At 41.9% G+C, this 129,779-nt stretch overlaps 2 protein-coding genes and 1 pseudogene across 2 annotated transcripts in view; 2 read left to right on the top strand and 1 right to left on the bottom strand.

The window, feature by feature from the left end:
- Window positions 1-3,334, bottom strand: part of PPM1D (protein phosphatase, Mg2+/Mn2+ dependent 1D) — a 47,048-nt gene extending 43,714 nt beyond the window's left edge. The window contains exon 1 of the mRNA XM_004608601.2: window positions 2,652-3,334. Coding sequence (XP_004608658.1) covers window positions 2,652-3,108 — 457 coding nt within the window. The 5' untranslated portion in view covers window positions 3,109-3,334. The remainder of the gene's footprint in view (window positions 1-2,651) is intronic.
- LOC101551300 (survival motor neuron protein-like) lies at window positions 3,275-16,706 on the top strand (annotated as a pseudogene).
- A 59,056-nt stretch (window positions 16,707-75,762) lies between these two features.
- Window positions 75,763-121,550, top strand: APPBP2 (amyloid beta precursor protein binding protein 2). The gene is made up of 13 exons (XM_055131413.1): window positions 75,763-76,206; window positions 87,338-87,426; window positions 90,781-90,932; window positions 92,281-92,404; window positions 99,189-99,357; window positions 101,559-101,648; window positions 104,203-104,270; window positions 104,349-104,454; window positions 105,334-105,458; window positions 108,298-108,383; window positions 110,054-110,244; window positions 113,643-113,808; window positions 116,991-121,550. Exons 1-13 carry the CDS (start codon window positions 76,069-76,071, stop codon window positions 117,242-117,244), a joined length of 1,758 nt encoding a protein of 585 aa, XP_054987388.1. The 5' UTR covers window positions 75,763-76,068; the 3' UTR covers window positions 117,245-121,550.
- Window positions 121,551-129,779: the final 8,229 nt, after the last annotated feature.

Raw genomic sequence — 129,779 nt, 5'->3', positions numbered from 1 at the left:
CCAGGTTGGCCGCATGCAAAGCAAATGCCCTACCCGCTGTGCTATTGCTCCAGCCCTCTCTGTATTTTTTAGAAAAGCGATTTCACCTTAAAAAAATTAACAATAAATTTATTTATTGGGGTGGCTGGGTCAGAGTGGTGTAAGGGGCTTACTCCTCAGCCATGCTTAATACTGGCAGTTCTCAGAAAGTCTGGGGCCCAAATCCAGGTTGTCACAGGTAAGGCTTCTTACCCAGTACTCCTGCCCCAGGGAATTGATTTTTGATTATTTTTAATTCTCAGTTTTAATTTCTCATAGTGACAGATGTAGTCCACATGAACAAAACCTTTTCAGAGTCTGCAGTCATTTAAGACTACAAAAGTTGGCAAATACAGAAAGTTTAGAGCCATTACTATAACCCAAGTATCCATAAAGAAGCAAAAACCAAGGATGCTTAAAGTTCTGAAAGAAACAAGTCTTCATAGAAGAAAGAATCCTATTTACTTGGAGACTGAAGAGCTTCTTAGTAGAGGGGGATTAATGAGGTGATGGTGGGATAGTCTGACTTACTCACCTAGAAAAGGGTCAAAAGAAAAAAAAAAACCTCCAAACCCAGACCTCCTGTATACAGACTTCCACGGAATCAATGTTTTTTTTAAATACAAGTTTTTTGAATAGAGTACAGATTTAGCCATGAAACAAAGAAAATGGTAACATTTGTTTCATTTGGCTACACAAGGCTCTAAATATTTTGGTAAGGCTCTAACCAATGCATCATATAAATCTTTTCCCAAAGTACATGTATATGAAAATACACGTTCACATGTAAAAGCATCATTTTCCCTGCTTTACTAAAAATTGCTAACAGTTTTTCTTACTTAGCCTTTTAGCTCAAATATATGGCAAATTCATGTTGCTCCAAGTATACTACAAAATTAACAGGTCTTAAAATAAATCAGTGTCTCTAATCTTCCCCTATTTTTGTCTTGCTGTCCACTCTTGGTAACCCTACAGGCAATGAAATGACATATTTTTGGAATATGCTGCAGGCTTTCAACTCTGCTCAGCCTACACAAAAACAAAACAAATCCATAATAGGGGCCCCTCTGGGATTGGACGGAAACGCCTCCCTCAGGAGGACTGGTTGTTCTATGAGTCAATCAAATAATTACTGGCAGAAAGCCAGGCAAACAGAAAACAGACTGGTAAAAAGGCTGGTCTATAACTCTGTGATACAATCTTTTAAAAAAATATTCTTTCTGCATCTAATCTGTCTTTAAGCTATATCTTTCCCTCTGATGAAAATTAAAGCACTATTATACCGCCATAAATAAGAGGAGTTTTTAAATGACACGCCTTAGCTTTTCTCTAAAAGAAACAAGCCATTCACGGGAATAATGTATGAAGGGTAATGCGCATTTCATACAAAAACATAGGCAGCTTCAGAAAACATTTAAAGTTTAGGTGAATCCACCAACTATACTACAGATTTAAAAATCAAAGTACCTATACACTTGATGCCCATCGATTCTTGGTCTCTCGCTCACTGCTTTTACGGGCGGTACTTTTAACCAGGACCTGCCGAGAACCATTTGCCATCTACAAAGTACAAAACAGTACTTTTAAAAAGCCCTCGCAAATTTTGGAAATTCTGGTGGAGGGATCGGTGTAGCACTCGGCAACTACAAAATAACGACGTCACTACTATTGATACCATACCTCCGACATAAACTTAAAATAAAAAATAATTTCTTTTAAGTTCTAGCAGAATTAGCACACACAGTGGCCCGGGGCAGTTTTAAGGAAGTATTCCGCGCTCTTATTTTTCACACGCGATGTAAGCATTGAAAGACCCGAAAATCCTTTTTGTGATCATCAAGACGGAATTCCTTCCCAGACTTTCAAGTCACAAGGGTTGGGGGGGGGGGGCGACGCTATGACATTTCAAGCGTTTCTAAAACGAGCCAGCTTTCCCTGGGGGTCCATTTGGAGAACACACACACACGCACACACGCACACACACACCCCCGAGACCAGCACACAAACCCCAAGACCAGGAGAACACACACACACACACACACACACACACACACACACACACCCGAGACCAGCACACAAACCCCAAGACCAGGAGAACACACACACACACACACACACACACACACACACCCGAGACCAGCACACACACCCCCGAGACCAGCTCTCCCAGAGCAGAATTTTTGACAGATTCGATGCAGACCTGATATCAATTTCGCCACCGCCCGATTCCTTGTGTCAGGCGCGAGGAACTAGGTGCACTCAAGCCATCCTTGGGCCAAACTCTGGCGCCAGGGTTCAAACACGCCTCCTCCGGCTGTCGCCAAAGGCACGACTCGGAGAGAGCGGGGACATCCTCGGAGGGCGGGGGAGGAAACGAGTCGGGGGTGGCGGGCGCCCCGCACGCCTAGCTGTGCCCTGCTCTGCCCCACCAAGTGTCTCCGTCTCCGCTTCCAGCGCGCTCGGGATGCCAGGGGCGGGCGGCGCGGGGGGGCGGGGGGTCCTCATCGCGGCACGTAAAGATGCTCCCCCCTCCTCGGTCCCGCGCAAGCCCTAGAGAGCCCGAGAAGTAGGGGGGGGGATGGTGGGAGGGGGAGAAAAGAAGTGGGGAGCCCAGCCCAAACCGAGAAACTTACCCAGTTTCTTCCACATGGCGAGGTGACAAGCCAGGAAGCCTTTGCGGATGGCAGCGCACACCTTGGCCGGCTCGGACGAAGTGAAACCCTTCTGCTTCTTGATGAAACCCCACAAGTGCTCCCGCGCAAACTGAGCCGCCTCCCGCCCGCCGTGGCCGTCGCACACGGCGAAGAAGGCCACCGAGGAGCGGCGCCGGCAGCAGCGGCCAGCGGCGGGCGCCGAGGCCCCGGCCAGGTCCGGGGCAGCGTCGCGAGCTTCGCGGGCGGCCAGCGCTGGGCCTGGGCCGGGGAGAGCCGGCCGGGACGCCGGCGACAGCGGAGAGAAAGAGCGGCGCGGCGAGGGCTTTTCTTCGCTCGTCGGCTCGGGCTCCACCACGATTTGAGTAACGTCCTCCATGTACTTCCTCCCGCCCTGGTCGGAGAAGACGCTCACTCCCAACGAGTACAGCCCCGCCATGGCCGGCTGGCCGGGATCCCGCCGGTCCCACGCAGCCCCGCCGAATCCGGCGTCGGGAGCCACTCGGGGCTTCGCCGGCCAACTATTGTTTATCTTCGACGCCGCCGCGGAGGGGGAGGGGGCCGTCCCGGAGTAGGCGGGCGGGAGGGAGAGGGGGGGGCGCGCGATGTCGGGACTTGTCCGCGAGAGCTGGGCCGGAGCGCTGGGGCGAAGCGGAGCGGAGCAGCTGCGCCTGCGCACTGCGCTCCCCGCGCCCGCCCGCGCCCACTGCACAAATCAGACGTTCTCCGCGGCTGACGTCACTCGGCTCTTTGGGGTGGACCAATCCGGAGTCGAGTCGGAGTCACCCCGCCCTCCGCCTCCGACTCGGCCGGGGCTTGCAACGGCCGCGCTCACTCCTCCCAGGGCGGGTTCGGCGCCCTAGCTCAGGTCGCCTCGCCTCCTCCGCGCCCAGAGGGGGGGGGTGGTTAGCCGCGGCCGAGCGCTGGTTTACGGAGCAACTTGGTCTTGCTTTATTTTTTTCCTTCATCTTTGTCTCCGGTCCAGTCTCCCGTATACGGGAGCGGCCTGCCGCCTTTGGCGCCTCATGGGGGAAAGCCACGGATTTGAGCTTTCCACTGGCTTAGCGAGGATCGCGGGGGGCTGAGGGGGTGGGGTGGGGTGGGGAGAAAGACCTTCCTAAGATGAAATGGCGGGAAACCTCACTTCGAAAGTCCGGCTGTGAAACGGCTGGAGAAAGGCAGGATTTGGGCGGGCTCTGTCTGACTGGGCGTTCAGGAGGCCACCGCGTTTCTGGTGTTGAGGAAAACTCGGGGGGAACTTCCACTAAACTCTGGTTTGCTACGTTTTAACTCGTTCTCAACAGTGAGCTTTTGGCCAACGTGGCTGCTTTTCTGTCGACCCTGAGTTCACTGCATTTCACTCCGTCCGAGGCATCGCTTGGGTCTCTGATACGGAAAGAGTCTGAGAAACTTGCCCGGGCGCTCCCGAGCCCTTATTTAGTGGTTCCCCGCCCCCCCCCCCCTCGCCCAGGGGGACGCGTTTCCGGGGTGTTCAGCTACGCCTCGCGGAGCCCGCAGGTTAGCTTCTCGGCGGGATGGGCTGGGGATCAGTTCCCTTTCTTTGCGTTTTTGGCCGCTTCACGCCCAGCTCCTGTGCGCCCTTTGCTGGCTGCTTTCTGTGTTCTAGTGCCGAAATGAGAAACACTCCACAAGCAAAATCACTTCGAAATGAAAAAAATCCGAATAGGTCGTGACGTGAAACGTGCGGTCAGGAATCCCCGAAACCCCAAATAGACCCGGACTGAAGGTGCTGCGCCAGAAGGCACAAGTCGTTGGAAAAGTCGCGACTGGCGCTGAAAGATTATTTGTAATTCTGATATCAGAACCTACAATTTCAGCACTGGAAGGAAATAAAGACGATATTTTAATCATTTACTTCGGGGGAGGGGACGTTTGGGCCACACCCGCTGGTTCGGTGGCCTTTGGGCGTCATTCCGCGCTGGGGCTCACACTAGCCGCCTGCGTGCAATCTCAGCCAGTTGAGCTTAGTCTCCAGCAGACCATGTTTTATAGCTGCATTCACAAGGTTATATAGACCAGATGAATGCAGAACTCCTAAATAAATTATTAACAGTTCTCATCCGACAGCTTCCATTCCAACAAACCTGCCAGAGCAAATAGTTTGTGGAACTCAGTATAAAGTTTACCCAACTTCTCCCCTCCCCTAGACATTACAGAAATTAGTTTCTTCATGCTACGTTAATTTTTTTTTTCTTTCCTTTTTCCTTCTTTTTTTGGCCAAACCCGGCCCCAGGAATCATCACGCCTGGCGGGCTTGAGGGACCATGTGGGAAGCTCGGGACTGAACCCTGGTCGCCTGAGTTCAAGGCGAATGCCCTACCCCTGTACTATCCCTTCAGTCCCCTCAATAATTATTCTTAATCAATCAGGCAGTAATCTCTATGCCAGCCGTCATTACCCCGTCAGTATCTGCACTCAACCTTAAACTGCTGTTAATCAGATCCAGTATCCCATTCTTAACCACTCTAACCCATTGTGCACACACCACGTCAACTAACATCCCTTATCAGTCATTTCCCCTTTATTAGTCACCTCTTCCCTTTTTAAAAAAAAATGTTTTATGGTTTTAGTTTGGGGGCCACACCCAGCAGTACAAAGGGCTTACTCCTGTTTCTGCGCTCAGGGTTCACTCCTGGTGGTGCATACGGTGGTGCCGGGTATAGAACGTGGGTCCAGAGTGTGCAAAGGCAAGCACCTTACCCACTGTACTAACACTTCGCTCTTTCATCTCTCAATGTTCCCATAACTTCCTGTTCCAGTAAAAACTGGTTTTCATGGGGAAAATTACCTCCCTTGAAACTTCAGCATTCCAAGAGGTTATTTTTCCTCTCAAAGATTATCTTTGAACCTGCTCCTCATGTTGCCTCCAAATAATTTCCTTCCTTCAAAAACCTAGACTAATAAACTGCCAACTGCCTCCATACCAAATGTTGTCCTCTACTGATCCCTGGTGAGTCCATTTGTTCATGATTCACTGTCTCCCTTTCTTCTGCTGTTTGTCATTTTCCGTGAACTTTATTTTGAAATGTTATCCTCATATTCCAGCCTGCCTTTGGTATTCCTCGTTCTCTTCATGGGAGTGTGAACTTATTACTATGAAAAGCAAGACTTTATCTTATTTTCCTTATTTTTCTCCAGTCAGATCTTAGATCATTGGCAATGCACAAGGCTTTCTCATAGGCTCGTTTCTCTATATATACATTTAAAAATAGTTTATTCCTTTCTTTTCTCCATTTAGCCATCCTTGGTCCTCCCTCCACACTATTCAGGTTTTTTTTTTGTTTTTTTTTTGTTTGTTTGTTTGTTTGTTTTGGGGCCACAACTGGTGTTACTCCTGGCTCTGCACTCAGGAATTACTACTGGCAGTGCACAGAAGAACATATGGGATGCCAGGGATCGAACATAGGTCAGCCCCATGCAAGGCAAATGCCCTACCCACTGTTGAAAATTGCTCCAGCCCCCAATTTTCAGTTTGTCTAATTAGCAAATCCTTCTAAGTCTTCAAAACTAATACTGAACCCATTATTTTTTACTAACTTTATCATTATGGTAGTTCAAGTCATTCCTCTCATTTGGACTACTACTTTAATTTCCCCACAAGTATTTTTAACTCTTGGTCCTTTGAAGTACTTGATGTTTCAAAACTATAAATCAGATGAAATCACTCCCCTACTCAATATAATTCATAAGTTCTCATTAAATTTAAAATAAGCTGTAAACTCTGAGGGCCAGAGAAATAGTATGGCAGGTTCAGTGCTTAGCTTGCACACAGCTGACCTGTGTCAGTTGGTCAGTTTGATGAGGATCGAATCCCCCATCACATATGGTCCTCTATGTCTGCCAGTGCTGATCCCTATACATAGAGTCAGGAATAAACCCTGAGCACTGCTGGGCATGACCCCAAAGCAAGCAAACAAAAATAATATACAAGCTCTTTATAAGGTCTGCATGATCTATGGAGTGCTTAAATGTTTCTCTATTTCATAACATAATTTCATAATATTTTCCTTCTTCCTCCAGCCCCTATGGCCTTACTGGCCTCCTTTCTGTTCCTTGAACAGACCAAGCAATTAAAGGCCATATGGCTTTTTGGCATTGGCTGTTTTCTCTCACTAGAATGCTCTCCCCACCCACATCAGGTTTACAAGATTGGATGCTGCTTGCTAGTCAAATGTCATCTTAAGTATAGGACTCTCCTAACCATTTAATTTAAAGTAGCCACTCAGTAAGTAAATCCATCACATAGCCTTAATTTAATTCTCTGCAAAAAACTCTTCCTATATGATTTTTTAAAATGGATTGGTTGATTAATTGATGGACTGTTTTTCTCAAAATATACATTCCATGAGAACAAGGAACTTGTCTTGATCATTGCTCTTTCCCCTGAAACATAGGACTAAAAAGGTGTTAAGTGAATTGATTATTTAAGTAAGAAACATGTATACGTGTAATTAAAACCATGAAACTTTACTAAAGAGATTTTTTTAAGTCCCTAGATAAGTGGGAAAGCATACTATGTCCACAGGTGAGAAGCTTAATTGATACCATTTGTTATAATTTGGAGTGGAGCATGCCAAGGATTGACTCCAGGGCCTCAAAGATACAAAGGTAGATACATCTACCACTGACCTGTATACATGACCCTTACTATAATTTGTTTATTTATTTGGGGGCCATACCTGAAGGTACTCTGGTCTTACTTCTGACTCAGCTCAGGGATCATTCCTGGCAATGATCAAGGAATCATATGATCAGGAAACCTATGATCAGGAAAATTGCTGTGGAGAGAGGACTAAGGGATATGAGGGATGGCTAAAGGAGAAAAAAGAGGAATAAATTATTTGTAAGTGTATATGTAGTACTGGGATTTGATCTGTGGTTCCCTGTATGCAAGGCAAGAGCATGATGCCCTGTACTAATTTTTTTTTTTTTTTTTGGTTTTTGGGTCACACCCGGCAATGCACAGGGGTTACTCCTGGCTCTTCACTCAGGAATTACCCCTGGCGGTGCTCAGGGGACCATATGGGATGCTGGGATTAGAACCCGGGTCGGCCGGTGCAAGGCAAACGCCCTACCCGCTGTGCTATTGCTCCAGCCCCCCTGTACTAATTTTTAATCAAAAATTTTAAATTATAAATTTAATCATAATTTTAATCAAAGCTGGATTTTTTCTTGACTATGTGATTCTAAAGTTTATCCAGAAAAGTAAATAAATAACCAATAAAAGCTGGAAAAATAGTACAATAGATAGGGCACTTGCCTTGCCTAAGTTCCATCCCTGCCACCACTTGTGGTCCCCCAGCACTATCAGGAGTAATTCTGGAGCACAGAGTCAGGTTGTAAGGCCTTAGCACAGCCATGTGTGGCCCCAATCCGTGCCACTCCCCCCCCCAAAGAATAAATAGTATAGCAGTATAGTATTGAAAAATTAATATGGCTAATAAATATTAAGAATATTAATATTAAATATTAAGAATATTAAAATGATGGCTAGAAGTTGGGAACTGGAGCTATAGAACAGCGGGTAGGGCATTTGCTTTGCATGTAGCTGACCTGGGTTTGATCCCCAGCATCACATAGTCCCCCAAGCACTGCCAGGAGTAATTCCTGAGTGCAGAGGTGGGAATAAGCCCTGAACATTGCCGGGTGTGACTCAAAAAGTCAAAAAAAAAAAGAAAAGATAGTTAGTAGATAATATTTTACCAAATTGGCAATGGCAAAATGGGCAAATGTATTATCAATAGAGTAGAACAAAGGGTCTGAAAAGTATCATGTGAAGGAATATATGATTTAAAACTTTTAAAACTTTTTCTTTTTTGTTTTTTGTTTAGGGTTCCAGGCACTGAAGTCAGGATCTCATGCATTCCAGAAACATACTCACCACTTGAGCTATCTCCCTCAGCCAAATTTTTTAAAGTTGCAGAAAGGACTGATTATTCACTGATTGGTCACTAGTATTAGAATACCTAATTATCCCATTGTAGAGACAACCCACAGTCCTAAAACATGGGATAGAGGTGGAGGGGACACTGAAGTTCTTAACTCATGACTTTTTGGATAAAATGGCAGATGAAATAGCTAAATTTTTTAATATAAATTAGCAGGAAGAAATAATAAAATATTCTTCACCTGTGAGATTGGCAAAATCATCATAAGTTTAATAATGCTTAGGTCTATGAATGTTACGGAAAAAACTACATATATATTTTGACCTGAAAGTTTACTGCTAGAAAATTATCATTTGGCCATCTTTTCAAAATATGTAGATAGACAGATCGATAGATAGATACACACTTTCACAAAAACATTACTTATAGCAGTCTCTTTTTTTTATATGTCTGTTCCTTGCATTTAGAATACATTTTTATTCTTTATTTTTACTCGATCATTGTATGACTGAAACGCAAGCACGAAAGTTTATAAGCCTGTACCTGTACCTCACAGTGATTCATTAATAAAAATAATTTTTTTTATTTTAATGAATCATTGTAAGTTTCTCATGGCGTATTCAGTATGCCAAAAAGAGTAACAAGTCTTACAATGGAGACATTACTGGTGCTCGCTCGAGCAAATAGATGTACAGTGTGATGACAGTGCCATAGTGCTACTGTGCAGATTTGGAAGTCAGCAGATAAGTCAGCAGATAAGATTGGGAAGTAATATTTGCTTTTAACCATTGAGCTCAGAATCTTCAAACATACAAGAATTAATTTTAGAAACAAAAATTTAATGCACTATTGTGTTTCTTCCTGTGACTAGAACATACCAGTAACATCGATTGAATGACAATCCTAAATTTTCATCTATTAGAATCACTGTGTGTGTATTTACAACTGAGATAATGTGTCTCAAGAGGTCAAAATCTGTAACTCTGTCTTTATGCTGACCCAATTGTTTTTGCAACTCATAATTTTGACAAAATAATCAGTTCATTTCGACTACCACTGTCATATTCATCATGCACAAATGTAAAATGGTAGGAAATATAAAATTAGAATCATTGCTGCCAGAGTCCCATAGGTGTCAAACCTGTATGTGTTCTTAATTAGCCATGGAAATTCAATCTGTCATGTTTTCTACAGATAACTGGTTTTGGGGTCATTAATGTGGACTGAACATTCATATCTTTTCAAATAGTTTTACTTCTATACTTAGTCTTTATTTGTAGAGAGATCTGGCTTTGCCTTGAATTTACTGCTTTTCCTTGACCATTTTTTGAGTTACTTGTTTAAATAATTTGGAAATATCATTTTGTTTTTCATAATTACTATGAGCCATATTTTTTAACCAGCAGTACTATCTACAGTACTTCTGTTAGACTTCTCTACTTGGGTTTTTTCATTTTGGGGGTTTTGTTTTTGTTTTTGTTTTTGGGCCACAGTTGGCTGTGCTCAGGCCTTATTCCTGGCTCTGCTCTCAGATTGCTCCTGGCAGAGTAGGGCTACCATATTGAATGCTGGGAACTTGGGTCAGCCACGTGCAAGACAAATACCCTACCCTCTCCAATATCGCTCTGGCCCAGAATTTTTTATTTTAAAATGAATATTGGTCAAGTAGAAGGAGGACAAAAACCTATAGTCTGCTTTAAATTTAATACTTTTATTTTCCCCTTTAGGATCTTATCAGAATAATCATGAGACCCCAATTCTCACCCTTAGAGCATGTACTTGAACCAAACAAAAATCTATTTTGATTATATTTATCAGAGACCACACTACTATTTCTAACTAAATAATTATCAATAGTATGTTAAAAATGTCTAGGATAGTGCCTGCATAACAATAAGTACTCAATGAATGATAGCTTTTATTATTATTATTAGTGATTTCTTTAAAAAATATTTTTTCTATTGAATCACCATGAGATACAGTTACAAAGCTTTCATGATTGAGTTTCAGTCATACAATGATCAAACATCCATCCATCCACCAGTGCGCATTTTCCACCACCAATGTCCCCATTGTCCCTTCCACCACCTCCACTCCATCACACCCCCTGCCTCTGTGGCAAGCACCTTCCTCCTTACTCTCTTTATTTGGGGGCATCATGGTTTGCAATTTTTGTGATTTATTTCTATGAATTTCTTGATTAAAATTTTTCAGTGGTTGGGGCTGGAGCGATAGCACAGCGGGTAGGGCGTTTGCCTTGCACCGGCCGACCCACCCAGGTTCTAATCCCAGCATCCCATATGGTCCCCTGAACACCGCCAGGGGTAATTCCTGAGTGAAGAGCCAGGAGTAACCCCTGTGCATCGCCGGGTGTGACTCAAAAACAAAAATTTTTTTTCAGTGGTTTTATTTTTCATCTTATTCTCCTATAATCTGGACTCCATTCTCTTTACTTTTCTGAACCACCCACTTACCAAATAATTGCCATATTCAATTCTGAATCTCTGGTTTAATGACTTCTTCATTTAATTTATAGCTTACATCTCATAATAGATATTCACCTTAAACATCTTATTTTAACTTTAAGATTAATTAAAGTTAAAATGTTTATTTTCAAACTTTTCATCTAGGGCCAAGACCTTATATTTAAGTGAGTCCCTGTTTGGAGGTCAGCATCCTTCTGCTTTTCATAAACCACATCAATAGTGCATGACCTGTGACATCAGTTTTGACTTCTTTAAAGTGAAATAAGAATCTAAAAGTATATACAAAGTGCTGCCAATGCATAATTCTTCTATATTTTTATGACTTTCCCAATGTACCAAATATTTTACGATACCATTGTACAGAGATTAAGGTATTTGTCTTGCATGCAGCTGACTGGTTCAATTGCAGACGCTGAATATAGTCCCCCAAACATTGCCAGGAGTAATCCCCAAACACAGCCCTGAGCAACACTGGGTGTGGTCCAAAAACAAAATATATCTATGTGCAAATAAAGCAACAAATTTTAACAGTACCACCACTGTATACCTGATTCAAGAAGTTTTCTTCAATTGATTCAATGTCTTAGGCATGTCTTTCTAAAGTATTCAATTTAATTTTCAGTGAGAGGCTATTTTTCCTCCACCCATATTTCATCATCATACAGTGTTTAATTAAATGTGTAATTAAACAAGAACAACTGGAGCAAACAGGTTCATGAACAAGCATTGACTCAACATGTGGGAGCAGTAGTGTGTAGATTTATCAGAGTATTAAAGTCTCACCCCAAAGGTTCATGTTGCTTTAAACGCTACTATATTTTCAGAGGCAATGGGGATAACTTATTAATCATCCCATCATTTAAGTGATAATTGGTTGGTGGGAAGAACTTCTATTACATAATTTATTTAATTTTGGCAGTGTCAGGAATCAAACCCAGGGCCTCATTCCTTCAAGGCAAGTACCATGCCACTGAGCTATATTCCTGGCATATGTAATTATCAATGGACTTTAATGAAAAATGAGATGACTGAAACTCTTTGTAATGTAAATAATATAGCTAACTCTACCTGCTTATATAATAAAATAAGCTAAAAATAAAACGAGGGGTGTAGCAATAATAAAAACAGGTAAGGTATTTACCTTGCATGCTCAAGTTCAATCCTCTGCACTGCATATAGTCTCTGAGCCCCACAGGACTGATCCCTGATCACAGAGTCAGGGATATGCCCCGAGCACTGCTGGATATGGCCAAAACCCCCCAAAAGACAATTTTTAAAAAAAAATTTTCGAGTGTAAAAATTGTTTTTCCTATTCAGACTCTATTCATGCTCATACTCTCTCTCTCTCTCTCTCTCTCTCTCTCTCTCTCTCTCTCTCTCTCTCTCTCTCTTGATTTAGTCTGCACCTGGAGATGCTCAGGGGTTACTCCTGGCTCTGCACTCAGGAATTACTACTGGTGGTATTTAGGAGATCATATGGGATGTTGGAGTAGAACTTGGGTCAGCCATGTGTAGTGCAAGTGCCCTACTCACTGTACTATCTCTCCAGTCCCTCTACTCACCTATGTTTTTCCTGGTTTGGAGGACACATTAGGAGTTCTCAGGGATTTCTCCTGGCTCTGTGCTCTGGGTCACTCCCAGTCATGTTCAAGGAATCACACAGTGCTGGGCATTGAACCCAAACCTCCTGCTTACAAAGCATGTGTTCAGCCCATTGAGAAATCTCTCCAGCCTTGCCACTCACCATTTACTTTTGAGAGAGGCCACACCCAGAGGTGCTCAGAGCTTCCTCCTGGCTCCATCCTCAAGGATCACTACTAGTAGGGCTCAGTGGACCATATGCAGCGCTGGACATCAAAGTTAGCTGCATGCAAGGCAAGTGTCCCACCTGGTCTATTTCTCTGGCCTCTCATAATTTTTTAAAAATTTATTGAATCACTATGAATTACAAAGTTACAGAATTATTCATGATTGAGTTTCAGGCACACAATGACCAAGCACCAATCCCTTCACCAGTGTCCTCTTCCCTCCAAGTGTCCCCAGTTTCCCTCCTGCCACCCAGTCTGCTCTATGGCAGGCATTTTTCCTTCTTTTCCTTTTAGCACTGTGGTTTGCAGTACTGTTACTGAAAGGGTATCATGCATGTCACTTTGCCTCCTTTCCAGTTCTCTTCCAGAGTGACCACTTCCCTCTATCATTGTCCTACTGGTCCCTTTTCTGTTCTAACTTCGCTCTCCTCACCGTAGCAAGCTTTCTACAAAGATCTAGTTCTCCTGCTCTTCCTTTCTATTGTCTTTGGGCTTTATTCTTAACATTCTTTTAGTAATAGAATGATTTTTTCTGGGGGATCACTCCCCCGCACACCTCTCAAACTGGACCACCTAGGGATGGTCTACCATAAATTTCTTCAGTATTCCTTTCTAATGAAACCTATTTACCTTGAATTTATTTTCACTTTCAACATAAAAGAAGAATATTGACATAGTCTCAGGGCCTTTTTGGAGCCTGAAGCAAGATTCCCTTCTTTTTCACCGAGGTCCCAGCTGTTTCCAAGTCTGTTCTCTGCCATCTCTCCAACCTCACATTTGCACTCCAGACCATCTACTTTCTTGTTCATTTTTCAGGCCCACGTGCCCACCCTGCGCCCATCAACTCAGTTTGCTTCTGTACCCAGAATCATGTGATTGCTTATGTGGTCAGGTGATAGTTCTACTTATTGTGTTCGCACTGCACACTTATATTTCCTGTCACTGGGTGAAGACCAGCAGGGAAGGCAAAGAGCAACACTCAGTCTAATTCCTCAGAGAGCTTCCAGGAGTGAACTACAAAGATCCATCCTCAGAGCATAGCAGATACAATGGAGAAAATCCACAGAAACCCATCAAGCTTAATAGACTAAAGATAATAGTAGGGAAGGCTCTACCAGGATTACAGAGACATGATGCAGATGTTAAATGAACTCAAAGAAATGATGGTAAACATAGTAAAACAAAAAAGTATGAGTCTAGAAATGAGAAAATTGCAATCAAGTGACAGAATTGAAGAGTATGGTAGGTGAAAATAAACTCTGTAAAAAGGCCTCAGCAACAGAGTAACAGAAGTTTAGGGGGAAAATTTTGTGAGTTTCTAGATGAGATGCAGGAAACCTCTAGAAAACAACTTGGGGTGGGTGGGAGGAATCTGAAAAGAGGGCCAGAGCAATAGTACAGCTGGTAGGGTGCTTGCCTTGCATGTGACCAACCCTGGTTGAAACCCAGGCAGCCTTAAGGGTCCCCTGAGAGCCCCCAGTAATGATTCCTGAATGTGGAGTCAGGAATAAGTCCTGAACACTGCTGGTATAGTCCAATTTCCTACACCCCCGACCCTCTCCCATGGAAAAAAATCTGAAAATAGATGAAAAGCACACCAAGAAACTATGGGATGAATTCAAGAGAAATAAGAATCATTGAAGTCCCTGAGAAATCAGAAGGTGAATTCAATGAAGAGCCACTAGTCCAAGAAATTACAGATGATAAATTCTCAGAGTTAAACACAAGCACCCAGATCCAAGAAGTCCAAAGGGACCTAGTAAAGACACAGAGAAAAGCTCCAAGACATAGTGGAATCAGAAGGACAAAAGTCAAAAGCAGGGGCTGGAGTGATAGATAGGACAGTGGGTAGGGTGTTTGCCTTGCACGTGGCCGACCTGGGTTTGATTCCCGGCATCCCCCCCCTCACCCCGCCAGCACCACCAGGAGTAACCCCTGAGCATCACCAAAAAGAAAAAAGTCAAAGGCAGAGAAAAAATATTGAAAGCAGGTAGTTCAAAGAAGTAACATATACAAAGGAGCTTCCATAAGATCCATAGCAGATGGGACTCCACAGGGCTTGCACGCAGCCAACTCTGATTTGATCCCCTCCCCAGCATTTATATACATCACACCTCAAGCACCCCCTAGGTGTGGCCTCTGAGCCAGGAGTAAACCTTAAGCACCCTGGGTGTGACCCCAAACCCCAAGCCCTGCCTCCTATCCCAAACCCAAACCCAAACCTCCTACCCTCCAAAGACCATTGTGTTGTTTTCATGAAAATATAGTCAAAGCAATATTATATATTGCTAAAGAAATATCATTTGGGTAGTATGTTGATAACATGAAGTCATTTAATGTTTCTAAAAAAAATTTTTTTTTCTTTTTGGGTCACACCTAGCGATGCACAGGGGTTACTCCTGGCTTTGTACTCAAGAATTACTCCTGGCGGTGCTCAGAGGACCATATGGGATGCTGGAAATTGAACGTGGGTTGGCCGCGTGCAAGGCAAATGCCCTACCTGCTGTGCTATCACTCCAGCCCTCTGCTTCTAAAATTTTAAATGTAGTAAAAACATTATGGTAGGGCCAGAGAAATAGTATAGTGGGTAGGGTGCTTGTCTTGTATGTGGTCATATGGCTTTTTGAGCCACACCAGGACTGGTCCCTGAACACAAGACCAAGAGTGAGCCATAAGTGCCGCTGGATGTGGCCCCCACAAAATAATAATAATAATAATAATAAAATTAAAATCATTATGGTAATGACCACCTTTGGGGAGAAGAGATGAAAGATTCTGGGGTGTGGCTCAAGAGGTAAAAGAATATCAAATCTGGAGGCAGCCGCAGCTAGGAGCAGGCAGACTCTGTGCTGTTCAGGCTCAGCACGCACCGGAGTGATGATTCTGACATAGGAAATGATAGAGCATTGATAAAAGCTTGTGAAAAAGCTGTGGTTTCATTTAAGCTTGCTTTAAAGAATGGTGCTGCTTCTGAATCTTCAGATAAACCAACATGCACACCTAAAAGAAAACCTAAGAATCAGGTGTGGCCCCAGAGATTCCCGAGCACCACCAACCAGGGTTCAGACTCAGATGACCCCCAGCACTCCAGGGTTCGAGCAGCACCTCGTACCAGAGGCCAGCACTGAACCAACCACCAGCCCGGGTTAACCAACAATCGCCAGAAGGGTTTCTGGGCCCCATGAGCCCTTGCTTGTAAGACCTCCCCAAAAGAATGAAGGAGAAATAAAAATGGATTTATTATTTTTAGAGAAAGAGAGGAAACCTAAGAAGAGTAATGGTCAAAAGAAGAATGCCACAACTCTCTTGAAACAGTGGAAAGTTGGTAACAAATGTACACTATTTGGTCTGAGAATGGCTGCATTTACCCAGCTACCATTGCCTCCACTGATTTTAAGAGGGAGACATGTGTTGTGATTTACACTGGCTATGGAAACAGAGAGGAGCAGAACCTGTCCGCTCTCCCAACGCCCACCTGTGGCATTCCGCATACCGCAGAATAGAATGCCATAGAGAATGAAAGTGAAAAATCAAATTTCAACAGATGAAAGTGAGAACTCCTCCAGATCTCTTGGAAACAAATCCAATCACATTAAGTCAAAAGCTGCGCCATGGAACTCTTCCTCCACCACCGCCTGTGCCAGGATCAGAACCCGGAAAGCCAGGTATGAAGTTCAGTGCCCCACCCCCCATCCACTGCCACTGCTGTCACACTTCCTCCTCTGCTGGATGCCTCCACTTCCTTTTAAACTACTACTGATTCCCTCACCACCTCCCATATGTCCTGAGTCTTTTGAGGACACTGAGGCTTTAGGTAGTATCTTGATCTCATAGTGTATGAGCAACTATCCTGCTGGTTACTCTATGCGTTTCAAACAAAATCAAAAAGAAGAAAGGTCCTCCCATTTCAATTAAAGAGAAGCTTTCTCCCCCACGGAAGATGGTGGTATGGCATACCTGGTTGATGTGAGCAAGCAGGCAGCAGCCTCTTGAGTATACACTATCATCATTCCCCTCCTTGTACGTGACTCATGCTTATGTGACCAGCCAGGTATTTCTGGGTCACAATGTCTTTGAGTGACTGAACAGTGGAAATGTGAATGATTCAGGAACTCAAAGTCACATGTAGCACAGAAGACTCCATCTGTTAAAATAGCAGTTGAGCACATTTGTATACTGCAACTTTCTTAGTATACTGAGTTGTTTTTTAAATATCTTTAAAAAATCAATGATAATTTTAAAAACGAATATCAAATTTATGTGTGAAACTTTATTTCTTTTATTTAAATGAAGGCAAAGATTTATGAGAAAAACAATTCAGTCCTTGGTACTGAGACATGGTACTGAGGTTCATTTTTAATATTCTCCATGTTTTTGTATTTTAAAATTGTTCTTAAATAGAAAAAACCCAAAATGTACTGGTTCTCTGGGGAGTAGAGACTCAATATATGAGGTTCAGTATTAGTGTCCAAGAGGAGGCTAGCCTGTGGCTAGTTCTCTCAGCATGTAAATCTGTGTGGGAACCACTGCGTTTCTGCAAAGCTTGAGGATCAGAGGTATCAGGGAATTAGATTTTCATTTTCTTGGGCCTCCTAAGGAGGCACCATCCTCGAGCACTCAATTTGCCCAGTTTTCTGAGGAATCAAGAGAGTAGAAATAGTTGCTTTGGGTCTTGGGAAGATGCATCCAAGAATTCTCACATTCCCCCAAAGGATCCAAAATGTCATAAGAAACAGCAGAGGGCTGGAGCGATAGCACAGCAGGTAGGGCGTTTGCCTTGCACTCGACCCGACCAGGGTTCGATTCCCAGCATCCCATATAGTCCCGCCAGCACGCAAGGAGTAATTCCTGAGTGCAGAGACAGGAGTAACCCCTGAACACCGCTGGGTGTGACCCAAAAAGCAAAACAAACAAACAGCAGAAAAGCAGTCTCATCATTTGCCATAGAAAATGATGGTGACTTTGTCCTCTGTACCACCCGGGTTTCTTAAAGACCCACAGTGCTTGAATGGAATTAGCTCATCAAAATTATTTGAGAAAAAATGTGTTTATTTTTTTATTTTGTCACCGTGAAATTACAAAGTCATTCATAAGTGGGTTTCAGGCACATAGTGTTTCAACAATAATCCCTTCACCAAAGTCCACTTCCTTCCATCAATGCCCCCCCCCCACATACCATTTGTCTCATCTCCCATCCACCAGCCTGCTTCTATGAGAGGCACTTCTTTTTAAATAAATAAGTTTTTTTGCAGTGTGGTTTACAGTCCTGTTGCTGATACGTTTTCATAGAAAACACTTTACCCACTTTTAGCACCACCTCCTCCTCCCCATTGAAGCTTCCCTCCACCAGAGACATTGCCCCCTCCCTGTTCTATCTGCCAATCCCATCAAATGACATGGAAAAAATTATTTATTTATTCTTTAAACATTTTTATTGAATCACAGTGAGATAGACCGTTACAAAGCTGTTCATGATTGGATTTCAGTCATACAGCGTTCCAACACCCATCCCTCCACCAGTGAAAATTTTTCAGCACCAACCGGTGACCCCAGGTTCCCTCCTATCACCTCCCTCTCACCCCTACCTGCCTCTTCTCTCTCTCTCTCTCTCTCTCTCTCTCTCTCTCTCTCTCTCTCTCTCTCTCTCTCTCTCTCTCTCTCTCTCTCTCCTTTTGGGCATTGTGATTTGCAATATTGTTACTGAAAGATTATCAAGAATAGCCCTTACTTACTTTTAACCCTCAGATCTTGTCCAGGGAGATCATTCCCAGATATAACTGTCATAGCGGTCTCTTCTCTATCATACCTACCTTCAATCCCACACACACACTTGTGGTTAGTTCCAACAATTGACCAATCCTCCTAACTCCTGTTTTCCCTGGCCCTGGATATTATTCTTCTACTATATGTAGATATTTATATACCACAAATGAATACAGTAACTCTGTATCTGTCCCTTTCCTTCTGACTCATTTCACTCAGCATGACACTCTCCATGTCCATCCATCTATAGGCAAATTTCATGACTTCTTTTTTTTCTGTTTTTTTTTTTTTCTTTTTGGGTCATACCCGGCGATGCACAGGGGTTACTCCTGGTTCTTCACTCAGGAATCACTCCTGGCGGTGCTCTGGGGACCATATGGGATGCTGGGAATCGAAGCCAGGTCGACCGCATGCAAGGCAAACACCCTACCCACTGTGCTATCGCACCAGCCCCGACTTCTTTTTTTTTCTGACAGCTGCATAGTATTACATTGTGTAGCTGTGCCATAGTTTCTTTATCCATTCCTCAATTCTTGGTCATTCAGGTTGTTTCCAGATTATGGTTAAGGTGCTGCAATGAACATAGGAGTGCAGATGGTGTTTCTGCCATGTGTTTTGGGGCCCCCAGAGTATTCCCAGAAGTGGTAAAAAAATCTGTTTACTAAGACCAAAGTGTCACTTGGTGAAATTGAGGCATTAAATATAAGTTTAACTATGGAAAATTGTCATTGTTATTTACAGATCCTAGCTTGAATAATTGTTCTGTCTGGATGTCCTTCATTTGGAATCTGATGACTGTGGATTGTACTTTATATAGATTCTGAGGGTTTTTTTTCCTCTGTTCTTTTTTGGTATCCTAAGTATTTTCTATAGATAAGTATCTTTATTTTGTTTATGTTTTTTAGGTTGGGGGCCACACATGGCACTCTTCAGGGCTTACTCTTGGCTCCATGCTGAGGGCTCACTCCAGACGATACCTGGTGGGAGTGGAGTACATATATGGTTCTGGGGACCAAACCAGGGCCAGCCACATGCAAGGCAAATGCCTTAATCCTTGTATTATCTGTCCACACCCAATTATCTTTCTTTTGATAAAATTGGTAGAGAATGTTTTTTCAGTGCCAGGAAATAGACAACCCAGTGAGTGCTAGATCACTGAGCAGTAACTGCAGCCTCTGGAAAGAACTTTAAAATTCCTTTTGGGGAATCACCGTCTGAAAATAGAAGGTCAATACATTTTCTATCACTTATGAACCCATTCTAACGACATACTTCTATGCTTGTAGCATGCACATAGAGAAAAATCAGACACTTCCTCCTATTCAGGTATACTTCCTCCTATCTTGTTTTCCAGGGAAATTTTGTGGGTTCTGGTGTAGGATAACATTGGTTTGTTCTTTCAGCCTTGCTTCAGGGAATTTAGGTTTATCAGGTTACACCCATCACAGTGCTCCCGAGTCACTCCCATTCCTTTGTTTATCTGTAAACTCTTCTCTATGCTCTCCTCCCCAACCAGTTAATCACCTTTTTCCCTAATCAGATTCTGTTAACTTGTAAGATCAGATCCTTCTAAGGAACTGAACTTGTATTGTAAATTATGTCTTTTGCATAGTTTACCTTAAAGCTATGTCCTTTCTGTATGGACACAGGAAGACAGTTAATATTATGCTTTTGTAATTGGAAGTTAACTGACTCTGAATAATAATTCACTCCTGGACATCTGCTTTCTCGATTCAGTTGCCCTTAGTTCCTAGCACCCCAAAAGCAGGGTCCTGATGAAGGATTGAATAGGCCCAGGGTAAACTGTGAACTACCCTGCCATTGAAATGGGCTAGGCCAAGTGCCATGATACTTATATAAGTTAAGAGCACAGTTATGGGCAAACTCTGTCATGACCCGAAAGAGGTAACTGGATAAGAACCCTGCCAAGGTTAGGAAGGCTAACCTGGCCTGAGAACTGTGGTCTGGAATATATAGTAAGATGTCCTCAGGAAGAACCAAACTTTAAGCTTGATATATCTCTTACTGTGCTCATACAGAATGACATTGTTAGAAATATTAGAAGAAAATTTACTACAACTATTTAAGTGGATAGGACTGGAGCAATAGCAAGTGGGTAGGGTGTTTGCCTTGCATGCGGCTGACCTGGGTTTGATTCCTCCGTCCCTCTTGGAGAACCCGGCAAGCTACCGAAAGTATTCTGCCCACATGGCAGAGCCTGGCAAGGTACCCATGGTGTATTTGATATGCCAAAAACAGTAACAAGTCTCACGATGGAGACGTTACTAGTGCCCACTCAAGCAAATCGATGAACAATGGGACGACAGTGCTACAGTGCTATTTAAGTGGATTACTAGCTGAGGAAAGAAGAAAGTGGCACACCCTGGATGGAATCCCGCCCTTGAGTGGATCTCCTAGTAATCTGGAGTAATCTCTTTAGATGAGATTTTGTCCTTGAGTTAATCTCCTGGAGGAGTGGCCTTACCTCTCTTTGTTGATTTGTTAATGTTCAACCCCCCTTTGTATCACTACCCTACATGAATGCTGTGTAAACTAAGACTGTAGATTGGAGGGTGAGTGAGATTGGGAAGTGAGTGAAATCAGAAGGGAATCCAGTCAGGAGAAGCAGTTGGAGTCAGCAGAGAGGGGAGAGAGACAAAAAGAGACAGAGAGACAGAGAGAGACAGAGACAGAGAGACCGAGAGACAGAGACAAAGACAGAGAGAGACAGAAAGAGACAGAGAGACAGAGAGAGGAGACGGATACAGCGGGAAGAAAGAATTATGCGGTTAGACAGAGATACACATAGAGAGAGGGCTGAATAAATGGCAACTAATCAACAACCAGCTTGGTCTTCGTTCCTTCCTTCATCTGCCCATTGCCAACAGCCGTCCAGACCGGAGCATACAGCTTGAGAGCACCGAACGCAGGCGGCGAGAGAGAGCCGCCGGGAGAGACTGCGAACATCCTTTCCTGTGTAATCACCGCCCCGCTCAGGCACAATTCGGTCCGGTGCTCACACGAGCCCAGTCCGGTGAATTTACACATTCTGGGTCATCATTAGATTTTCTAAGTTCTGAGTGGGTCTTCTCTTTTTTTCTTTTGGCTTTTTGAGTCACACCTGGCAATGCACAGGGGTTACTCCTGGCTCTGCACTCAGGAATTACCCCTGGCGATGTTCAGAGGACCATATGGGATGCTGGGAATCGAACCCTGGTCGGCTGCGTGCAAGGCAAATGCCCTACCTGCTGTGCTATTGCTTCAGCCCCTGAGTGGGTCTTCTTGAGAGGACTTAAGTCATCCTGAGGTACATAACAACATAGGATTGAAAATTATAGTTATCATAAAACAAGATATCCTGTTTAAAGTAGTGTACCAATTTGCTAGCCATAAATTCTGCGGTGGCAATAAAGGAAGATCTGCATACTGTCAGGAGGAGGAATAGAACTTGGGACACCCTTTGAGTTTCCATAGGAGATTATAGGCATGCAACTGGTGGGTAGTGAAGTTAGAGATTCTTGAAGAGTAGCAGGCATAGGGTTGTGAGAAACTTGAGACTCATGCAGAGACACATGACACAGGCGCAACATATAGTCTATTAAGGGAAGTTTATGACAAGTCAGCGGAGAGCATGCAGTCCCCAAAGCTCTCATTATCCCATGGAGAGGCAAGCTTGGGTCAGGCACAGCTGCACACTCTACAAATAATACTACAGGGAAAACAAAAAGAGAAAAAAAAAACCCCACCTGTCCCTACACTGTTCTATAGAAGGGCAACAGGGAGGAAGTGGGGAACAGTAATTAACAAGAATTTTCTAGATGACTATTAGAGGGAAATTTGGGGGGCCAGTTTCTTAAAGCCTAACATTTTTTTAACTGTGCGTAACTACCCTATGTAGGGTCATGTAACTGAATGTGGGTGTTACAAATAATGAAAGTGGGAATAATGAAAGCTTAGTGAATACAAAATGAGAAAACACTGATTCAAAATCAAATGCACAATGAATCTGCAGTATTTCTGGCAGAGGTTGTCCACGCACAGGGGTTACTCTCAGGCGAAAAAGTATCACTGGTGGAAAAAAGTTTGCAAATACCTGGTGTGAAAGAGCTCAACCTCCTTTGTTACTCAACTCTTTGCTAGGTACTCAAGGATAGTGAACAGATAAAGGGCTTATTCCTTTGATTTCTAAAACTGAGTTTTAAATAGAAAGCGATGGAAGGGAATGAGCCACTCATGGAGGCAGGTATCATTAAAGTGAACTGACTATAATTAGCAGAGCGAGTTCATTTTAATGAGGAAATAAAATGTCATTGTGAGGACCATGTCCGATCTATTAAAATAGTTGTCTTTGGGTTAAAAGCCAGAATATTGTGGAAATGTTTATTATACTCTTCAAACTTTGGGTCCAGAATTTCTCATGTCATTCTTGAGCTAGACACCAGCATCCTAAGTATCATTTGAGACACCTGTGTCATTTAGAAATGCCTCCAAAACATGTCTGTTTCTATCCTGTTCACCATCTCTTTGTGGAGACATGAAACATAGACTGGGAAATGAATTCATTCTCCTTACTGGACCACATAGCCACATTAAATATCTAACATGGTAGAGGAAAACCTTTGGCAAGACTAGAAATCTACATCAAACCTCATAACAGCATAATTTAAAAATATTTTTTATTTGTTTTTGGACAAAACCTTTTAAAGCTCAGGGGTTAGTCCTGATCCTGCACTCTGGAATCACTCCTGGTGGTGCTCTAGGAACCATCTGGGATGCCAAGGATCCAACCAGATCAGCTGCATTCAAGGAAAGTCATACTGTACTATCTCTCTGCATCCCAAATAATTTGTTATAGGGGCCAGAGAGATAGTACTATGAATAAGGATCTTGATAAGGATCTTTCGAGGACCAAGGCAATTGTTACCTGTAATTTTCTAGGAACATGAAGGGCCTCAACTATGCCTTACTCAGCAGATGGTCCATTTACTTGCTCATTAGCACATACATATTCAATAAACAAATATTACTGCCACTGGAGAAAGGAATCAGGCTAGAACACACATCTACAACATGTTCGTCCAAGCCCTTTACATCTATATATCCTTCTGTTCCAAAACCCGAAAAATATTCAGACTTCCTGTTTCTATTTCTTAATTACAATTCTTTGGTAAAAGAAGGGGACTTAACACTCCCTAAGGAAATTGGTTTCCACAATTCAGCCTCTGGGTATAATATCAGTAGAGGGCACCATTGAGCCAAACGTGCAGAACCCAGACAGTCTTGACTTCTAAACTCCAGCTGCCCCTTAGCTGTTCAGAGGAAATATTTTCTGAGGTATCTGGTTGAGGTCAGGAGCTGAGAACTGTCATAACAGTAGTAAGATGCTTAACCTTCATGGGGAAAAAAAAGTGGAGATGGAGAGTGAAAGTCATATCCACAGAGAAAACTGAAGTGGAAAATCATCAGTGGAAAAGTATGAGTCTGAAGGAGACGGGCTGTGAAAGGGGTGGGGGAAAATGGTTCAAGGATACAAAACAAGTGCTAACAAGGCAAGCAAGTTTGGAAGGAGTGTTAGTCAAGACTAAACCAGGGGAGAGGCAATAGGACTCATTCCAGCGATTCAGCAATGTCATCAGAAAACTATCTCTTTCATCATTCAGAGGGCTAGGAGGGCTTTCTGTAGCAATCCCTGTGTATCCCCCTCAGGGTAAAAAAAAAAAAAAAAGGGCTTTCTAGAGTTCTTGAAGTGAATAACTTTCCTAGGAACCTTAGCAAACCTGCCTTGGTACTTACCAGAAGTAGATCACATGGAGTTACTCTTTAGATATTTGGCAATAGCTGGTCATTTAGGGTTGTCTCTCGGTAGAAAGTGCTATGGACAGGTCATGAGTAGAGGTCTGGAATGTTACTAACATTTCTTTCTTCCTTTCTTTGGCCTTTGGGTCACACAGTGATGCGCAGGGGTTGCTCCTCGCTTTTCATTCAGGAATTACTCCTGACAGTGCTCGGAGGACCATATGAGATGCTAGAGATGAAACCCAGGTCGGCCTTGTGCAAGAGAAGCACCCTACCTGCTGTACTATCACTCCAGCCCCAATGTTACTAACATTTCTATCACGCACAGGACAACTCTCAACAATTAAGAATCACCCATCTCAAAATGCTAAGAATGCAGACTGGGAAATGCTGTTTGAGACCAAGCTGGCCCTCCATCCTAAAGATGTCAGACTAAGTAGAAGGAGTGAACACCAGAGAAAGACTAACAAGAGAAATCTAACAGGTAAAAGATAAAAACTATGTCTTGTTCAAAAGGAAAGGGGAAATTTTTTGTATAGACAAGGGAAGGAATGTCAAATGCTATAGAGAGGTCAAGTAAGTTTATGACTAAAAATAGCCCATTGGATTTATCCATAAAGGTGTTGCTCATTCCCTTTGCCCAAGAAGTTTCACAAGGAGGTAAGGACAAAAGTTAGGCACATGGATTAAGGAGTGAGTGAGATGGTGATGAAGAGACTCTGATAATATTAGAAGCAAGTCATTCTAGAAGCTTATCTCAGGGCCAGAGCAATAGTACAATGAATAGTGCATTTGCCTTGCATCCGGCCAACACTGGGTTAGATTTCTGGCAACCCCTATGGTCCCCTGAGCACCACCAGGAGTAATGCCTGAGTGCAGAGCCAGGAATAATCCCTGAGCATCGCTGGGTGTGACCCTAAAAGTAAAAAAATCTTGTTTATAAAATAAGAGGGAGATAAATAGCTAAAGGGTCAATTTTTTATAAATATTGAAAAGACAAATTATTTTTCAAAATGCTGACAGGAAGGATCCAAAGAGAATGAAAGGTAAAATAGAGAAAAATGAAGACATTTCCTGGGCTGGAGCGATAGTACAGCTGGTAGGGCAGTTGCCTTGCACGTGGCCGACCCGGGTTCAATTCTCAGCATCCCATATGGTCCCCTGAGCACTGCCAAGAGTAATTCCTGAGTGCAGAGCCAGGAATAAAGCCTGAGCATTGCTGGGTCTCTCTCTCTCTCTCTCTCTCTCTCTCTCTCTCACACACACACACACACACACACAAAAGATAAAGACAAGGCAAAGATTACAGATATGTTTGTAAATTTGACAGGAGGTGGGTAATAATTTATTGTCATTGACCTGTATCTTTTTTGTGAAGCAGAAGTCAAATCATCACTTGAGAGCAAGGGGGAGAATAACAATGGGATAAGGACCTATAAATATTAGGCGAAGGTAGGGCAGAGTGAAGTACAGCAGGTAGAGTGTTTGCCTTACCCTCGTCATTGAATATGCTTCCTTGAGCCCACCAGGATTGATCCCTGTGTACAGAGTCAGGATTAAGCCCTGAACAACACCTTATTGCTCTGATATAGCCCCAAACAAAATATATACATATTAGATGAAGCATTGCCCTCTAGTTTGCTACTCAATACACAAATCAATTATTTTGTTATTTATTAAAGGATCCTTTAGCAATTAACTAACCCACTGTCACTGTCACTGTCATCCCGCTGCTCATTGATTTGTTTGAGCGGGCACCAGTAACCCAGTCCCAACAATATTTGTTTTGAAAGCACTGTGTGCTTTGGTGTAGAAATCTAGGAATTCAACTTGTTTTTAAAAAAGTAGAATATGGGGTCAGAGAATGGTACAGTGATTAGGGCATTTGCCTTACACACAGATTTGATCCCTGGCACCCCATATGCTCCCCTGAACCCTCCAGGAGTAAACCTGAGTGTAGAGCCAGAAGTAAGCTCTGATCACCGCCAGGTGTGCCCTTCCCTCCAAAAGTAGAATTCATAAGAAGTATACTATACAAAGATGGCGATAGTTTCTAACCCTACCTTACCACATGTCCCAGTGAAATCTTGGGCAAGTGAGTTCAGTTCTCTTAACTTCAATGTATCACCTATAAAATGTGGACAGTAATGGAACCTATTTTATAGACTTGCTGGGAAGATTATACGTCATATCTTGTTTAGTACAGTGCTGATCAGACTATTTAACCAACTTGGTTTCTCTCTCTTTTCTCTCTCTCTCTCTCTCTGTTTTTAAAAAATTATTTAGTTATTTTCTTGAATCACACAGTTCCACTTTTTCCATGACAATTTTACTTAGCTCTTGTAATTAAGTTCTTTATCAAATAATTTTTTCCTTTAATCGAAGCAGCATTGCATTATTAAATTACATGTTTAAGGTATGTATCATTGAAAATCAACACTTGTATATCTTATACTAAGTTCACCACAGAGTTTAATTCTAACTTTTTTTTTTGTTTTTGCTTTTTTGGGTCACACCCAGTGATGCTCAGGGGTTACTCCTGGCTCTGCACTCAGGAATTACTCCTGGCGGTGCTCAGGGGACCATATGGGATGCTGGGAATCGAACCTGGGTCAGCAGTGTTGCAAGGCAAATGCCCTACCCGCTGTGCTATTGCTTCATCCCTCGGAGAGTTTAATTCTATATACCCTACATTTCTTGCATTTGCCCCGAGTCACTCACTCTTCTTCTTTTCCAAAGACCAGTAACCAGCAATTGGTCTTATAGCTCAATTGGTGTTTTTATTTATCTCACCTATATATTTTCTATGAGCTGGAGTGATAGCACAGTGATAGGGTATTTGCTTTGTACTCCCGGGTTTACTTCCTTCGCCCCTCTCGGAGAGCCTCGCAAGCTACCGAGAGTATCTCGCCCTCACAGCAGAGCCTGGCAAGCTACCCGTGGAATATTCGATATGCCAAAAACAGTAACAAGTCTCACATGAAGATGTTACTTGGTGCCTGCTTGAGCAAATCTATGAGCAACGGGATGACAGTGACAGTGACAGTGTATATTTTCTATATATATCGCATGAGTGAAAACATATGTTGTTAGTCTTTTTTTCTAGCTTATTTCACTAAATACTAGGCTGTCCACATTGTGATGATAGAAATTTTTTTAAATAGAGGTATAGTATTTCATTGTGTATATATACCACATTTTCTTTTTTTTTTTTTTGGTTTTTGGGTCACACCTGGCGATGCACAGGGGTTACTCCTGGCTCTGCACTCAGGAATTACCCCTGGCGGTGCGCAGGGGACCATAATATACCACATTTTCTTTAGCTTTTGGCTAGTGGATGGACCTTTCAACCTTTCCTTGGCCATTATTATCATTATTATTATTATTATTATTATTAATTTTGTTTGTTTGGGATCACACATGGTGGTTCTCAGGACTTACATCCTGGCTCTTCATTCAAGGATCATATTGGGCAGGATTTGGGGGACCATATGTGTATACCCAGGATTAAACCTGGCTTGGGTATGTGAAAGGCAAGCACCTTCCCTGCTGTACTATCTCTCCAGCCCAGTTCTTGGTCTTTATAAATAATACTTCAATAAGCATAGGAGGGCATATATGTCTTTAAATTGGTGTTTTTGTCAATTTTGAATAAATGCTGAGAAGTGCTATAACTGGATTGCATAGCATACTTGCAGATGCCATTGTTCTGGGCCCCTTCTCAGCTAGAACCTGAGGTCTCAGGCATGCTAGGCATGTGTTCCAGCTGTCTGAGCAATCTCTTCAGTCTCCAATTTTAGACATTTTAAGACGTTTTTAAAAATGGGATTCTATATGTTATTTTTCTCACCCTACAGGTCCTTATCTTCAGTTTATGAGATGATACATCTACTTTTATGTATTTAGCGACAATTCTATTTGTCACCTTCTCTATTGAAGCATTATAAAAAGAGGAGGAAACAAATTAACACACAAATACATAGTACAAAATAATAAAATCACCAAAGGATGTGTTGCGGTTTGTAGTAAAAGATTCAACCTCCATAAAAAAAAAAAGGATTCAGACACCAATTCATCCATGGAGGTTGGATCTATGGTAAAAGATTCAGAAGGTAAACATGTCAGACAACATGTCATGAGGATAACAGTGTCAGAGGCCATTCATAAACATGTTGAAGGTGAGAGATAGAGAAGCGAAGGCAGCGCCATGACAGGCTCATACAGAAGCCAGAAGAAGCTAGCCTAGGTTTTGGTTCCAGAATTCCTGGAATTGAGCACAGATACCAGGAATTGAGGCATGGTTTCCCCAAAGTGAGATAGCCATGGTGAGGTCAACTAAGGGTTATCAATCATGCAGGTAGGGAAGCGCTCCGATATAACCCTCATGTAAACTTTTATGCAACCCTTATGTAACTCCAACTTATAACCAATCAGCTAAGTACAAGTAGTGGAAAGCCTTTCAGACTATGGCTGAAAGGGTGGTCCGTGGAAAGTCCCTGTTATATAATGTTATGGTGTAAGATCCCCCTCAATTTTGAGACTTGGGTCTGCTCGTTTTGAGAAAGCTGCCACTGTGTCAGTGAGCCAGACGAGGGCCCGAACTCAAGCTAGCCAAGCTAGCCAATAAAGACCCTTTGCTTACTGCATCGCAACTTGTCTTCGTGTGATTTCTCTGGGGAGATCTTGGCCTGGTTTAACAAGGGCAAGTCAGCATTGCTCATAGATTTGATCAAGAGACTGCTCAAAATTAAGGGGACAAAGGAAAGCCTTTGTTTAGAAGAAAGACATTTTACTCTACTTCAATTGGGAATGATTTCTCTACATCTATTTATCTCAAGAGATCCCTGAATAGGACACTAGAATTTCACCCAGAAAAATTTGAATACGCCTTTTATTCTTGGGTATACCTAAAATATGGGCCTCTATTATGCCAATTACTTTCTACAGCTCCTGCTTTCTTTTTCCTCTCTGATACTTTCAAACTACTGCCCTTTATTCCCTTCTCTGACTCATCCTCCCACTCTCTTTTCCCTAAAATATTTTCCACAGTGTTCTCCGGATAGTTTTTTCTATTATAAACAAACTCCCCCACATTATCTTCTCTTTTGTAATTTTTCCCCTTGCACTGCCTTTATCTTATCCTAAAATTCTTATTCCTGGTATTACCCTTTGAAAAGTAGGGGGCTCATAGTCTTCTACAATCCTCTTATCATAAAGTGCTGGAAGGAATTTTGTCCAGCCAGTACTCTTCTAAGATGGGCAAAAATCCTTCTACTGGGGTGAGGGGAGATGGGATTGGGGAGGGTGGGAGGGATGCTGGGTTTACTGGTGGTGGAGAATGGGCACTGGTGAAGGGATGGATTCCCGAACTTTGTATGAGGGAAGCATAAGCACAAAAGTGTATAAATCTGTAACTGTACACTCACGGGGATTCACTAATTAAAAATAAATAAATTTAAAAAATTTTAAAAAAAAGATTAAAAACAGAAGAAAATAGTGCAGTTGTATGGGAATAGTTTTATAATATCCTCCTAGCTGTTCTTTAAATCTAATCCAAAAGTTTTAAGTTCATTTAAATGAAAAATATTCATTGTGAAATATCTTTGTCTTTATTGAATTGAACATAATTATCTTTCCAAAAATATCAATAAAATAAATAATAAACTAAGCACACAAAAATATCCTTCTACTACTTTTCTTTCTTACCCTCCAGCTTATTGTTACAGGCATACATTTATAGGAGCTTGTAGTACTTGACTTCTATCTACCTCTAAACCCTGTATTGTGTCAGCACCAGCACCAGGGGGAAAAGTCATTAAATTCCATAATTTCATGCATCTATGACCTACTTATTCAAGTGTCAAACCACTAACTCACTTCAGGTCAGCCAGACCTCAAACATGACCAAATTAGAAACTGCTTCATATTAGTAATATTTGGCTTCAAAATACCTATTATTCTCTAGTTTCCAGCCCTCAGTCGATGTTTGCCTTGGCCTAACTTTTACTCTGTTATTCTTTCATCAGAGAGACTCTGGGTTCCCTTCTTCCCTTCTCTGCCCACCTACCCCCCTCACCAACCTCACTGAGGTTTGATTGACAAGTTGGAGTGGTGCTTGGGCTTGAACTTCAAGCTTTTGTTTGTTTGTTTGCTTGCTTGGGGGCCACAGCTAGAGGTGTTCAGGGCTTATTCCTGGCTCTGCATTCAGGGATCACTCTTGGTGGGTTCGAGCAACCATACAGGGTACCATAGCTGAACCCTGGTGTGTGCAAGGCAAACACCCTACCGTGTGCACTATCGCTCTGGCCCCTGAACCCTCAGCTTTTAAGACAAGTGCTCTATCACTGAATTACCCCGGATAACTTTTAATTGGTGAATTCAAACTATTAAATTCTTTTGAGGGGGGCATATCTGGCTTTGAACCCAGGGATCACTCCTCTATGATCAAAGGACCATATATGATGCTGGGGATCAAACCCATGTAGGCTCATGCAAGGCAAATGCCCTAGCTGCTGTACTCTCTCTGGCCTCAAAGTCTTTTATTCTTATCTTTAATTTTTAATACTTTATCATATGACTTGGAGTATATTGGTTTGGGTTTATTTTGTTTGGGACTCTTTAAGCTTATAGTCTGTCAATGTTTAGCTGTTTTCCCAAATTAGAAAAGTTCTTGGCTTTTATTTCTTCAAAAAGAGATTCTTCCCATTTTTATCTCTTCTTCTGCTATCCCTATAACGCAGTTATTGTTTGCTTTTATATATTTCCATAGAATTCTTAAGCTGTTTTTACATATTATCATTTTCTTTACTATTTACTGTTCTGTTTAGGTGTTTTCCACTGTCATGCTTTTCAGCTCATCTGCTCTGTAAACTATTCATTCTTGTTAGCTACACAATTGCATTTTTTTTCTTTTAAGGTTTTGGGTTGCTAAGTAATAAAATAAATAACTTCCTGGGATTGAACCCAAGCTAGCTGCTTGCAAGGCAAATGACATAATCCACTGTACTCATCTCCAGTCTCTGTACCATAGTTTTATTTTAAGCCAGTCATATGTTCTTGGTCACATGGGTTGTTTCCAGATTTTGGCTATTCTGAATAGTGCTACAATAAACATAGGAATGCAAATATATGTTTGGAATAGATTTTTGGGGCCATTGAGGTAGGTGCCAAGAAGTGGAATTGCTGTGTTGTATGGAAGCTCAATTCTTAGTCTTTTGAAAGTGTCTATATTATTGTCCAAAATAATTGGACCAGTCTACATTCTGAGCAGCAGTGAATGAGGGTTCCTTTCCCCACATATATTAGCCAACACTGTTTGTTTTTGTTCTTTATGCTGTGGGTCAGTCTCACTGGTGTGAAATGATATTTCTTGTTGTTTTGATTTGCATTTCCCCGATGATAAGTAGTGTAAAACTTTTTCCATATATCTTTTGGCCATCTGTATGGCTTCTTTGAGGAAGTTTCTGCTTATCTCTTACCCAAATCCCATTTTTGGATGCAGTTGTTTGTTTTTCTTGTTAAGTTCTAGCCAGTGTTTTATATATCATTGATATAAGCCCATTTTCAGATGAGTGGTGGGTAAATTTTTTGTTTGTGTTTGGACCACACCCAGCGGCACCTAGGGGTAACTCCTGGCTCTACACTTAAGGACCACTCCTGGCAGGCTTGGGGAACAATATGAGATGCCGGGATCTTACCCACTGTATTATGTCTCTAGCCTCAGGGATAAATATTTTCTTCTAATCTGCAAGGTATCTTTTTTTATTTTTAATTTTTATTTTTTGCTTTTTGGGTCATACCCGGCCATGCACTCAGGAATTACTCCAGGCAGTGCTCAGGGGACCATATGGGATGCTGGGATTTGAACCCGGGAGTAGGGTATCTTGTTATTCTGGTCATTTTCCTTTTGTGGAGGAGAAGCCTTTTAGTTTGGTGTCTCATTTGCTTATCTTTGCTTGGCTAATGGTATTAAGTCACTGAAGATACCTCTGGACTCAATGCCATGGAGTGTTCTGTTTATATCTTTCTCAATATAGTTTATGGAATCAGGTCTGGTATCAAGGTCTTTAGTCAATTTTGATTTGACTTTTGTATATGGTATTAGAAAGATATCTGAGTTCATCTTTTTGCATGTGACTGACCAGTTTTCCCAGCAGCATTTGTTAAAAAGACTTTCTTTGTTTCACTTTATACTTTTGGCTCTTCGTCAAAGATTAACTGTCCATATATCCGAGGATCCATTTCCGGACTTTCAGTTCTATTTCACTGATCTGAAAGTCTGTCCTTATTCCAGTACCATGCTCTTTTGATAGCTTTATTGTATAGTTTGAAGTTAAAGAGAAATAAATTTCCCATCTGTTTTCCTAGGACTTCTTTGGCTATTTGGGGGGCGGGGCTTATTTTGATCTATGTTTTTTTTAAATGTCATAAATGTTGTTTTTTTTCTTTTTGGGTCACACCCAGCGATGCACAGGGGTCACTCCTGGCTCATGCACTCAGGAATTACTCCTGGCGGTGCTCGGGGGACCATATGGGATGCTGGAAATCGAACCTGGGTTGGTCGAGTGCAAGGCAAACACCCTAACCCGCTGTATTATCACTCCAGCCCCAAGACATGAATGTTTTTTAAATACTTCCATACCCATTATTTCTGTTTAAAATTGTTGTTGTTGTTTGCCGGGCAGTACTCTAACTCAGAACCTCACACATTCAATGTAGGCACTCTACCACTGAGCCACATCTCCAATCCCTGTCCAGAGCTTTTTAATACATTCTCTTGTTACCAAATCCAAATTCAGATGCTCACTACTTAAAAAACAAATTACTAGCAAGATGAAGGTTGGGGTGAAGAAAATCAGATTCTTTAGGTACTAGCATCTGGAGAAGATAGTGGATTTGTTGTCTCCATAAACCATCTTACTCCCAGGTTAGGGCTAAGGGCTCATACAGGGCTGGTTTAAAAAGTTAGAAGAAAGTTATGTAGCAGATATGCACACAAGAGAGGGGCCCAGTGTTGAAACAGTCCAGCTGGCACTATTGGTTTAATGGTCCAGGGAATGTGGGCTGTTCCTTGCAAAGCTTTGTGATAACACTGTTAAACACCATGTGCCTCTGGAGGACTGCAGGACAGCCCCAGGGGGGCCGGGTGTTTGCTCTCTTCCCTCCACCTGTAACTGGGCCTGGTTTAACATTAAACACACAATGCATAAGAACCTCCCTTAGGATCAGGAGAGGAGGAAAAGGCCAACACAGATGTGAGATCACGTAAGAGAACTCCAATGTGTGGGGTTTCTAACTGCTTGTTCACTCTCACTCAGACTTTGTTACAAGTCTCATTTTGTTCACCCACTGGTTTTCTTATTTTATTTAACATTGATGCAGCTGTTGTCTTAAGCTTTTCTTTCAGACAGGTTTCCCCAGGTTTTCATTTGCTCTGCCACTTGTGACAGATGCCTCTATTTCCTCCTCCTCATTAATATTAATTATTTTTTTGTCTTTGAGTGTTGGAGCCACACCCTGTAGTTGCTAAGGGGTTATTCCTGGCTCTGTGTTCTGGGATCACCCCAGTGGTGCTCGAGGAGACTGTGTATGCAGTGCCATGGGTCACTAGCATCGGTTTCAGCGTTTTGAAAAATGTGTATTAACGACTTAGTGTTGAGTTGGTTAAGTCTCTCCTTGGTTTGCTGTGAAGGCCTTTATCAGGTTTATAGGCTGCAGGATATAATTCTAGGAGATTTACCTAAGTACTGGGGTGTCTGCTGCTTGACATACTGACAGTGCCACACTTGTTTAGGGGAGTAGAAGTCTAGCACCAACACGGGGTAGGAGCTCGGTTCATATTGGAAGATACTGTGAATTGGAGTACCCCAAAGGGCTGCTGATATTCAGGTTGAGGGGGGTGAGAGCAGTAGCCTCCCTTTGTAGTAGTCTCTGCAGTCAGGGTTTCTCGGCTATTCTAGACTGTCAGTTATCCCCACCCCCACTGCCCCATCAATCAGGATCTGTAGGTTCTGCCACCTACAGGAGTTTCCCAGAAGTGCATCCAGGAGGAAAGCAATCCATGAGCTGCACATTTGGACTCTGGTCAAACTGCAGGCTTTCCAATTAAGTGCAACAGGGAAGTGATTCCCAAAGTCTATAGGTGCTGTTTGTTTTAAAAAAGATATGTTGGGGCCATGGTCCAAAAACTCATAAAAATATCTCGAAACAGGGGCTGGAGTGATAGCACAGTAGGTAGGGCGTTTGCCTTGCATGCAGCCGACTCGGGTTCAATTCCCGGCATCCCATATGGTCCCCGAGGACCACCAGGAGTAATTCCTGAGTGCATGAGTAACCCCTGTGCATCGCCGGGTGTGACCCCCAAAAAACAAAAAAAAATCTCGAAACAGAACAACCAGTTGTGAAAAGTATGCAGACCCCCCGCTTATGGCTAAAATGTCCAATGCACCCAGGAGGGGGCAGGGTCAGCCCAGTGCCCACCCAAACAGAGCCCTGGAAATCACCTGCTCCCACACTCTGAAATTGCCACCGTGCCTCCGGCCAGACTAGCATCTTGGACCAATTTCACCAAGAAGTTAACCTGCCAAAATTTTAGGCTATTGGCTCAAGAAGTAAGTGAAACATCTGGACAAGAACTGAGTGCTGAGAGTAGAGAAAGGGACAAACATTGTAACCTTTCAGTGCCTGTACTGCAAACCAAAAGGAAAAAAGGAGAGAAAGATAGTGTGTGTGTGTGTGTGTGTGTGTGTGTGTGTGTGTGTGTGTGTGTGTGCGCGCGCGCGCGTGCGTGCGGTGGTGGGGGGGCGGTACGGGAGGGAAGAGAGAGAGAGAGAGAGAGAGAAGAAAAGTGCCTGCTATAGAAGCAGGCTGGTGGGGGTTAGTGGAAGAGTGGTGGAGGAAAACTGAGGATACTGGTGGTGGGAAATGTACATGGGTGAAAGGATGGGTGTTGAAAATTGTATGACTTGAACAATTTTGTAACTGTTTCTCATGGTGATTCAAAAAAAATTAAAGTGTCCTCTTCCCCTAAAAAATGTGTTGGGCAGGTGGGGTGAGGGCCAGAGTAATAATACAGCAGGTAGGCACTTATCTTGCCCTCAGTCAGTCCAGGTTCAATCCTCGGCATTCCCTATGGCACCTCTAGCACTTCCAGGAGTGATTCCTGACTCCTGGAACAAAGCAAAATTCTCCCTTATAAACTATTTTTAATCCCTGTGCTCTCCGCTCAAATGAGAAGCAGGAGGCTCTGTGAGGGAACAGAATCCCAGCATGGCTCCAGGCATGGCTAGAATAGGTGCTCTGTGGAACCCAAGATAGGCTGCAGAGAGAAGCTTTGCTGGTGAGGAGACACTAGTGTCACTGGTGTAGCTTGTTCATTTCCCAACAAGCTTCACAAGTGGGTCCCCATGGTAGAAACTCTGGGGGGAAAGGAGGAGCCACAGGCTGTTGTCAATCCCCATCTGGACAAAGAATTTCCAGATAGAAACACCCGATAGCCCAGCTTCTGCAACCCAAGCTTCTAGCTTTTTGAAGCTGCCTGCTGGTTGACCTCTGTGCTCTCTCTGTTCCACCAGCTGTGGGGTTCTGCTCCCCGATGTCCTGCTTCTCTCTGGAAGAAAACCTCCAGTCTCATTCTTTTCTGTTACAACCTGTCCCTTTCTGACAAATTTTGGGGTTCTAGAGGCACTCAATGATCTTATTAAAAGCTGTCTTGACCCTCTTGTACATCTCCCAGCACCTCTCCCTGAAAGGTTCTGTTTCTGCAAATCCCCTGGTCTTTCTTTTTTTTTTCCAGGACCTCTCTTACATTTTGTTATTATTTAATTCATTTGTCATAATGCTCTAAGCCTAAACCTTTTAGTGCTGGCAAAATGATCACCAATTCCAAAGAAAGTCCTTGGAGGGCCAGTACTTAAGAGACCTGGGTTGAATGTTGCTTACCCATCAAATTGAGCAGGACTGTGGAGGCTGTTTGGTCCAGAATTAGCTGCTCCTTGGCTTTGCCAGGAGGGATGATCTGCCATACAGAGCAGAGGCAAAACAAAAGGCAGCTGTGTGCAATACGGCCTTGAGAAAGAGCACATGGGACAAAGATGCTGTTCTGTGCATAAAAGCTTGTGATAACACTTCCTGGTATGTTTCTCTTCTCACCCTGGGAACTGTCTAGGCACGATCGATCCCAGGACTGACCTTGACTTTGTGCTCAGAAGACTAAGGAAGAGGCACGTCCTTTACTTCAGTTTCACCATATTTATTTCTTTACTATGAGGTTGAACCCAGGACCTCATACATGAGAGGTGTGTGCCCTATTACTGAGCTACACTTCCAGTCAGCATTAAGAATTTAGTGAAATGAGGGGAGGAAGAGAATCTTGTATTTTTATTCATCTGCTTAGTACTTACTCCTGGCTCTGTGCTCAGGAATCACGCCTGGTGGTGCTGCTGGGACCATATGCAGTGCTTGGTAACAAACCAGGGTTGGCAGCATACAAAGCAAGTGCCTTAACCCCTGTACCATTTCTGTGGCCCCTCAGTTATTTTTTCCTTACTCTACTTTGAATAGGATTTATGTCATAACCAAAGACATCGCAGTATATCTATCTCTTGTCTATCCCGAGCCTCTCAAGCAGTGCTTAGGGGACCAGAGGATTACACCTGGCAGTGCTCAAGGAAATATATGGTACTGGGGTTCAAACTCAAGAACTCCACTTGCAAGTTTATACTATTGCCTTTGAGCTATTCCTCAATAATAAGAATAAAGAGGCTAGAAGATGGCTCAGTGGCTAAGGTGCCCATCTTGCAAACATGAAATTATAAGTTGAATTCCCAGTTCTGCCACATGAACTAAGTATAATCAGGCAGCTTTGACCATCTGTGACCCCTGGAAGGAAGGTCCATTTTGTTGTAACAAGCAATGTTAAATAATTTTGTGGAGCTGGAGAGATAGTACAATGGGTAAGGCAGTTGCCTTGCATGCAGTCGATCCAGGTTTGATGAGCCTGCTAGGAGTGATTCCTGAGCGCAGAACCAGGAATAACTTCCAAACATTGCCAGGTATGGTCCCAAAACAAACCAAAACCAAAACAATTACTTTGTGACTGCCAAAGGAGCAGGCTTGAGTGGATGAGTGGAAAACTGAAGACAATGGTGGAGGCTAGAACAGGCTGCCAGTTGGCTTGGTAGTAAAGGAGTCACAGAAAATATAAACTTTCAACTACTTACACAAGTTTCAGGTAATTTTTTTGTTCAAACCCAAAAATTGGATTTTAGGCTTACTCTGATATTTCCCAAAAGAAGATTTTAAAGCCTTGTCCATGAGTTCAGAGCTCTGGTTCTGAGGTCAAGAAATGCTTTTTCAAGGCCTATTGAGAATTTTAGTGTAACAGTTTATGAACAATGCTTTACATGCTATTTCCTTAAGAATTTTTTTTATTTCTTCACAGAAGTATCTCTTTGTTCTTTGGTATAAAATGATTTTAAGTTACTTTTTTTGAAAATCTGGATTCCCTTTCCACCAAGATGGAAATTTTGCAAGATTGCAATGGTGTTTCTAGGCCAAACAAGCAAGTTAGCAAATGACAACAACAAAGGAAGAAGAGGAAACAGGAAGGTTTTGCAGATGTATTGTGTGGACAAGTATATCTAATTTCCAGGGAAGAATTTCATTGCTCTGTCACTTGGCAATTTCTGAAACTGTCATCCTGACAACTAGAATTAAAGTTGGCTTTTCCTCTTTGTGTTATAATTGAATTGTGTTGCTGTAGGTGCCCATCAATTATACATTGGAGAATAGGACTGATATTAGGAAACTTTAGAATCTGGGAAGAGGCGCTGGAGCAATAGCACAGGTAGGGAATTTGCCTTGCACGTGGCCGACCCAGGTTCAATTCCCTGCATCCCATATGGTTCCCCAAGCACCACCAGGAGTTTTTCCAGCCAACAGCTGGGAAAAAAACGAAACGTCTAACAACAGATGAGCAGATAATGAAAATGTCATATGTATACATAATAGAATACTTCTTAACTATGAGACAAGATGAAATCATGTAGTTTGCTGCAGTCTGGATGGAATTGGGAGGTGTCATGCTAAGTAAAGTGAGAAGGAAAAGGACAATCACAGGATGATCTAACTCATATATGAAGTACAAAGAAATAAAACCAGGGATCAGACAGTTCCCAATGGAAGCAAACCCATAGATACTATTAACAGAACATCCAACTGATGGAGCAAAGTAGTAGGGTTGGGGGACAGGCATCTTGGGATAGTGACGACAAGTTATTGACACTGGTGATGGGGATGGGGAAAGTAGCATTGCAAGTATAAATAGTGATATGGAAACCGTTGTATGTCATGTTGCCTCGGCAAAAACAAAACAAAAACAAACCTCCTCTCAGTACTAAAAGAAAAATGTAACATTCACCTTATTTTTAAGTTTTAAATATCACTGATTATCCTGGTTATATAAAATACATATGCATATTATGGATTCTAAATATCTGTTTCCTTTTTGTGTTTTAATCTTGCTGTATTAAGAACTTATTATTTCTCCTTGAATTAAAGTAGGATATGCATCATGTTTCTAATTTTAAGCCCTGGCTCTGATTTTGAAAGTGGGGCCTTTGATTTCCGGTGCTGGAAATGGAGAGTTTGCAAACACATGATGACACATGCTTTCCATGGCAGTGTTCAGAGTGAGGTAGCTTCTCAAATATTTTGGTTTTTGCAAGCTAGAGATTTTCAAAGTTACACTTTTGAGTGAGAAACCTTATTCAAAGAAAAACATGATTTATTTTTTCTCTTTATCTTTTATTTAATTTTTTGGCTTTTTGTGTTTGTGTGGAGGGGGCATACCTAGCAATGTACAAGACTTAATCCTGTTCTGCACTCAGGGATCACTCCTGGTGGAGCACAGGGGACCAGATGTGGTGCCAGAGATCGAACCCAGTTGGCAAGCACCCAACCCACTGTACTATTGCTCCAGCTCATAAAACATAATTTCTTTTTTTTTTTGGTCATACCCGGCGATGCTCAGGGGTTACTCCTGGTTCTGCACTCAGGAATTACTCCTGGCGGTGCTCGGGGGACCATATGGGATGCTGGGGATCGAACCCGGGTCAGCCGCATGCAAAGCAAACGCCTTCCCCACTGTGCTATCACTCCAGCTCCCCAAACATGATTTCTTAAAACAGAAAGAAAGTATATAAATCCCTGGGTTTGTCTGTAGCACCACAACAGGGATGTAGCTCAGTGTTAGAAGCTGGGTCTGATCCAAGCTTGTATGTTTTTGTTTGATCCCCTAACACATACAAACCTGTAGCACTGTAGCACTGTCATCCCGTTGTTCATTGATTTGCTCTAGCGGGCACCAGTAACATCTCCATTGTGAGACTTGTTGTTACTTGTTGTTACTGTTTTTGGCATATTGAGTACGCCACGGACTCTCCAAGAGGGATGGAGGAATCGAACCCGGGTCAGCCGCTTGCAAGGCAAACGCCCTATCCGCTGTGCTACCACTCCAGTCAAGTACAGCAGGTAAGACATTTATCTTGCATGCATCAGACGTGGGTTTGATCCCAGGAATCTCATGAGGTCCTCTGAGCCTGCCAGGAGTGATCTCTAAGATTCATAAATAAATCTCGAAAAGAGATCAACAAGCTTCAGAAATTCCCCCAGACCCTGCACCAGGCTGAGTCTCATATCCCCGTAACCCCAGAATGTGCTAGGTGAGCCCACCACCTGCCCAAACAGAGCCCCAGCAGCTGAAAGCCTCTAAAATCTAATTGCCACCATGCTCATGGCTGTATTCCACAAGCTCCGGATGAGCCTCATCCAGCAATGAATCTGCTGAAAAACCCAGGTATGAGGATTTTGTGACCAAAAATCTCCAGGCTTTCATGAAGTTGGGGATGGGCTGCCTTTCCCCATCTCCCTGTTCTTCTGGGTGCCTGGCAGTCATGCCCATGAACTGCCTCTCATGCCATGTAAGCGTATTAACCAACCATGATCCAGAGACCCATAAATAAATCTCCTAAGAGACCAACATGCTGCAGCGATGCTTCCTGACTCCAAAGTCACCATCCAGTTAAAATTTAAATCCAGCTGTATTACCCCATGCAAAATTTTAGAATTCCTGAGTGACATCTCAGAGTATACACCACTGGTCTACCAGGGCAACACACCACACTGATGGGATGTAAAGTAAAAGGCAACCAAGGTCGATTAAGAAAATATTGACACATAAGGATTAACCTTAAAAATATGTTAGTAATCTCTTATACAGGGCTTAATGGGTCCATGGTGAGATACAACAATCTTCACACACTTTATCCTAAGGAAATTTTTTTATCGTTTTTAGCAAATTATTCGTAACAAGCAATATAAAATAAATTAGTTAGAGCCTGCTATTGGGGCAGGCTTAGGTGGTGGTTGAGAAAATTGGAAATAATGGTGGTGGGATTAGTGTTGGAATATTGAATGTAATAAATTTTCATGAACATCTTTATAAAAATAAATACCAAAAAGTTAAAAATAATTTTTTAAAAAGAGATTTCTGAGTATTGCTGGGTGTGGCCCCCAAGCAAAAACAAAAACAAATGTCTAGTAATTTCTGTGTGGGTATGAGGTAGGCTGTTGGAGAATAGCCTGGTATGTTGGACATACATACCAGTTGCCACCATTGGCTACATTTACTCCCCATATCTTCTGAAAATATTTTGTTACTATATCAAATTGCACAGCATGTTAACATGAAATGGATAACAAATGTCTTCATCCAAATGATCACATCATTATTAATTGGGAAGGATACAGAAAAAGTACTGGCGTTTGCTACCATTTTGGCTGGCTTGCATGGTGAACTGATCAAATGGAGGACTGGTAACTCTGAGTTCCACTCTCACTGAAGTGTCTTTATTGTAACTGGTATAACTGGTTGTCATAATGAAAAACTTCTGTCCACCACAAGGCATTTTCAAAAGAGAAGGAATAGAATTATGCTTGCCAGATCCATTCTGGTGAGTGCGGAATGGTCCAAAGTTGTAAAGTTGACATCTAGTTTAAGAGAGAAAATGCTCTTTCTGAAGGAACAGGACTTCTAGGACATTTGTTTGTGTAGAAGAAAACAAAACACTCCACATTGTCAAGGTGAAAAAGAGATTTCTGCTGCCAGTCCTCAGTGAGCATTAGACTTAGGTGTCATCTGGGAACTAGCTCTGTACAATGACATATGGTGACTTGATAATTCTACTTTTTCCTAGAATTGTAGACATGTTCTGTTTGATTAGAAGTACTTGAGTTTCCCTTTTCTCTCTTTGACTTCAGATTAAATGTTTTGATACAAAATGGAAAAATTGTCCAAGAATCTTTATCTATCCAGAGTAGTCAAGAAAGTCTAAGATAATTGAGCTTCCATTTGATCCAGCAATACCACTTCTGGGAATATATCCTGGAGAAACAAAAAAGTATAGTCGAAATGACATCTGCACTTATATGTTCATCGCAGCACTGTTTACAATAGCCAGAATCTGGAAAAAACTCGAGTGCCCGAGAACAGATGACTGGTTAAAGAAACTTTGGTATGTCTATGCAATGGAATACTATGCAGCTGTTAGAAAGGATGAAGTCATGAACTTTGCATATAAGTGGATCAACATGGAAAGTATCATGCTAAGTGAAATGAGCCAGAAAGAGAGGGACAGACATAGAAAGATTGCACTCATCTCAGTAATATAAAACAACAGAATAGGAGACTAATACCCAAGAATAGTAGTATATAATACCAGGAAGTTGGCTCCATAGCTTGGAAGCTGGCCTCACACGCTGGGGGAAAGTCATCCCAGATAGAGAAAGGAAGACCAAGTAATATGTGATTGGAGATCCTGCGCAGGAAGGGAGATGCGTGCTGAAAGTAGACTAGAGACTGTACAGGATGACCACTCAATACCCCTATTGCAAACCACAACACCCAAAAGGAAAGAGAGATATCAAATAGGCAGGGTGGGGTGGGGGACGAAATTGGGGGTGGGTGGGAAGGATACTGAGTTCATTTGTGGTGGAGAAAGGACAGCGGTGGAGGGATGGGCTCTCAAACATTGCATGAGGGAAAAACAAGCATGAAAATGTGTGAATCTGTAACTGTACCCTCACTGTGACTCACTAATTAAAAAATAAATAAATTTAAATAATAAAAAAAGAAAGTCTAAGATTAAATCTTTTGGAGGGCCTGGGAAGATAACTTAAAAGGTTAGAGCACAGGCTTTACATATAGGATTATCCCTCATGCAATGCTGGGATTGACCCCTAGATCCCAAAGTAGGGAATGGGGGCAGGAGGGTAACTTGGGGCATTGGTGGTGGGAAATGTGCACTGGTGAAGGAATGGGTGTTGTTGATTCAGTTTTTTTTTTAAATCCTAAAGTAGAAGGAAGGAAATGACAAAAGTTAGAGTAGAAATCAACAATATAGAGATTGGGGCTGGAGCAATAGCACAGTGGGTAGGGCACTTACCTTGCATGCGGCCAACCCGGGTTCGATTCCCAGCATCCCACATGGTCCCCTGAGTACCGCCAGGGCTAATTCCTGAGTGCAGAGCCAGGAGTAACCCCTGTGCATCGCTGGGTGATCCAAAAAGCAAAAAAGAAAAAAAAACAACCAATATAGACATCAAGGAAACGATAAAGGGCCAATGTTACTAAGACCTATTTTTCTTTTTCTTTTCAAATGAATAAACAAGACTGACAAACCCTTAGCTGGACTCATGTGGCAAATAATAGGGAAAAAGCCAAATTAATTATATGACAGATGAAAGGGAATAAATTATATCTCAGGAATTAAAAATATCTTTTTATTTTTAAACAGTGATTTACAAAGTTATTCACAATGCAGGTGCTTCAGGTATTTGGACATTCGATGTTCCAACACCAATCCCACCATCAGGGTGACTTTCTCTCTACCAATGCCCCCAGTTTCCCACCTCCACCCCAAAATTACCCCCATAGCTGGCACAAACAGATTTACTTCATATTTCGTGTTCCAAAAAGTAGCAAGTGGAATTATCAGAAAATAGATCAATAAAAGTCAATTTGTGATATTGTTATATCTCACAATGGTTTTACTAAAGTCATTGAGAACTTACTGGGCTGGTTGGTGTTGTTTATGCCTTTGGTAATATTGTTATTGCACATTGAACTTGGTGAACTGAAACTTGTTGTCCCTATTGGTTTTCTAGTGTTTTTGCTGTGCTGAGGATGAGTCTTCGTAGTTAACCACCCTGGAAGATGCTGAGGCATAAAACTGGGGGTTGCTTTCTTCCTTCTCTTTACTGAATGATGGAAAGTAGAACCAGAAGCAGTAATTTCCTGAGTAGATCTGTTGTGTGGCTGTGTATGTGGCCACACACTTCAGGAGCTGATATGGAGTTGTTAATATGCTATTGGTCAGGTATGGAAGCTGTTGGGACCAACCCAGATGGAGGGCCTCTGTCTCCCATTCCAGGTATACCCAGTGATGTCAGCCAGACTAGCCTCGCCTCGAATGGCAGAGTAGCAAGCAGGATGTCAGTAGCTGTGGAGTTTAGATGAACATTGCGAGCTTCCGCTGGTTCCAAGACCTAACAGGAAGTTGGCAGTGAATTTGAGGGCATTTAACATATTTTGTTAAAGGAGATTTCTTGGAGGAACATCTATTTCTCTTAAAATAATAGAGATAATTCTAATACAGTTCTGATGTTATGATTTTAAAAAATAGCTGGCATGGTATCATTTGGGTGGTGTCATTAGTAAACTAGACTTGACATATAACTGAATAGGAAATAAGCTGCGACTTCTCAGGCAATGCGTAATGTGGCTGTTGAGCCCAAAGTAAATGTTCCGCCTTGACCCGTTTCAAAGACTGCACAGGCCAGTATCAAAGAGGTATTCATGAAGTCCTTGAGCAGCCAGACTGCTGGCCTTACATGCTCGGGGCCAGTGTCTGGGAGGCTAGCCCAGAATGTGTGGGCAGTATTTGTCTGTTATTACCTTGATCTTCTCTGGAACATCTGAAGAGCACACTGTGTTCCAGGAAAAGCTAATACAAAATGATCAACACAAGACAAATTCAGAAAAACTTGCCTTCTTCAAGGTTAACAAGCTACTAGAAACCACTGGAAACCTGTACTAGAACTCATAAAAATTTAAACTATTTCTAAGATCAAAAAAAATGATCATAAATGAAGACCAATTCCAAATGACAAACCACTTAAAGTATTTCATCACTTGAGCAAGTTAGACATAAGAATCTGTAAATTATTTTCTGGGGAAGGGAAAAGTTAAATGTTGCTCATAAAGATAATAAACAGATAACAACATGAAAGTTTTTCTTTGAAGGGATGGTGAGGAAGCCATATCTGGCAGTGTACAGGACTTTATCTTTGCTCTGCACTCAGGGATCATTCCTGGCAGAGCTTGGGGGACCAAATGGGGTGCTGGGAATTGAACCCAGGTTGGACAAGTGTAAAGCAAGTGCTCTACCCACTGCACAATATTTCCAGTCCCACAGCATTGAAACAGAAATAAAAACCTGTGTTCAGTTTGAATACCAAATCAATAGGGAAATGGTTAAATTAGTAAATGTCTATCCAATGGAAGTTTCTGGAGTCATAAAAAATAAGAAGATCAGTATGTTTTCATTGCATCATTGTTCAGTTCAATAAGTTTTCACAAAGCAGTGACAGTAGCCTACGTGTCCCCCTCCTCACCAAGGCGTCCTTTCCTGAAGTAACACTTCTTGGTTTCATTCACCAACAATTTGGTTTGCCTGTTTTGAATTCCATTTAATTGTAATCAGAGAGGGAGCCAGAGAGATAGGACAGCAAGTAAGTCCTGTGCTTTGCATGCAGCTGACCAGGGTTTGATCCCCAGCACTGTATATGGATCTCTAAGCCTTCCCAGGAGTGATCCTTGAGTATAGAGGTAGGAGTAAGCTTTGAGTACTATGGGATTCTCCCAAAACAAAACAAAACAAAAAAGCAAAAGTAATCAAATAGTATATTTTCTTTATTGTCTAGCTATTTTTGTGTGTCTATAACAAGAAAGACAAATATTTGGTTTTTGTTTGTTTTTATAGTCTCTGGATGTTGGCCGTTGATGGGATTACATGGTGCTGGGGGGGGCAGTTTGTGGGTGTGACTGCCTAGCAATTGGAAAATGGGGAATCTGGGTGGAAGAGGCCCAGTCCCGATCCGAGCAGGCTTGGAGATCTCAGCCCTGGGTTCCACACACCTGGGCTCCTCCGCCGGTTTCTTCATGCGTGAGGCTCGTCCAAGCATGTGGAGAGTGGCCTTGAGCATGGTTGTGGCTGGGTTCCGGAGGTCTTTGGCTGCCGGAGCTCTGCTCTGGGCAGGGAGGGAAACTCAACCTGAACCCCTCCGAGGGGCCCCAGTGAAGACAGCCAAGCTACGACGACGGACGAATGGAGAAGTTACTGGGCCCGCTTGAGCAAATCAATGATCGACAGGATGGCTGATACAGTGATACAGTGATTGTTTGTTTTGGGGTTACATGTAGGGCTTACTCTTGGATCTGCACTCAGGGATCACTCCTGGCAGTGCTCTGGGAACCCAACTCAGTTCAAACAGCTGCAAGGCAAACATCCTATCAGCTATATTCTCTCCAGCTCCATTTTGGTTTCTTTTTCTTTTCTTTTCTTTCCTTTTCTTTTTTTTTCTTTTCTTTTCTTTTCTTTTCTTTTCTTTTCTTTTCTTTTCTTTTCTTTCCTTTTCTTTCCTCTCCTCTTCTTTTCTTTTCTTTTCTTTTCTCTTCTTTTCCTTTCTTTCTTTTTTTTTTCTCTTTGGGTCACACCTGATGATGCTCAAAGGTTACTGGCTGTACACTCAGGGATCACTCCTGGTGTGCTTGGGAGATCATATAGGATGTCTGGTATGTACTTCCCATGTACTATTGTTCTGGTCCTTGTATAGATCCTATTCTTATCAAAGTTAGTATTATACTATTTTTATTTGATATTTTGGGTTTTACATTATACCCAGAGGTACTCTCAGGTGACCCCTAGCTTACTGCTTAAAGGTCATGCCCAGAAGTGCCCAGGACACCATGGTGTGCTGGGGATACAAACCGGATATCAAAAAATGCAAATTATGAGACTGGAGTGATAGTGCAGCAGGGATGCACTTGCCTTGCATGTGACCAACCTGAGTTCAATCCTCAGCATCCCATATGGTCCCCTGAGCACCGCCAGGAATGATTTCTGAGCACTAATTCCTGAGCACAGAGCCTGGAGAAATCCCTGAGCATTGCTGCACCCTAATCCAGCAAACAAATAAACAAACAATAGCAAAAACAACAAAATGCAAAGCATGCATCTTAGCTACTTAAACTATTTCTCCAGACCCTTAATTTTTTTAACAGGTTTATAGTATTTTATAGCTTACAGGTATACAATATCCTAATTCAACATCAGTGTCTATACTACATTATGGTTGCCTCTGAAACTCTAGTACCTATTTATTTTATTTTTTTATTTTGGTAACTACCATTTTAGTCTTAGGTTAAGAGTTTTATTTCTTTGTCTTCCATATATTTGCAAAGTCATGGAGTGTTTGTCTTTTTTCTTTTTCATTTTGGGTCACATCCATCACTGCACAGGGGTTACTCCTGACTCTGCTCTCAGAAATCACTCCTGGAGGTGCTCGGGGGACCGTATGGGATGCTGGGAATCAATCCAGGTCGGCTGCGTGCAAGGCAAACGCCCTACCCACTGTGCTATCGCTCCAGCCCCAGTGTTTGTCTTTCATGATCAGTATTTTTTCTTTTTCTTTCTTTTTGCTTTTGTGTGTGTGTGTGTGTGTGTGTGTGTGTGTGTGTGTGTGTGTGTGTGTGTAATTCTTCCAAGCATAACTCAGGGGACCTAGGGGACAATCACAGCATAACCTGACTCAGTGCTTCTTGATACCAGTAGTGGTAGGGGAGCCACCAAGGCCACACTGCTAATACCAAGGGAACCTGCAGCTCCCATACTTGACCCAGGGCCTCCGCATGGCACACAGTTACTCAGGCCACCTCCCCTGGCTTGTGTTGAGCTTGTTTCACTTCACTCAGACCCTTAAGCTCCATATTGTATTGCCAGCCTAGTAGATTTTTTTTCTTTTTGGGTCACAACCAGCAATGCACAGGGGTTACTCCTGGCTCATGCACTCAGGAATTACTCCAGGCGGTGCTCGGGGGACCATATGGGATGCTGGGAATCAAACCCGGGTCAACCTCGTGCAAGGTAAACCCCTACCCACTGTGCTATCACTCCAGCCCCCCCCCCACTAGATTTTTGAGAAAGGCTACAATGGGGGAAATCTTTTCTTGAGAGATTCTGTCTGTGAATAATCTTACTTTTCTTTCACACTGAATTAATAATTTTATTGAACAGAGAGTTTAGGGTTGGGAATATTTATTTCAAAAATAGTTCTTGAGATCACACATGAATCAATATTTTTATTGAGTAATCTAATATTGTACTTTTTAAAAAAGTGTTCTAGAAGGATTTGTTCTTTGTCCTTGATGCTCTGAAAATTTAATGATGAATCTTGGTAGAGATCTATCTGCCAGAGATGGAACCCAGGCCTTACACAGACAAGGAATGTACCTCACTGCTGAGTCATGTTCCCAGTCCTACCGTCATCAGTTTTGATAGCCACTTGGCAGGCACTTCCTGTCTTGAGATTAATGTCCTGTCATCTGGAAAAAAAATTCTAAGTTATTTCTGATTATCTCCCCTCTCTATTTCTATTTTTTTAAACTCCAAGTATTTGAAAATGTTATTTCTCTTAGCTTAATCTTCTATTACTTTTTTCCTTCTATTTTTGAGCTCATTTTCAATTTTCTTTAGCTCCCTAGAAGTTGTCCTACAATTAGACTTCTGAAACTGTAGAGATTTTTTTTGGCTGGAGCGATAGCACAGCGGGTAGGGCATTTGCTTTGCACACGGCAAACCCGATTCCCAGCATCCCATATGGTCCCCCGAGCACCACCAGGAGTAATTCCTGAGTGCAGAGCCAGGAGTAACCCCTGAGCATCGCTGGGTGTGACCCAAAAAGCAAAAAAATAAATAATAAAACTATTGAGATTTTTTTGACTGGGGATGTAGCCTAGTGGTAGAGCTCATGCATTACACACGTGAGACCCTGTGTTCTATCCCTAAGACCATAAACAAACACATTTAAAAATTGAAGTTTTATGGTGGTAGAGAATGGGCACTGGTGAAGGGATGGGTTCTTGAACTTTGTATGGGGGAAACATGAGCACAAAAATGTATAAATCTGTAACTGTAACTGTACCCTTACGTTGATTCACTAATTAAAAATAATTTATTTTAAAAAATTGAAGTTTTAGTTTCTGTGATGGTGTTTTTAAATTTTAGGGCTTTTTGATTTCTACTAAAGTCGTTTCTGGGGTGGGCCACATCCAGTGGTGCACAGGGCTTACTCCTGGCTCTGCGATCAGGGATCACGCCAGGTGAGCTCCAGGGACCATATGTGGCGCTAGGTACTGAAGCACTCTACTGGATGTGCAATCATTCGGGTCCAGATCTTTACTGAAGTTTAAAGTTTTTTTTATTTATTATTTTTGTAGTGATGGGGATCAAACCCATGATTTCATACATGCATAGCAAGTGCTCTGAGTTACATCCCTGGCTAACATCCCCACCCTCCATTTTGTAGCAGGTGGCGGTTATACCTAATGGTGCTTGAGAGTTACTTCTGGCTCGGTGCTCAAGGATCACTCCCAGTAATGCACGGGGAGGGCATTCTGTACTGGGACTAAACTCAGGTCTCTTGCATGCAAAACATGCATGATATGTTTCCCTCACTAAAGTCTCTTTTTTTATTATTTTTTGCTTTTTGGGTCACACCCAGCGATGCTCAGGGGTTACTCTTGGCTTTGCACTCAGGAATTACTCCTGGCAGTGCTTGAGGGACCATATGGGATGCCGGGGATCGAACCTGGGTCGGCCGCGTGCAAGGCAAACGCCCTACCCGCTGTGCTATCGCTCCGGCCCCTCACTAAAGTCTCTTTTAAAATTCCTTTAACTTTGTTTTATAGACAGAACATCTCTGCAGATAAAAAAAAAGTTATTTTGTTTGTGTTGTCTTGATTTTTGGTCCACGCCTGGCAGTGCTCAGGGCTTACTTTGGCTCTGTGCTCTGGGATCACTCCTGGTGGGCTTTCGGGAACCATATGTGGTGCCAGGAATCAAATCCAGATTTGCTGCATGCAAGCCAAGCGTCTCATCTGCTGTCTTCTCTCTCCTGCCCCAACAAGTATTTTTTTTTCTTTTTGGGTCACACCCAGCATTCCTCAGGGGTCACTCCTGGCTCTGCATTCAGAAACCACCCCTGGCTGTGCTCAGGGGACCATATGGGATGCTGGGAATCGAACCCGGGTCGGCCGCATGCAAGGCAAAGGCCCTACCTGCTGTGCTATCACTCCAGCCCCCCACCACAAGTATTTTTAAATGTTGCTTTCTTGTCCCTTATCATCTAAGTTTCCTCTAAGTTGCTTACCTCATTTTTAAAAACTGTGCTTTTATTAAATGCTTTTCTCTAATGGCTTGACTGAGTGTTCAGATTTAATATTTGAGCAGCCTCCGGGCTATGTAAATATGGCTTATTCTCAGTGGCCTTTAAGAGAGGCTTATTCTCAGGAGCCTGACATAGCTCCTTTGTTAAGGAACCCTTCATGTCACTTTTGTGTTTTCTCCTCTTTTGTTTTGTCTTTTTATTTTTCTTTTGGATGTGACTCTTTAAAATTCTTTGGGGCTGATCACACTCTCTAGAGAAGCTTCTCCCGGATGAGAATAGAGCTGACTGTCAACAGTATTCTGTGAGCAAAAGCAGGAAGAAGATTAGGGGCAGGCGAAGTATTATAACAATTTTCACTTAATAGATCTGCTTTTAGTGTAGAAGTTCTATATCCTCAAGAGCTGTGTATCTGCCATACCAGAGGTGTTGGGTGTAAAGGATACGATTCTAGGCACCACCAGAGAGATAGCTCAACAGACAGAGCACATGTTTTGCATGCAGGAGGTCCTGGGCTTGACCCCTGGCACTGCCAGGAGCGATCCCTGAACACAGAGCCTGTTGTAGCTCACGAGTACCGCCAGCTGTGGCCCCAAACTCAAAATAAAGACAAAAATACAGTTCTGTTTTTCTACAAGAATGGAAGAAGTGGAGTAACTAGTTAGTATATGGATAGGTGGTGACCTGGGAGCCTAACTTTTTTTAATCAGAGTGCCTGATTTTCCAGAGGAAACTCAGCCCGCCAATTGCTGGGTCTTTTGTGAATTCTTTGATATAAACCAATGAATTCTCTTTCCTCTTCTCATAGCTGGCTTGTTTTGTTTGGGGGCCACACTTGCCTGTGCACAAAGCTTATTCCTGGCTCTGTGCTCGGAGCTTAACCTGTGGTGGTGCTAGGGAATCACATGTGGGGTTCCAGAGGTCAAACCTGGGTTGGCTGCATGCAAGGCAAATGCCCTACCTGCTGTTCTGTCTCTCCGGTCCTGCTTACAAAAATTCTTCAGTCTTAAGATATTTACTACCCAGAAGTACAAGTTGGCAACGATGCAACTTCTGGCAGATATCTCTCTGGACTTAGTTACTAAAATACTAAATTACAGAAACCCAAAACTGAGAGGCCGCTAAGTGTGGTCACTCGACCTCATACCTCTTCATCCTCAGCAATGGAAAACAAATTATCTAATGCTTCCTTTTCAGCAGGTCTGACTTTAGGGGAGAGACTCTCCAAACAATAATAGTGAGTTTTGTTGAAATATTGTATGCAATCAAAGTGAAAGTAAAGTGAAATTTATTAGTTACACAGGCGGGGGGGGGGGCTTAGGGTGGGGGGACTAGGGGCGTGGGGGGGTTAGGGGTGTGAGGGGGCGGGGTGGAGCTATACTGGGATTCTTGGTGGTGGAATATGAGCACTGGTGAAGGGATGGGTATTCGAGCATTGTATAACTGAGATTTAAACCTGAAAACTTTGTAACTTTCCACATGGTGACTCAATAAAAAATTAAAAAATATATATATTTACTACCCAGTCATTTATATTGTAGTTGTCAAAATAGTGTTGCTGTAGTCTCCATTCTTTTCTTGATCCTAGTTACTTAAAATACCTGTATTATTACTGTAATGAAATTTCATCAGGAGGGATGATTTTAGTAAAACATGTAGTTGTTCAAATTAAACTAGCTCTTTCGTGAATCAAACGAGTTTTTTGTTACTTTCTTTTTTTTTTTTTGGAGGGGGGTGTCAGGGGTAGGGGATTGCAGATCCAATCCAGGGTCTCCTACATGCAAAGTATTTGCTCCCTGAGCATCATCCAAGGCCCCTAAACTATCATTTAAAAATAAAAATCAGGATTTGTTTATCTGTTTTGTTTTCGGACCACACTCTGACAGTGCTCAGGGAACCATATGTGGTATTGGGAATGGAACTTAGGGAGTCACATGCAAGGCAAATGCACTACCCGCTGTACTATCTTGCCAGCCTCAAAATTAAGACATTTTAAATACCATTTTATAGAAATAAAATTTAATATAAAACAAGTGTTGACTTAGCAAAGCTGGTATACAAAGCACACACATTCAGCATCTTATCTCACCTGATGAAATGACTCCAGATTTATAAATGAAATTTTTGGTACGGCTTCTGGAAACACATAAGTCTTCAAGTAATTTATGTAGAATTGAGGCAGAAGAGAGAAACAACTTAATTAAAAAATTGTGGGGAGGGGATTGGGCCACATCTCTAGCCTCATGTCTCTTGTATTTTATTTTGAGTAAAGTAGAAAGCCATTGCATCCTAAGAGTAGAGGAAAAACAAGAGTGAAGGCAGTGATAGAATGCTAGGATACTCTCTCAGCCATCTAGATGTGAGATGACACTGACTTAGAGAAGGGTGGTAGCAACAAATGTGATGAGACATGAATCATGTGCCACGATTGCTGAAAGGAGAACCAACCACTTTTCTTGGTGGGAAAATGAATAGAGTCAAAGCTGAGTCTAAGTGAATTACAGTGAGCTTTCTACATTCTACAAGTTAAAGGAAACTCAGACCCTTCCATGTTTTCTCATACGCAACAGTAGATACTAAATGATATTGCGGTAGTGTTTTTAGTTTGTGTATTTTTTTTTCCAGGAGAGGGAGTTAGGCCACACCCGGTGGTGTTGGAACAGGGAAAGAGGAACTCATGGTCCTAGATGGGTCGAAGAAACTCTGTGTTGTATTGTTTGACCATGACCATCAGAGATTAGCTGGAGGAGAGCCAATGACTATTAGGCAACCACAACAACTAAGAATTAAAAAAAAAAAAACTAGACTTAAAAACCAATAAAAACTGCCCAACTGTCCAGTGACATCAATGAAATCCCTAAACCGCAGGCGCCTCCCTTGCTCCCCAGCTTTCTCATCTGAGCGGTTGTAGCTGGCAGTCAATGCCCAGTCATCACACCCAGGATAAACCTGTCGTAGAGTCCTGCAGCTTCAGCGTGGGAGGCCTCGCTCAGGGAAAACCAAACAGCTCAGTGAGTGATACACATTCTGAGGTAGTGAGCACAGAGCCTCTCTCAGTGGGGAATTTTTCTCTAAGAAAATACTGCAGCACAATGGAAAGCAAATCACAAGTAAAAGGTTAAAGGAGAAACAATGATGAGAGAAAAACAATGGCAAGGCTTCTAGTTAAGTATTTTTTTAATAGTGAAGTATTAACAGTTATATAAGTAGTTAAGTATAGGCTAAGGATAAATCATTAAGTATAAAAAGTAATTTTCAGCGGGCTGGAGTGATAGCACAGTGGGCAGGGCATTTGCCTTGCATGTGGCCGACCCGGGTTCGAGTCCCAGCATCCCATATGGTCCCCTGAGCACCACTAGGAGTAATTCCTGAGTTCAGAGCCAGGAGTAACCCTTGTGTATCCCCGGGTGTGACTCAAAAAGCCAAAACAACAAAACAAAACAAACAAACAACAACAGCAACAACTAAAAGTAATTTTCAAGTTTAAACTCTTGAGATTCTAAAACTAGAAGAGGAAAATGAGAAAATGTTTTTTGGTATGAGGGGAAAAACACTTGCGGGTGCTCAAAACTTCTGCTTTGGGGATCATACAATGTTAGATATTGACCCTGGACCTTCTGCCCGAACAGTAGTAATCTGGCCCTTTCAACTCTCTCCAGCCCTGCTGACGATCTTGTCATGAATCACAGTAAAGGTGGAAGTCAGGAATAAGGCAGGAAAGAATAAAATACTGTTAAAAGTATCCCATGTAGAAATGTAATGTAGTAGGGGGCCGGAGCGATAGCACAGCAGGTAGGGTGTTTGCCTTGCACGCGGCCGACCTGGGTTCGATCCCCAGCATCCCATATGGTCCCCCAAGCACCCCCAGGAGTAATTCCTGAGTGCAAAGCCAGGAGTAACCCCTGAGCATCGCTGGGTGTGACCCAAAAAGCAAAAAAAAAATGTAATGTAGTAGAAAGAGAATGCCAAGGTCACCCTTGACTCCAGAGTTTGGGGTGGGGGGCAAAGGAAGGTGAGAAAGGGAAATAAAGGGGTAACAGGGGCCAGGGCTTTGATTATATTGCTGATGTGGGAGAGTGGTTTAGCTGAAGATCCAAAACACAGACTCAACAACTCTGAAAACATGAGATCTAAGTTGCAATCGCCGAACTTGGTTATGTGCCTTTTAAGATGGCAGGCAGGGGTGGGGTGTCTGTGTGTGGGTAACGGAGTATGGAACACTGGTGGAGCAAAGCTAACATTGGTAGCGGGATGGTTGTTGAAATCTTATATGCCTAAAACTCAACTAAATAACTTTGTAAATCACGTTCTTTAATTTAAAAATTTAAAGTATTTTTAAAAAATGTATCCTCTGTAGGAGAGCAAAAGTATGGATAAGCTTCTTGACTATCATAAATAATATCAGTTCATGCTATATTTATAATCAAATTAGGAATAACCATGAACAAAAAGAAGATAAAAGACCTCATTAGCAGTCTCAGATCCAAATGTTCCCAGGTCCTAGAGAGTAACGCAGAGTAGACATGCTTTGTTCTTGAAATGTGGCTGTTATTAGTCACCTCTGACTTCCATAACAATACCATAGGCTGGTTACCTTAACAGAAATTTGTTTTCTCACAGTTTGGGAGGCAGGAAGTCAGAAATTAGGGTGCTGATTAGGGGGCCTCCTATATACAAAACACACCTAATACTTTGCTCCTATCTCCCCAGCCCTACCTTTGACATTATAGCAGCAAGCAGTAAGATTTTCTATGGCATAGTTTAATTTCATAGTTTATGGCATAGTTTAACTTCAGTTTTTACAATTAAATAAGAAGATTCATTAGATGAAATTAATACTTTTTGTTGCCAGTAGCAAGTTTCTCAAAACATTTTCTTTATATAAAGATTTTTAAAGTAGTCAAAATATTCCTTTGGTTTATCAAAGTACGCTGCATACATACGTGGTACAAAGATGTTACTTTGGAGCCAGAGAGACTTAGTATAGCAGATAGGGAGCTTGTTTTGCAAGCAGCTGATCTGGGTTCCATTCTCAGACTTCATATGGTCCCCCAAGTCCTATCAGGAGTGATCCCTGAGTTCAGAGCTAGGAATAAACCCTGAGCACCGCTGGGTGTGACCAAAGGGAAAAAATGTCATTTTAGCTTGGTTTCATGCTCTCCATAGCCAAAACTTAGTTTCAAATTTAGCAAAAAGATTTGTTCACAGTGTTGTGAGTATTAGAAGCAAATCCAGGGGTCAGAGAGAGAACAGAAGAGAGGTTAAGTCTATCTTGCATGTGACAAACTCAGACATGTTCCCCAGAACGATATGGTTTCACAAGCATGGCAAGGTCCACTGGAAGAACTTAGTAACCCATTTTCCCCAGAATGGATGACTCTGACTAATAAGTGAAAAATGTATTCTCTCCATTTTTTTTAAAGTCACCACAAACTACAATTTTACGAAGTCTGTTAGGCATAGGGTTTCATGCATACAGTATCCTATCACCACCACACTGCACCTATCAAAGTGTCCATTTCCTTTTGCCATTGTTGCAGGATATATACTTCCCCCTCAATATTACTCTACTCCCATATCAAACCCCACCCCCATATCTGACAGCCATAATAAACTGTATTCTTAAAATCACCTACCAACATTTATTTCAATCATTCACTTTTGTTAAATGTAAGACACAATAAAAGAGATTGTCTCTTTCCTAATCTTCTACCAAAGTCCCAGAATCTGTTCCTAATATCCTTGTCTGGGTCATCTTTCTAACCAGACTTGATACTTGCACTAGTAGTCCCTGGAGCTGAGAGGGAATGGATATTAGATGAGCAAAAATAAAGGATATCTACTTTAGTTCCTATGTATTTGAAATATTTACATGAATTATGCATTAATTTTGTAAAAAATATAATTGAACAAAAATTTAACAACTTCTAGTAGTGTACGGTGAGATTACAATAACTTTCTTTCTCTTTCTTTCTATCTTTCTTTCTTTCTTTCTTTCTTTCTTTCTTCCTTCTTTCTTCATGCTATATTTGTAATTTCTTCATTCTTTCTTCCTTCCTTTCTTTCTTCCTTCATTTCTTTCTCTCTTCTTTCTTTTTTTTTCTTTTGGCTTTTTGAACGTCACATAGCAGTGCTCAGGGGTTGTTCCCACCTTGGTATGGAGGTATATTCCAGGCCTTTTTCAGAGAACAATATACTATGAGGATCAAATCTGGGCCTCCCAGGGGCTGGAGTGAAGGGTGTTTGCCTTGCTTGCGGCCAACCTCAGTTCAATACCTGGCATCCCATATGATCCACCTGTGCACCACCAGGAGTAATCCTGAGCATCACTGGGTGTGACCCCCTCAAAGGAATAGTGAAAAAAAATCTGGGCTCCTCATGTGCATAGCATGTACTCAAACTATTGAGTTATCTTCTGCTATAGTTTCTGTTTCTGTGATGTGACATGCATGGATTTTATTTTTCTTATTTTGGGGGGCATGTCCTCCCAAGTAGTGCTGAGGTGGCCTGAGGGTCATACCCAGCATTACTCAGCCAATTGGTAAGGATCATTCAGTGCTAGAGCTTGGCGAAGCAGTGTTACTTTGACTCAACAGTGCTGGAGGCCATCAGGGACACATCAAGTTACTCTTGAGGAGCCATGCTAGGAATTCAATTCATGCACAGCCTGAATCCCTGGGCCCTGAGCTATCTCCATGGTCTTTATTTTTTATTTGTTAATGTTCTTTTTTATCTTTTCACATAAAAGATGATAATAATTTAATGAAAGTGAACAATCATATAAGTGAAGAGATAGTGTTAGAAATATGGGAAGGAAGCAGAGCAATACTATAGTGGGTAAGTCATTAGCCTTGCATATAGCCAACCTGAGTTCAATCCCTGGAACCCCATATGGTTTCCTGCACACAGCCAGGAGTAATTCCTGAGTGCAGAGCCAGGAGTAACCCCTGAGCACCACTGAGTGTGTCCCCCCACACATAAAAAAGAAAGAAAGAAAGAAAGAAAGAAAGAAAGAAAGAAAGAAAGAAAGAAAGAAAGAAAGAGAGAGAGAGAGAGAGAGAGAAAGAAAGAAAGAAAGAAAGAAAGAAAGAAAGAAAGAAAGAAAGAAAGAAAGAAAGAAAGAAAGAAAGAAAGAGAGAGAGAGAAAGAAAGAGAGAAAGAAAGAAAGAAAGAAAGAAGGGAAGGAAGGAAGGAAGGAAGGAAGAAAAGAAAAGAAGAGAAAAGAAAAGAAAAGGAAAAGAAAGAAAAGAAAAGAAAAGGGGAAAAAGAGGAAAAGAAAATTCAGGCTGGGGTCAGTTTGTACAGCGGTAAGGTACTTGCCTTGCATGTGACCAACCTGAATTTGATCCCTTTGCACTGCACATGATACCACAACCTGGCCAGGAGTGATCCTTGAGAACAGAGTCAGACGTATGCCCTGAGCGCCAGATGAGATCCGGAGCAGCCGCGCACAACACGGCCGGCCCCTCTGCTCCTTAAAGACTATGATCCAGGGGGTCTACTAACTCATTTTGGCACCCAGAGACTTATAGAAATGCATCTAGACTGTGAGCTGAACTACGACCGCAAGCCGCCCAGGGAGGGGGAGGACTCTCTCTCCCAATGCTTTCTTTCTACGGGGATGATAGCGGCGACAGGAGCAGCAGTGCCCATGTGGCGTACGCCATCTTCTAAGACTCACAACCCAGAGGTACTTGCTTGTTGTGACGTGGCGCGCAAGAGATCATGGGATGGGGGTGTTACCGGCATGCCCTCGGCCCAAATAAGATCCGGAGCAGCTGCGCACAACACGGCCGGCCCCTCTGCTCCTTAAAGACTATGATCCAGGAGGTCTACTAACCCATTTTGGCACCCAGAGACTTACAGAAATGCATCTAGACTGGGAGCTGAGCTAAAACAACAGAAATCCAAAACCACGCGGCCGCAATAGTGGCCACTCGAGCTCCTACAATCTTCATTCTCAGCCATGAAAAACAAACTATCAAATGAAGCCTTTTCAGCAGGTTTGATTGTTGGGGGAAAATTCCAAATAATAATAATCAGTTCTCTGTTGAAATATTGAATGTATCCAAAGTATAGAGAGAATAAAGTGAAGATCATTGGCCACTCAGGTGCGGGGAGTGGGAGTGGGAGGGGGCATATTGGGGTTCTTGGTGGGGGAACAAGTGCACTGGTGAAGGGATGGGGGTTTGATCATTATATGATTGAGACAAACCTGAAAGCTTTGTAACTTTTGTCACGGTGATTCAATAAAATAAAATTAAAAAAAAAAAAGAAGTATGCCCCGAGCACTATTTGGGTGTAGCAGAAAGATAGAAAGATAGGAAGAAAAAATAGAAATATAAAATGAAGGGGGGGAGAAAAAAAACAGAAAAAAACAAGTAAAAAGATGTTAAATAATTAGTTTAGAGTGTTTAGAGTGTGGGAGGCCAGATGGTTGATAAATGAGCAAATGAAGAATGGGATATGGTCCGATGTGTAACTAAACAGTATAGATAGAAATCGGATTATAATCATTCTTACAAGAGCTTTGTATTTTAATTTTGAAGGCCACTTCTATGGTGAAATAAGTTTATATTGCATTGGCACTCTTGCATAACAACTATATGCTACAAAGTTTAAACAAAAAGCTAATACAAAACACTACAATGACTGAAGTCATTGGCATCCTCAGGTAGATTGGGAAGAATGTCAATATGTAGAAGAGGAACTGGTACAGATTGGACTTTCCACCTTGCAGTTCCTGGCCTGAGATCAGGATACATTTATGTACATAGAGTCACTAAAAGTTCACTTGACAACATGCCATATTCCTGGTCTTTGAAAATCAGCAGTTTGAGACAACTTAAAACAACTGAAAATTTAAGGTAGTACTTTAGTATTAGAAAGCTAGGAAGCATGGGTGATGAGGAGGTTATAATAGCTTTTTAAAATATACATTATTTAATATCTTTCTGACTCCTAAATAAAATGCAGGTCAAAGAAAAGCATCCGAGTGAGGAACAAAAGAAATAAACAGAAATTGGAGCTCTACCTAAAAGGTAGACTTTTTAGTGTGAGTACAACTGAGCTTAAATCTGAAAATAAAGTGCAGTATTTTTCAGAGGAGTAAAATTGAACCCAGAGACTTGGCATAGAATAATAAAATATCTGGGATGCAATCCAAAATTAGTCAACAAAAGAAGAATTAGAACAATGGGATCCAGTCCCAAAAGTAAAATAATGTAGAACAACCCTCATCTGAGCCAAACATTGAGCAAAGTATTATCAAATACATATTAAAACGACACTCAAAGAATGGAAAATCCTAAAAATAAACAAATACATATAAAATCTCAGTAGAAAAAATAAGAACGAGCATCTCTTCTAAAAGAACCAAATATAAAATTTCAAACTTAAAAAAAGTCTGAAATTTAATATTGTCTGCACTTAACAGAACAGAGATAATAATGAATCCATAAACTTTAAAATAAAAAGTCCCAATTATTATTTTCTCTCTTTATCTAATTTTGTGTTTTTCAGTATCTTACTACTTCCAAGTGGGATTCCTTTTCCTTTTGTAGAAGTCCCTTAAGTATTTCTTTAATGGCAATTAATTTTTTCAACAGTATTTTTCTGAGAAGTTCTTTGTTCTCCTTCAAGTGATAACCTATCTGATAACCTAGCTGGGTGGAGTATTCTTGGTTAGTCTTTTTCACTTGAACAATGATGTCACTCCTTTCTGGTATACCGTATCCTTGGAAAAATCTGCTGATAATCTCATAGAGGTTCCTTTATATGTGATTCTGCCTTTTTCATGCTACTTTTAGGATTCTTTACAGTTGATTTTTTTTGTTCATTTTGTTTTGTTTTGTTTTGAGGGCCACATCTGGGTAATGCTTCGGGCTTATTTCTGGCTCTACACTCAGAGATCACTCCTGGAGGGTCTGGGGAACCATATGGGATGCTTAAGATTGAACCCAGTTCTGCCATATGCAAAGCCCTTCCTGCTCTGGCTCTTTAGTAAGGCGATTTTTATTTTTTTGCTTTTTGGGTCACACCTGGTGATACACAGGGGTTACTCCTGGCTTTGCACTCAGAAATTACTCCTGGCAGTGCTCAGGGGACCATATGGGATGCTGGGAATCAAACCTGGGTTGGGCCGAGTGCAAGGCAAACATCCTACCCGCTGTGCTATAGTTCCAGCCCCAGTAAGGTGATTTTTAAGGAAAATATTGCATCTTTGACCTAGGAAATATACTTAATGAATTCTGCTACTGTAGTACATTCATAGTTTTTGCTTCCCAGACAGTCCTGATTTAATTTTTGTTAACATTACCTGATCATTTTTTCCTTAGGTACCTATGCCTTTTTGATTTGATAATACGGTTGGGGAATTACTATATTTCCCCTGGTCAAAGTGGACATGTGACAACCATCCAATTAGACTCTGTCCCTGGATATATTTTCCCCCCTCTCACTCCACCCTCTTCCCTTTGTGGTTGCTGTTGTTGCAATGACTGCAGGCCCAACCATGCGCGAATGTGGCGCTCACACAGTTTTAGCTATAGTACTTGCCAGGGGTCACACACCACCTTGCAATGCTAACATACTTTCACCTGCTTGGTTATGTGCCCACCGAAGTGTTTCATTTTGTTTTGTTTTGTTTGGAACCACACCTGATGGTGCGCTGGGAACCACGTGATGCTGGTAGTGATCAAATCTAGGCTTTCTGTTGCTGAAGTGATAGTACAGAGGTTAAGGCACTTGCTTAACATGCAGTTAACCCTGGTTTGATTCCTGGCATTGCATAGGATCCTCTGAGCACCATCAGGAGTGACCCCTGACCATAGAGCCAGGAGTAAAGCCTGGAGCACAGACGAGTGTGGGCCAAAATCCAAAGGGGGAAAAAGCAAAGCAAAATAAAACAACAACAACAACAACAATAAAAAACCACACCTGAGCCTTCTACGTGTGAAGCATGCACTCTCCAGCCTGTTGGGTGACCTCTGTGGCTCCTGCTCGCCTTTTCAAGTTGCAGTGTTTGTAACTGCACTTGCAGGGTTGCAGTCAAAGTTGAGGCACAGAGATTCGTTTGTGTTGCTCACTGGGAATTGCTGTGATACTCACAAACATACTGCCAGTGTCCACTTTCTGGTTATGGAGCTTGTGTATTTTTTTAAGTTGCAGTGCTCACTAAGAGTCACCTTTTTTGGGGGGGTGCTTACACACAACTTGCTCTTGTGTTGCTGCAAATCACTTATATTGATGGGAATTGGAGGTAGTAGTAGAGCTGCCAGGATAGTACTTAGTAAGTGTGAGACACCAGGGATTTGAACTCTAGACAATACGCTTATAAGGCAGGCACTAAGCCCCTGCCTCCTGAAGTCCAGACCTAGAATTTCAGTCTTTTTTTTTTTTATTCCTTTTGTGTTTGTGCCACACCTGATGGTGCTTAGGACTTACTCCTTGTTCTGTGCCCAGGGGTCACTTCTGGAGGTGCTTGGAGGTCTATATGGGGTGCCAAGGGTCAAACCCAGGTCAGTCACATGCACTTTACCTGCTGTACTGTCTTTTTTTGTCCCAGATCTCTTCCTTCCTTCCTTCCTTCCTTCCTTCCTTCCTTCCTTCCTTCCTTCCTTCCTTCCTTCCTTCCTTCCTTCCTTCCTTCCTTCCTTCCTTCCTTCCTTTCTCCCTTCCTCCCTTCCTTCTTTCCTTCTTTCTTCCTCCTTCCTCTTTCCCTCCTTTCTGTTTTTGAAGAGGTGTTTGGGCTACACCTTACAGTGACCAGGGCTTCCTCTGGCTCTGATCTTAGGGATTATTCCTGGCAGTGTTTGGAGGACCATATGCAGCACTAGGACTGAGCCAGTCAGTTGCATGCAAGACACACACCTTAGCCCCTGTATATTCTGGTCCTGGAATTTGATTCTTGATTCTCCCACTAAAAGTAGTGGGAGAAGTTTTATCATTCCATTGACATCTGCTTTTAATTTATAATATGGGAATTTCCAACTAAGCCCTTGGCCCTATTAAGATCATTCCTGGGGCTGGAGCGATAGCACAGCAGGTGGGGCGTTTGTCTTGCACACGGCCGACCCAGGTTCGATTCCCAGCATCCCATGTGGTCCCCTGAGCACCGCCAGGGGTAATTCCTGAGTGCATCATTGGGTGTAACCCAAAAGGCAAAAAAAAAAAAAATCATGCCCATCAATGCTGTGGTATCTTCCTTTTGGATCTCTGAACTTAAGAGACAATGGTGTGGATTGAGGAGAGGCCTGTAACTGTCACTGTCATCCCATTACTCATCGATTTATTTGAGCGGGCACCAGTAACGTCTCTCATTGAGAGACTTATTGTTACTGCTTTTGGCATATCCAATACACATGGGTAGCTTGCCAGGCTCAGCTGTGCAGGCTCCATACTCTCGGTAGCTTGCCGGGCTCTTGGAGAGGGGCGGAGGAATTGAACTCAGGTCGACCGCGTGAAAGGCGAACGCCCAACCACTGTGCTATCGCTCCAGCCCAGGAGAGGCCTAAGAAAGTAAAAAAAAAAAGAAGAAAAAGAAAAAATTTAGGTATAGGGATTATACCTGGTGGTGCTCATGGACTTTCAAAATTCTTTTCTTTCTTTTTTTATTCCTGGCTCATGCACTCAGAAGTTACTTCTGGTGGTGCTTGGGAGACCATATGGGATGCTGGGAATCGAACCCAGGTTGGCCGTGTGCAAGGCAAACGCCCTACCCACTCTACTATCACTCCAGCCCTAGGACTTTCTAAATTCTGTCCTCTGGAGTCACTCCTGAAGGTGCTCAGGGGACCTTGCAATGCTAGGAGTTACATTTGAGCCACCTACATACAAAGCATGAGCTCAACCTTCAAGCTATCTCCCTGGCTCAAAGATTTTTCATTCTTATTTCTCAAGGGCATGCTTGTCTTACATTGGAATGGTCCACCTCTAAAATAGGTTGGTTGTGATCAGGTCTGGCAGGCTAAGGTTTTGGGGGCACAAAGAAATCAAATCTCCAATCAAAGAAATCAAAATGGTTCCTAGCAAATCTTGGGCTGTCCAAAGCCCTTTGTAGATTCTAGTTACCTTGAGGTAATAGAAGTTATTCTAGCACTCATGCATCATGCTGGGAGGCCCTGAATGTCAGCCATCTAAGTTCCTTCTGTCTGGCCATATCACCCATTGTGCATTTTACAGCTTTTCCATGATCTTCCTATAAAATAAAGCCTCTGTACTTAGCTCCTTCAATTCCTTTTGTTTTCATTCTTGAGAACTCTAAGATTCATGTGTGGGGGGTGGTGTGGGGGTTAGTGGTGGTGAGGGTTGCTGAGAGTAGGGCATTTTTCACAATCTGTTTTCTCCGCTTGCTAATTTGGGTTTTCTCCCTTCTTTTCTCCTGTTCAAGGAAAGAAGGTATAAGAGACAGGGAGCTCTGTTCATCCTGTCTGCTCCCAAATCTATCATGTTGTCCATGCACAAATGGGAGTTATTTCTGTTTCCCAGCAGGGTCCAGACTTTGAAATTCAATAGCAAAGAAAAGGCTCCTTGTTTCCCTCATCTTTGTCCTCTCACTTAAAACAAATGAGCATAGAACCGATTTACCCGCTGGCTCCAATGGGGGAAGGGTTGTTTTCCATATTTGAAGACTAAGATTTCATCCCATAAACAGCCGGTATGTACATCTTTATTCACATGTCTATTTGAACATGGGAGAACACATATATAAATTTAGCTTGAATTTGTACTTTGTTTTGTGTTGCTTTGTTTCATTTCGAGCCACACCCAGTGGTGCTCAGGGGCTACTTGCTAAGCGCATTAGTCAGGGTTTCTTGGCAGTGCTCAGGGAATTATGTGGTGCCCGGGATCAAGCCCAGACCTCCCACAAGAGAAACATGTACTCCAGCTCTTTGTGCTGTCTTTCCAGACTAGAATTTGTATATATATTTTAAGGCTCTTGATCTATATTACATAAATATATTTTTCCAATATCACTTTAGTATTGGAGTAAAGGAATATTTATTTATTTATTTATTTATTTTTTAATGACTCACCGTGAGATACAGTTATGGACTTATAATCTTTCGTGATGTTGTTTCAGTCATACAATGATTGAGTAACCATCCCTCCACCAGTGCCCATTCTCCATCACCAATGTTCCTAGTATCCCTCCTGCCACCCCCACCTCATCATGTTTTTTCCCTTCTCTTTGTTGTTGGTAGTGGTGTTATTGTTACAATGCCAGGGGTCAAACATTGGTTGCAGTGGTTTGTACACTTGGTTGAGGTGTACCAGAATTCTGTTAGTAGTGCCAGGGATCAAACTCAGTGTCACAACTGCATGAAAGGCTCTCTACCACAGAGTCATACTCCCAGCCCTATAATGCAATTTTTGAAGAGCTGACAAACTCATATAACCACAGCACCATTTTATATTCCCATTTTCTGTGCCATTATATACGTGAAAAGTTTCTAGTTTCTTCACATGCTCCCTAACACTTCTTTTTCTTTTTCTCTTTCATTTGTATTTTCAGGAGGTCTCCAGAACAGTGCCTGGGATTCCGGAGGATGTGCTGCTGCTCTGACCTTGCAGTGTCCCAGGGCTCACCCAGGGCCTTCCTGGTGGTGCTCGGCACCTCCAGGGCTGCAGTCAGCAATGGCTCGGGTATCTGTGGTGGTGAGGATGCCCTGCTCCGAGGGGCCCCGGTGAAGACAGCCAGGTGCGGGGACAGGAGACTCTGCCTAGTTATATGCTGAAAAAATTAAAAACAGAGTGTTGGGGTCAGAGAAATAGTACATCAACTAAGGCATTTACCTCGGAGGTGGCTGACCCAATTTTGTTCCCTCATCAGGAGTGATCCCTGAGTGAAGAACCAGGAATAAGCTCTTAGTATCACTGAGTGTGACCTAAAAAAGTAAAACAAAACAACTAAAACTAAACAAAAAAAAAACCACAGAAAACAGCGACTCATTGTTGGGTATATAGTACAGGGATTAAGGCTCTTGCCTTGGATGTTGCCCAACCCAGTTTGCTCACCTGTACCCTATTTAATTCCCTGAGCACCCGCAGAGTGAGGATCTCCAGTTGTGGCCCCAAATACCCTTCAAAACACAGGACTCAAACAGATGCTTATATAACTGTATTCATAAAAGTATTAGTCAAATTGCAAACTAGTAAAAACACACACACAAATAAAAACAACACAAAGATGCATGAACTGATGAACAGCTAACAAATTTTATATGCATTTAATGAACTATTATTCAGACTTAAAAGGAATTGACTTCTGATACATATGACAGCCTTCATGAACCTTGAAAACATTATAAATTAAATAAGATAGATACAAAAAGATAAATATATGATTTTATTTACATGAGGGGGCTGAATGAGATAAACTTAGAAGCAGAAAGCAAATTATGATTCTTTTCTTTTTCATTTTCATCTGTTTATAATGCTGTGCTGGGGAACAAACCTTGGTCAGCCATGTGCAAGGCAAGCACCCCACCCAGTGCACTCTCTGGCCCCTGCAGATTTTAAGTTATCAGGTCCTGGAGGACTGGAGTGATAGCACAGTGGGTAGGGTGTTTGCCTTGCACATGGCCGACCGGGTTTGATTCCTCTGTCCCTCTTGGAGAGCCCGGCAAGCTACCGAGTGTATCCTGCCTGCTGGCAGAGCCTGGCAAGCTAACCGTGGCATGTTCGATATGCCCAAAACAGTAACAACAAGTCTCACAATGGAGACATTACTGGTGTTACTCGAGCAAATTGATGAACAATGGAACGACCATGCTACAGTGCTACGACAGGTTCTGGAATAAGGAAAATGAGGTATTTTGCTTTATAGGTGCCATTTTTTTTGTGTGATGATGAAAAAGTTCTTGAACTGGAAAGTGGTAAGGATTGTATAATATTATTGATAACAACATTATAGAGTTCACACTTAAGAAATGTGAAATTCGCATTTAAGAAAAAGAAAGAATAACTATGATAGTGAATTTTATGTTATGTATATATTACTACATCTTTTAAAAGTAAAATAATGAGTCAGAGAGATAGTACAGTGGTTTTGGTGTTTGCCTTGTATGGTACAGGCCTGGGTTCAATCCTCTGTAATCCATATGATCCCCCAAGCACCACCAGGAGTCATCCCTGAGCACAGAGCCAGAAGAAAGCCTTGAGCACTTCTAGGAGTGACCCACTAAAACAAAACAAGAACAAGGACAAATACAAAAGATTACTTTAAAGTATATGGGTCTTTTTTCTTGTTTTTGCTTTATGGACGATGCTCAAGGGTTACTCCTGACTCTGCACTCAGGAATCCTCCTGGCATTGCTCGTGGGACGATATGGGATGCCAGGGATGGAACCCGGGTCGGCCATGTGCAAGGCAAACTCCCTACTGTCCGCTGTACTATCTCTCTGGCCATAAAGTATATGTTTTTCAAAGTTTGATTTTCACATGAGTAAATATTTTTCTTTTCTTGGGGCTGGAGCAATAGCACAGCAGGTAGGGCATTTGCCTTGCATGTGGCCGACCCGGGTTTGATTCCCAGCATCCTATATGGTCCCCTGAGCACCGCCAGGAGTAATTCCTGAGTGCAGAGCCAGGAGTAACCCCTGTGCATCACCGGGTGTGACCCAAAAAGCAAAAAAAAAATTTTTTTTCTTTTCTTTTGTTTGTTTTTGGGCCTTACCCAACAGTGCTCTGGAGCTACTCCCCACTCAGTTCAAGGTTTGCTCCTGGTGGTACTGTGAGGACTATGTGGTGCCAGGGACTCAATCTGTGCCTCCTGCATGAAAAACCCACACACTACCCACTGAGCTCTCCATCCTGCTCCAAATATAAGTAAATATTTTGCAATACAGAAAAATGTATGCTTTTATCCTCACAAAAGAAGAGGCAATGAAAGCCTTTTCCCTTATTAAACCAATTACTGAATGCTCACTGATGTCTGCATTAGGTTCAGTATCGGAAGTACACAATACTTATTGTTTAGTCCTCAAGATGCTCATGGGCTAGCTGGGGGAGATAGGACATCCAAACTAAACCATTAAATTAAAATAGATTTTAAAATAAAATAATTATAACATCAAACATTATCAAGATGTTACTAGGAAGATTCTAATGTGATGTCTTAATGTTTTTCTTTTTGATTTTTGGGCCACATCTGTCAATGCTCAGGGCTTACTTCTGGCTCTGTCCTCAGGAATCACTCTCGGTGGGAATTGGAGGATCATCTGGGGTGACAGGGATTGAGCTTGAGTTGGCCCGATGAAACACGAGCACTTTACCCACTGTACTGTCACTCCAGTCCCAACTTATTCTTTCTCCTGAATTAGACATTTCCCCCTTTTTTCTATACTAATTTTTTTCAACCACCATAACAAGTTGTCAATTTTGTTTTTCTCTAGTCTTGAAACCTTTTCGTAGTCTGTCTGTATTATAGATACCATATTCTTAAAAAATTCAAACTAGACCGGGGCCGGAGCGATAGCACAGCGGGTTGGGCGTTTGCCTTGCACGCGGCCGACCCGGGTTCGATCCCCGGCATCCCATATGGTCCCCCAAGCACTGACAGGGGTAATTCCTGAGTGCGAAGCCAGGAGTAACCCCTGAGCATTGCTGGGTGTGACCCAAAAAGCAAAAAAAAAAAAAAATCCAAACTAGACCTTACCTCCTCAATATCTTGTTAAGCTCAGTCTCAAATCACTTCATATATTTTTGTCCTCTAAGTTAAAATCATTGTTCCTTTTGCATATTTTAACTAAAATGTTTGGTGTAGAGTTGGACGCGCAGGCAAAATAATGGCATCTTTCCACAATGGCTGAAGCATTATGACTATACCACTTTGCATATTATTTGTTTTGCTCTTATTCTTCTCTCATTGAAAAATTCCAGCTTTTCCCTGACCCCAAACAGAGAACTACAACTTAGTTTTACAATGTTTTATGTATTCTTACATACGGACTATTAAAAATTTTTCTAGAAATTGTGTGGTGACAAGATGAGAATAAACCCACTTACAATTGTTCAAGTAAATCTCTTTCTACAAAGCTTTATTACAAGGAAATATATATATTGAGAATTGATATATGTTGGAACTGATATAGAATTATAATATCCGAAACCTACTTTCTTCTCTTTATTACATCTATGTAACCTTGTATATATCTTGACACTATATCATTATTGGTTTTGTATGTATCTTTCCTAGAATGACCTATGAGCCTTTACTTTGTATATAGCATTAGAAGCACAAACACAAAACCTTTCAGACCCACTATGCTGATTTTCTGCTTCTGATTATCAGGCCACATAGGCAGACTGCATGTGCAGAGCAAGTTCCAAGTGCGTTTTCTCAAAATAAGGACTAGAAAATAATAGAATACGTTTCAATTGCTTGTTGGAAACATTTTATAATGCATCGGTGCATGAAAAATTTAGGTAGAGCACAGCAGGTCTTCTAGTCTCAATAAGAGAAAGCTTTAGCCCTTTGTGGAGATTTGAAAGGCTGAGGGTGACTCAAATGTCTTGGAATAGAATTATTTAATAACTGAATCGAACTAATTCAAAGGCTGCACTCATGGGCCAGAGGGATAGAACAGTGGGTGGGGAGGGCATTTGCCTTGCATGTAACCAACCTGGATTCGACCCTGGCATCCCATATGGTCCCCTGGACATTCCAGGACTAATTCCTGAGTGCAGAGCCAGGGATAACCCCGAACATCACTGGCTGTGGCACACGTGCGCGCGCGCACACACACACACACACACATATACACACACAACACACACACAAAATCAAAGGCTGCACTCAGCTATGACTTCTGACCACAGTGCTTATATGTAGCTTCCCATGTGGGTTTCATTTCCTCAAATCAAGATGGCTCAAGTTACTTCATCTCTTAAACTGGTGACTCAGGAATTCGAGAGAGTATTTTGTAGAATAAAATGGACTTTACTGCCCTTTTCTGACCTGCTATTCCTGCTACTCTACTTAGTTTGTCAAAGTGAACCCAGTTCACCAAGATTCAAGAAGGTACATATACCTACTCCACATTTCTCCCTTGGGAGAAATTTTTGTTTTTTTATTTGTTTTTTGGTTTGGGGTCACACCCAGTGGTCAGGGACTACTCCTGGATCCCGGCAAGCTCAGGGAATCTTTTTTTTTTTTAATTAATTTTTTTATTGAGTCACCATGTGGAAAGTTACAAAGTTTTCAGGTTTAAATCTCAGTTATACAATGCTCGAATACCCATCCCTTCACCAGTGCACATATTCCACCACCAAGAATCCCAGTATAGCTCCACCCCACACCCCCATACCCCTAACCCCACCCCCACGTCCCTAGCCCCCCCACCCTTAGCCCTCCGCCTGTGTAACTAATAAATTTCACTTTACTTTCACTTTGATTGCATTCAATATTTCAACAAAACTCACTATTATTGTTTGGAGAGTCTCTCCCCTAAAGTCAGACCTGCTGAAAAGGAAGCATTAGATAATCTGTTTTCCACTGCTGAGGATGAAGAGGTATGAGGTCGAGTGACCACACTTAGCGGCCTCTCGGTTTTGGGTTTCTGTATTTTAGTAACTAAGTCCAGAGAGATATCTGCCAGGAGTTGCATCATTGTCAACTTGTACTTCTCAGCTACATTATATTCCACATGTGAGTGCAATCTTTCTATGTCTGTCTCTTTCTTTCTTTCTTTCTTTCTTTTTTTTGCTTTTTGGGTCACACCCGGCGATGCACAGGGGTTACTCCTGGTTCTACACTCAGGAATTACTCCTGGCGGTGCTCAGGGGACCCTATGGGATGCTGGGATTCGAACCCGGGTCGGCCGCGTGCAAGGTAAACGCCCTACCCGCTGTGCTATCGCTCCAGCCCCTGTCTCTTTCTTTCTGACTCATTTCACTCAACATGATACTTTCCATGTTGATCCATTTATATGCAAATTTCATGACTTCATGTTTTCTGACGGCTAGATAGTATTCCATTGTGTAGATGTACCAGAGTTTCTTTAACCAGTCATCTGTTTTGGGGCACTCTGGTTTTTTCCAGATTCAAGCGCAGGGAATCTTATGGGGTACCAGGATCAAACCCAGATCAACCACATGCAAGGCAGGTGTCCTACTTGCTGTAATATCACTCCAGCCCCTCTAGGGAGAAATTTTTAAGAGATCACAATGTATGTGATAGCCTCTTAGTATTTGCAAGATTCTTTTTGGATAGGTTTGTGTCTTATTGAGTTCTGTGCAGTACACTGCCTTCTTTCATATTTGAGGCTTCTAGAAGTGTTGGATAACATTGGATTGTCCTTGCTCTTCCCATAGGGAGTTTAGGTTTATTGAGCTACTCCCACAACAACGCCCCTGAAGCACACCCAATTCCATCAGGCATTAATAATCCTACATTGCTTTTGTCTTTCCTTTTTTGTCATTTGCATAGTTTGTTTAGCAATGTCCTTTTTGTATAGACACAGGAAGACAGTTGATGCTATGCTTTGTAACATGGGAGTTAATTGACTCCAAAATAACATTTACTCCTGTGCATCCATTTTTACTTGACTTAAGCCTCAGTTGCCCTATGTTCCTATAGCACTCCAAAAGCAGGGTCCCGACAAAGGGAGTGCATGGACCCAGGGCAAGCTATAAGCTACCCTGGCATCGAAAGGGGACAAGCTAAGCACCATAAGTATAATTAATTAAGAGCATGATCATGGAACAAACTCTGTCATGACCCAAAAAGAGATAACTGACAAAGGACCCTGCTGGGATTAGGAAAGACTAACCTGGCCTAAGGATGTGGTCTGGAATATGTAGTGAGATGTCCCCAGGAAGAGCCAACCTTTAAGCTTAATATATCTCTTACTGTGTTCATACAAAATGACTAGAAATATTGGGGCTGGAGAGACAGCACAGCAGGTAGGGCGTTTGCCTTGCACGCGGCCGACCCGGGTTCAAATCCCAGCATCCCATATGGTCCCCTGAGCATGGCCAGGGGTAATTCCTGAGTGCAGAGCCAGGAGTAACCCCTGTGCATCGCCAGGTGTGACCCAAAAAGCAAAAAAAAAAAACCAAAAAACAAAATGACTAGAAATATTATAAGAAGTAAATTTACTATAATGTATTACTAGCTGAGGAAAGGATAAAGTAATATACCCTGTATGGAATCCTGCCCTTGAGTGGATCGATCTTCTAGTAATCTGGAGTGCTGAACCCTCAGATGAGATTTTGTCCTTGTGTTAATCTCCTAGAACTTTCCGTGAAGGAGTAGCTTTACCTCTGTTGTTATGACAATGTTCAGCACCACCTATGGGTACCCCCACTCTTTATGATTGCTATATAACTGTGCTGTAAGAGGAAAGAGGGGACTATGAGACTATGATGAGGTGACTCGATGATGACTAAAAAGTAGAGGACTTTGAGGTCTACGAAGAGACTACAATGATGGAATTATGATGACTGGGACTATGACTAAAACTGTAGCACTGTAGCACTGTTATCCCCTTGTTCATCAATTTGCTCGAGTGGGCACCAGTAACGTCCGCTTTGTGAGACTTGTTACTGTTTTCAGCATATCGAATACACCACAGGTAGCTTGCCAGGCTCTGCCGTGCGGGTGGGATACTCTCAGTAGAAGCTGGGATCTCTGAGAGGGATGGAGCAATCGAAACTGGGTTGGCCATGTGCAAGGCAAATGCCCTACCCACTGTGCTATTGCTCCAGTCCATGACCAAAACTATGACCATGATTGTGCTGTAAGGGGAGAGATCAGACTACATTGGGGAGGAAAGAGAAATAAATCAACTACTGACCAGCTTGGGGCCCTGTTTCTCCGTTCCCTAGTCCTTCTTCCATCTGTTGGCCACTGAAGGCTCAAGTCCGGTGCCCCTACCTTTCTCTTGGAAACTCACACAGAAGTCAAAGTTAGAGGGGATTGGCATAGTTTGGGGTAACTTTTGGTACAAAGAACCTCTGATAACCACAATGCATGGTTGATAATCAAGACCGTCTGCCAGATTCATCTGTATTTGTCCACCTGTCTGATTCAGAATCTACTTCTTCCTTTCTCACATGGTGGTACTCAGGGGTCATTCTTGGCTCTGTGCTCAGATGGAACCCCTGGTGGTGCTCAGGAGGACTATATGTGATATCAGGAAACTGGGGTCCACCACATGCAAGGCAAAAGCCTTAACCCCTGTACTACCTCTCTGACCCTTAAGATTTCTTTTTTTGAGGTTACACCCAGCAATGCTCAAAGGTTACTTCTAGTTCTACATTCAGGAATTACGCCTGGAAGTGCTTGGGAACCAAATGGGATGCCAGGGATCAAACCTGGGTTGCCTCTGTGCAAGGCAAGTGCCCTACCCGCTATACTATCACTCTGGCCCCTCAAGATCTTCTTTGACTCTGATTATCGATGACTACCAAGTTCTGGCACCCCACATCTAATTCTTTTACTCTCCTGCTTAGAACCCTTTAAGGATTCCCTATTATCTCCAAGATAAAAAACAAAAGCTATTGGTATCATATATGAGCCCCTTTTTGATCTGCCCCTTACCACTGAAAACTCACACGTTATTTTGTGGCAATAAAAATAAAAGGGAAGCAGGAGAGGTAGGGCACTTGCCTTGCATACCCTGCAACACCCCATATGGCCTCCTGCACCCTATCAGGAGCAACCCCTGAGCGCAGAGCCAGAAGTAAACTCTGAGCAGCACTGGTGTGATGCCAAAACCCAATAAATAAAAATTTCCCTTTCTCCCCCTTCCCTTCCTTGTTCTTGTCACAATAGTGTGTGTGTGTGTGTGTGTGTGTGTGTGTGTGTGTGTCGGGGGGGGTTCTGCTCACATTTTCATGCTTACAATTAATTATGCTGCTTGCTGGTGGTCAGGTTGCAGTGCTTATAGTCAGTACTCTCCAGGGTTTGCGCTTTTTCTTTTTTTTTAATTTAAACATTTTTATTTTATTATTTTTTGCTCTTTATGTCACACCTGGCGACGCACAGGGGTTACTCCTGGCTCTGCACTCAGGAATCACTCCTTGTGGGGGCGGGGGGGGGCACCAGATTCGATGCTGGGAATCGAACCTGGGTTGGTAGCGGGCAAGGCAAACACCCTACCTGCTGTGCTATCGCTCCAGCTTGGAACTTTTTAAAATTTTAGGCCTCACTCAGTGGTGCTTAGAATTTATTCCTGGCTCTATGCTCAGTAATCACTACTGGCACTGCTTAAGGGATAATAAGGGGTGCCAGGGATCGAGCCTAAATTTGTTGCCTGCCAAGCAAATGCCGGAACTGCTGTACTATAGCTCTACTCCCTGCACTCCTTTTTTTACTTGCAGTGCTTGCACAAATACTTGCTGGGCTCAGGTACTTTATTTATGGCACAGATTCTAGTTGTAGTGCTCACTGGGAGTTTTCATCTGTGCCTGCCAGAGGTCACACTTCCTGGCCATGGTACTCACACTTCTTTTTAACTGTGGTGCTATAAGAGCTCACACCCTTTCACACACCTGGCTACAATATAGCCACATAGCATTTGTAGTGCCAGTGACTCCACAGCAGGGTATCAGGCTAAAACACAGATATATTAGAATCATATGTGGCACATGTGACAGCACCAGGGACTAAACTTTCGGGGGAACCATGCCCGGGGGTGTTCAGAGCTTCTCCTAGTGGTGCTAGGGGATTATATGGGATGCCATGGATTGACCATATGCAAGTACCCCACCTGCAGTACTATGGTTCTGGCCCCAGGGACTGAACTTTTGGCCTTATGCTTCTAAGGCAAGAATTCTAAGCGACTGAACTATTCCTTTGCGCCCTAGCAGTCTGACCTGAAGGGCCAACCATAGTTCATCTAGCATCACAAATTATAGATTAAGAACTAGTATAGACTGGGAAGAGGAGTTCTAGTTTCTTTTTTGTAAACGCCCAAATTACTTAACCATGAAACACAAGGTGAAGAAACGTTATCGTGTTCAGCTTCCATATTGTTTAAGTGGGACAAGGAAAAAAAGGAGTGATAATGAGATGGACAGTGTTATCAATGACAGCAAGTAATCCCTTGAGTAGAACGATGCTAGAGTTCTTGACGTTGGGGATTTGAAAACTCAAGTTACAGAAACAGCAGCTGTTCGGGCTGAGGCAGGAAGAGAGTGGAACTAAATCTCTATTATTTAACAAGTGGCTGCATTTGGGACTACCGTTTCAGAGAGAATTGAAATTTTGTTTCTTACAATGAAGTCCTGTTGCTGGTAGGAGACTTGGCTCCCACTAGTAGGGCTCCCTGGGTGATTTATTTGAAGTGGGGAGAAGAGAGCCTAGGAAAGGGAGCCTACCCCTTTCCTAGTTCCCCACCTCTGACACTGAGAGAAGTGCTTGCGGAAATTTAGGACTGATGGGAGTCTGCAATGAGCACCTGCAGGATATAGGCCCCAATCTCACCAGCCCCAGGAGGCAATTGAGAAACCCACTGTGGGAATGATCCCTGCCACTGATTTCTCTGGGAACCATGGAATCCAGGCTGGAGGAAGAATTGCTTTTTGCAGGAAAGAAAAGTCAATCTTAAATTCTGCCCAGGTTATTCAGATTCATTGCCTTCCTTCACAGAACAAAAGTTCAGGAGAGATAAATAGCGACGTAAGATCATTTTATTTTGGGAAACAAAGGGAGAAAGAGAGAAGAGAGAGGGATACATGCTTAGGGAAAACGGGGAAAATGAAATCACATCTCAATTTTTATAATGCAAAAGAGCAATCCAAAATAAACAAAATATATAAGGAGACAGAGAGAGAGAGAGAGAGAGAGAGAGAGAGAGAGAGAGAGAGAGAGAGAGCGCAAAGCGAAAGCAAGACTTCTCCAGGGTGGGTTTTGGAGATGATTATGTATGGATAGTTTCCATAACCGCCTTCGTCCCAAATTCTTTTTACAGTAGGAATTAATGGGGCTTTTCCTGAGTAAAAGCACCGAACTTCTTTCTGGTGGTCCATTCTTGAGTTCTTACAGCAGCCTTTGCCCATGCATTCCAGGCACCTCTCCTCTCAAGGATCCCTCTGTGCTTCCCAACCTGGAATTCTGCACTGTGAAAGCTTTCCAGGCTCTACTGATGGGTCTTCTTTCTCAAAGACCTTCATGCCTTTGAACTAGTTCCAAGTCCCGACTTTGATCCCAACATGCACTACCAGGGCCTCGGCTCTCTGCCCGCCATGGGCCCATCCTAGGCCCCCTTTAGCCTTTCTTCTCTCACCAATACCAGTAATGTCATAACTAAGTCAACTTCTCTGCCATGCGTTGTCTCCTTTCTTCATTTAAACTCTGGAAAAACTAAACATTAAAAAATAACAATAAAGCAGTGCAGATGTTTCCAAGATGGAAAGCAAAGCTCCCCTCCTCTCCCGCCCCGCCCCCAGTTCCTGAACCGAAGGTTCTGAACTTGGCTCGCAGCGGGGCGTCTAAGGAAGGGCCGCTCGAGTCATGTGAACTCCCAGAATGCCCAATTTCCCAACGCCCCGATCCGCGCGGATCGTGCGGGGTGAAGATCCGAAACTTCTGGCCGAGCCTCCCAGGGCGGCTCCGCAGGGAGGCACTCCCGACGCGGTGCCGGCCAAGCGACTGGGGGTGGGGGGGTGGGGGGCGGGCGATGCCCGGCGGGGACGCGCCCTATAGCGGCCCCAGCCCGCTCCCGCCGGCGAGCGCCGGCCGCCCTCCCGCGCGCCGCCCGCCGCATTCCTTCCCTCCGGCGCGGCGGCGCGCTGACGTCACGGCGCCGCGCACGCAGCCCCGCCCCTGCGGAGCTCGGCGTTCGGGAGGCGCCGGGGTTTCTCTCAGACCCGGAATGTGAGGCCTGGGGCTCGCCGCTGCCCTGCTGCCCGCCCGGCTCGCTCCGGGGCCCCGCGTCCGCCGCCGCCGCCCCGCCGCCCGTTCCCGGAGAGGCCCGGGGGGCCGTGCCCTCGTGTCCTGTGCCCGCGTGGCCGCCGCCGCCGCCCCGCCGAATCCTCCGGGGCCGCCGACGAGTTCGCTACGGAGGGAGGCGGGGGCCTTCGGGAGGAGGCGGCGGAGGAGGAGGCGGAGGAGGAGGCAAGGAAGATGGCGGCCGTGGAGCTCGAGTGGATCCCCGAGACGCTCTACAACACCGCCATCTCGGCGGTGGTGGACAACTACATCCGCTCCCGCCGAGACATCCGCTCTCTGCCCGAGAACATCCAGTTCGACGTGTACTATAAGGTGCGGCCCGCGGCGCTCCCGCCGCACCCCCTTCCACGTCGGCGCAGCCCCCGCCCGACACGGGTGGTGCGGGGTCGGCGGCGGCGCCGCCGCCCGCCCCCGGGGGCGCCCCCCAGCACCCCTGCCCGGTGCCTCTGGACTCGCACCGGTGCGTGGACCGGCCCCGCCGAGCCCCCGGCCCGCGCGGGCCTGCCCTCTCCCGGGGGCGCTTGCTGGTCCGTGCTGGCCTTCCGGGTCAGTGTCCGAACCTGCGGCCCTCTTCCTCCACCCCTCCCCCTCCCCCTCCCGCGAGTACTCATTTGGGCCCCGGCCGCTTGGTTCGTTCACCCCCTTCCACTCCTCACCCCCTTTCTCTCCTCGTCGAAAGGAAGTTGAGGAATTACTGGACATAATCGTGCGCGTTTCTCGCGTGTTCTTCGAAGCTTGCATGCTTGCTGCTGCTGGGGGTCGTGTGTGTGTGTGTGTGTGTGTGTGTGTGTGTGTGTGTGTGTGTGTGTGTGTATACTTCTGTTGGGGGTCGTGTGTGTATTTGTTTCTGCTGCGGGTTGTGTGTGTGCGCGTGTGTCTGCAGCTGGGGGTCGGGTGTGTGTGTGTGTGTATTTGCTTCTGCTGCGGGTCGTGTGTGTGCGCGTGTGTCTGCTGCTGGGGGTCGGGTGTGTGTGTAAAACAGGGAAAGGGAACTTACAACTAATTGAACAGGAAGGGGAGAGAGTTGCTTGCTGAAACAAACGAAAAACGAGAATTCAGACTGCTGCTGTGTTTGAAAGTTGCAATCTTGCAGCCTTCCTAAATCGCTCCCCCCTCAAAAATCCGAACAGTCTCCGAGTCAGTCTCCAAGGAGTTTCAAGGGTGAGAGTCATCAGATGTGGACAGATTTTTGCAGTGTCGGGCGAAGGAGGAGAACTTGATGGACTGGGAGCCTCCCTTTTCTCCCCTACCCCTTCATTTGAAAGTGAACAGTGGATTTATTATTCGGTTTTCCCTGCTTTGAAATCCGCATGGATAGCGCCTATTCTCCGGTAGCCACCCATGCAAAATTTGACCATAAATAGAGAATGATTTATTTTTTAGATCTTAAATACTTCCTTTTGCTTTGTCCTTGGCTGGACAGCGTAAACTGATATTTAACAGATGTGTATGTGCTTATATATGTATGGTGTTAATGGCAGTTGTTTTGTTGGGAAGAATGCCCGTTTTTCTCCACCCCCTGAAATATTTTTTCAGAGAGCAGCTGACTTGCTACATTCTACTAAATCCAGATGCTTTAAGCCAGTTCTAACAATTGAAATGTTTATCCCCGTAAATATTTGGGCCAGGTTAGTCATTCATATTATTATTTGGGGATGAGGGGGTTTAGAGAAAACTTTTCTGTACCAACTTTTTACTTTTGGTACATTGATTTATTTTTTATTATATCTAAGATATTGTATTTAAGATTCATTCCTCCCAAAAAGTGATGAGATTTTCTTTCTCATCCTAGGGAACTATGTCTAACGCTACCCATTTTATTAAGTGATATATTTGTATATATACAGCTTCTAGGGGAAATTGTTGGATTTTAATCTACAATTTAAATCTTTAATAGTACATTAAAGATTTAAATCCTTCAATAAATGCTTGGATTTTTTTAGTCACTTTTAGTTTATATTGGAACTTCACATTTGAGGATTGTTAGTAAGAACGGTATTTTTGTCATATTTTGTGTTTCACGTAGTTTACAAAGTTTTAATATTGGTTCCTCTTGGTACACTTTTACTCCATAATGGTGTTTGCCTATTGGGAGTATGGCGCTGTGCTATGTGAAGGAGATTTTCACCATGTGCCTGCAACTGCAAGTGCTTTTACACATGTTACCTTATTTACTCCCCATAGTTAAGTGGTAGAATAGGGAATGACTTTGTTTCATAGGTGAGGAAGTTAAATAATGTTAAATTCATAGGTGAGGAAGTTAAATAAGGTCTCGTGTCTAGTATTGAGTTTCCCTATACCTTGCTTTTTTGCTTTGAGAGATTGTGGATTTGGGGGATGTGGAACAGTAAAGAAGTGAATACTTGGCATGCATGAGTCCTGGATTCCCATTTTTAACTGTAGAAAGAAGACAAAGACTATTGAGGCAGTAGATATTTAATGACATTGTAGAGAAAATTTTATTAGTTTATGCAACTAGAGTAAGGAGTCAATACCAGAACTCCATTCTTAAGTGTTAGCAGAGCAAGGAATTTTTGGGGTTGTAAACACTGTATCAATACATACAGTGTATTTGTATATGTACAATATCTGTATATATAGACACTTTGTATTTTAATATTTATAAGATACCTATCTTCTATTCAACTTGCTATAATTTTTGGAGACTTACTGTCAACAGTTTTATATTGTCTCCTAGTGAGTTCAAAGGAGAAATTCAGTCAGATTCCACCAGTAGTCTTAATTCATTATCACTAGACATAGTCATAGATACAATTACGGGATTTGTGGACTGAAAATTCCCTATCTTTTCTTATTGGTATAGTCCAGTTTTGTTGTGTTTTTTTTGTTTGTTTGTTTATTTTTTTGTTTTTAGGCTAGATCCAATGGTGCTCAGGACTTGCTCCTGGTTCTGCATTCAGGAATCACTCCTGGTGGGCTCTGGGGACCATATGAGATGCTGGGCATCAAACCTGGGTCAGCTGCATGCAGAGCAAATGTCCTCCCTGCTATCTTATGGCTCCGGCCCCATGTTAACTTCATAAGGAACTTAGGTGAAATCAGTCATAACACTTTAAGATAGAAGGGGTGGGTGACATAAGATTGCTTGACTACTCCTAAAGAAGGAAGTAGAGAAAGGGCAAAATGTGAGAGAGAATGAAGGACATTAGAATAGATTTATTGGCTGGATGGCAGTAACCAAGAGAGCAAGAAGTTGAATATATATGTGAACCTGGGGAAACAGTCCCTGTGCAGGAACATAAGTTAATGAGCTATATTCCTTTGCTGTGCATAAATGAAGGTATCAGCCTTAAATTGGAGTTGGAAAGAATGCATTATCCTCTAACATCAGTTGGAAAGGGTTAAGGACATAATTATTAACATAGGTAAGTTTGCAGAGAATGGTTATGAATAAGTAGGTAAGTTATGTTGAGAATAAGATTGAGTGCTAGCTTTTCTTTTTTTTTTTTTGCTTTTTGGGTCACACCCAGTGATGCTCAGGGGTTACTCCTGGCTTTGCACTCAGGAATTACTCCTGGCGGTGCTTGGGGGACCATATGGGATGCCGGGGATGGAACCCGGACTGGCCGCATGCAAGGCAAACGCCCTACCCGCTGTGCTATCGCTCCGGCCCCCGAGTGCTAGCTTTTAACAGAGGAAGGCTAAGCAGAAATTGGAAATGACTGCTGCTGAAGAGGGAAAGGGTTGGTAGCTCACTGTAGCACTGTCCCGTTGTTCATCGATTTGCTCAAGTGGGCACCAGTAACGTCTCCATTGTGAGACTTGTTACTGTTTTTGGCATATCGAATATGCTATGGGTAGCTTGCCAGGCTCTGCCGTGTGGGCGGGATACTCTTTGTAGATTGCTGGGCTCTCTGAGAGGGATGGAGGAATCGAACTCGGGTTGGTCACGTGCAAGGCAAACACCCTACCTGCTGTGCTATTGCTCCAGTCCTAAAAGTGATTAATTACAATATGTTTACCTGCAAACCTAGATCTTAATGTGAAACATGTGTAGGGTCTAAATGGGTAGGTGTCATCATCAAATATGTCCTCCTTCATTGACTGGTATATTTAATCATGACTATTAGAAAGCTACTTTTATTGTGAAGGTGGGGTGGTTTGGGACCATGCCCTGCAGTGCTCAGGCTTTGCTCTTGGCTTTATGCTCAGGGATCACATCCGGGTGGGGGAAGGAACAGTGTAGCATTGGCACAAAAACAGTAATTGATTTATAGAAAGTAGTAGAAAATTTACATGGAAAACAAGGGGATTGTAAAGAATTTACAATGTAACAAAGTTATGAGACTCTATGATAAATCACTGGAGGAAGACCTAAGAGACAGTATCCGGGTTTAGGTGTATGCCTTGCAGGTTGCTGGTAACTGTTTGATCCCTAGTGCTACATGTACCTTTATTTAGCGTTTAGCTTGCACCATGGGGACTGGAGTAGAGGCACGTTCTTGGGACCTCTCACTGAATTACCAGGAGGGGTTTTGTTTTGGGGCCTAAACTGGTAGTGCTCAGGGCTTACTCCTGGCTCTGTTCAGGGCTTACTCCTGTAGGTGCCTGGGTTCCAGGGATTGATCCCAGGCTGGCTATATGCAAAGCAGGCAAGCGCCTTACCCCTATAGTATCTCTCCAATGCCCTTTAACTTTTTTCTTCACTATTATTATTGATGGGATGTCTGTGTTTGTTGTTGCACACTGCAGCTTCTCGGTTCTAAGAATCTGTTTAGATACCAGCAGTCTGTGTTCCATGCTGGTTTTTGCATATTGCTGTCACAAAGTGCAGCTTTGCAAAGATGTCATTGATAGAACAGTAGAAGTCTAGTAGTTGACACAGTGTAATACAGATATTCAACATTGTTTTTCTAATTTAAAATATTGTGTTGTGGGGGGCTGGAGCAATAGCACAGTGGGTAGGGCGTTTGCCTTGTACACGGCTGACCCGGGTTTGATTCCCAGCATTCCATGTGGTCCCTTGAGGTCATCTTGGTGCAGTTCAAAACTGGGGGTATGTAATATGATTCTATTTATATAGTTTAAAAATGGAAAATTGGACTGGAAAAGATAGTATAGTAGGTAGAGTGTTTGCCTTGCATGTGGCTGACCTGGATTTGATCCCCTAGCATCCCAGATGGTCCTCCTAACTCTACCAGTAGTGATCACTGAGCGGAGCCAGAAATAAGCACCGAGTACCCCTGTGGTCCTTCTCCCCCCACACACACACAAAATGAAAATTTAGTGTGTCGGAAGGGAGGAGTGGTTACCCTTGGAGGGTAGTGACTCTTCAGGAGCATGAAGAGAGATTTCTTGATTTCTGGTAATTTGTTTTGTGGTGTAGATGCTGTTTTTATAGTGTTCTTACCGGTCAGGTTTCATGGGTGTGATGTTTTACCAACACCACAACCTCTACTAGAGAACCCACTTTTTTTTTTCCACCACCATTGTGTCAGTTCCCCCTCCCCCTTCATGCTGTTTGTCCCCCCACCTCCTAGCCCAGTGTTGTAGTCAAATTCTTATCTTCTGTTGCCTTTGAGTATTTGCTACTGGGAACCATTTTAAAGTTTACAAACTAGAATACAAAATGTGTTACTGTGGGGCTAGGGAGATAGTATAGTGGGTAAGGGGTAGATCTTGTTCTGCACATGCCCAACTCAGGTTCTAGTCTGGCATCCTATATAGTCCCTGAGTACTACCAGGAATGATTCCTGAGTGCCACCCTGGTTATGGCCACCAAACAAACAAAAATGAATTATACTACCCCCTCTCTACTGCCTCATTAATATCCTAATTTTCACCAGATATTAGTAGTGAGACGAGATCAGGCGCATGGTATGGCTATAGGCATTTACCTTGCACATGGCTGACCCGGGTTTGATTCCTCCGTCCCTCTCGGAGAGCCCGGCAAGCTGCCCGTGGCGTATTGGATATGCCAAAAACAGTAACAAGTCTCACAATGGAGACATTACGGGTGCCTGCTTGAGCAAACCAATGAGCAACGGGACGACAGTGCTATTAGTAGTGAGAGTTCAAGAAGAGAACATTTAAAAGTTCCTTCCCAAGGGGCTGGAGCAATAGCACAGCGGGTAGGGTATTTGCTTTGCACTGGGCCGACCCAGGTTCTATTCCCAGCATCCCGTATGGTCCCCTGAGCACCACTAGGAGTAATTCCTGAGTGCAAAGCCAGGAGTAACCACTGTGCAACGCCAGGTGTAACCCAAAAAGCAAAAAATAAATAAATAAAAGTTTGTACCCAAGTATTAAGATTACTGAAATATATCATTATTAATGATTGGTTATCACTCTTTGATTTTACATCAATTACTTTGTTTAGACCCCCATATCTACCTCTGATAAAATCTTGCTATCTTTGTTTTTTCTTTCCAGGGACCCCACCCAATACTTGGTCAAGTCAGGATTTCTTGGGCTCACATGTTTGACACAGGGGCTTAAATTTAGGACTTAAACTCATGCTTTTTTTCTTCACCACTGAGCTGTTTGGGGTCTCTTTTCTCTGTGAGGAAAGTAGCAGAGTTGTTAGCATTATGTGCTTTTAGGCAGCACCAGGATTTAAACTTGTGTCTTTGGATATGCCAGCAACTTTAGCCACAAAACCATTTTCATATTTGTCTTGCTGGAGATTACAGAATAGTGGGACTCTCCTGAAATCAGTGCAAGTAGCAGCACTGGTGTTTGTTTTTTTTTCTTTTTGGGTCACACCCAGAAATGCACAGGGGTCACTCCTGGCTCATGCACTCAGGAATCACCCCTGGCGGTGCTCAGGGGACCATATGGGATGCTGGGATTTGAACCCGGGCCGGCCGCGTGCAAGGCAAACGCCCTACCCGCTTTGCTATCACTCTAGCCCCAGCACTGGGGTTTGAACTCAAGACCTTGCGCTTAGGTTTCATTTCCAGCTCTTCTTTTTGCAGTGTCTTTACTTAAATGATATTTATATAGACTCTGCAGAGGTTATTGTAGTTTGGATTTTAATGATGCAAAGAATTCTCATAATCTCTTATAGATGTTTTTGCCTTTGACTCTCTGGGGGCTTCATGGGTTTCATTGTATTTAGACCACTTTTCTTTGCGGAGGGGCAGTACCCTGCAGTATTCAGAGCTTCCTCTTGCCTTTGTGCTCAGGGATCACTCGTACTCAGAGTACCATATGAGATGCCAGGAATTGAATAGGGTCAACTGCATAAATTTGAACCTCACATGTAAGTGGTATGAATTTACTTAGATACAGATCGAGAGGAAATATTTCAGTGGTTTTTTTGTTTGTTTGTTTGTTTGTTTTTTCTTTTTGGGTCACACCCGGAGATGCTCAGGGGTTACACCTGGCTCTGCAATCAGAAATCACTCCAGGCAGTGCTCGGGGCACCATATGGGATGCTGGGAATTGAACCCGGATCAGTTGCATGCAAGGCAAACGCCCTACCTGCTGCCCTATCGCTCCAGCCCCTGGGAATATTTCAGTTTTCACAGCAAATTTCTTTATCTTATTGCTAATGCTCTAGATAGTGTTCTTATTCTAGACTTTTTTTTTTAAATCAGATAATTCTGCTTTAGATTTGCCTTTTCTTTTTTTAAAGTATCTGTCTGAATGCCTAACTCGTCTCTTAATTCTAGCTAATTGAACTGGAGTTACAGTCTCATATGGTTGTGTAACTCAGTATGGGGGGGAAGGGCTCAAAAAGTTTGGCAATTCAGAATCAAACCTTTAATGAATCTGAGAAATTTTTGGCAGCACTTGCCTATGTTTCATTTCTCAGACAAAAAAAGGGGGGTTGCTAGTGGAAAAAGTTTAAGAAGAGGCATGAACTGTTGTTTTTCTTTTTTTTTCTCCAGCTGTTTTGTCTGTTTTGTGTCTTTAGTTTTGGTAGCTGACTTTCAAATTTAGCTACTAATGAAGTTTGTGATGCTTTTTTTTTTTTTAATTCAACATTTTCCTGTTTGGAAATGGGCTGGGTTTCAGAACTATATTGCCAGAAACTTTACCCTCATTTCTGTTTAAACTTCTGTTTTTGTTTTTGGATTGTGCCTGGCAATGCTCAGGGATCACTCTTGGCAATGTTTAGGGGACTGTATGGCGTGCCAGGGATCAATCTCGGGTCAGCTGTGTGGAAGCAAGTACCTTACCCATTGTACTATCTTTCCAGCCCTCTCTCATTTCTTTTTTTAAACTCAGCTGAAGTTCTTCCTTAAAATTAGAATTTTAGGGGCTGGAGCAATAGCACAGCGGGTAGGGCGTTTGCCTTGCACGCGGCCGACCCGGGTTCAATTCCCAGCATCCCATATGGTCCCCTGAGCACCGCCAGGGGTGATTCCTGAGTTACAGAGCCAGGAGTAACTTGTGTGCATTTTTGTGACCCAAAAAGAAAAAAAAAATTGGAATTTTAATTGTGTTCCTAAAGCACTCTACCTTCTTCCATTGTTCACAGGTTCAGTAGCCTATGAACATTAGTTATTTTTATTTTTCCTCTTATTCTAAATGTTTTGAGGTTAGAGATAATTCTTACTATTTTTGAAGACCAGTGAACACCAACATGTAACGGTGTCTTACTCAAATATTTCTGATACTAAGTTAATAAAAAATAAGTAAAATTAAATGTTTCTCTCTCTAATATCCTTTCCTTTGATGGGAAAATCACAAAGATAAAATATGCTGTTAAGAGTTTTGTGTAATGAATATGTCAATATTGAAAACAATGGTTCTGTCCAGTGCTAGGGATGATCAAACCCATAGTCTCACACATGCAAGACATGTGCTATGTACCACTTGATCCACATCTGTAGCTTCAAGAAAACTATTTTTCTGAGTTGAACTAAGTATTATTTAGATTTTGCTCTTAGGTTTTAACATTTAGGTATCAACATACTATGTTTTTTAACAACTCTCAACTACTTTATATTCATTTTTTTCTCAGAGCCAGAAAGAGTACACCAGTGCTGGCCCAGTTTCAATTCGTGGCACCATTTATGGTTCTCCCAAACACCACCTGGAGTGATCCCTAAGCACAAATCTAGGATGGAGTGAGCTTGGAACACCACATGTGGCCCCAAAACAACAATAAAAACAATCAGTTATTTTCTGAGTTTATTACATGAGTACTGTCCTACACAGAGCTCTGTAGAGACAGTATAAGATTGCCTAGTAAATGTATCTCTTGTTTTTTGGGCCAAACTAGCTGTGCTCCTGGCTCTGTGCGTAGGGATACTTCTGGTGATGCTTGGGGGACTGTGTGCTATGCAGGATTTGAACCAGGGTTCTGGTGGCCACAGCTGCCTGCCAGGCAGGCACATTAACCTTTTAAAATTTTTTTTTAGTTTGGGGGGATCACTCTTGGCAGTCTTGGGACCATATAGGGCCCCGGGGAGCAAACCCAGGTCAGTCATGTGCAAGGCAAGTGCCCTATCCTTGGTATTATCTCTCCAGCCTCCCAGTCTTTTTAATGTCTCTTTGAACCATGAGTCCTTTTTTTTCTTTTTGGGTCACACCCGGCATTGCACAGGGGTTACTCCTGGCTCATGCGCTCAGGAATTACTTCTGGCAGTGCTCAGGGGACCATATGGGATGCTGGGAATCAACCCAGGTGGGCCGCATGCAAGGCGAACGCCCTACCCGCTGTGCTATTGCTCCAGCCTCCATGAATATATTTTTTTAACTAGAAAAATGAACAGCTGAATTTTAATAGGCATATTTTAAATTACAACTAAGGCAGAAACTTTTCTAAATATTAAGTTTCAGATTGCATTTTGTAGGACACACCAATTTTAAATCATTAGAAAAATGAATTGTAGATCATAAAAGGTTGAGTCGCTTTTTCCTCTTATGCTAGTTTTGTGATTGTTTTTGAGTACTTCATTGTTCTGCTCTAGATCAGAAATTTACACGTTACTCAGTGACCAAAAAGGAATTTGCTCACAAACTCAAAAGTTTCATTTTCCTTGTTATTCTATTGTTTAAAAGGTTAAAGTGCAAAAGACTGTGATGAATTGTAGTTAATTTTACTGTGTACATTTCCAGCAGATTTTTTTTCTTTATTGACATCCTCAAGCTGTGCTTCAGGTGTCCCTGGGACTCCCTCCTAGTTTACTTGGCAACTGAGAATAGTCAGGAGTTCCTGGCACCTTGCTGCTTGGGCTATTGGTGCCAGGGACCACCCTGGGCCACCTCAGCAGCACTGGGCCTGCTAGAGCTGTATCCAGCAGTTCCTGGAGGCTGCATGGTGCTGGGGTTTTTACTTTTGTCCTTACATATGGGCCTGACCACTGAGCTGTATCCCTGATCCTCTTTTTTCCTTTTTAAGTAAAATGGTATCAGCCCCCCAAATCTCAAAGTTTTGTTTTCCAGCTATTTTGTAAAGAAAATATTTTTGCCTTCTCTTTTAAGCATATTGTTCCAGGCATGTGAAATGGATTTTTCAAAGCAATCATTAACTATTTGTATCGTGTAGCTTGACCCAGAATCCATTGTGACTCAGTTTATGTTCAAGAGTTTGCTAAGTCTGTAGTATGTTTTTCCTGTGAAAAATAAATTTTATCGGTCCATTTGACAGCTGAAATCCACCTCTTTCCGTTATTCTTTTTTTTTTTTTGCTTTTTGGGTCACACCCAGCGATGCTCAGGGGTTACTCCTGGCTTTGCACTCAGGAATTACTCCTGGCGGTGCTTGGGGGACCATATGGGATGCCGGGGATCAAACCTGGGTCGGCCGCGTGCAAGGCAAACGCCCTACCGGCTGTGCTATCGCTCCGGCCCCCTCTTTCCGTTATTCTGAAGCCCATGTTCTTATTAACGCAACAAAGTATGTATAATATCAGGAGAATTACTTGGACAAAATTCCTGCCTTCTAAGTTACTATAGATATATAGCATATAAAATTCAAAAGTATGTGGTGAAACTGAGACTGACGCAGAGAAGAGGAAAATAGCATTTGTCTTTTTAATATTTGTGCATATATTAAAACAAATTGATAAACTTTTAATTTTAAGTTTTTGGGGGCTTGGGGGGGAAACAGGTGTTGGGGAATGGGGGGAGTAATGTCAAGTTCATGTCCAGTTCAATCAGCTTAAGCAATGGCTGAATAATTAGCAGTACTACTACATTAAAAAAAGAAAATAAGTTTTTATGTTAATAAGTTTTTATGTTCTTTAGTATATAAACAGTTGCATAAGCACTTTGTAGTACTTCTGTGTACCAGATACTATCTTACAAATAATAATTTCATAAAATCATATAAGTGTTGGTGTTTTTTATATGAATGTTAGCATTTCATTTCTCTGTAACATCTTTCCTGATAATGCTATTTAATTATATTGACTTTGAGTGATAGTTATTAAATTCATCATTAATAGAATCCATAAAATTATATTCAAGTATAAAGTAGAAGTTAAATTTTTTAAATTATTATTATTATTATTTTTTAATTTCAGCTTTACCAGCAGGGACGCTTATGTCAACTGGGCAGTGAATTTTGTGAATTGGAAGTTTTTGCTAAAGTATTGAGAGCTTTGGACAAAAGGTAAAGTTGCTTTTTAAATGATAAAATATACATAATCTAAAATGTACTATTGTATTCAATTTTTGGTGTCATTCAAATTGGTGTCAAATATTGCTGGTTTGTTTCATTAGTAATATAATTTTACTGTTCGGGGATAACTTTGAAATGTAACCTGTGTACAAGATAGAGAAACTTACTTGGTTAGTACTAATCTCAGGCCCCAAAATAGTAATAGCTTAATTTTGATAAAGAAGGTGATAGAAAAACTTTAAACAATATTCTGTATTTTGAGGGGGTTGAGAAATTGTATGGGGGTTAAGGTACTGGGCTTACATGTGGACAACCCTGTGTTTTGTTTTAATTTTTGGGCAACAACTGACAGTTCTTGGGGCTTACTACTAGCTGTACCCTGAGGGATCACTCCTGGTGGGGGTTGCGGGGAACTATGTGTGGTGCCAGGGATTGAACTCAGGTCAGGTGCATGCAAGTTAAGCAGCCTGCCCACTGTACTATTTCTCTAGTCACCAACCTTGGTTGATCCCCAGCACTACATAAGGATGCCCCCCAACCCATATACTGCCAGATGTGGCCCCAAAACAAATAGAATCTTTTAATATAAGAAAGGTGATCTTTCTGGAATTTGAATTTCGCAATGCAGTTCTAAACATAGCCATTGTTTAGAACATAGCTACCTTTGTGTCGTCTCTCAGGTTATCTTTCAACATACCCAAATCCATTAGTAAGTATTTGTGAAACATAAAGCGTATAGTTTGATTTTGATCTAAAGCTTTGACCCCAGGGCCAGAGTGAAGTGGATGGGTATTTGCTTTGCATGCAGCTAACCTGGGTTTGATCCCCGGCACCCTCTGTGGTCCCTGAGCCCAGGCAGGAGAGATCCCTCAGTGCAGAGCCAGGAGTAACCCCTGAGAACAGCAGGGTGTGACCCCAAAATGAAAGCGACTCCATAATTTACCGTGAGAAACAAACCAAAAAAAACTGCCAGAGAGATAACTCAGTGGACTGGAGTGCATATTCTGATGCAGAAGCCCTAAATATTTCCACACCACATAGACCTTTGAGCACCACCAGGAACAGCCTCCAAGCTCAGAATTGAGAGTCATCCCTGAGAACCATTAGGTGTGACAAAACAAAACCTTGAGATACAATCCACATACTAAAAAATTTGCCTCTTAAAATTGTACATTCAGTGGCTTTTAGATATTCACCAAGTTTTACAATCATCATGGTTATCTAACTTTAGACCATTTTCATCCCCAATTCCTCACCCCATAACCCTATACAGTAAACAGTCACTTCTTATTTTCCCTTACCCCATTCCATAGCAGACTAATAATCTTTTTTTGTGTTTGGTTTGGTTTGGGGGCCACACTCAATGGTGCTTAAGGCTTCCTTTTGGCTCTGCGCTCAAGGATCGTTCTGGTGGCTTTAAGGGATCCTCTCTGGTGCTGAGAAATTGAACCTGGGTTGATGTGTGCAAGGCAAGCACCATCTTCGCCTTTGTACTAGCTCTCCTGACCATTAATTTGTTTTCTGTCTCTGAATTTACCTATCCCAGACATTGCATAAAATGAAATCATGTTATTTCGCTGTTTGTACCTGGCCACTTTTTAGTTCGTTAAATTTTTTTTTGTTGTTTGTTTGGTTTTTTTTTTTTTTTTTTTTTGCTTTTTGGGTCACACCTGGCGATGCACAGGGGTTACTCCTGGCTCTGCACTCAGGAATTACCCCTGGCCGTGCTCAGAGGGGACCATATGGGATGCTGGGAATCAAACCCAGGTTGGCCGCGTGCAAGGCAAACGCCCTACCCGCTGTGCTATCTCTCCAGCCCTAATTCGTTAAATTTTTTAATAGAAGTTTTTTCTTTTTAATTTATTGTTTTTGGGAGGTGGCCATATCCAGTGATGCTCAGAGGTTACTCCTAGCTTTACACTCAGGAGTTACTTCTGGCAGTGCTTGGGCGACCATGTGGGATGAGGGGGATTGAACCCAGCTTAGTCTCATGCAAGTAAAGCCTTACTGCTCTTCTGTCACCTCGGCCCCTGCTTTTATAAATTATGTAGTTTTGAAAATTCATTTGTTGTTTTGCTTGTATCAATTTTCTCCTTTTGATGACTGAATGATTTCTGTTGTATGGATATGCTGTGTTTCATTTATCCAGTCATCTGTTAACATTTGAATTGTTTCTACCTTTTGACCATTAAAAATAATAATGCTTTGAACATTCATGAACATGGTTTTGTGCAGACATTTGATTTTAGTTCTCATTGGTACGTTACAAGGATATATACTTATGGTATCCTTCTATTTAATTTTTTTGAGTAAATTCTGTACTATTTTCCACAGTTACCATTATTTTATCTTCTGTTAACAGTGGTCAAGGGATCCAGTTACTGTATGTACTTGCCAGAACTTTTTTAAAAAATGCAGTCATTCTAGCAGGTGTGAAGTAGTATTTGTTATACTTTTGGTTTGCATTTCCCTAATAGCTAATATAGCTGAGCATCTTTTATACTTATTAGCCACCTGTGTAGATAGATAGATAGATGATACTGGTTTAGGGATCACACCTGACTGTGCTTGGGATTTCTGGCTCTGTGCTCAGGGATCACTTCCTGTAGTGCTTGGGAGACCACGACGCTGGGAATTTAGCTGGGTTTGGCTGCTTACAAGTTAAGTGCCTTATCTCCTGTATTATCCCTCTGGCTTCAGCCACTTGTATTTTTTTGAGAAATGTCTAGTCAAATCAATTTCCCATTTAAAATTTAGGGCAAGGGACTCACCGCCAGGCATTACTTAGGGGCGACTTCTGATGCCATAATGTAAGGGGCTCCTCCTAGTGTTGCTGAGGGACAAGGAATAACAGAATTTGAAACCAGGCCTTTTCCATGCAGAGCATGTACTTCAGCCTGAAGACTCCCTCTCTTCCCTTAATTGCCCATTTTTAATTCGATTATTGTTAGAATACTATTTTTTAAAACTGATGTTAAAGGTTAAATTTACTTGTTTCTATTTATACACTGTACTCTTCCTGAGTCATGTAGGATAACTTAGTAATCCACTGAGTAAAGATACTAGGTTAAACTATAAATTATCATGACCTCAGTTAATAAGGCAAAACATTTGTTAGTGCTGTTGCGGGGGCTCATTCTTGGCAGGACTTGGGGCCTGAAATTGCTTGATGGTGCTTGGTCTAGCCATGCTGGGGCCCAGCAGGACCTCACACATGCATAACATGAACACTACCGTTTGAGCAACATCTCCAAGCCCAAGTGAAGCTTTTTAAGAAAGAAAGCTAGCACTTTCTGTGATACAGAATACATCACCTTATAAAATAACCTTTTTATTTTCTTTCAGACACTTGCTTCATCATTGTTTCCAGGCTTTGATGGATCATGGTGTGAAAGTCGCTTCAGTCTTAGCATACTCATTCAGTAGACGGTGCTCTTATATAGCAGAATCAGATGCTGCTGTAAAGGAAAAAGCCATTCAGGTTGGCTTTGTTTTAGGTAAGTAATGGTAAAATAGTAGAATGTGTTTTCCTGTGACATGACTCAGTTAAATCTGCAAACAATGAAAGATTTTCCCAGGCTAGTCCCAAAGTTTACACTAGGAGAAAAACATAAGGGAACAAATGCAATTTATAGAAGTTAATGTGTTAAGCACCTTACTTATATTTAAATGCTTTGTTCTGAAGCCTCATTTCATACCGATGATCTGATGATGTTAATATCATTTTACAGGTGAGGGAACAGACTCAAAATTTCAGTTGCTATGGTGTTGGTGTTGGAATGATAGTAGTGGGTAGGGAGTTTACATACATCTAAGTTTGACTCCTGGCACCCCCATATGGATTAGGAGTAAGCCATGAGCACTGCTGGGCATGGGAAACCCCCCTCCACTTCCCTCCCCGCTGGTCTCATAACTAGTGGTAGAGCTCAGTTTAGGATCCTGCATTTGTGTGATTTCACACAACATATTTACTACCATGGCCATGCTGCTGTCAGTTTCACTAGTATACTATGTTCTGTGATGGGACACTTAATCCTTTTGGAGTCTCAGTTTTCCTATCTCTAAAATGTGAGTAATACAGTATTTCCTTCTAAGGATACATAGAAAAGCATTCTGAAAAGGCTTTCGTTATTAATACAAAAATATTGTTTAATGTTTATAAAAACTATTTGTATGGCTTTCACAAATTTATGTAGACATTTTAGTAAAGTTGTTAGTTTTGGTGCCACACCTGACAGCGTTACTCTGGGCTTCATCGTATTAATACTCAGATTTAAATCTTTCGGATTTGGTATGAGAAGATTAAAAAGTAATGTTTGGGGCTAGAGCAATAGCACAGCAGATAGGGCGTTTGCCTTGCACATGGCCAACACGGGTTCAATTCCTCTGTCCCTCTTGGAGAGCCTGGTAAGTTACCAAGAGTATCCCGCCCTCACGGCAGAGCCTGGCAAACTACCTGTGGTGTATTCGATATGCCAAAAAACAGTAACAATAAGTCCACAATGGAGATGTTACTGGTACCCGCTCGAGTGATTCGATGAGCAACGGGAGGACAGTGCTACAGTGCTATAGTGCTACCCAAATGGAGCACTGGAATCATTAATATATAGTATATTAATAGAAAATGTCCACTCTTAGGCAGCAGAGTATACTTAGATGGTTAAAACTTCGACTTACTGTCTCAACTTTGATCCTAGTTTGGAAATTTACTTCACAATTACTGTCTTTACCTGGGGGGTAAACATGGAACTTCATTTTTTTTTTTTTAATTTTAGCTAATATAACTTGTTTGTCATTTTTATTTTCTCTTTGTAAAGTTGCTGTTTTTGTTTGCTTGTCCTGTAGGTGGTTTTCTTTCAGATGCAGGCTGGTACAGTGATGCTGAGAAAGTGTTTCTGTCCTGCCTTCAGTTGTGTACTCTGCATGATGAAATGCTTCATTGGTTTCGTGCAGTGGAGTGTTGTGTAAGGTAAGTTGTTACAGATCCTACAGTGCCGTGCTGTAATGATATTTAGTGGCTTTTATATATTTAGGTTTTTCAGGCATAACTTCAGCATTTGAATAAATTACTGCGGTATCCATGGCACAATTTCACTAGTCTGAATCTCCAAGATATAGGAAACTTTCTAGTTTATGTTTGAGTGTGATAAATCAGCCCGTCATTTATGTATATTTTTTATTGTCGTAGAATTTTTTCACTCATTAGCGAACATTTATTCAATGCTTAGTGTGTATAACTGGATAAGCATTTTACATTAAAATGTTTTTCCTCCCTGCTCAGCAGTGAGGGTGCTTGCCTTACACGTGGCCAGTTTATCTTCAAAGCACCACAAGTCACTAGGAGTGATCCCTGATTGCAGAGCCAGGAGTAAACCCTGAGTACTGCCAACTGTGGTGCAAAAAGCAAAGACAAATGTGTTTTGTAGGGGCCAGAGAGATATTACAGAGATACTACAGTGGGTTGTATACGCCCAACCTAGTTTTCGTCACAGGTGTTACATATTGGTCCTCCAAGACTCGCCAGGAACATTTCTGAAAATAGAGCCATAGGTAAGCCCCAAATACTAAAGGGTCCAGAGTGAATATGGAAATTAAGGTATTTGCCATGCGTGCAGCTGAGCCTGCTTTGATCCCTGTCACTGTGTACAGTTTCCCAGGTGCTACCAGGAGTGACCTTTGAACACTGTCACGTATGGCCAGAAAGCCCTGCTCAAAAGAAAGTTCTCTTTACAAAAGAAAATTTTTTAAATATGTGTACTGTAAAAAAAGGTAAACAGATATAGAAGTAACTGTTTGCTTTTACTGTTTTCATTTTTTGTATACATACATTTTGTTTAGCTATTTTCATACAGAACTTTGTTTCCCTCAGTTAATTTGGCACCCCCACTGTTGTCTGTATGGGGTTCTGTTCCTTCCTATTGGAGCATCTTGTCTCTTGTAGTAATGAATGTTCTTTGACTTAGCTCAAGTAGTTTTTACAGTGTGTACAACAGTTGTATGTACAGCAATTCTTGTAACAATAGCTTTTGCTTTTGGCATCTCCTTTTGGGGTTAGAGTGAGGTCATTCCTGATAGTGCTGGGGGTACGGAGCATGTGGTACCCAGAACTAAACCCATATGCAATGCATGTGCTCTGTTGAGCAATCTCTCTTTTTTTTTTAAAAAAAAAAATCGTTCCTTGTTGTGAATTAAAGTCTGATTGTTTTACTGATTTTAGTTGTCTTCTTTATGCAGTACAAAGTTGCTCAGTAAAGGCATATCTTTCCTTGATCTCGTTTTTGTTTTTGGGTCATACCCAACTGTGTTCAGAAATCACTCCTGGTGGGCTTAGGACCACATGGGGTGCTGGGGATTGAAGCCTGATCATACTATCTCTCTGGCCCCTTACCTTGGTATCTTAGAGATGAGTTAACAAGATTAAACCCTTTTAGAACCAGAATCTAATTTTTCTGTTCAGAGCCAGTGTTGAGGGCTGAAGAGGTAGGACAGCAGGTAAGGCATGTGCCTTGCATGAGGCAGACAAGGGAAAAATAATTTAAAAAACCCCAATTAACCCATTGTTTAAATGCCCAAAGGCAATAGAAACAGCAGTACTGAAGAGTAGGGGACACTGGTGAAGAGTTTGGTGTTGGAACATTGTATTCCTGAAACTCAGTCATGAGTGTCTTTGTACTTTTGTAACTTATGGTGATTGAATTTTTTAAAAAGAATGCCATTGTTGATTTAAGCTAAAATTGAGCTGAACCACTTGGATTTCTGTTTTTTGAGGTTGTCATTACCAGGTTTACCTGCATTGGGTTTTGAGTCCTGAAACTTAACTTTGTAATGCAGATACTTTAGAAGCCTGATTTTTATTCCACAGGTATTTGAGAATTATAAATAATAGCGTATAATCATCTATTCAAATACTTATATGCAGAAACTGTAAAGGGATTATTATTTGGGCCTATAATTTATAGCACTTAGAAAAATAAATTTTTGTCATCTGTAATCCCCTCTTCTGCTTATACTCTTTGTGAAACTATGGAAACTGAACCTTTTCATGGTACTTCTGAATTTTTCTTTTTTTTTTTGCTTTTTGGGTCACACCTGGTGATGCACAGGGGTTACTCCTGGCTCTGCACTCAGGAATCACTCCTGGCGGTACTCAGGGGACCATATGGGATGCTGGGAATCGAACCTGGGTCGGCCGCGTGCAAGGCAAATGCCCTACCCGCTGTGCTATTGCTCCAGCCCCTGTACTTCTGAACTTATTTAAATGTTACTGTGTATACATACATTTTAGAAAGGCCATTTTGAATGATTGCATTATAACCACCTTTTGAACAAAATATAAATGATTTTTTTCTGTATATGCTCGCATTTTTTATTTTGGGGACAGTCTTGGTTCTTTATTCAAGGATGACTCCTGATTGTTCCCAGGGTATAATAGGTGGTGCCAGGGGTATGAAACAGGTTTGGTGATGAAAGACAAGTACCTTAACCCCTATATTATTTTTGCCGGACCCTACTTGCTTCTTATTTGTTGAAATAGATGATTTATTTCTCTAAGATAGCCAACATTTCTTCTGATTTTTAGGTACCTACATTTTGTTTTGTGTTAACCAAAAGGCCTCTTTTTTCTCTCATGAGAATATGGATTCTTCCAATCTTTCTTTTTGGTTTTGGGGGCCACAGCTGGCAGTGCGCAAAGTTTACTCCTGGCTCTGCATTCAGGAGTAGCTTCTGGAGGGATTGAGGGACCATATGGAATGCCGGGGATTGAACTCAGGTTCACCAAGTACAAGGCAGACTTCCTACCCACTCTAATATTGGTTTATGCACTCCTTCCCAATTTGTCATTTTTGTACATGTTACAGACAAGGAGAGAAGAGCATAGAAGATTCTGCCAGCTGAATCTGCTTTACTTTTTCCTCTTTTTGGTAGGGAGGAGGGGTGGTTGGGCCACACCTGGTGATGCCCAGGGGTGAATCAATCGTGAAGGGAAATGAACACTGGTGGAAAGTGTGGTACTGTAACATTGTATGCACGAAATCCTGCCATTACCAGTATTGTAAATCACGTGATTCTGACAGTAATAATAAAATAATAAAACGAAAACAGCATTATAAAGAATAATATGGAAAGATTAAAGCCAGGGCTAGAGAGCTAGTATAACATGGCTTTTTCCGTGCACATGACAAGGTGAAGAATCTAAATACCAGTTTTCAGTCTGAAAGGCATATTCCAGATACTGAGTAGATATGTGTCTCGTGGCTACCAAATTGAACAGATCGGCAAATTAATTATTATTGGGGGGGGGGGTCACAGCTGGCTCTGCTTAAGGTTTACTTCTGGTTCTGCACTCAGGGATCACTCTTGCCAGGCTTGGGGGATTGGCCATATGGGGTGCTGGGATCAAATCTGGTTCATCCGTGTGTAGGGCAAACACCCAACCCATTGGACTATTTCTCCATCCCCCCAGTCAGTCATGATTATAGTCATGAATTCTTTCTTGACCACTATATCCCTTGAATCTAGAAAAAGGATTACCCTATTGTAGGTTAACTGAATCTTTCAAAACTTTTTTTGTTCTTTTTTGGTTTTTCTATCATACCCGACTATACTCTCAGGAATTTACTCCTGGCTCAGGGGACCATATGGGATACTGGGGGGTCAGACCTGGGTTTGCCACTTGCACAGCCTGTAATGTTATTTGTGTACCAAATATGTAATTTTTGTATTTTTTTCCTTTCACCCCCCCCCCTTTTTTTTTTATGTTGGTGCTCAAACCTAGGGCCTTACAGAGGGCATGTGCTCTGCCACAGAACCCTACCCCGTCCCTACTTTTGTAGCTGTTATGATGACAGGGGGTCATATGCTTGATTACTTTGACACCTGGTTGTGGAAGTCACATGCTTAGAATATGCTTGCTGGCAGAATGTTGGAGATTGTACCCTTTTTTTGTGGTGCCAGAAGATCATAAACAGCAATGCTACAGAGATACCACTTGGCATGTATAGAAATGCTGGTAATTGAGCTCTTGGCCTTATGCATGATAGGCGGCATGCTACCTCTGCGCCATCTCTGGAATCCTGTATTTTTCTAAATATATTTACATATATTTATTAATATATTTTTAAAATCTTTGTCTCGGAAACCAGGAAAATGATAACTCATAGGGTTAAAGTGCCTGCTTTGTATGTGGAAAGCACATGTTCCATCCCTAGCACTCTCTGAACTGGCTCCTCATACCAAAGAGATTGTCCAAAACTTAAGTCGATGACTAAAACTGTTTAACTATATACGTTTCTGGGACTGGAGCAATAGGGACTGGAGCATAGCCAGTAGGGCATTTGCCTTGCACTCAGCCTACCCGGGTTTGACACTCAGCATCCCATATGGTCCCCTGAGCACCGCCAGGGGTAATTCCTGAGTGCAGAGCCAGGAGTAACCACTATGCATCGCTGGGTTTGACCCAAAAAGAAAAAAAAATACATAAATTCTTGACTTCACTGCACTTTGTGTTAATTAAGCCACATTCAGGTGTGAGCCACCAATGACTTTATGGTGTCAATATGTCAGTTTAATATCTTGGATTTATTTTGTGTTCTTCAAGAGTGTTTTCATTATTTCACTATGGTTTTATTTTAATGTCTTTCATACCTGATGCCCTCTGACATCAGCATTTTCAGAAAATCATTTTGGTGTTAGTAATCTCTTATACAAGGGCTTAATGGCTCCTAGGTGAGCTACAACAATCTTCACACACTTTCTTCTAAGGAAACTTCTTTGGATTATTTTCAGTGGATTATTCACAACAAGCAATACAAAATGAATGATTTGGGACCTTCTTGTGGGGCAGGCTTAGGTGGTGGTGGGAAAATTCGAAATAAATGGTGGGAAGGTGTAATGGTGGTGGGATTGGTGTTTGAATATTATATGTAATAAATTATCGTGAACAAAAAAAGAGAATATGTTGGCATGATGCATAGGCATAAATGTTCTCAGTCGGCATTTTAATGGATAAAAAAATATTGTCCTAATTTGTTCTGTATGGCCTATATATGTGTGTGTTTTGCAAATATCTACATTTAGTCTGATCTAAAACATGTTTGCCCATCTTGCATATTGCTAATAAGCATAATAGCATGGCTGTACTGTCTACTTCTGTAACGAACTCATCCCTTTTCTTTCTTTTGTATTGAAATATATAGCATTCTTTATTTTCAATTCCACATAGGTATTGATTTTCACAGAAAAGTTTCATTGGCTTTTTCCAAGCCCTTTTCTGAAGCAATGGTAGTTACAGTTGAAGAACAGATGTAGTTCTGGCATGCGTGTAGGTTGATATTTAATGATTAAGAAAAAAGGGGAACAACAGAGACATTTCAGAATATTACTCAATAGTGTCATAGTGTCATAAGCACTTTTTGGGCAAATGCCATAATACAGATTATTATGTTACTGTAGCGTCTTTAGACAAAACACATTGTGTGTGTTTGTATGTGGTGTGATGATCAAACATAGCCAAACATGCAAGGCTTATGTTTTAACCTCAGAGCTACATGCCTAACCCTGTACACACTTTGTAAGCATGATCTGCATAATAATGTTTCCATGATGTTCCTAGACCTATTAATAAAATAATATTAAACTTTAAATTGTAGAATTTGATGAATACCATGGTATAACTGCTTCTACTGTTTCAGATTTCTACCTACAGACGTGAATTAGAGTCAGGGAGGAAGTGGTATAACCTTATTTATTATTTTATAATTTCACAAATAGATAGACAAATCATAAATAGCAAAATATGCTGAAATAATTAGAACATTGTGAATTTTTAGTATCACCTGTTTTTAATGACAATGTTTAGCCACTATCTCACCAAGTTTCTAATCTGTGAGCTGGTCCAGACCAACTTGGGCACAATCCTGTGTTTCTTGATGTTAGGGAAGGATATATGTTGTAAGAAAATCTTAGAAATCTCTTCCTGGTTGCAGTTTTCTTTCTCAGTGAGGTCATCTGTCTACCATCCATCTGGGTGCTTCCTTTCGTCCCTGGTTGTGAAACCCTGACAATCAGGGTTTCAGGCTGGTTTCTATTTAGGTTATTTATTTTATTAATTTTGAATTTGGTACAATGCTCAGGGGATCATGCGGTGCTTATTGTCAAAGCATCAGGAATCCCATATGCAAAGCATGTATACTAGATATTTGAACTCTCTTCCCACCCCCAGTTTCTGAGTAGATTAGTCCAGATTTTGTTGTAGAATTGCTGTGATTACCTGAGGAAATAGACACATTCTCCCTATTCATCTATCTTGGCCCTTCATCTCCAGAACAAAGTTGTCAAAGAAAGAGCTGACAATACCACTATTTACACTACAGAAAGGTTGGCCAAAAAATTTTGTGAAGTAGGAGTGGTAACTAAGATTTACAAATGCACTAGAAAAATCAGTAGAAACTTTATAGTGGGTTGATTTTTCTCCATTTCTCAAATTTTATAATGAGACTATTAATTTATAATAAAATACATTTTTTGTACCCTGAAACTGGGTACAAAAAGATAAAGAATATTTAGAGGAGTGTTCTGTAGCCTCTGGAGAAAGCGTATATCTTTATATGTGTTAATTAGTTCCGTTTGAGGCCAAACATTTGTTTTCCAATGCTGCCACATGTCTTACATCTTTCTGTTGCATATATAGTGATATTTAAGAGCTCATTAGTTCTACCATACTGGAAATACCGTCAATGTTTGTACTTTCACAGGTTGCTTCATGTACGAAATGGAAATTGCAAATATCATTTGGGTGAAGAAACGTTTAAGTTAGCTCAGACGTACATGGACAAACTCTCAGAACACGGTCAGCAAGCAAACAAAGCTGCACTCTATGGAGAACTCTGTGCACTTCTGTTTGCAAAAAGCCACTATGATGAGGTGAGTATTGCAAGTGCAATTGTGTTATGATTGTTAAATACCTATAAAATGGGATAAATCCGCTAATGTCTTAATTCTATACTTAAAATTTTTTTTAATTAATCATTATGAGCTACACAGTTAAAAAGTTGCTCGCAATTGGATTTTAATCATACACTGTTCCAACACCCATCCCGTCACCAATGTACACTTCCCACCACCAGTTTCCCTAAATTCCCTCCTGTCCTTTCCATCTCTTATTTTTCTTAATATAATTTTCATATATTAGGTTTGCTTAAGGCCTTATACATGCATAATGCAAAAATATTTACAGTTTTTGCCCGTTTGTTTTGGGAGCACAACTTGTTCTGTAATGCAAGGTACAAACCCTTATCTACTGTACTGTCTCCCTAGTCCAGGGTCTTTTTAAAAAAATTGAAATGTAATAAACTTGTGAACTTACATTTCACTTTGACCAAATATATTTTCTTTAAAAAGTTTGAGGGTTTGGGGGCTGGAGCAATAGCACAGCGGGTAGGTTGTTTGCCTTGCATGTGGCTGACCTGGGTTCGATTCCCAGCATCCCATATAGTCCCCTGAGCACCGCCAGGGGTAATCCGTGAGTGCAAAGCCATAAGTAGCCCCTATGCATCGCCAGGTGTGACCCAAAAAGAAAATAAAGTTTGAGGGTTTGGCACAACGAGATTTACTCCTGGCTCTGCCGTCAGAGATATTCCTAGTGGGACACGGGGACCATATGGGCTGCTGGCGATCAAACCTAGATCAGCTGCATGCAAGGCAAACCTCCCTACATGCTGTACAATCATTCTGTCCCTCTTCTTAAATTATTATATCTTTAAGTATTAGAAATATAATACTGGTTGAATTTGCATATTTGAAGGCATAAATTTCAATGAGATTGGATTTTATTTCTACATTCTGTTTCTTCTGTGTCTTGAGAAAGCTAGTTGCATTCCTGACTTTTATACTGTTTAATACTTTGAAAAATAGTTGGAAAGGGATTTACATATGCTTAACTCCTTTGTTTGTTTGCTTTATGTATAGATAAATATCATTTTATGTTATCATGTGATTCAGCTTTCCTGTTTTAAAACTATCTGTTTGACTTGAATATTCCAGGTTTTTTTTTTTTTTATTCTTTTTGGGTCACACCCAGCGATGCTCAGGGGTTACTCCTGGCTTTGCACTCAGGAATACTCCTGGCGGTGCTTGGGGGACCATATGGGATGCCGGGGATCGAACCCGGGTCAGCCACATGCAAGGCAGACGCCCTACCCGCTATGCTATCCCTCCAGCCCCAAGGTTTTGAGGGTATGTGTGGTTGTGGTTGTGTGTGTGTGTTTCCTTGTGGAATGATGGTGTTGGGGCTTGGTTGCACCTTGCAATGCTTAGGGTATATTCCTGGCACCTTGCAATGCTTAGGGTGTATTCCTGGTTCTTTGCTCAGGATTGACTTCTTGTATTGTTCAAAGAACCAGATGTGGTGCCAGAGATTTGAGCCAGGATTTGAAAATGCAAGTCAAGTGACTAAACCTCTATACTTCCTCTCACCCCTCTTTGATTTACATACTTAAATAAAATTTAAAATTTTAGTTAAAATGATAAATCTCTAAAGTAATTATAAACTAATATTTGTGCAGTCAACCCAGTTGAAGAAGGACATTTATATGGTCTTCCCCAACTAGATACCTTGGTACTAGCACAGTTTCTGACACCCTGTCTAAATCTCAATTTCTCATAAAACTGTACATATTTCATAGAACTCTTGTGTTAATTAAGGCATTAGAGCACATACAGTGCTTAGAACAATAGCTGACACAAGGTAAACAGTTGAATATGTAAAAGTACTGTCCAGAGATGTGACTCAACAGTAGAACATGTCTTAGATATGTGAGATCTTCATTTGATCCCAGGTTTAAAGGATTGGAGGAAGTACAAATGTATTTCAAAGGCAAGGACACAGCGTGTACAAAGACTTCTGGGCAAGAGAAAATGTAACTGATTTCTTGACTATCATATCCCTTACCATATTCCTCCAGAATGTAAGAAATTAATACTTTAAAGAAAACCCCTCATCGGAAATTTCAAGCATGAATATTTTGTGTATGATTTTCATACGCAAGTACTTGAAATCTTACAGAAAAAATTCACAGTTGTTTATTATTTTATTTAACAGTTGTTCTTTAATTTTTTTTTTTTAGGCATATAAATGGTGCATTGAAGCAATGAAAGAAATAACAGCAGGTTTACCAGTTAAAGTTGTGGTGGATGTTTTAAGACAAGCTTCTAAGGTACACTTGCTAAAATTTTTACGAGCTGTGGCCCCAATCAAAAACCAAACCAAAAATTATTTTGATCATTTGGTTCACTGAAGTATATTTGAAATAGCATGTTGGTACTCTCCTGACTTGAATTAATGTTTTTCTTATACCTTTACATTTAACTTGAATTCTTTTTGCCAGAGTTATCTTTTACTAGAAAGCCTAGTGCTGGGGATGTAGCTGAGTAATAATAGAGCACTTGCATTGCAAGTGTGAGAGCCTAGGTTCTGTCCCTTTCATGGAGGCAGGGAGGGTTGGAGGGTGAGGAAGGAAGGGAGGAAATCTTTTATAGTATTACAGTCTTCGAGAGCTTTCTGTAATTGACCCACTATTTTTTTCTCTCTGTTTTTTCCTTAGTCTAGAAATAAATGTTAATTCTTTGAGACCATTCAGTAGTATTGTTTAAATCTTTTCTTCACACTGTGACTTTAAAATATCAACCCAGAGGTTTTCCAGTTTTGAATATTCCACTTTGACTGGATAGTTTACCAAAATTTCAATTAGAAGAAATTAAAGGGCTGGAGAGTACATAAGGAAAGCACTTAATTGCTTTGCATGCAGCTGACCCAGGTTTGATCCCTAGAACTACAAGTAACTTTCCAAGCACTGGCAGGTTCACTCCTGAGCACAGAGCCCCTGAGAATCACTAGATACAAGAATAGTCCCTGAGTATTGCTCTATATGACCCAAAGTACTCAACTCCCCCCTCCTCCCATAACCCAAAATTAAGATTCTGTGAGATTTATTTAAATTAGTCATTTAGAACAAGCAAATAGGGTTGATGTTCAGCTTATTTCTAGACCTAGAGGAGAATATTAATGTTTTAAATTGAAACATTTACTATAACTTTTATAAAGACAGCCATGTTCTAGGGAGATGGCTCGGAGTGCTAGAACACATGCTTTGCATGTAGGATCAGGTTGAACCCTTACAATACATGCTCCCCAAGCACCAATAGCTGTGCTCTTTCCCCAAAAAAAGAAAGTTTAATATATGTGCAATAGTTATATTTTTAGATGCACTTATTTAGGGCTTATTATTTACTGACCTATTGACTATGTGAATCAAAATAAAGATTATGGAAAAACTTAAAAGTATACATTTAAAAATGTATCACTATATCACTGTCATCCTGATATTCATCGATTTACTTGAGTGGGCACCAGTAACGTCTCCATTCATACCAGTCCTGAGATTTTAGCAGCCTCTCCTTATTCATCTTTCCCAACGATTGGAGGCTCTTTCAGGGTCAGGAGAATGAGACCTGTTATTGTTACTGTTTTTGGCATATCAGATATGCCATGGAGAGTTTGCCAGGCTCTGCCGTGCATGCGGGATACTCTTGGTAGCTTGCCGGACTCTCTTTAAAAAATAAAATAAAAAAGAGGCCTCTGATGCTCAGAGGTGGGCACAGTTAGGAGACCACCTCCTCCTCTAAGGCCCAGATCTTCTTTTTTTTGAAAAATTACTGAGGGATGAAAATACAGGGTAATAGTAAGTCACTCTATAACTAAAGTGTCTTAAAAATAATCTGTTAATAGGGGTGTGGGGGTGCGGGATGGAGCTATACTGGGATTCTTGGTGGTGGAATATGTGCACTGGTGAAGGGATGGGTATTCGAGCATTGTATAACTGAGATTTAAACCTGAAAACTTTGTAACTTTCCACATGGTGACTCAATAAAAAAATTAAAATTAAAAATAATAATATTCTGTTAAAATTTTAAAAAATAATAATAATCTGTTGAGTACAGGAAGATAGCTCAGAGAACTGAGTGTATGTTAGTATGCAGGAGCTCAGGTTCATTCCCTGGCGCTACATTGTGGTGGAGCACCCCAAGGAGGCAGTCCTGAGCACTACCAGGTGCATCCCCAAAAACCAAATATTAAGCATCGTGTTGAGCTCCCTCTCTGTGGCTTATTTATTTATTTATTTGCTTTTTGGGTCACACCTGGCAATGCACAGGGGTTACTCCTGGCTCTGCACTCAGGAACTACTCCTGGCGGTGCTCAGGGGACCATATGGGATGCTGGGAATAGAACCCGATTGGCCGCATGCAAAGCAAACACCCTACCCGCTGTGCTATCACTCCAGCCCCTCTGGTTTTATTTTATTTATTTTTGGGTTTGGGACCGCATTCAGTGGTGTTTGCGGCTTATTTCTGGCTCTGTGCTCAGGTACTCAGGAGACTATGTGGAGTACGAGGGATTGCAAGGCAAGCACTCTACCTACTGTGCTGTTGCTCCAACCCCCATGGTCTTATTTTAATCATAAAATGGGTTGTAGTATACTTCCTTTGTGAGATGACTTATTTTATATGCTTGGAATTGGGCATAACTATCAAAAATTTAAACTTGCCCGGATATGTACAGATATGTTAGCAGTTTACTTAGAAGACATTACACACTGTTTATGTTGATGACGTGCTTTTTTTAAATACATAAATATATAGTAGTAGTAAATACATAAGTATTCTTTTGCACAGTAGTTGAGAGTTTATAACAGTTTTTTACTTTATCTTTAGGCTTGTGTTGTAAAACGTGAATTTAAGAAGGCAGAACAATTAATTAAACATGCTGTGTATTTGGCAAGGTAGGTGATTGTCATTAAAAATACTTTTTCACGTTGTGTTTCTGCTTTATATCCTAATAACTTTGTATCTTTTTATAGGGATCATTTTGGATCTAAGCACCCAAAATACTCAGATACACTGCTAGATTATGGGTTCTACTTACTCAATGTAGATAACATCTGCCAGTCTGTTGCAATATATCAGGTATGTTACTAGTTAGCATTTTTTCCCTACAACCTAAATTAACTCCCCTTTCCTCTTCATATGTGGCATACTACTAAAATACCTAAAAGTTGATGTTTTAGAAAATAAAGAGAACTGGCGCATATATGCTGCCTGAGCCCATGTGCTGCTTGCACCCTCGTGGCCAAGCACATGTGTCGCCCGCATCTTCCCTCTTGAGATGTGTACTTTCATGCTTTCATACTTTTGTGTCTAAAGCTTGGTTATGTGTAGGGGCTTCCTCCACCCTTGGAGAAGCCTGCGTTCTCTCTTGAGCGCATTATTTTCACTGTTCTCTCTCCCACTCATCCCTTCCTCCTTCCCTCAGAAACCTCTGAATAAAATCTATTTACTTCAAAAAAAAAAAAAGAAAAGGAAGAGAACTACATAATAAGAGTTAATGCGTTATAGACCCATATTTTAGAATGTTTTTCCATTTGTCACTAATCCAGATGATGGTTTGCCTTTTTTGTTGATACAGTACATCATTATAACTTCCTTTGTAATGGCAAAGAAGGGTAATAATAGTTATTTTAGACCTTAGTCATTCTCAGGTAAAAGCCATTGTCTGGATAGGATATTCTTGATTTTACAGTTCAGTTCTAAATGACAGAAAGAAAAATATGAATTGGGTTCCCCCAAGACATATTGGTGGATTTATTCTTAAGCTACATCCTTTTCAATCAGGCTTAATTTTCAGAAAATCAGATTTATATCTGTTGCAATTGGACTAATGCAAGATTTTTCTTACTCCAAAATGAATGGGATGAGGGTATATGGTTACCAAGATGCTTCTATATAACTGGGTGATATTTTCTAAAGATTTATAGTATTCTTAAGTTATTTTCATGCCTCTTTCAGGCAGCCCTTGACATTCGGCAGTCAGTATTTGGTGGCAAAAATATCCACGTAGCAACAGCTCATGAAGACTTGGCTTATTCTTCTTATGTTCATCAGTATAGCTCTGGGAAATTTGACAATGCACTGTAAGTTCCACATAGGTATTTAATGATTGAGTGCTGTTGCTATTATTTTGTTTTTTCTAATAATGTGTTTGATGTACTTTATGAATTAGTTTATCTTGCTGAAGCTTTAACAGGATACCTAAAATCTCATCAGAGACTTTTAAAATCTTACCAGTTTGGGGACTTGAGAGATAAGGCACTAGCCTTACATGCAGCCAACTCTGTTTTGATCTGTGGTCACTCTTTAACGCAGAGTCAGGAATATCCCCTAAGCCCCTGGGCACCACAGGGTGTGGCCCTAATACCCCACCTCTTCCAAAATAGTACACCAATTTAAAAAACATACATTTAAGTTTGTCATTTAGTAGCTAGGCTTACTGTCTCCATACTCGGTTTTACTTGGGGATCCTCCAGGGATATAACTGGCAGTGCTTGGGGACCATGTGGTACCAGGAATCATACCTATGTCTGATTTATGCCATGCATGTGCCATCACCACTGTACTACCTCTGGACAAAGAAGCATTTTTCTCCAATCATAATTGTGAAAGCAGAAAATAATTACAAAAGGATACATATGAATTTTTACATAAATGCTCTGGAGTGGTGGAAAAGAGGTAGACAATGCAGTAATGACGCAAATAGTATGCCTTGCAGATCCCTAACTTTGTGGAAGCTGCCGTACACACACACACACACACACACACACACAGAGAGAGAGAGAGAGAGAGAGAGAGAGAGAACACATTGCACTTCTGGTCAGGGAAGCCGTAAGTTAAACCCTCACATGAGGCAGAGATGGGAGGGGATCTCTTTACTAGTAGGAGAGAGATGGCAAGGGAACTTGTCTATATTAGGTTTAGCTCTTGGGAATTTGCAACTATAGTATACAGCTTTTAAATTTAGGCTTAACAGAACCCTTGAATTGTAAGCCTAAATAATTAAAGATCATTGGTTGGCAAAATAGGTTGGTGAACTATGACCTCCAAGCAAAATAAAGTTCTGTTGAGTATTTGCTCGCTCCTGTATAACCTGCAGGAGCAGAGTAGAGTATTTGGAACTGAGAATGTACACACAACCTAAAATATTTACTCTCTGACCCCTTATTTACTGCTGACTGTAATACAAAAAAAGAACCGGTGATATTTTGGAAGGAAATTAAAGGCAAGAAAAGAAGGTTTAAAATCTACTGAGGGATCCAGAGCCCCAGTACATCCTCCCCACATGTTATACACACCACATACACACAACTTATACACCGTATACACACTACATACGTACAACTTATAATATTTGCTACAGCATATGTGAGCCTTAAAAATATTATACCAGGACATAGCTCCAAGAGCTGGAACACATGCTTTTCATGCTTGAGCTCCAGGTTCAGTCCCCAGCACCTCATTGTGTTAGTGGTCCCCTGAACACAACACTGGGAGTAGCAGCCTCCATCAGAAACAAATATTGTGCTGATGAAGAAGCCAGTCTAGTAAATGATTCCATTTATATGAAATTTGCAGACTACACATATCCATAGAGACAGACAGTAATTGGTCATTACTAAGGACTGGGAGGCTTATAGGAAAATGGAAAGTAATGGCACAATTTCTTTGTGAGGTGATGAATGTGTTCTGAAGTTAACTGTATTAATGGGTGAACACTGAATATAGTGAAAAACCAGTTGTAGACTTTTAAGTGGGTCAGTTGTATAGTGGAATTGTTTTGGATTGATTGGTTTGGATTTGGCGGGGGGGCTGGGAGCGGGGCGGGGGGAGGTACACCCAGAGATGCTCTGGGCTTATTCCTGGCTCTGCACTGAGATCTCTCCTGGTGGTGCCTGGGGTTGCTGGGGATGGAGCCTAGACTGCTCATGTGCAAAGCAAGCACCCTACCCACTGTACTATTGCTCTACCCCTGGAAATCACTTCAATGAGTTGTTTGCCACATGGATATTCAGGGAGGAATATCCCCTGAGACAGAAAAACAAGTACAAATGTTGGTCGGAGCATGCTTTGCATGTTCAGAAAACTGATGGCCTTCTGTATAACTATATGGGAAAAAACTGACAGGCAAGGGAAGTGCGCAGAGCAATAGTACAGCATGTAGGGCATTTGCCGTGCACACAGCTGACCTGGATTAAATCTCTAGTACCCCATATTGTCCCCCCAAGCAGTAATTACTTTACTGAATGCAGTACCAGGAGTAACCTCTGAACATTGCTGGGTGTGGTTCCCCCCCTAAAAAAAAGCTGGAGGAAAAAGAGATGGTTGCTGCTGAGAATTATAGTATATGAGTTTAATAGCAATTCACCTTTTATCCTGAGGGAAATTGCAATGTGTTGGGTGTTAAAAGTTCAGTCTAGGACTGGAGCAAAGGTACAGCAGGTAGGGAACTTGCCTTGCATGAAGCCATCCCAGGTTTGATTCCTGAGCATCACCAGGAGTGAGTGATCCCAGAGACAGGAGTAAGCCCTGAACACTGCTGAGTATGACTCAAACACAAAACCCAAAAAATTCAGTCTACAACAGATTGAAAATTAAACAAAAACTGATGTTTTTATTTGTTTTTGGTTTTGGGGCCACACCCTGAAGTGCTCAGGGTTTACTCTTTGCTCTGCACTCAGGAGTTGGTCCTGGTGGTGCATTGGAGACTGTAAGGGATACCAGGACTCACACCCGGATTGACTGCTTCCAAGGCAAATAAATGTCCTACTCGCTGTACTGTTGTTCTTGCAGCAAAACTGATCTTTTACCATAAATAGTTTCAGAATTTATATCAATATCATAAATTTCATGTAGTGATTTTAATGTATAAATTATTTGTAACTATAAAGAAATGCCAGGTTATATCTATCTGTATTGCAGATTTCATGCAGAAAGAGCTATTGGTATCATTACTCACATCCTACCTGAAGATCATCTTCTTTTGGCTTCTTCAAAGAGGGTGAAAGGTACCCTTTGCAATCTAGTCTGTGATATGTTTAAATTGATGATAAGTGGTATAAAACGGGTATTTATTTCAGGGGTAACAAGTAATCAGGGGTAGTAAGATTACTAAAATAGCCCATTCATAAATGTAAATATTTGCCTGCAATTCTACTTAAGGATTTCTGTTGGGGGCCAGTGAGCTAGTACAGAGGGTAGGACACTTGCTTTGCACCCAACTGACCTGGGTTTGATCCCCGGCACTCCATATGGTCCCCTGAGCACAACCAGAAGTGATACCTGAGCACAGCCAGGAGTAAACCCTGAGTGCTGCTGGGTGTGGCCTGGGGGCAAGATGAGGGAGAATTTCTAATGGTTCATAGTAGAAGATTGTTTCTATCTTATGTTAACTAGAAATTGTCTTTCGTTTTCCTTTCTTCTACACGTTTGAGGGAAGGATGGAAGAATAGCACAAATGATTATTCTATAGTAACGCACATAGCAAACTAAAGATGGGTTTTTCTTATAGTTTCAGCTTCCTGGTACACAATTCTAAAATTGAGCTATATAGCAAGTTACCCAAAATTCAAGGCTTTCCAGGGATGTAGTTCAGCAGTAGAGCACTTGGTTTGCATGCATAAGGCCTTGGGTTCAATCCCAGCACAACAAAAATTAATATTATAAGGCTCTTGCAGATGCTACTTTCTTCCATTTCTTATTTTAACTTTTCTTCTGATCACAACTAATTCCCTTCCATTGAAGGCTTGTATTTTGCCAACCTGATTGGGTCACCTATATTCTAATTTCATGCATGTTGGATTTATTTTACCCTAATTCTAGAACTGGCTTTTTCCTCCTCTAGGTTTGCATTTTTAAAAGTTACACAATGCATGGTTAATGTCAAAAATTAAAAGTTAGATAGAAAAGAGAAAATATTAAATCACCTGAAATCCTCCAATCCAGAATCAACATTTTGGTGAATATTTTTTTAGACTTTCTTCAAATAATAAGTTGAATATTTTTTTTAAATAATCTGCTTTATCACTTACTGTGCCATGAACATTTCCCCATGTCAATACATGTAGGTATATATCCTTTTTTCTAGTGTTTTTAATCTCATCTCTGTTTAACCATTTGCTCCTTTAAAATGCTGTAGTGAACTTACTCTTTACTTGGACAGTTCTCCTAGAAAAAATTATCTGGTAAAAGTATTTGGATGTCAGTCATGGCTTTGAAATTGTACTGTCTTTTTTGCCTGGTGATTTTGATGGCAAGTGAATGGGAGGAAAAGTTATTTTAGTGTGATTGGTTAAAGGTTATATTTTGTGAAGTAAGGTTTCAAAATATTCAACACTGTTCCTTGATAAAGTTTCATGGCTTGAAAAAAATTTCCTTTTCTTTCTTGTCATATTTCCATCTGCTTTATGAAATAAACTTATTGGCTGTGTATAACAGTCTAATAAAATAGAAATTCTGCACATTAATTTTATGTATGCCATTATTTTTCTTAAATTCATTAAACTACAAAATAGAATGACCCCCTGCACAGTGTGTTTTTCTTTATTAAAGTGAACCACTTTGGTCTTTTTAAGTTCTTAACTATAATCATTTCTAAAGACATTGACAATTTAAATTATTCTGTGTAGCTTTAGTGGACCATTCAGAAGTGTGCTAATTTTGTTGTTTTCTTACTCAGCACTTATTTTAGAGGAGATTGCAATTGACTGTCACAATAAAGAAACTGAACAGAGGCTGCTTCAAGAAGCTCATGATTTGCACCTGTCTTCACTCCAGCTAGCTAAAAAGGCTTTTGGGGAATTTAATGTACAGACTGCAAAACACTATGGAAACCTTGGAAGACTTTATCAGTCAATGAGAAAATTTAAGGTAGGGACATGTTTACTCTAATTTCCCATTAATTGCTTGGGTTTTAAGCCATAATGTGAGGTACAGACGTGAATTCAGTTTGTTATGATAAAATTGTCAGAACAAAGACACAGGCACTAGAGACAGAGCTCAGAAGGACGGCTCTCGCCTTCCTGTGCATGGTTCTGAGTTTGAAGCCCCACAACAGTCTCCACCCCCAGCACATCGAGGGAAGGCATTGAGGAAAGATGTTTGGATATAATTTATACTTTTATAAAAGAACTAAAATGTTTTAATTTTTATTTATTTACTTATTTTGGGCTTTTGGGTTATACCCAGCAATGCTCAGAGGTTACTCCTGGCTCTGCACTCAGGAATTGCTCCTGGTGGTGCTCAGGGAATCATATGGGATGCTGGGGATCAAACCCGGGTCGGCCATGTGCAAGGCAAACGCCCTACCTGCTGTACTATTGTTCCAGCCCCATATTTTGCAAATCAACTGGATTTTTTTTTTTTTTGAGCCACTCCAGATGGTGCTCAGGGCTTACTCCTGACTCTGTGCTCAGGGATCACTCCTGGCAGACTCAGGGAACCAAATGGGATGCCAGGGGTCGAACCCAAGTTGGATAAATAATGCCCTATCCACTAGACCATCACTCCAGCTCCTTTCTAAATTAACATTTTAAAACAGTGTTTAACAGGATTTAGTTAGATTTTGGAGCACAGTAACTGGTGCACATTTTTTTAGGAGGAATTCTCTAGCAGTGCTCAGGGGCCAGGCCACCAAGACTGTACCTGCATTGTACAGTGGACTATGTATGGGTGACCAGGGATTCTACTAAAAATTTTGTGAACTCCATCTATTTGTAAAGTTCCCCTCACTCCCTAACATTCTTGTTTGGGGGTCACATCAGTGCTCAGGCATTTCTCCTGGTAGTGCTCAGGGAACCATTATTGTGCTGGTGTTCGAACCAGGTGCTCCTGTGGGAAGAGACCTATATCAAAAAGGAAAGAAGTGCTGATGGGGATGCAGTGAAAAATGAATCCACACAATGCTTACTGATGGGTACATAATCTGGTCCAGCCCTTATGAAAAACAGTGTGGAGACTTCTAAAACAAAGGTAGAACTTCCATATGGAATGTATGCTTTGCATTCACAAAACCTTGAGTCTGATCCCTGGCACTCGTAGGTGGACGGCAAGCTCTCTAGCCCATTAAGCTATCTCTGTGGATCTTCTTCCATCCCCTCTCTTTTTCCCTTCAGTCAAAAAATTTGAGTTCCCATAACTTTGTATTAATGTTTTAGGCTTACAATGCTAGTGCATCACATCCACCATCAGAATGCTAATATCCCACTATCTCTAGGTCTCTTCTCAATACACACACCATAACCACAATGCTTCCTCCTCCTCCCCCCCCCCCAACCACCACCACACACACACACATCACCACCCCCAGCCCCTTGGGTGCCTAGTTCTGATGGCAGTGTATCAGAGTTTATTTTCATTGACCATTGTCTGTTTGGTAACTTTGTTTCTTTATATTCTACATATGAATAAGATCATCGTTTTTTTTCTCCTGATCACTTAGCACGGTGCCATCTAAATTGTAGTAAAGAAAAACTAGCTCACTCTTCAAGCCCGTGTTCTCCCTTGAACATGTATCTTGCTTACTTGTCTCTGTTTCTTTACTTTCCTGTTTCCACCCTAGAGAAGCCTGTGCTCTCTCTCAAACATGAACTTCTCCCTCTCTTTCTCCTCACATCTTTTCAGTAAATAAATTTCAGTAAAACATCCTTGCTTTAAAAAAAAAAGAAAAGAGAGAGAAAGAGAGAGACACATGTCATCTTTAAAAAAGAATTCTGTGCCAGGGATTTAACCCAGGGCCTCACAGAGAGGCAGTGTGTGCTGCATCATTGGCCCCAAGATTTAATCTTTTTTTTTTTTATGCTTTAGTAGTCCAGGGCCAGAGAAGGAAGTAGTACAGCACGTAGGGTGGTTGCTTTGCACACTACCGACACAGGTTCAGTCTGCAGTACCAGTGTGATTGATCTTGTGAGCCTTTTCAGGTGTGACCCCAAAACAAAAGTATTAAAAAAAAAACTGTAGTCCATTCATCAGTTATGGGCCACTAAGGTCATTTTTAGTTCTTAGCTTTTGTAAGTAGTGCTGCTTGTGAACATAGATGTTATGGATCTTGACAAATTTATGTTTGTGTGTTGGGATAGATGCCAAGGAGTAGAATCACTGAACCATATGGAAGCTCTAATTAGTGTAGAAGTCTCCATACTGTTTCATAAAGGCTGAACCAGATTACATCCCTACCAGTGCTCATTTTGTGGATTCATTTTTCACTGCATCCCCACCAGCACTTCTTTCCTTTTTGATATGTTCCATTCTCATTGGTATTTGGTGCTGTCTCATTGTCATTTTCATTTTCTTGATAACCAGTGATGATAAACACTTTTTTGTTTTTGTTTTTTGTTTGGGGGCCATGCCCAATGGTGCTCAGGGCTTACTCTTAGTTAGGGATAACTCTTGATGGGGCTTGGGGGACTATATGGTATGCTGGGGATCAAACCCAGACAAATGTTTTATCCACTATACATTGCTCTGACCCCTGATGAATACTTTTTTTTCTCTATGTGCCTTTTGACCATTTATATGTCATCTTTGAGGAAGTCTCTTCAACTCTCCCCATTTTTTTCATGGGATTCTAACAACTTACGTATTGCTAAGTTTCCTTGTGTATTTTATTTTGGCAGAGGTAAGGTGTGTAGGGGTATCACCCAAGCAAAGCTGAGATGACCCTGGGGGCCCTGCCAGTGATTCTCAGCCAATCAGGCCAAGTGCATGGAAGGACCTGAGGCTGGTGTCGTGTCTGGGCCTTGCAGTGCTGACCTTGCAGTGCTGGGGATATCTGAGCCACTCTTATCAAAGTCTCTGGGGTGTCCATGTGATGCTAGAAATTGAATCCAGTTTGGGCACATGACAAGGCATGTACCATAACCACTACTATCTTCCTGTCCCTCTGGTTTTTGTTTCTGGTTGGTTTTTTGTTGTTGTTCTTTCTATTTTGGTTGGGTTTTTTTTTTTTTTTTTTGGCTACACCTGACTCTGAGCTCAGGGATCACTGGTGCCAGGGATTGAACCCAGTGCAGCTGCATGCCAGGCAAACTCTACCTGCCGTACCCTTTGCTCCCTCCTCTTTATCATTTTGGAAATAAGATAATATTGCTAGCATCTGCTTTTTTCAAAATCAGTTATACTTCCCAAAGGCAATTTTTGGAGTAATATAGCTTGTTCTCTATTTTATGCCATTTATAAAATGTCTTTGACATTGAGAAAAATCTTTATCATTGGTTCAGAATGGTCAACATAAGAAAAAAATTAATCTAATTGATATGACTATTTTTCAGGAAGCTGAAGAAATGCACATCAAAGCAATTCAGATTAAAGAGCAACTTCTTGGTCAAGAAGATTATGAAGTAGCCCTTTCAGTAGGACATCTGGCTTCTTTGTATAATTATGATATGAATCAGTATGAAAATGCTGAAAAACTTTATTTGCGATCTATAGCAATCGGTATGTGTTTGTTTTTTTTAATATTTTCTTAGCTGTTTAGCGGTAACATGTTAATGTCTTATATTCTGCATGTGGCAGTGTTACTGTTAAGATTAAAAAGGTAAATCTAGGGGCCGGAGCGATAGCACAGCGGGTAGGGAGTCTGCCTTGCACGCGGCCGACCCGGGTTCGATCCCCGGCATCGCATATGGTCCCCCAAGCACTGCCAGGAGTAATTCCTGAGTGCAAAGCCAGGAGTAACCCCTGAGCATCGCTGGGTGTGACCCAAAAAGCAAAAAAAAAAAAAAAAGGTAAATCTAGAGTTGCAAAAAATATCCAATAACTACTTAAAATTATCTTGGACATTTTGCCAAGATAATTGATGTTGAAGCTGTAGTATGAAATAAATATGGGTCAAAGGGAAAAAGGGGCCTTGGAATAATGATGGAGAGATTCTGACTCTTAGAGTGTAGCAATAATATATGTATAAAATAATAATACTCTTACTACTTTTATATAAGAAATAAATTTACTTGGGGCTGGAGCGATAGCACAGTGGGTAGGGCGTTTGCCTTGCACTCGGCCAACCCGGGTTCGAATCCCAGCATCCCATATGGTCCCCTGAGCACCGCCAGGGGTAATTCCTGAGTGCAGAGCCAGGAGTAACCCCTGTGCATCGCCAGGTGTGACCCAAAAAGCAAAAAAAAAAAAAAGAAAGAAATTTACATCGGGCTAGAACTGGGTTAGAGCACTTGCCTTGCATACACAGCTGACCTGGATTTGATCTGGACATCCCATGTGGCACTCCAAGCACTGCCAAAATAATTCATGGGTCCAGAGCCAGGAGTAACCCCTGAGCATTGAAAAAAAAAAAAAAGAAAGAAAAACATCAAAAAAGAAACACATAGTGTCAGGTATAGACAAAAAGTAGTTGCTTTAAACTGGTTTACTAACCCCAAGCTCAGTTCCCCTCCCTCTTTACTAACATCATAAAGGAGGATTACTTACTTTTAAACTAGCTGTGAATGAAATTACACTGTAGTTGTAGTTTAATGCCGTGCTTGTTAAAACTGTTCCTTTGGTTTGGAGAAATAGCTCAAAGGGTTGAACACACACTCTGCATGAAGTCACAGGGTTGTGAATGCCCAGAAGTCAGGGTGCATTCTTTGTGTGCACCAGCTCCCACATTTCAATTCTGGCACCATGGGACTGGAGCAGCTCCACATCCTCAGCCCCTAGTCTTGCCCTGCAGGCCTGGTTGACCTGCAGGCTGGGAGTGACCCTCCAGTCCCTGAGCATGACATAGGTTAGCCCCACCCCTCTCCATCAGTACCTCCACCCTCTTAAAAGAAATCTTGGGGGGTCAGTTACAAGGTGCAGCAAAAAGAGCACACGTCTTGAATTCATGAGGCCCTAGGTTTGATTCCAGCACTAAAACAAAGCATAGTAACTCATTTGAAAGTCTGGGGCCGGAGCATCCCTTGTGGTCCCTCAAGTACCACCAGGAGTAATTCCTAAATGCAGAGCCAGGAGTAACCCCTGAGCATTGCTTGCTGTGACCCAAAAAGAAAAAGGAGGGCTGGAGTGATAGCACAGCGCGTAGGGCGTTTTGCCTTGCACACAGCTGACCCTGGTTTGATTCCCAGCATCTCATATGGTCCCCTGAGCACCGCCAGGGGTAATTCCTGAGTGCAGAGCCAGGAGTGACCCCTGTGCATCACTGGTGTGACCCAAAAGGCAAAAAAAAAGTCTGTTTGATGTTTATGTAACATTCTTCCACTTCTTATTTAATTTGAGGGGGGAGGAGGGGACAGGGAGGGCATACACAGGGTAGCTTAGGACTCACTCCTGGTTCTGCACTCGAATTATTCCTGGCAGGCCCAGGGGACCATATGGGGTACCAGGGGTTGAACCTGGGTCAGCCAAATGCGAGGCTAATGTCCTGCCTGCTGCATTATTGCTTTGGCCTGGTCTTTATTTAATATTTAAAAGTATGTGAATTTTAATACCCTAAAAATTATATAGAAAAGTAATCTCAAGAATGTCTGATTTTCCCTAATCTCTTCTGCCTATTTTCTCTCCACCTTTTTTTTATCCTTTTTGCATATTAATTTTCACAGATATATAGATACATAAATATTTCTTTTTTATATTTCTTACAACAAAGCAGCTGGCTATAGGTACTTCGCCTTCTTAAACAATTTTTGATCTAATATATCAAGTCAGTCCATATCTTAATGGAGAGCTGAGTATTTTCTCTCTGGTTGAACTTAGTTTTCTATTGATAGATGTTTGTATTATACATGATAGAACTTTTCTCTCATGGTTTTTTTGTGGGGGCTCTACCTGGTGGTACTGGGGACTACTCCTTGTTCTGTGCCCAGGTATCATTCCTAGCAGAGCTTGGGGCAGATGCCTGCCAGGAATCCAAGTGCCATACATGCACTCCAGACTCTTGAGTTGTCTCCCAGTTCCATATATTTTCATTTCTAACATTTTACAGTTATACACATAGCTACAATTGGGGCTGGAGAGATAGCACAGTGGGTAGGGCGTTTGCCTTGCAGTCGGCCAACCCGGGTTCGAATCCCAGCATCCCATATGGTCCCCTGAGCACGGCCAGGGGTAATTCCTGAGTGCAGAGCCAGGAGTAACCCCTGTGTATCACCAGGTGTGACCCAAAAAGCAAAAAAAAAAAAAACAAAAACATAGCTACAATTAATAGTCTTGAAAATATACTTTTTCCCCTATTTTTGGAGTTCCTGCCATCCTTCTTTAAATTTTAGATTTCTTTAAATCGGTCCTTTCAAAGTATGAAATTTTGTAATTCTATTGTACTGAGGCCAATAATGCATTAGATAAAAGAAAAAAATTAAAATTTTGTATGAGTTGGGACAGGATTAGAAGGCATCACTGAAAGAATTGAATTTATTCCTCTGAAGAAATAAACACGCTATATTCAGTAATTAAATTTACAATGTCCAGAATGATAATACAGTGGGTAGGGCACTTGCCTTATACCTGGGCAACCCAGGTTTGATCTGTGTCATCCCATATGGTCCCTGAACCTCGCCAGGAGTGATTCCTGAGTGCAGAGCCAGTAGTAACCCCAGAGCATCTCCAGGTGTAGCTCCCAAACAAACAAAAAGAAACTTATAGAAATTGCTTCTTATTTGAATTTTCTCTTTTTTGATTACTTTCAGGGAAGAAACTTTTTGGTGAAGGCTACAGTGGACTAGAATATGATTATCGAGGTCTCATTAAACTTTACAACTCTATTGGAAATTACGAGAAAGTGTTTGAATATCACAATGTTCTGTCTAACTGGAACCGGTTGCGAGATCGGCAGTATTCAGTGACCGATGCTCTTGAAGATGTCAACACCAGCCCCCAATCCACTGAGGAAGTGGTGCAGTCCTTCCTGATTTCTCAGAATGTTGAGGGACCGAGCTGCTGAGGAGGACCTCAGCTAACTAATTTACCTTTTCCCAGATTCCAGGGAATTCATACTGTGAAATCAAAACCATGTTGTTTTTTGGGGCTGGAATTTGCATTGAAACACTGGTCCAGTCCATTGGCCCTATTTGGGTGATCCCTAACTTGCAGAGTATCCGTAGGAATAAGCATATATTCAGTTATATTCAGCATGTATCGCATGTATAAGTAGTCTGGCCCATATTTTCAACCTAGTAGAACAAACAACAGGAAATCCTTTTTTTTTTTTCTTTTTAAAAAGTAATTCATTTTGCAGAAAGCCTGAAAGAAAAAAGAATCCCTAAATAAAACTATTTAAGAGTTTAAAAGAGTTGCATTCTTATTATGTAAGGATGACTTTAACATATTTTTAACATAAAATTCTTCCATGTGGAGGTATTCAATACTGTATTGTAAAGACATTTTATGGGGAAAAATCTTTGTATGCAGTTTAGAAAAGTTAACACAGCTACTAACAGAAAAGGGACATCCTGACTTAGAATTGACCACCTGTTTCCCCAGAAAGGAAATACAGCTATACCTGTGCTGTATTTCAAGGAAAGAACTGTCAGATTCATCTAAACTGGACCAGTGTTGATCTGTAAGTAAGAGAATAAGTGATAGACCAGCAATTTCAATGCTTTGAGTTGTTGTTGGGTTTTTTTTTTTCTTGGTGGGAGGGACTTTTGGGGGGTTGGGATTGTTTTTTGTTTTGGGGTTGTTTTTTTTTCCCCTTTGTTTTGGTACAACAATGCAAGATGCTCTGGTGGCATTTGCTAACAGGACCAGGACGATCTAAAAAGGACCAGCCTGATGTAGAAAGGGGTTAGTTATTTGGACCAGAGGCTTTAGAGTATTATTTTAGCCCCTACGTATAGTTTTATTAGAATTATTTCATTTAGATGTATAATGAAAAGTGATGATGCAAAAATCATACTCATTTAATAGGTGGTAAATTAAGGAAATTGGCAATTTCTGTGGCATATCTTTCTTTATTCAAGGTACACAGATGGCAATGCCATAAGCAAGTCTACAGCTGCCTGCTGCAGCCCTCCCCCATCATTTTCAGTGTAACCCTAATCAGCACTGTCACCAAGTAGATGGCGAGGCAGGGAAGAGCTTGCGTGGGATGGGGATTTCAGATTCCTGTGTGGTTTGTGGGCATTGATGGTAAAGTGAATGCCCCAAAATAAGCAGATATTCTTAGAAACCCTTCATTTTTGTAATAAAAGTAGAACAAGAGGTTATCTTACTGAAATTCAGTCAAATGGAAAAATCCCTAATGATCCATTTATCACACTAATTTGTTTGTTTTTTAGCCAGTCAGGTTGTTTAAAGTTGAGGTAATGCTCCAATTTCAGAAGTTGTGACATGTAGCAGTGGAAGAAACAAAAAGGTCTTTTTTTCTGTTACCTCAATTCTTATTATAGTGGCCTATATGGTGCCTCTGTAGTTAAGAATCAGGGTTTTCCCCCCTATTTTCAGGGGTCCATGACTTGGCTGTTAGAGTTGTTACTCCTGGCTGCTGTTGGGAGTGACATGGGGTGAGTGACTGTGTGTTGAATTTTATTTTGTTTTGTTTTTAATATGCCTGTTGGAGTGGGAGGGGGAAAATTTACCCATCAATATTGATTACAGAAAATTGAGAATTTCAGATGAGTTTAACTTTAAATACTTTTTTTTTAATTTCCCAGATATGATCTTTTAAAAAAAATAACTATTATTTGCAGTCTGATTAGTTGTAAACCAGTGTTTGTTAAGTCTAAAGATGGGATTGAACGGGATAGGTATCTAATGACATAAAGCAAGCCCAGATCTGTGATTTTGAAACCTTGGTTTATTCCATAAATTAGATTTTTTTTTTAAAAGAAAAAAGCTTTTTAAAGAGCATACTTGCACACCTCCCTATGTCTCCCAGATAGTTACAGTCTAATGCAAGAGGCACCTCTTCATTAATTACCAAATAGTCTGTGTGACCAAGGACTAATAAGTTACTTAGCTCTATCCTCATGGGCCTATATATATAATACCTCCAAAGATATTTTCAGGGTAGGCTTTGTAAACTTTTGTTATTTAGAGTCCTGTGGTATGTTGTGGATAGGAACGTCATGGTAAAATGAATTGTTTTTCAATAAATATTTTTTGAAACTTACGTTTCTATATGAAGTTTTTGGGTTTTTTTAATTACTTTTTTTTTTTGGTGTGTGTATGTGTGTGTGTGTGTGTGTTTGTGCACATAAAGCATTTCCTAGAATAAAACCAAGCAAATGACTTAAGGCCATCCTCTAATTCAGTTTGTATTCAACTAAGCTCACACTCAGTGCTAAACTAACATATTTAGAATCACAGGGCAGTTTAAAAAAAAAAAATCATTGGAAATTTCCCTCATTACCATTGCTTTAACTTACTTTTCTGTAATACATACCTTAGGATTTAATGTTAACACGAGGTTGAGAAAAGAAATTGCCAGTTTCTGTTAGTGATGTTTTTTAAATATGCTATTTCTAGTTCTAATGAAAAATAATACCCGTATAATTTAAAATATGAAATTGATGTAGTGGAGTTTACAGTAAGTTAAGTGAATGTCACCATAATTTTATGAGATTAGGGAAAATCTCATAGGAAGAATGAAATTTACCTCACTATAGCCATTAGCTTGCACAGAATGTTCACCTAAAGTGTGATTGTGTGTAAGGAGACCTACACCAATAAACAGAATTTTCTGAAAGCTTAGCAAATTTATGTTAATTAACAGGGCTAAAAGCCTTGCCCTTTTCTAAGTTTCTTATTTTTTTCCCATCTTAACCCATCTTTTTTCCTAACATGGTGCTACTCATACGTGAGTGCATCAGTTAATTGTTAGAACTCTCATGAGCCAACAGCTGGCTGTCACTCCTTCCTTGAGTTTAAGAATGCAGATTGGGTTCTTAGGGGTCCTAGAAGCTGACTTTGCCTGGAACATTAGAATTCTAATCAAAGTCTGTCTGCTTGGTTAAAAATGAAATAAGTTTCTTTGTAGTACAAGTGTGCTTTCATTTGTGAAAATAAAGAGATGTGACAGCAATCTTTGTTCCTAGCCTATTGGAAAGGGATCGTAATTTTGTGAAAATTAAGTACACAATCTATAATTTTATAGAGTGCTGTTTGGTTACTCATAGAGTATAAATAAAATGCTGAACGGTAAACATACTTAAAATACCTTTGAAGCTTTTGCCATACTTTACAAATTGAAGTAATGGTTTGCTAGCTAGCAGGTATTAACTGCCACTCTTTTTCTTTTTCTTTTTTTTTTTTTTTTTGCCCAAAATTTGTAGCCTTGCTGCTTCCAAGCTGTTCTTTTTTTCTAGATGGCAAAGTTACTACTGGAAAAATACTTATTTATAAGTATAAACTTTAAGAGTTTTATTTTGCTTTAAGAATTAATGTCTGTCTCCCCTTGGTTTTTAAAGAACCTTAGTTTGTAGGAAATTTTTTTGTCCTTTTCCTTTTAATCTGTCATATGGATTAATCTCCAATTTAAACACTAGTAGTTTGTATTGCCCACAAATCTCAGGAATGTTTTAGGCAGAAAACTGGTCTTACCCTGTTGGTGATCGGAAGGAGTGTGCTTTAAGATTTATTAAGTAACCCTTTCATTTCAGTTCTAGGTAACTATAGCATGAGTGGCCTTGGTGAGTTTGTTGAAGTGCACATTTTTTTCAAAAGTAAAATTTAAGATTAAAAATATATGCTCTATATAAATATCTAGAAACTTGGTTGTGGTGCACAAGTCCAGTGTTGGGTCAGTCAATAACTGTTGCAGGTACCATTTGTGTAACATTACTCATTTCTGTATATTCCTTTTATGGAATATGTTGCCATGGTAATTAAAACTGATTTTGTTCTACTTTTATGATGTGAATGAATGCTACGTTTTATTAAATATTACCAGGTCAGTACTATTTTTATACTTTGTTAAGCAACTGGGGATTTTAATTTAATAGACTCAAAAGAAAAAGCTCTAAATGACACAAAAACAAGTCACTAACAACTCTACATGAAAATCCCCACTAATAATAGTGCCATAGTAATTTCTATAGAAATACCTAAGTTCATTGATAGATTTTTGAAGGCAGTTCTTCAATGTGTCAGAATGACCTTTCCTGTCATCCTTATCACCAACTTGTAGTGCCCACCATTACTTGTAACCATTAAACCATTGTTTGTAACCAACATTGTGATATATATTCTGTACTTGTATTGCTAAAAATGAACTATTGACCTAATAAATAATAGTGTTCCTGCAATAATAGTGTGTCTGTGTCCATTTTTATTGTAGTTGTTTCAACATTGCAGAGTGCATTTTAGAGAGCAATACAAGAATCTATTAGGTGTAAAACTAACCCTCTCATCAAGAAAAGTGAAATGTATGGCAAAGAAAGCACCTGGTAGTAGTACCTGGATATGGTGCTCAGGAAAGTACTTTGAAAAAGGCAAGGCATACTGTTTGTAATGTGGGGTATTATAGTCTTAATGACTGTTCAAAGTCATTAATGACTTCAGTCATTAAGTCAGAAGGCTGAAAATGAGTGATAAGTCTGATGTCATTCTGCTGGCAGTAGACGAGAAAACCCTTGACTTGGTTTGAGTTCCAGCTTTTCCTAACTATAGAATTTTGAGTTGTCGTTATAAGCCTCTTCTCATATTTCCTCATGAATGGTGGGTCAAGTTGAGTCTTCCTGAAAATTATTTTGCATAAAGCATCATGAGCCAAAAAAATTTAAATAGCATGATTCTTATTAACAGTTGTAGGAAAAAGATTGATTCATGCTTATACAAAATTCCTTTTCTTGTACTAATTCTAACTTCATTGCCAACCACTTTCAGTAATACTAGAACGGGTTTTCTTTGTTTTGGGAAGGTGAACCTTTTAAAATTTTCTTCTCTTTGAACATGCTGTTTTTCTGTTGTGTGGAATGCCATTTTCTGTGTGATGTTTACTGATTTTTGTCAAGCTCTAAGGACAGGATGTTTCCCTTAAACATAGGGTTGGTTTGGGAGCCAGACAGTACAGCAGATAAGACTCTTGCATGCACAGTGGTTTCAACCCTCAGGACCCAAGATGACTCCCCTGCCCAAGACCCACTAGGAGTGATCCCTGAGCACCACTGGCTGTGGCCCAAAAACAAAAAAGACAGTTGCTTTTTCTCAGTACCTCTACAGCATTTTAGTTAAAGCAGTTGCCATAGGAGCATATAAGTTTGCAAAATTAAAACTTATTTCCAGCTTATATACTTGTGCTTTTACTAAATAAAGTTTACCCAACATATTCTGAGTGTGTTAGCAAACTATACCCAATTTATGCACATCTACTTATAAATTCAGGATAGGGGGGTTGGACAGTCCATGGTTGGAAGCCTGCCTCAAGTGCTGGGGGAGAAGCAGTTGGGGTAGAAAAGGCACCACCAAGTCAGTGATAGTTGGAGGGAATGCTCGGGAAGGGACATGTGTGTTGAAAGTAAACAAAGGACCAAAAATGATGGCCTCTCAGTTTTATTGCAAACCATGATGCCCCAAAGTAGAGAGAGTAAAAAGGAAACTGCCATAGAGGCAGGGGGTAGGGTGGAGTGGGGGTGGCAGCAGGGATTCTGGGGACATTGGTGATGGGAAAGCTACACCGGTGGAAGGATGGGTATTCGATCATTGTATGACAGTCTTGAAAGCTTTGATTCAATTTAAAGTGGTGATTCAATTTTAAAACTTTCTAAGGAGGGGGCTGGAGCAGTCGTACAATGGGTAGAGTTTTTTCCTTGCATGTATTCGACCCAGATTCAATCCTCAGCATCCCAGATGGTCCCCCAGCACCTGCTGGAGTAATTCCTGAGTATCATCCCTGGCCTCAAAAACCCAAACAAATTCAAAGCAAACTCAAAGTCATTAGAATGGCTACTAAGTAGCCAGCAAAAAGTTGGAACACCTGTGCTTTGTTGGCATTATAAAGTCTGCTGTACAAAGCATAGTTCCTCAAAAAATTACAACAGACCATTCCTGAAGCAACACTGGAAGGACTGGGAATGTGCTTTGTATGGAGAAAGAAGAGGAAACGGAAAGCTATGATTTCACTAAACTCATGAGGATGGGGCCCACTAGCCCCACAGGGTCGCATGGGCCACAATGACCATGCACCTTAGTAGTCTCGGCATTTTTGTCAGGTTGAGTTATGCTGTTTGGGGAGGGAAGTGTTTGTTTAGCTCTTTAAGATTGTGCCCTTTTACAGCAAAGTGTCTTCAGGAAGGAGGGGAAGGAGCCATCGTGTTTGGAAAGCTGCAGTTCATCAGCATGGCACGGCACAGAAGTATCTGGACAGTCACTGAGGCTGTCCCGGGACCTCATCTGCTTCTCAGGACAGCCCTATTGATTTCTGAACCTCACTGATGTGGGACTGTGGCATCCCAGACGCTCCCTGGCCTGGGTTACGGCAGAGACACGGAACTAAAATCCCACAGTTGCTGCTGGCTGGCAAGAAAACAATGTCAGCAGTCTGCTGACCAATGAGACTGTGTCTCAGCCTCTAATCCTCCTCAAAGTCCCAAGTGCAAACACACACACACACACACACACACACACACACACACCCCATTATACAAAGGACTCCTCACAGCATAGTCCCAGGACAGTATGGAAGGGCTTCCATCCAGGAACCAGCCATAGGGACTCGCCTAGAATGAGGTTGATAAACTGACATTGAAAAAGCAATTTTTGTTTTTGTTTGAGGCGCAAACCTTTTTTGTGCTCAGGGCTTACTCCTGGCTGTTTTCAGGGTAACGCCTGGGGAGCTCAGAGGACCATTTGGGTGAAGGAATGAGGCCCAGGTTGGTCTCCTGCAAGGCAATCTCTCTACCTGCTATACTATCTAGCCCTAAGAGCAATTTTTTTTTTCATTTTTTGGGGCCACATTCAACTATACTAGGGCTTACTCCTGTACTTAGGGATTACTCTTGGTGGTGCTATTGGTAGAGGGGATTGAAGCCAGGATGGCTGCATGCTTGGCAAATGCCTACCATACCACTCTGTCCCCAAGAGCAAATTTTTTTTTTTTTACTTTTGGGTCATACCTGGTGGTGCTCAGGGAATACTCCTGGCTCTGCACACACTCAGAAATTACTCCTGGTGGTGCTTGAGGATCAAACGTGGGTCAGTCACATGCAAGGCAAACATGCTATGCACTGTACTATTGCTCTGGCCCCAAGAGCTTTTTTTTTTTTTTAAACCCATAGAGGTGGTATATATTGTAGCAAAATGTGTGAAAACGATTTTTGTAAAGAAAACTTTGTAGCCAGGGGCCTAAGCAATAGTCTACAAGGTTTCGTGCTTGCTTTGTACCCCATGTCACCCCCCCCCAAGCACCACCAGGAGTGATTCCTGAGTGCAGAGCCAGGAGTAAGCCCTGACACAGCCAGATATGACCCAAATCAAATACATAAACTAAACTAAAAAGAATAAAACTTTTGGGGCTGGAGTGATAGCACAGCGGGTAGGGCGTTTGCCTTGCACGCGGCCGACCCGGGTTCGATTCCCAGCATCCCATATGGTCCCCTGAGCACCGCCAGGGGTAATTCCTGAGTGCAGAGCCAGGAGTGACCCTTGTGCATCGCCAGGTGTGACCCAAAAAGCAAAAAAAAAAAAAAAAAAAAAAAAAGAATAAAACTTTATAACCAAAACAATACATTCACTGTATTGGCACTTTAGTCTGTCTTGAGCCTCTCAAGAAGAACTGGGATTTAGGTTACTCTGGTGACCCTCATCTTGGTGTGGGTCAACCTCAGCCCAAAAATGCTGGGGACCACCAAGACCACCCTAGAGGCATTTGGGGACTCTGCAGTGTTGGGGAGTGAAATTGCAGCCCCTGAATGGCAAGGCATGCCAGGCAGGCACCCAGCTCTTTGAGCCCTCTCCTAGCCATCCATCTATTTCTTTACCTTTGCCGTGTGTGTGTGTGTGTGTGTGTGTGTGTGTGTGTGTGTGATTTCATTACTGCTCATGTACACTCAGCCAGCCAAAGTTCATTCCATCATTTCTTCCCACACTATTATATCCAAAAAGGGGGTATGGCCCCCTCCCCCTCAGTGTTGTTGCTATGAGGGGTGACATGCATATGTGGTTGTGATTCCGGCACCCTGGCCTGGGTGCTGGTGGGGAGCGGTGCATGCATGGTGGTTGTGCTCAGTGAGGGTCGCTGTGGTTCTCACACGGTGCTCATCAGGGCTTTCTGGGATCAGAAATGGGTTCACAGAAAGGTGGAGCTGTATATAGTAATTTTCCTTATGTTCCCTCCCCACATGCAGTTTCCACATCCTCCTGGGCGGTCCCTGTATTGAGGAACCTACACGGAAACACCTTATTGCCCACAGTCCACAGTCTACACGAGGGTTCACTCCTGGTGTTGTGCCGGCCACGGGTTTGGACAAATGCACGTGTACCCAGCACATGTATCATGTTTCCACTGCCTCGGTTTCCTGCCATTGTCCCCACAGCTGGAGAGAGCTCAGGGAGCAGAGTGTGAGCTTTGCACACCAGAGGCCTGGGATGGATGCCTGGCACCGCATGGTCCTCCAGGCATTGCCAGGAGTGATCACCTCCTCTTCCACCAGCACCAAGCTGTGAATAGCCCTGGAGTACTGCAGGGTGTGTGACCCCAAATAAAAACAAAATCCAGGGCTGGAGGGATAGTACAGTGAGTAGGGCACTTGCCTTGCACGCAGCCAACCGGGGTTTGATCCTCGGCATCCCATATGGTCCCCGGAGCCCGCCAGGAGTGATCCTAGAGCTCAGAGCCAGGAGTAAGCCCCAAGCACTGATGAGTAGGGCCCCCAAACAAACCAAAAAACCCAGAATCTTCTGCTGGGGGTAGGGTAGGGGGGCATTGAAGAGGACGTTATTTAACCTGTCTTTTGGAATTCGGAAATCTTCTAAATTTGAGAACCGAGTTAAGAGAACTCCCGAACCAAGATTAACTTCTGAGCTATTGGGCTTCCCGGTTGCCCCCTAGGAAGCTGATTGGAAGCGTCTGCGCTCTCGCCCCAGCCTTTTCGGGTCTGAAGAGTAAGGCTGTAGAGCCGTATACTTCCTCTAGGTGGCGGTGCTGCCCCGCGACGGGAAACGCGCTCCGTTTTGGTCTATTCATTCCCTAAGAGCTGGCTCTTGATGGGACGAGATTAAGGACATTTCACAGAAGCAAATCCATAGAGCCTCCCAGTCATCAGGAGTATCCTCTGATCTGCTTGCCTTTCTTCTCGCAAATCCTCGCCTCCGTGGTTAGGACTGTCAGGAACAACCCAGGCATGGTGGGGCTAGGACAGAACTCAGCAGCCAACCCAGCAGAGATTGAGCCCTGCACCAAGGGTGGTGGGGACAAGTAACAGCAGTCACATGTTGCAGGGGAAAAGGAAATGACTCTGACCACTTTCTTTCCCTGTTTTTGTTTTCCTACATTTGTTCTTCTAGATTGAGGGGGCCAGAGAGATACAGGGGGTAAGGCACATGCCTTTGTGCAACTAAGCCAGGTTCAATCCCCACAACTACATATGGTGCCACCAGGGCCACCAGGTGTAACCCCTGAGCGCAGACCAGATGGAAGCCCTGAAAACAGTCAGGTGTGGCCCCAAACCCCAAAAGTCTAGACTGAGCTTCATTTTAACATTTTGTCTTATCAATTTATTTTGGTTTGGAGCCATCCCCAGCCATGCTCAGGAAGCTGCTCCTGGCTCTTCTGACATGGGCACATCCTTCTCTCCCAGCTCCCTTTCTTGTTCTTTATTCCTTATGAGTAGTTTTTAAGAAGAAGCTGCTCTGCTTTTTTCCGACTGCAGACATAAAACATAATCATTATATTTCCCTGTGTAATATAATGCTCCCTTTCTTTTCCCCCTTTCAGATGAAGTACACATTCATTGACAGCATGTGCCCATGTATTTAGCAAATGCTAAAGGTTACAGAGATCAAACAGGTGATGTGAATAAAGGCAATAGGGGAGGGAAAGTGGTAAACAGGAAAGAACATCGGTGAAGCATAAGCAAACGCGCCTCACCCTAGCAGGCACTGCCGTGTGAGGATGCAGGTGCAAATAGCACCAGTTTTGAAGAGAAGCCCTGGCTAAGGCAGGAGTACAGCAGGTAGGGTGCTTGCCTTGCATGTGGTTGCACCAGTTCAATCTCCCCATACCACATATGGTCCCTCAGGCCCTACTAGGAGTTAGCCCTGAGCACAGAGCCAAGAGGAAGCCCTGAATGCTGCTAGGTGTGGGAAAGAAAGAAAGAAAGAAAGAAAGAAAGAAAGAAAGAAAGAAAGAAAGAAAGAAAGAAAGAAAGAAAGAAAGAAAGAAAGAAAGAAAGAAAGAAAGAAAGAAAGAAAGAAAGAAAGAAAGAAAGAAAGAAAGAAAGAAAGAAAGAAAGAAAGAGGGGCTGGAGAGATAGCACAGCGGGTAGGGCGTTTGCCTTGCACGCGGCCGACCCGGGTTCAAATCCCAGCATCCCATATGGTCCCCTGAGCACGGCCAGGGGTAATTCCTGAGTGCAGAGCCAGGAGTAACCCCTGTGCATCGCCAGGTGTGACCCAAAAAGCAAAAAAAAAAAAAAAAAAAAAAAAGAAAGAAAGAAAGAGAGAGAGAGAGAAAGAAAGAAAGAAAGAAAGAAAGAAAGAAAGAAAGAAAGAAAGGGAGAAAGAAAGAAAGAAAGAAAGAAAGAAAGAAAGAAAGAAAGAAAGAAAGAAAGAAAGAAAGGGAGAAAGAGAAAGGGAGAAAGAAAGAAAGAAAGAAAGAAAGAAAGAAAGAAAGAAAGAAAGAAAGAAAGAAAGAAAGAAAGAAAGAAAGAAAGAAAGAAAGAAAGAAAGAAAGAAAGAAAGAGGGGCTGGAGAGATAACACAGCGGGTAGGGCGTTTGCCTTGCACGCGGCCGACCCGGGTTCAAATCCCAGCATCCCATATGGTCCCCTGAGCACGGCCAGGGGTAATTCCTGAGTGCAGAGCCAGGAGTAACCCCTGTGCATCGCCAGGTGTGACCCAAAAAGCAAAAAAAAAAAAAAAAAAAAAAAAAAGAAAGAAAGAAAGAGAGAGAGAGAGAAAGAAAGAAAGAAAGAAAGAAAGAAAGAAAGAAAGAAAGAAAGGGAGAAAGAAAGAAAGAAAGAAAGAAAGAAAGAAAGAAAGAAAGAAAGAAAGAAAGAAAGAAAGAAAGAAAGAAAGGGAGAAAGAGAAAGGGAGAAAGAAAGAAAGAAAGAAAGAAAGAAAGAAAGAAAGAAAGAAAGAAAGAAAGAAAGAAAGAAAGAAAGAAAGAAAGAGAAAGGGAGAAAGAAAGAAAGAAAGAAAGAAAGAAAGAAAGAAAGAAAGAAAGAAAGAAAGAAAGAAAGAAAGAAAAGAGAAAGAAAGGAAGAAAGGAGGGAGGAAGAAAGGAGGGAGGAAGGAAGGAACCAGGGCGGGGCTAGAGTGATGAGCAAAGGTTTCAAGCAGCTGCTCTGCATGCAGAATGCCCAGAGTCCGGCACTAACTGACCCCGAGCACCGCTGGGAATGGCCTCTGAGCACCTGAACACACTGTGAGTATTCCTTGAGCACTCCAGACCCAAAGCAAAACTAAGGGGGGTGTGGGATGGGAATCTGCTGCAATTGTTAACATACAACACATAAAATATTAATATTGGTAATAAACATTTGTGAGTGTTTTTCTTGGTCTGGCAGACACACCTGGCTTACTCCTAGTGCCCAGGGAATCAGGTGGTCCAGGGATCAAACCCAGGGCTCCTGCATCAAAGTGAGCGCTCGTTCTCACTGGCTGCCAGATTTTGGCTGCTGGAGGCAGCAAGCACCCCAGCGAAGAGCTGACGTTTCCTCTCTGGTCTCCTGACTCGACCAACCACCTCTCAGTCCTCGCACTCAGCTCAGGGGGCTCTAGGTCATCTCTCTGGTATTCAAGGCACACCCTGTCTTGCTGTGGCCCTGTCCCCTGCCACGTGAAACCCAAGTGACTTCTGTCAGGCTTCCGGACATCTCAGCCTCACCGCAGATTCCCTCCTTCCCCGCAAACACACCTCACTTCCTTCGCCCGCCTCAGGCGCCCCAACTCTGCACAGTGGAATGTTAGCTTTCGGTCCTGTCTCCCCACAGCCCCACCTGACTGAGATGGTTTCATTCATCTGTGTAAGTGCCAAGCAGTGGACACTTGGACGGTGGCTGACAGGGATGCTGGTTGTTGTTTTGGAGGGGTGTCCCACACGGTGCTCCAGAGCCGCAGGGGCCCTCCTGGTGGGTCTTGGCTGACTGTTTCATGCAAAGGTCCGAGGCTGCTGACTGCTGGGAGTTCTGAGGTGCCAGGCACACCTGGACCACACCCTGCCATTCTTGGGGCCTCCAGGCTGCACCCAGCCATGTTCAAGGGGGCCACGTGGCACTGGGGATCAAACTGCAATCGGTCACTTCTGAGGTATTAACCCCTGCACTAGCAACCCAGCCTGTGAAGATTTTTTGTTTGTTTGTTTTGTCTTGGGCCACACG

The sequence above is a fragment of the Sorex araneus genome, chromosome 3, assembly GCF_027595985.1.
Source record: "Sorex araneus isolate mSorAra2 chromosome 3, mSorAra2.pri, whole genome shotgun sequence".
Classification (NCBI taxonomy): Eukaryota; Metazoa; Chordata; class Mammalia; order Eulipotyphla; family Soricidae; genus Sorex; species Sorex araneus.
Note: the sequence above shows the minus strand (reverse complement) of the source record. Positions and strands in the feature narration are given on the sequence as shown.

Excerpts from the sequence above, each read along its gene's own strand:
- APPBP2 (XM_055131413.1), top strand. The coding sequence starts at position 76,069 with ATGGCGGCCGTGGAGCTCGAGTGGATCCCCGAGACGCTCTACAACACC. Across the intron at positions 105,459-108,297 it reads GGGAAATTTGACAATGCACT|ATTTCATGCAGAAAGAGCTA; the intron begins GTAAGTTCCACA and ends TCTGTATTGCAG. Across the intron at positions 113,809-116,990 it reads TTTGCGATCTATAGCAATCG|GGAAGAAACTTTTTGGTGAA; the intron begins GTATGTGTTTGT and ends GATTACTTTCAG.